Source organism: Styela clava, chromosome 4 (genome assembly GCF_964204865.1).
Source record: "Styela clava chromosome 4, kaStyClav1.hap1.2, whole genome shotgun sequence".
Taxonomy (NCBI): domain Eukaryota; kingdom Metazoa; phylum Chordata; class Ascidiacea; order Stolidobranchia; family Styelidae; genus Styela; species Styela clava.
Window position 1 is genome coordinate 24,296,100 of NC_135253.1, and position 132,222 is coordinate 24,428,321.

At 36.3% G+C, this 132,222-nt stretch overlaps 2 protein-coding genes across 2 annotated transcripts; both read left to right on the forward strand.

The window, feature by feature from the left end:
* The first annotated feature begins 12,854 nt into the window (after positions 1-12,854).
* LOC120325780 (uncharacterized) lies at positions 12,855-79,915 on the forward strand. Its single transcript, XM_078111707.1, has 20 exons — positions 12,855-12,936; positions 13,410-13,610; positions 13,961-14,035; positions 14,399-14,587; positions 14,682-14,765; positions 15,049-15,165; positions 15,363-15,461; positions 15,824-15,856; positions 16,495-17,913; positions 18,062-18,372; positions 18,552-18,716; positions 19,017-19,181; positions 20,108-20,272; positions 25,192-25,356; positions 35,221-35,385; positions 42,891-43,055; positions 56,287-56,451; positions 60,644-60,808; positions 67,646-67,810; positions 79,535-79,915. The coding sequence occupies exons 2-20, from the start codon at positions 13,412-13,414 to the stop codon at positions 79,724-79,726; spliced, it is 4,203 nt and encodes a 1,400-aa protein (XP_077967833.1). The 5' UTR covers positions 12,855-12,936; positions 13,410-13,411; the 3' UTR covers positions 79,727-79,915.
* A 27,638-nt stretch (positions 79,916-107,553) lies between these two features.
* On the forward strand, positions 107,554-114,452 carry LOC120326226 (alanine--glyoxylate aminotransferase 2, mitochondrial-like). The gene is made up of 7 exons (XM_039392482.2): positions 107,554-107,696; positions 107,916-108,009; positions 108,973-109,188; positions 110,832-111,004; positions 111,456-111,696; positions 112,440-112,590; positions 113,677-114,452. The coding sequence occupies exons 1-7, from the start codon at positions 107,560-107,562 to the stop codon at positions 114,162-114,164; spliced, it is 1,500 nt and encodes a 499-aa protein (XP_039248416.2). The 5' UTR covers positions 107,554-107,559; the 3' UTR covers positions 114,165-114,452.
* The last annotated feature ends 17,770 nt before the right edge of the window (positions 114,453-132,222 follow it).

A 132,222-nucleotide genomic window follows, 5' to 3' on the forward strand; every position in this document is an offset into this window, starting at 1 on the left:
AACAGAGCGATACCGAGTTATACGGTTGAAATAAAATTAAATTTGCCCGTTAACGCAATATTTATTGCATTGTAGTTCGAGTTTACTTTATTATTCGAGTATGTGTTGTTGTCAAGTATCAATACCTGTAAAGTTTTTTGTACGTTTTTTTTTGTTACAAATTTTCGAGTTGTATTCTTATTTTTCCGATTGGTAATTTTCATAATTTATTATCGATATATTTGTCCAAACTAAAACCAGACTAATATCAAAATGAATAATTGGATAGAACAGGAAGTTGCGTTTTGAATATTGTTCAATTATTTAAAGCAGGTGTTGCTAAAATTGATTGACCGCGCGCCAAAATTTTAAGCAGAAGGACATGCGCGAGCCAGGATACGGGAGCGACAAAATGGGCGCGACAACACGGCTGGGGTTCAGCGCCCTAAGAAAAATCTGTGTATTTGGAACATTGTGTGGTAGGGCAGAGGTCGGTAACCTTTTGCCGCTTGCGGGCTAAAATTAAGGGTTGCAAGTCATTGGCGGGCCGCACATATTTGCAGAAAATTAAAAACCGAACGGATGGTCGATGAATCAAACTTTTTTCACACATATCAGAAGTTAAATTTTAAGCAGCGCGCGAAGGCTGCGTGAACTCAATTTGGTCGACTTACTTGAAGAAAAAAAAAACTTTACATATGAAATTCAATGTGGCACTTTGAGTTGCATCAGGCTTCTGTAAATGGGACACTGGATGAAGCCAAGATTAAAACATTTCATTTATGGAAATCACTAATCCGAGTTCTCGCTTGTTCTTTCTAATGTTAAAGATGTTTTTCATATTAAAAAATAAAGTAGCAGCAGCACATCTCTCGAATAGAATATAGATTTATTTCCTCAGTGTGCATATCTCAAAAAATTGCATTGGAGTATTTTCTGCGCTATTCAACCCTTTGCACTTCAACTTTTCTATGTTTTGTTACCATTAATCTAATTATACCTAAACTATAGCCTCATTAAACGAGTAATTCTGAATTATATACTTGTTAAATTATAATATATTTTAGTCTACACGTGTCTCACAATAAATTCTGTTACGTAAAGAATACAATCGTCAAAACAGCTGTTTTGTTACTATAATTCAGTGAAGCGTCGCGGGCGGGATTATATCACTCCGTTGGTTGCCGACCCTTGTGGTAGGCCCTCAAGGGGCCGTATTTCAACAATACTTACATGTAATTCGTGCGTTGGATGATGCTGAAGAGGCGAAAAAATCAAAGTATTGAGAAAGACATTTGAATGGCGTAACATCGACGATGAACTACTGTACAACTAGTGTACAAAACGTAAAGTGACAAGCGTTTACAGCGTTGTTGTTACTTCACTAGGAATTCCGAATGCGCAAACGGAGCGATACCGAGTTATACGATTGAAATTCAATTTGCCCGTTAACGCAATATTTATTGTTTTGATTGCATTGTAGCCTGTGTTTACTTTATTTTTCGAGTATGTGTGGTTGTCAATACCTGTAAAGTATCTTTGTACGTATTTTTACGAATTTTTGAGTTGTAAACGAATTTTTCCGATTGGTAATTTTCACAATTCGGTATTAATCTATTAGTTCGAATTGAAAAACCAGACTGATATCAAAAAGAATAATGGGATAAAACAGAAAGTTGCGTTTTAAATTGTATTCTAATACTTAAAGCAGAGGTTCCCAAAGTTGATTGATCGCGGGCCCGAGAACACTGCCGTAATGTTTGTAACCTTGATTTTAGATACAACTAGCATAGCAGTTTGTCATGTAATTGAATTAATAATTATAATAGTTGGGCGATAGAACATCTAATGAATAACAAGCACGACTGATGAAGCTACTTGCTCATGTAACATACGGCCACCTATGAATAGATTCTTACACAAAAAAAACATCCAATGTATATAAATAAAAAAAAACGAATTGCCAATATAGTTTAGTTGTTTATTTTTGTGGATACATTTAATTAAGTACTACAATAGCAGAATGGTTTCACTTTACATCGCGGTTGGTTTCATTCTGATTGGCCTTTGTCACGAAATAAACAACAGGACGTGGGCTTACGTTCTTTGTATGAGTTGGAGTTAATAAACTAGCTAGACCAGAGATGTGCAACCCTTGAATATTTCCTGCGCAATTTGCACTACGCCCCATTGCATCTAGCATCAACTTTTCTGTGTTTTGTTGCCATTATTCTAAATATACCCAAACTACCCACGGTTGTACAAAACGAATCGAATATCAAATTATTCGAATACCTTTTCGGTTGATTTTCGAATAATTCCGAATGAATAATTCCGCCACTTTTCGCCGTAAACACATTGTTTCGTTTCCGCGGTAATCTTCAAACGACTTGCGCTTTGTCACGTACTGTAATGACGATGAAATAGAATCGGCACTTTGATTGTTTATATTCTGTGCCAGCGTGTGTCGCTTATTGTTGCGTCACCTTTGCGCGGTTATGTGGTGGACATTGCCGATAGTTAAAAGCTTCGACTGTTTACTGGGATGATTTTGTGTTCCACAAAATATTGAAATCCATGACCGATACCATCATTCAAAATATTATGCCCTATTAATTTAATTTTGTTCAACGTAACTCATGCGTCGACAATCTGTGAAAAATAAAGTGTGTGGTAAACTATCCGATATTAGTGATTTCTGATTCGTATTTTTTCGTACTGCCCGATATTATTAATTTTTGATTTCTATTTTCGTATTTACAAAATAATAAACGTGTTATTACTCTAATACACAACGGCGATCTGTGGACTTAAAATGTGTGACAAACTGCCCGATATTATTATTTATGATTCGTATTTACTAAATAATAAAAGTAATAATACTACGGTAATAAAATATTACGGCAATTTGTGATAAACTGCCCGATTTACCAGCATTTGAGTTCCTTTAATAGAAATAAATTAATACAGCAAGAAATTTTAAATATCGGTCATGGATTTGAATGATACGCACAGCACAAAATCATCCTAGTAAAAATTCCATACTTTTAAATACCAACCAATGACAACCATTATCCAAATTATTTGCCAAAAAGCAAGATAAAGTATAAATTATTTTTCCGACTTGTGACAAATTTTTTGTGAGTACGAAAATGCCAATAAAAATTAATTATATTAATTATAATAGTTATATTCGGGCAATCCGTGGCCATAAATTGTGGGGTAAGCTGCGCGATTAATAGTAATTTTTGATTCCTATTCTCGTATTTACAAAATACAACGGTGTTCTGTGGACTTGAAATGTGTAGTAAACTGCCCGATTAGAATTTAATTTTAATTCGTATTTATAAAATAATAACAGTAATATTACCCAAAATATAACGGCCATCTGCGGACTTAAAATGTGTGGTAAAGTGCCCGAATATGTTTCATTTTTTTATTCGTATTTTCGTACTAACGGGTCGAAAAAATAATTTATACAGTATACCGCTTTTGGCAAATATTTGGATAATGGTTGGTGCGGTATTTGAAAGTATGGATGATCGGGTGATTTTGTGCCGGAAAGTATTCAAATCCATGACCGATGCCACTATTTAAAATGCCTTGCCGTATTAATTTTATTGTGTTAGCGTAATTCATGGTAGATAAAATATATATCGCAGTAATCTGCAAACATGAAATGCCTGGTAATATCGCCATAATATCCAACTCAAAACGTGTCGCGAGCCACTGTTTGAAATTTATTGACCACGCGGGCCGCAAAAAATTGGATGGCGGGCGGCCCGCGGTCCGCGTGTTGAAAACTCCTGGTTTATTGTATACAAATTCCGTCATTACACTATAATTAAGCTTCTATTACTTGATTTTATTTTCGAATTTTTTTCGAAATTTCTTATTCGAAAATAATAATTTCGAATGTATTCGAAATAGTGAACTACTCGGTATTGGCCATCCCCGATATAGGCTCATTAAACGAGTCTGTCCCATCTCATCCCATGGTATTCCCATTGGAATAAGATTCGATAAAAATTGCTAAATTCAGGTTTAGCGTCTACTAAAAATCACTACATGTACGAAGAGACGTGTAAAACAACAAAATTTACGGACTTTGTTAACCTTATATTCATAAATCTTATACATGTATCCATCAGCCCTTTCACGAAGTATATTGTTCATGCTGAAAATATTTTGCTCTTTATAACTAACAAGAGAGCTATGCTCAAAAATATGGACACGAAGTCCATAACGAAATGTTTTACCGCAAACGGAGCGATACCGAGTTATACGGTTGAAATATAAATTAAATTTGCCCGTTAATGCAATATTGATTGTTTTTATTGCATTGTAGCTTGGGTTTACTTTGTTTACCGACTATGTGTAGTTGTCAAGTATCCATACCTGTAAAGTTTTTTGTACGTATTTTTTTGTTACAAATTTTCGAGTTGTATACCTATTTTTCCGATTGGTAATTTCCATAATTCTTTATTAGGGCTGGGCATTTTCGAAACACTGGTGTTTCGAAATCGAAACGAAATTTTGCCTTCGAAACGAAATCGAAACGAAACACACGTTTGTCAGAGACAGTAAAACATGTCCCCAATATTACCCAACGAATTTAATGATGGATAATGGCACATATTTTCCAGAATTAGAACCACAAAAAGGAAGCACTGTTGGCTAATTCGTGAGCATGAACCGATATTGATAATTCCACGGAAGTTTCTGCTTAATGACAAAGCAGTGACCAAATGGTACCAGAAATATTGCGTCATTGTTAGAGATGGGGCTCACGAGCAGCATAGCATATGGGGCTCTCAATGTATCAATGCTCATTTTCTACTTTATCCGACGCCGCAGATCCTCGTGATCCAATACATTGTAAAAAATATTTTTTAATCTGAATTCCGAATACATTCTTAACTCCAGGAACATAGGAAATGGGCTTTCATGATATTATCATTGAGTGAAATTAGTTATTTTTGCTCAAGGGAAATGGACTTAATAAACATTACAGTAGTTATGAATTGTGGCCTATCTTGACACGCACAGAAAAAAGAACAACTAGGCGCTCAGAGAAATGTTTCAAATTATACAGTAAAATTAACTCATTGACTGTTTATCGTCAGCGTGACATCGACATCGTTCAACTAAATTCCGCCACAATTATCCCTTCCCACAAATATTGACTGTTGTGCTACTGGGGGAATGGATTTTTATTTTGCTTATAACGCGATCATCGTCGTAATCAAATGAGTGGACCCGATTCACAAATTTCCATCCGCCAATGACGAAGAATTAAGACTGAAAATCGTGTTTTATTTTTCTTCAAGGCAGCTCTGATTTAAATATTTCATGTCGACTGTTGTGGTTTTATTATTGTTTTTGAAGTAATACCACAAACTTGAACAAAACGATATTATTATTAACGACGGCAGTCTAACAATAAAATATGCGATAGATACTAAATAATATTTGAGAGCTATTTCATATGAGGTAAATGCAAGAAATGCTCGGTCACTATCGAAACTAAGGATGAAAAAGATTAATTACGATAAAATTTGATTTTATATTTATTGTCGCGCTAACACAGACTATCTCGACAATGTTGAAATATACGATAATAATTGTAAAATATTTTCAATCAAAATCTTCCCCGATGTGTTATAAATACTGCTAGTCGGCACTGACTTGAATCATTTCATGTCGGCAGTCATTTATTGCTATTCGCAAAGAGGGTCTCCGATTGCGATAAAACATAAAAAATGAAATAATTGTGATATGTTTTCAATCAAAACGTGTACGGCGGCGCTAGGACTTGTGCACGATATTCAATATTCTTAAAAACACTAAAAACGATATTTGAGAGTCGCAATATTCGAATAAATTCGGATATTAATTTCGAACTGGACATCGCTGAATAATATCTTTGCTATGACGTCATAATATTCGTTTCGGAAGTCGAAACAGCGCCGTTTCGACATATCAGTGTTTCGAAACGTATCGAAACAGTGTTTCGAAACGCCCAGCCCTATTCTTTATCGATATATTTGTTCAAACTAAAATCAGACTAATATCAAAATGAATAATGGAATAAAACAGAAAGTTGCGTTTTGAATATTGTTCAATTATTTAAAGCAGGTGTTGCCAAAATTGATTGACCGCGCGCCAAAATTTTAAGCAGAAGGACATGCGCGAGCCAGGATACGGGAGCGACAAAATGGGCGCGACAACACGGCTGGGGTTCAGCGCCCTAAGAAAAATGTGTGGATTTGGAACATTATGTGGTAGGGCAGGAGTCGGTAACCTTTTGCCGCTCGCGGGCTAAACTTAAGGGTTGCAAGTCGTTAGCGGGCCGCACATATTTGCAGAAAATTAAAAACCAAACGGATGGTCGATGAACCAAACTTTTTTCACACATATCAGAAGTTAAATTTTAAGCAGCGCGCGAAGGCTGCGTGAACTCAATTTGGTCGACTTACTTAAAGAAAGAAAAAAAATTTACATATGAAATTCAATGTGGCAATTTTAGTTGCATCACGCTACTCTAAATGGGACACTGGATGAAGCCAAGATTAAAACATTTCATTAATGGGAATCACTCATCCGAGTTCTCGCTTGTTCTTTCTAATGTTAAAGATGTTTTTCATATTAAAAATGAGGTAGCAGCAGCACATCTCTCGAATAGAATATAGATTTATTTCCTCATTGTGCATATCTCAAAATATTGCATTGGAATATTTTCTGCGCTATTCAACCCTTTGCACTCCAACTTTTCTATGTTTTGTTGCTATTAATCTAAATATACCTAAACTATAGCCTCATTAAACGAGTAATTGTGAATTATATACTTGTTAGATTATAATATAATTTAATCTACACTTGTCTGACAGTAAATTCTGTTTCGTAGAGAATATAATCGTCAAAACAGCTGTTTTGTTACTATAATTCAGTGAAGCGTCGCGGGCCGGATTATATTACTCCGTAGGTTGCCGACCTCTGTGATGGGTCGTATTTCAACATTCGTGCGTTAGATGATGCTGAAGAGGCGAAAGAAATCAGAGTATTGAGAAGGGCATTTAAATGGCGTAACATCGACGATAAATTTCTGTAGCGTACAAACGTACAGTGACAAGCGTTTTTGTTACTTTACTAGGACTTCCGAATGCGCAAACGGAGCGATACCGAGTTATACGATTGAAATTCAATTTGCCCGTTAACGCAATATTAATTGTTTTGATTGCATTGTATCTCGTGTTTACTTTATTATTCGAGTATGTGTAGTTGTCAATGCCTGTAAAGTTCCTTTGTACGTATTTTTTACAACTTTTTGAGTTGTATACGAATTTTTCCGAGTGGTAACTTTCATAATTTAGTATCGATCTATTTGTTCAAATTAAAAACCAGACTGATATCAAAAAGAATAATGGGATAAAACAGAAAGTTGCGTTTTAAATTGTATTCTAATATTTAAAGCAGAGGTTCCCAAAGTTGATTGACCGCGGGCCAGAATTTTAAGCAGAAGGACATTCGCGGGCCAGGACAGAAGAGCGACAAAATGAGCCCGAGAACACTGCCGTAATGTTCGTAAACTTGATTTTATATACAACTAGCATCGCAGTTTGTCATGTAATTGAATTAATAATTATAATAGTTGGGCGATAGAACATCTAATGAATAACAAGCACGACTGATGAAGCTACTTGCTCATATAACATACGGCCACGTATGAATAGTTTTTTACACAAAAAACCATCCAATGTATATAAATAAATAAAAACGAATTGCCAACATAGTTTAGTTGTTTATTTTCGTAAATACATTTACGTACTACAATAGCAAAATGGTTTCACTTTACATCGCGGTTGGTTTTATTCTGATTAGCCTTTGTCACGAAATAAACAACAAGACGTGGGCTTCCGTTCTTTGTATGAGTTGGAGTTAATAAACTAGCTAGACCAGAGATGTGCAACCCTTGAATATTTTCTGCGCCATTTGCACTTAGCATCAACTTTTCTGTGTTTTGTTGCCATTATTCTAATTATACCTAAACTATCCTGGGTTGTACAAAACGAATCGAATATCAAATTATTCGAATACCTTTTTGGTTGATTTTCGAATAATTCCGAATGAATAATTCCGCCACTTTTCGCCGTAAACACATTGTTTCGATTCCGCGGTAATCTTCAAACGACTTGCGCTTTGTCACGTATTGTAATGACGATGAAATAGAATCGGCACTTAGATTGTTTATATTCTGTGCCAGCGTGTGTCGCTTATTGTTTCGTCACCTTTGCCCGGTTATGTGATGGACGTTGCCGCCATTCCCCTACAAGACTTCTAATTTACACATTCATTCCCGTTGCGTCAAAAAATTGAAAATTGCTCAAACCCGTAATTGTTACGATACCCAATAAATTGTCGCAAGTTGGAAAAACGAGCCAATTTATTAGGAAAAATAATTCATACCCGCTTTTTGGCAAATAATTCTGCCGATGATAGTTAAAAGCTTCGACTGTTTACTAGGATGATTTTCTGTTCCACAAAGTATTGAAATCCATGACCGATATCATCATTCAGAATATTATGCCCTATTAATTTAATTTTGTTCAACGTGACTGATGCTTCGATAATCTGTGAAAAATAAAATGTGTGGTAAACTATCCTATATTAGTGATTTCTGATTCGTATTTTTTCGTACTGCCCGATATTATTAATTTTCTATTTCTATTTTCGTATTTACAAAATAATAAACGTGTTATTACTCTAATATACAACGGCGATATGTGGACTTAAAATGTGTGACAAACTGCCAGATAATATTATTTTTGATTTGTATTTACTAAATAATATAAGTAATAATACTACGGTAATAAAATATTACGGCAATTTGTGATAAACTGCCCGATTTACCAGCATTTGAGTTACTTTAATAGAATTAAATTAATACAGCAAGAAATTTTAAATATCGGCATCGGTCATGGATTTGAATGATACGCACAGCACAAAATCATCCTAGTAAAAAGTCCATACTTTTAAATACCAACCAATGACAACCATTATCCAAATTATTTGCCAAAAAGCAAGATAAAGTATAAATTATTTTTCCGACTTGTGATAAATTTTTCGTGAGTACAAAAATGCCAATAAAAATTAATTATATTAATTATAATAATTATATTCGGGCAATCCGTGGGCATAAATTGTGGGGTAAGCTGCGCGATTAATAGTAATTTTTGATTCCTATTCTCGTATTTACAAAATACAACGGCGTTCTGTGGACTTGAAATGTGTAGTAAACTGCCCGATTAGAATTTAATGTTAATTCGTATTTATAAAATAATAAAAGTAATATTACCCAAAATATAACGGCCATCTGCGGACTTAAAATGTGTGGTAAAGTGCCCAAACATGATTAATTTTTTTATTCGTATTTTCGTACTAACGTGTCGAAAAAAATTTTTATACTGTATACCGCTTTTGGCAAATATTTGGATAATGGTCGGTGCGGTATTTGAAAGTATGGATGATCGGGTGATTTTGTGCCGAAAAATATTCAAATCCATGACCGATGCCACTATTTAAAATGCCTTGCCGTAATTCATGGTAGATAAAATATATATCGCAGTAATCTGCAAACATGAAATGCCATTTGAATGGCGTAACATCGACGATAAACTACTGTAGCGTACAAAACGTACATTGTTTGGTTTGATTGCATTGCAGCTTGTGTTTACTTGTTTATTTCTTTATTCGAGTATGTGTAGTTGTCAATACCTGTAAAGTATTTTTGTACGTATTTTTTACAATTTTACTGAATTCTTAGTTAGGCGGAAACATGTTTTTATAATTCAGTGCCTAATTTTAATTGTTTAGAATATATGCTGATGTTCTTTTTTACTCCGTCCGACCAAATTGAATGCGGCCCCAGTATTGCCCATATAATTATTAGGGGTATTTAAACAAATGTATACCAGCGCTCATGTACCTCCAGAGGTGCGGCGTTTGTAAAAGCTACAATAAATAATTAAAATCCTTTAAATTAAAATACCTTAGCGTTATTCCATTTTAGACATCCATTGCGGTGGAGAGCGTATTATTGGAAAGCATGGAGGCCGTTAGTTGACACTGTTGACAGTAGTAACAGAACACTAATTGCGCCATATTATCACTGACCAACGTCGAATTGTGAAATTATGTATGATCCGAATATCGCCACACAGGACATGCTCTTGGCTGAATATTTAAAGCGCACATGCTGCTAGTTAGAACTACTCGAACTTAAGGCCGTATGTGAGATTTGAACGATTTTAAGGAGGTGCATAAGATTTCAAACATAAATTTAATGACAATTGGGTGAGCAATTCCGAACCAAAAAAACTCCCGTACTTTCAAAAATCTTAGCCTATTATATATCGTTATATATGACTCGATTCTTGTACATGGCCTTGTTCAAAGGGCCGGTTTTTGCACCGGGGGCCAAATATGTTGCCTACCTAGACTGGCGGGCGTGTAAGTGTGATGTAAAAGTTACAGTTTATGAAAAATATTTACAGTGTTACAGAATCCTAAGTGAAAAACAACGAGCCTCATGACAAAACTAAATATAATCGCAATCTCAACAACCTCCTTCACGCTATTTCATAGGTTAACATCAAAATTTGGTTTAGTTTGGTTGCGGCAGCATCAAGCGGGCCAGATTGAACCACCCAACGGGCCGGATTTGACCCACGGGCCGTAGTTTGCCCATCTTTGTCACTGGCTCCGATATGCGTTGTTTTTTCTGTTTTTATTTTGCTATCGTGTATGTGTTATTTTTGCGTTAAATGAAAGTTCTAAAATATATTCACTGCATAAAAAATGCGTGCCTACTGAATGCGAAAGGTAGTGTTCTTGGGATTTCAATTTTCGACTTGGTTGGCGAGAAAACGGAGATAAATTGGAAAGGGCCGGCGTCGTTTTCGTTAGTACTTTTAGAACGAAACTTCAATCCGGACTTTCAACGAAACGCACATTATTAGGGTGACAGGATAACCCGTGTGAAAAATTTCGTCCTGAATGATCCAGCCGTACAGACAGAGAATTAGGGGTATTCCGGTAGTAACTGTACCAGGTTAGGGTTGGGCCATAATTTTAATTCGATTTTCCCTATTCAAGTTATATTACGAGTTTGGGAACTGTCTGTGTTAGCCAGGTGAATATACCCCATGCCAGTAAGATTCAGTCCTTTTACACAACTTGATGTAAAGTAGGCGAACAAATTTTTGAGTTTGTATACGAATTTTTCCGATTGGTAATTTTTCATGATTCAGTATCGATCTATTTGTTCAAATTAAAATAAAAACCAGACCAATATCAAAAAGAGTAATGGGATAAATCAGAGAGTTGCGTTTCAAATTTGAATCTATTATTACTTATAGTATGTTGATAGGTATTTGTCTGTATGTCTGTCTGTCTGTTAGATGCACGCGATATCCCACGAAAGCAAGATTGAATCTGCTCCAGATTTTGCATGTGCATTCATCAATTGTCGGACCAGAAGCCCATTAATTTTGGATAAATTATGTCGTATAATTAGCGAGTTATTAATTAATTAGTGATGAGACACAAGGTGTCACTATGGAGTAGGGAGCGCTGTTTTGGGGGATCCCCTGATTCGATCGATAAGTCTTCGGTCTCTGACCAATTATATATCGTTTAAACAAAGCATTGCTTGGTTCCATGCCTGAATGAGATTAGAGGAGTTTTTGTACTTTTCATGTTAAATTTGATTATGCCAGGGGTTGGGATTGTATTGCATTAACTTTAGAGTGAATATGTTTTAAAAAGTGATGTAAGCCGTAATTCTGTTTTTTCCTCTGTCTTGTGTTTACTGCCTTATGTAAAAACAAAAAAAGTTATGGAATTTTAACGTTCAGATTCAATATTTTTATTTCTTCATCTGTATACGGTACTCACTCATAGTTGAGTAGTAGAGGTTAGTTAGTTTGTGTGCTTGTTTAGAATTGAGCCTAGAACTCGGGTGCGCAACCTTTATTACAAGATAAGTTTTTTAGTTGTTGCCGGAACAAATAATTGTTTTGTTGCGAAGTTCTTACGACATAGGGTACTTTGCAGAAAAGGTGAGTTAAAACGAATGCATTTCTGAAAAAAACTGCTATTTAAATTGATTGTCACACCGTCTTTAAAAAAACGCAATAAGTTAGGGAATTTTAACGTTCAGTCTTTATATATATATTTCTCGCAAATGTTCCAAGTCTAATTACTACGCAAGCGCCCCTACGACGCCATGTTTGATTTTTTTCAGAGCATTTCGTAGTATCGCAGACAGAATGGATTGTTATAAATTTCGTCTCATTGACTTTATATTTCCCATATTATTAATTAAACATGAGGAAATCCGCAAATGTAAATACATAACACCCTTTCGATTTTGAATCAAATTCATGTTAATAGAATGCTTAGAAACAGTTTTACCAATAGTTAAATATTTCGAATGAACACATTGAATGCATTAGGTATATCAAAGTTGTTTTCTACTAACTTGGTTATTGTCGGTTTATTTCAACGATATATCAAATTTCAACCAAAATATAATTTATTTGAAAACGTGATATGACACATAAACTGAATAATCTGAAATTGATATTGAAAGTTTTGCCCGAATTGTTTCAAAAAGGATAACATTTCAGAATCTACCTATTTTTGTATGAAATTCAAGGCAGACACATGACTTCAGATTCGTTGAAGTGCGTTGCTGTTCTCGGCTCTTTTGTTTTAAAATAACATAACTTAAAAACTGTCATATGGTGTTGATGATGGACAATATCTCAACTAAAAGCAATTTAACACCAAAAAATTTTGCATTTGACAGAAATCTTTTGCATAACTTAGATAGAAATTTGTACTACAAACAGCCGAGACTGACATACTGTATTTCTCCAGGAAGAAAATTCTCCAGTGAGTACTTATTTATTTCATCTGAACGTATTTTTATCTTTATAGTATACATTGAATTGAATTCACTATAACAGTCCGTTAGTGACCACTGACCTAAAACAAAAACTAAAATTAATTCAGTTCATTTATTTCAATATTTATTATTCATTGTGTTCTTTTTATTTATTTGTCACCAAACTTTTAAAAAGCATTGAGTCACCGCAAACGACTTTTAGGCATCTCCGTTAAATTTATTTTTGTGGTCCATCAAACAAATGTCCAACCTTTATTTGGATTTGAATGAATAAGGGAATTCGCTAAGATATTTCATTAAATCCATTTTCCACATAGAGGCCAGGATAAAAAATGTTTTTCATTCATGTTTGTTTCTATCGATAGATATAATGCTTATTAATATTCTAAAATATTCTTAGACCTTATAGGCGCTCTTCAAATTCTTCTCAAACTAAATATTGACTTTAATATAATCACAGAAATGGAGATGGAACGACGGGAAGATGTATTCTCAGAAGTAGCCAAAAAATTCCCAATGAGAGAATTCAAGAAATTTGCCAAATCTGAGATCGGTCTTGTCCTTGATCACAATGACGTCGTATCGATTATTGCGAGCAACAACTACGAATCAGACGAAGAACAAAAAGTTCAAATTCTTTATCATTGGGCAGAGAAAAATGGTTCGATATGAATGTTGCTTATAATATTCAAAAGTCCTTGTTTTATCAATCTTGTCAACTTTTTCACTGCTTGCTACAAAACGACATATTTTACACCTAAATTTTACAATATTGAAAATATCATACATTACAAAGTAACTTAGAATTGTGAACCCAATTACGAATGAGCATGTTGTTCGAAACCCTTCTGGAATTTCGCTAAATTGGAAAGCTCGATAGAATATTACTGTTTGGCAAATAACAATCTGTGAGATCATTACGAGGCCGTGTGAACATAAAAATCAAAATTCATTATTTCAGGCCATTTTTGAAACCCGTATCGAATATTATTGTTTTAATAACGTTTGCAGGAACAAGAGCAACAAATGAAAAGCTAAGACAACTTGTTACCGACTACTTCAAAATGGAGGAATCTTATGTACCTGGTGGGTACTTCGACTATAAGGACAGAAAAAAATGTTTGATGTTTGATGTTTAGATAATACATGAATACTTGACAAAGTTTCTTTAAAGAATTTTCAACACTTACCTTATATCTGAATTGTATGACTTGAATAAATCTTAAATGAATCATGAAACATTCACTCCGGGTACAATTAAATATTCAAACCAACAACTTTCTCAAATCGAACATTGGCATCAGTGGACTTTTTTGGATGCTTGTGTGCGGTCAAAAGCAGGTTGGCCACCCGTGTTATATAGCATGCGTCACCAATATTTCTATGATTTAGTTATTGACAATTAATTACAATACAGCTTATTTTATTTTTTTTACTATTTTCCATTAGGCGAAAGACTTGAAGACGTTTTCCAGAAGATCGTAGAAAGATTTGCAAATATCGAACAGTTCAAACGTTTTGCTCGATCTAAGCGTGGTCTCTCACTAGATGGTAGCAAAGTTCGTTCAATTGACGAAGCTAATAGCTCGTCAGGAGACAAATGCATTGAAATGTTGCTGGCTTGGAAACTAAAAACTGGTGAAAAAAATTTCTTTTTCATTTTTACGTTTCATAACTTATTAAAAAAATTATAAAAAAAAGTATAAATTATTCATGGTTTCTATTATTTCAGATTTTTTTGAAGAGTCAAATTTATCGGCAAAAATAAAAAAATTGGTTGATGATTATTTTTCTGAAGAAGAATTTATGCCAGAAGGTGAGAATGACGTCATTGTTTTTGACTCTCATATTTTCTGAAAATTCACTCAGTCGAAGTATGATTGCAAAATACTAATCAAATAACGAGGTCATATATCAAAATAAGAATAAGTATTTGCCTCTTATTCCATTTGCCTCTGAATGCCCTTTCTAGTTGTATCTTTTCAAGTTACTTTCTTTGTAGTGTCTTGATTTTCTGAAGTATTTACTTGAGATAAGTAGTTAAGTCGGCTTAAGAGATTGGAATCATATTATACCCGTATGTACTTTGACTCCTCTAGGTGCTGAAGGTTCGAGTCAAGCATCTACTAGTCAACAACGGACCCGAAATCAACAGAGTCAAGAATCCGATGATGATACTAGAAAGAAGTCTAGCACAAGAGACAATGACGAAACAGGTATTATTTACATCATTGTTGTTAAGTTCCATCGCATACTCTGAATAATTGTCCAACTTAAACATAATTGTGAGGCGTAGTAAACTTTGACAGTTGTTAATATTTTTTCTGTTTTCCTCTATTTAAAATTTTCCAAACTTGATTATTTGTGTTCAATTGCGATGTTCAAATAAATATATTATATATGTAATATTTAGGTCAAGACGGGCCAAGTCACGGTGATAGCGATGAAAAAGAAATAAAACAATCTCCCCAAGGCAAAAAGAATACCGCCCAAAAGAGCGAACAAAAAACAAGTATGTATTTCGGATTTCATATTATATCACACTACGGCAAGTTATTTGAAGCTATTTTCAATACATTTTGACCCCTGAATAATTCCCGAATAAGTAAAGTCATTTTTTGTTTGTATTTTGTAATAAAAAAAAAACACCAAAATTATGTATGTTATGCGATATAGGTAAAACAACAGACACCCATGTCTGAATTTTTCACCCGAACCCGACTGGTGTTTGCGGCCTCGGTTTCCAAATTGATAGTTAATTTGTAGGAAAATTATGTAAGGTTTCAAATAATATGCTCAAACATGGGAAGAGGAAAGTAAGGACTTGCTAGAATCATATTCGTATTTTAAAAACTCAACAAACATTTATTTCAGGCTCTGGAGGTTTATTCGGCATTTTCAGAGCACGTGAGTATTCCGTTTTGGGGTTTTACTAATGAATATGAAAGTAAATGTGCGTCAAGAAGGTTATATTGTGTGATATGAAAAGTTATAACTCATATATTTCAAATAAATTAGTTGTTGGGCTTCAAGATTAAATATAATATGCAGAATTATAGTTTAACTTAAACTCGAAAACCTCGCCCTTCCTCTCAATGAATTGTTACTCATCCTTAGCTAACCCAGAACTTCAATTTTATACTATTACTTTTTAAACGCGCTACAAAAAATCAGAACACCATACATACACCTCTGTCAAAAACGTTATTTGAATCTAATTCAACCTATAATACCACACCCCATTAAACAAATACATAGTATAACCATCTTTCATTTGGAAAGTTTTTTTTTTTAAATAAAAAACGATATGAGTTTCAACAAGAATCATCGAGGTAATTTAGGTGTTGATCCTTTAGATTGGATATTATTATACAGGACAGCAAAAATATTTATTTTATATTGAGGATACATTTACCTATAATACCTTTAGATGTGAATTTGATGTAAAAAAATTCGAAGTTAGAGATAGGTTATGGTTTTATTAAAAAATAGCGAAGAAAATTCAGATATAGATCTTAATTGAAATTTAAACTAATTATTAATAGGTCAACATGTATCGAAGTTTCAAAAGACCGTCTGCAAACGAGCCTGGAAACAATCAACTGGACGAGTTACCGAAAAATACAAAGAACAAAAGCTCACGGAACCGACGTTTGAGGTATATCCGAAAATAAAAAGGATAACTCGTTTCTATCACGGAGAAATGGCACCGAAACAAACAGAATACAGGAAAGAAGCTGGGTTTAGTGCTCTGCAAGAACATGTCACTGATGGGGTAGGAGTTTCATTGCAAGAACTGATTGAAACTTTCAATGATGAAACAGTACGACATATTGAACTTGTCGGTCAAGCAGGAAGCGGAAAAACCACCATGACAAATAGAATGGTCCGCGACGTAATCAGTTCTAGTGGCTTAACCTCTAGGTGGTATTCACCAACTGGACTTTTCAAAAAGTTTTCCAAGAATCGATTTAAACTTGTTCATTTTGTCAATATTCGTGACCTTGTTGACTCCGACGCAATCAGTGCCCAAGATCTCCTGTTTGGCAACGTAATTACTGACTTGGATGGAAATACCATTGTCGATGGATATCGATGGGTCATCGATAATCAGGAAGATGTCATCTTTTTCTTTGATGGATTGGATCAGGCACCGTGGACTCTCCAAGAATCCCATCAAAAAATAAAGCACGGCGAAAAAGCTAGCACAGCAACCGTGATGTCCAACGTAATTTCTGGCCATCTCTTCCCCAGAGTCAAAATTGTCATGTCTTCTCGGGAGCATTGCATTGCCCCACTAACTGGTAAACTTCGACCTGATCTAATTTACGCTTTGACAGGGCTAAGTCCTGATGATGCAAAGGATCTATTCGTAGCCTTGCTAGGCGATATTGGTCAACAACAGTGGGATAAGACAAGCTCATCTGCCCCTCTTCTAATTCCGCTATTTTCTGTTCCTGTTTTCTTGGTGTTCAACGCTATCGTCCAGGCATACGATCTTGACAACACACCTGATACCATGACAGGTGTCATGCTGCACATCCTTCAAATTTTAATCGAATCCGAGCATATACGCGAGAAGATAAAAATAGCAGAAATCCTTCATCAACTGCAGAAAATCGCATTCACTGGAACGAGTGAAAAACGCGTCGTATTTGAGAGTAAAGAATTGAAAGACAATGGCATCGACACGGAAACCATTCGGGACATTGTTATCAAAGTTCCAGGCAATTCAATGTTCAGACAAAATTTACTTGACGGGCAATATCGTTTCTTCTTTAGTCACCAGACGATTCAAGAGATACTCGCTGCTCTTTACGTTTGTGAGATGAATTTACCAGAATTTGAAGATTTTGTGCATAACTCCCTTCATCGTGATCACTGGTCGGTAGTGCGAAGGTTTGTTTGTGGAAATCTACTCAACGATACTCTGGCGAAGGATGAATTCGGTCAATTACTTAAAAGTAGGTTTCTCTCATAAACTGTCAAGTTATGTCAGGATTTTTTACTACTTTTGGTATATTTTGACAACATCAACCCAAGCACCCAAATTTTGTACATGAGTGCATGAGTGTAAACGGATAGAAACTAAATTTATATCTTTTTTTGCAGTTGACCAAAAAAACGAAAAACGGGACATTTTGAGACGTAGCATTGACGAGAAACTCAAACAAACACAGGATTCGTTTTCTTTAATGGAAATGTTTGCCTCTCTATACGAAGCAAATGATGCTGATTTAATCAAGGATCACGTCAAAGTTATCAATTTCGAAACCACAACCATCAACCCCAGTGGAATGCTAGCGATTGCATCGGTCATGCGACGTAGCGAAAAGCTAGATCTCGTTCGTTTTTCCCGATGCAATCTGGATAGCGAGTCGATCGGAATATTGGGAAAGAATGTCGATAATACTCAGCTGGAGGTTTGTTTCGTTATGTTTATGCTCTCCCTAATTTGTCCATACAAATATTTTATTTTATTAATTAGGTTTTCTGCCAACCTTTAAGCAACGCATGTGGCGCTCGTATTTCTCCATAAAAAAATGGAACCATTAAGCCCACTAGTCTTGATTTAGCATTTTAAAATAAATGTATTTTCCAGATTTCAAGTTTTGAATTCATCCAAACAGAAGTCGAAATATCACGTGACGGAATGAAAGAATTGAGCTCTCTTCTGCAATCGTTTGCTGCTGCATCAGTCAATATTCATTGCTACTGCAGTGATGACGCTTTGCTGGCATTTGCAGATACTTACAAACGCGGAACGGTATTACAATTTTAAATTTTATATAATCAAAAGGATTTTCGTGCTCTCATAATGAAACGGAAAAATTGACACCGAGTAGTTGAGTAAACTTGCTAAATTTTTGACAATACCAAAGATAGATTGGAGCTTCAACATTCCTTAAATTATATAACCCCCAAACCTAGCAGTAAGATTAATATTTTCAGGATCATACTAAGCGTATTGGAGTTTTATATAATTGTGTGTTGTTTTTATATTTTGTTGAGAATGTTATAAGACAACTTCATGATTTGAGAATCAATGTTTTACATTTTCCTTCAGATCAACAGTTTTACTTGGGAGTCTTCAACCGGTATAAGCGCAAAAGTATTTGCTGGTATTTCTGCCTTTGTTGAATCTCATGTTGATAAGTTTGCGACAAATGTTGAAGTCGAATTTCATGAAGATGACATCGAAATCCTGAGTAAGAGTAATGGATCAAAAAAGGTATGCAAGCAAGTAATTATGAGAACCCTTCAACATACAATGCTTTATCTTGAATAGTATCTAGTGCAGGTTTAGTTATATTAATGACGTAGTTTTCATTGGAAAAAGCCCCTGTGATTTTGATAATGACAAATTATGGCCCATTTCTAAGAATGTTTTATCCCTATTTTCAACTTTTGTAGTTATTTTGCACGTTTTTGCGAGCTTTTTAATAGTTTTTCTCTGTTTTTAATTTAAACGGGCTTAGTTTAGATGACATAGGCAATTGTGATAAGGAGATTCTAAAAATGACAAATTAAGGCCCATTTCAAAAACCCTGGCATGTATTTTATCATATTTTTCGAGAGCATTGAGCAAACGTCAGTTAAATCTCGATATTGAATTGTCATGGATATTTTGATAATTGATCATATCAAAACTGATGTTCAAAATGGCGAATACGGGTACTTTCTTGCTTATATACAAAGTTTATGACAAAATAGTGGAAGCTATAGTAAATCAGCTGAGATTCAAAAGTGTCAATTCAAATTTGAGCGTTTGAAGGCGCCATCACTTGAAAGCAAGAGCGAAGGTTTCCACACCCAGTTGTGAAAGGCCATTTCATGCTTCAATATAAACGATATTTCAATACTTCACACAGTTGATACTTTAAATGGATAGACATACTTCACTGTATATAAAATAAATATCTCATTTGGATAAGTGAAATGTATTTTTGAGTATCCGTGGTTGAAGTACACATTTCTGTTCGAAATGAAAGTGTGAGAACAATTCAAACAATATACATTGATGTGCAGTCGTATGCATAATTTGAATATGACTTGAACATTTCTAAGAGCCTAGCCAAACATTGCCATCTGATGAAACATGTAGAATATAAATATTCAGACCAAATGCCAACTCGCTATTTTGTAAACTATTCATAGATGGCGATTCATGAACTCAAGGTACGGGACAACATGTCAAATACTCTCTCCTATCAATTTGGCGATGTTTGTTCGATATACGACGTTTGGAATTGCAACTTTCGCTGGGTCCATTTAAAAGCAAGTCACTTGAGAATTTTCAAAAAACACGCTGGGAACAGCAAAGTGAGTAGATAAGCAATAATATTTGATCATCAACATATTTTCTGCATTATTTCATATCTTCATGCCTAAAACATTTCAGTTCAAAATGAATCAAACGCTGTGGCTCCAAGGTATTTTGTATACCAATTTACTTATAAATGGTGTCGAGTAATCAATTTAATGACTGCTCTTAATTGCTGAAAATATATCGCTTTCAGTATTTGGCAAATGTTTTTGTCTGTTCAGCCATAGTTACCTATTGCGTTTTAATCGCTGAACCGCGTTTAAAAACCCGTGTTGGTATTAGACTTGTATATGAACCCTGAGACTTATGACCTGTTGGATCATGTAAAATAAATAAAAATACAAGAGTCCGTTTAGGGAACGTTTGTAGTTTTGCTATTATTCTGTATTGCTGTTGTTTCTGATCTGATCATATGAAGAAGACATACTCCTGGTACCGAATACATATATTGCAATTGTATATTTACAAATACAAAGAACAGTTCCAAGTCATGACTGATAAGTCACATAAAATCAAAGTTTCCCTGCAAGCCCGAGTTCGTTAATTACTTGTCCATCGTTATCCTTTCTTTTTCTCTCCCAACGAATGGTCGCTTTTATACTGGTTTTGGTATCCCTAGGGCATGACGCGTTATCGTCATCGTACCTTACAGGACGTCTAATTGTTACGTATTTTATGACTGAGAGATTGCTTCTAATTTTAAGATTAGTATGACTTTAAGTCTAAACACGTAACTCAACCAAAAGCAGCAAAATTACCCAATATCCTATACTATGCACCTACTTTAGCTGCGGAGCAGTGGCCAAGCTTGGGCGTGCAGTGAAAAACAATACACAAAATGCAACAAAATTCATAAAAACATAAGAAAGTTGAAATTATGATTATGAGACAGAATGTGTGTGTGTTATACAGTGTATGGAAAGAAAAAGATTTGGCGTTGGTTTAATTTTATAATTTAGGTGACAGATTACTACCAATGCTTAGCTTTAATACACTTCGTTTCACATTAATAAATTTTGAAGCGCTGAAAAAAATAAAAAAATACGCGTGTTGCGTTGATGAGCCTTTCCGGCTATAATTGTGATGAGCCTCTTTGGGCGTTTAAAAATAAAAAATGATGAGAATTTCACTTGCGTTTATGCAAATGCATCCCGAAGCGCTGATTCGAAATACGATCGTATTTGTAATCATATTTTGAAAAAAAAGGTTAAAGTCAACGTAAAGTATATTTAAAGAAAACGAATGCTAATATCTGCCAAAATCGAATAAATTAAATATTTTTGAGTAAACCTCGTTGGGTTTAATACCAAATATAGAACGCCTTAAAGATTAGAAAGAAGGAAACGTGAAATACCTGTGAAGAAGAAGAATGTCTGTCCATTTTGTAAACGAAATTGAAATATTTATAGTACAATATAAAATGCTACAATCGCGCGGTTTCTTGAAGTTGGTTCGCGGGCGTTTCTTTCTGAAGTTCTTTCGTTTCATATTTTTCTCATTTGTTTTTGTAGTCAAGAGTTCCGACTAGTTTTTGATTTTACGGTTTTTTTTCTGGTGTAAAACAGTTCATATAGTGTGAATGTTTTACACACATATTTTTATAACAGTCCATAGTCCATATAATGTGAATCTCATACACATTTCAAATCTAACAGTCTTTTTCTTTTTGTCAGAGTCTTTGGTATTTCGCTTGTAATTCCTTGATTTTTCATACTGTCTGAATCTTGGTTTGGTTGTTGTTTTTCATTTTCCTTGATCTTTTTATCCTCGGCTTGCTTGTGGAGTTGATGTCTTTTGGGGGTCACCTTTAGTTCCAACGGTTGCTTTTCAGACTCCATCTCAGAAAGGCGCTGGTTCGTCTGTCGGGTCACCATTTTTAGGGAACGTTTGTATTTTTACTATTATTCTGTATTGCTGTTGTTTCTGATCTGATCATATGAAGAAGACATACTCCTGGTACCGAATACATATATTGCAATTGTATATTTACAAATACAAAGAACAGTTCCAAGTCATGACTGATAAGTCACATAAAATCAAAGTTTCCCTGCAAGCCCGAGTTCGTTAATTACTTGTCCATCGTTATCCTTTCTTTTTCTCTCCCAACGAATGGTCGCTTTTATACTGGTTTTGGTATCCCTAGGGCATGACGCGTTATCGTCATCGTACCTTACAGGACGTCTAATTGTTACGTATTTTATGACTGAGAGATTGCTTCTAATTTTAAGATTAGTATGACTTTAAGTCTAAACACGTAACTCAACCAAAAGCAGCAAAATTACCCAATATCCTATATCCGTAACTATGTTTGTCTTATTTCGATTGTGAGAACTACTGTAATCGCAAATATAATCTAACGGCTAATCATCTTTTCCTTGTGAAAGTCAAATGGTTCCCTTGATAATATATTTAAAATATTAGGTAATAATTGTTTAACACGCATATTATCCACATGCGGTGCTTTCCCATCTTCACTCTAAAGAAGGCTCGGTGCAGGCAGACATCGATACGTAATGAGCAACATTTTTGGGCGGAACCGTAATCTATCTAGTTCAGCATAGGTTACTCGATCGATTTTTACCTTGCAACATGGTTAGCTGTAGCGCTCATGGCAACCTTTATCGAATCTACACATTTTACAGCTTCAGTTTATGAAGTCTACGTCAGAAAGATAATCATTGCAAAAATACTTTCCAGTTACAATACTAATACAATGGGTTCTGCTGTAATAACAAATTATTTTGATTTTGACATAATTTAATTGACCGGAAGAAATACCCAATTTCTGATTAATATAAAAATAACTTGCTATTTCTTGTCGAAGTATTTTCCAGAAAATCCTAAATTAATTTAAATAGCTTTCATCAATTCATATGATTTAAAATGCGCATATAACAACCCAAAAGCTTCGTACGCCTTTCGAGGTCAGAATTCGTAACGATAACCACCGGCGTAATCATACCATTCGGACTAAGAAACTGCAGAGATATTTTTTGGGTTCAACAATGACTATTCGGTTGAATTACAACTTGGGGGAGGTGGGGGATACTGGATTTGTACCCAGGATTTCTAACTTGCGACGCCAACATAGTTAAGCCAAACAAAATTATGAAATAAATTTACGACAAAAATGTACAACTTTCCAAAATAAGTAATTTGCAATTTTCATACCATTCAGCTGTGAAGTGAAAATCCGGATATTTTTCATTGTCTGAGAATTACTTATTTTATGTACCTGCATTCGCAATTAATATGATTGCAAATACAATTCGATGACATTTCATGTGACACTTCTTGTTGCATTACGCTTGATGAATTTTTGACATCAAGTGACACTTTTGATGAAGCCTAGATTAGAACATTTTTTCAATTGGCATCACTAATAGTTCTGTGCTTGTTCTTTGTAATGTTCATTTTCAAAATATTTGTTCCCACGCATATGTACTTCTAAACATCGATGTAGATTTTTTCGCATGGTTTGTCAAATTTGGATAAAGATTCCTTCAAGAAGATACTTTTTATACAAATCAAACATTCATACATCTCTCGAATAAAAAGTGGATTTTATTTCCTCGTTGCATTGGATCTTAAGAGGCTCTATTTAGATATTTTCTGTAACTGTTTCCACGTTAGCATCAAACGGAGTACTAAACAGACTGAACTCGTTTTCAAGAGAACGAAAGTCACCGAAGCAGAAAGAAAAATCGTTTTGGAACTCCCGTATTACAGAAAAAAAAAACATTATAACAAAACCATTCATAAGTCCACTCCGTCTTCAATAATCTGATCCTCGAACGTAGAAAAAATTAAATCAGAATGATTAAATTTGAATGATCGCGAGCCGGATTATTTTACTCCGCGGGCCGTGGGTTGCCGACCCCTAAGTTAGAGAGTTGGGTTTAACTGTGTTGCCATTATACGTCTCTTTTATAAATCTTCCATCATCTCACCCAGGGTAAAATAATGCGCAGACAAAGCGAAAGCATCAAATAAGCATCGCATAAAAGCATTTTTTGTACAAGTGTGCCGCATTTTTACAAGTGTGCCGCTAGGTCATTGATGCCGACTAATTTTAATACTAGGAAAGTCTACCAATTTCTAACGCAACATATCGTAACGATTGGCACATATTTATACGTTTCTGACTAAAGACAAACTCTTCAATCTTTTTAGAGAGACAAGAATCTACCCAATTCGTCACACCTTGGGTGAGATGGTGGGCGTGGGATTTGAACCCGATTTGTAAAACTCGAGTGATTTTTCAAAGCTGGGTTGCTTTGCTTGTGAGAGCTAAAACTATCGGCAATATGATTAGACGAATAATCGATTGTTTTTTTCGACCATAATTTTTCTAGTCGTATTATGATCAAACAGAACCACAGCACTTCTGACTTCAAGAAATTATCAATATTTTCACACACCTAACGTTCACTTACGACTTTTTACGTCATAAAAAATTTCCAAACCAAGGCTCTTATCAAGCAACAACTGATATGCATTTGACTTCTTATTTCTAACTAAGAAGATGACATATTTTCCGGTTCAACATTGGCTCTGAATTTCAATTACAGATTGAAGATGTCAAAGCAAAATACAAGAGACCGAGATAATGTCATGAATATCGCAAATAAAAACTTCATTTTGACAATTGTCCTATTTTGAAATGATTTTTATTAAATTGTTTCCCACTCAACATAAGAGCGGTTTATTTAACCCCGTGACCATTTTGATTTTACGGATGCGCTTACTTAATTAGAACAAAAACCAGAATGGTTGTCATTCGAATTGTTTATTTAAAACAATTTATAAAATTGAAAAAATTGAGATATTATCTTTTTCCGAAACATATATTCTATCAACTACCCTATAATCGCTGCAAAACTATTTATGATTTTCCAAACTTATTTATATTCAGTTGAAGAAACTTGACGTCCCGGGGAACGGATCGTTGGGAGTGGAAGGTGTTTCTCAGGTCGCATCTGTCGTTTTACAATGTGAAGTCGAAGATGTTAACATGAGAAGGTGCGAACTGACAGCTGAAGCAATGGAAGCATTCAAAAACAATACTCGTGGTGCCAAGGTGAAATTGAGATTGATCTCTATTATTTATTTTTATCTTATACTGGTGAGCCTTTTTTATTCACCATTTGTAGGCAGGGGCGGACACTTCCCATAATTTGGGGGCCGCACTTGCATTGTCAACCAAGAATCACGGTGGCGTGATGATACATCGTTACGTCACAATATTCTTTTTTGTCATTCTCTTACAATTTTACTATTCAAATATCCGGTACCACGGGACCAATACCGCCTTGCTTGGAAACGACCCCTTGAACTCCGATATAAGTTACCTACTGCTCTTTCTTGCGTACAGAAGCGTCAAATTTGAGGAGTTTTATTTGGCCAGCGTTTCAATATTAATTTTGCATCAAGCTCGCCGACGCTGTTTCTCAGACTGAGAAATGTCAAAAGAGATAATAAGATGCATTTTTCGCTAAATTTAGGGATAGAAATATTATTTTGGCCGGCATTTTGACTCAAAATAGCATTCAGGATTCTCGCGATGCCGACTTTGCATACTTTTTATTCGATGCAAACATATCACAGACAAGGTAGAAAAGTAAACTATCGTCTTCATGAATATCCGCATTCCTGAGATAGTGAAGATAATGTTGTTAACCTTTTTAATAATAAGGACGGTTAATTCACAAACGCTGATAATAGAGATCAAACAAACGCAAAACATAAAAATCAGATCAAAAGTAGTTGAGTCCTGAATTCCCTCCCTGATTATTGTATTCAACATACGTCACCGATGTGGACGCTTATTCTGCCAGAAATATAAAAACCAAACTTTGACATCCGCCTTTGTGTAAGAATTGGTCGTTGTGTAAGAAAAAGAAAATTGCGCGAAGAGGTAGATTACAAACATTAGGATGGCTAACTTTATGGACTCCTGTTATATATTTGAAAAATTCGGTAATCGATAGAAATATTTGAATTATTCGGGTTGATAAAAATATTTGAATTTTCCCACTCTAGCGATCTTTAATCACGCCGGTATTCCGGTGAAACGCATGGTCGTTGTGGCACTTGATGCAACCCAATAGGACCTTTATTAAATTGCACTCAATAAAATGCGTGGTGGAGTCAGCGATCATTTTACATCTTCAGCACTAAAACAGTTCTGATCTTCACCATCAAATTATACTCGGGCTCTGCAAGGTGTCCGCCTTTGATTGTAAGTAAGCGCGATGGAATAGCAGTTAAAGTGTTGGGGACTCAACTGTGTTGCCAATGCAGGTTACACATCTCTGGTTTAAATCCAATTTCTACCATCTCAAACAGGTTGAAAAATGCGCAGTCAAAACCGAATTTGGAAAATCCCGTTTCTTCCTAAAACATTGACCTTTAAATATTGTTAGATATCAGTGACTGCTTGTACATGGCTTTGTTCGGAGAGAAATGTTTAAATAGGTGTCCTATGGAAATCTCTATTGTGGTCTTTACAGAATTTACGTCACAGGTATATTAGTTACGGAATAACAATCTAAAACCCAAACTACACCCATCCATAGCGATTTTATAGTTACGTATCTTAGCAATAACTTTGCAAAACCAGAGACCGTGATAATGTCACGTATATCACAAATAAATTTCAACTATTTTGAGGGTGATCCCGAAGTATGTGTACCAAGATGGCGCACAACCCGAACATAGCATTTGTACCGGGTCAGGGTTAGCAGGTTGTGCATCATCTTGATAAGAATACTACGGGAGCACCATTTCTGTAATGTTTCGGGAAATTCGGATTTCTAACTTGCTACACCAACATAATTGAGCCCATATAATTATGAAATCAACATTTCGAATTGATTATTTTTGTTATTCCTAACCGCTAGGTCATCGACACCGACAAAGTTTGATACTAAGAAAGTACCGTATATCAATTTCTGCAATGACATATCGTAACGATTGGCGCATATTTATACGTTTCTGACTAAAGACAAACTCTTTCAAGTGTTTCTTTTGTACGAAAGACATTATTCTGCGCAATCAAAAAATCAAATCAAAAAACCAAATGAACAGTTTTATTGTATTATGTCAAATTGGGATAGTATATATTGTAAGGATATTCAACGATCCATAATTTATTGATTTTCTTACGAGCCTCAATTACCTGTCTGTATCCCTAGTCCAATGGTTATACCAGTACACATCTTATCTAATTCCTGTACTTCAACATAGTCTATGTACAAACACATGTGCATTTTTACAATTTTTAATTGAGTAAATATTGTGTTATTATTACTAATATGTATGTTACCGTAATTCTGAATGCGAAACAAGCTACTTTCACTTCGCCTTACCATCCGACCAAAGTTACCGGTACCCTCTGTGACGTTTATCGCCTCCATGGTAACCACTTGTAGAAGAACACGAGGAACCCTCATGTGGTTCATTTATAATTGCAATCGATATTTGAGATATATACTGGATAAATGTACTAACTTATAATTATATGAAGTGTGATTACTATTTGCTCTGAACGAAATGCATTCATTTCGAAGTGCTTATGATATATAATAAAAATAAATAAAGTAAAAGTATAAGTAAATATAATAAATATGATATAAAATAAAAAAAAAGAACCAGTTGTACAAGAAAAAGCGATCAATAAAGAGAAATGTCAATGATAGGTATGTCCGTGCCCGAATACCAAAATATTCTAGAACAAGAAAGCAATGCTCAAATATATCTAGAGATGTACCGATACCACCTTTGTCGCCGATACCGAACCGATACCTGCTAAAAACGCCGATATCGATACGCCGATACTACAAAAAGGCCGATATTACCGATATTCCGATACTATGTAATTATTACTTGATTAGGTGGGCAGTGTAGGGCAGACGGGCTAGAACAATTGTCTTTGAGCGTTGTTCACAGTACACATTATTTCAGATCGATGTCCAATTCGAATTTAATGTTAATATCGCGACCTTCGAATGTCGTTATTCGTCTATAAAAGAATATCGAATATTATCCACACATTCTAGCGCCGCCGTCCTATGTTCAAATTAAAAGCATTTTACAAATATTTAATTTTGTGGTTAATCGTAATCGTCGCCGCAAAAGTCAAAACCAACATGAAAGAATATCAATCAACACCGACAATGAGAAGGCCTATCTATAACCGTCGAGGATGTTTATTTACTTTACTATTTTATAATACTTTAAAATTGCTATCATATATTTTAAGACAGTCTAGGGCAGGGCCAGTGGTGGGCAACCTACGGCCCGCGGGCTGGATCCGGCCCGTGGAGTAATATAATTCGTCCCGCTACGCTTCACTGAATTATAGTAACAAAACAGCTGTTTTGACGATTTTATTCTTTACGTAACACAATATATTGCGAGACACGTGTAGACTAAATTATATTATAATCTAACAAGTATAAAATTCACAATTACTCGTTTAATTAGCCTATAATTTAATTATAATTAGACAAATGGCAACAAAACGCAGAAAAGTTGATGCTAAGTGCAAAGGGTTCAATGGTGCCGAAAATATTCGAATGGAATTTTTTGAGATACAATACAATGTATCACTGCTTGATTCTTATTATAAAAAATATCATCCGTTCGGTTTTCAACTTTCTGGAAATATGTGCGGCCCGCCAATGACTTGCAACCCTTAGTTTGGCCCGCAAGTGACAAAAGGTTGTCTGGGCTAGGCAGTCATGTCAATATATCTATAAAGAAATTGTGTAGTTAAACCAAATTAAAATTAATACCTGCGTGGAGGGATAATTGTGTCGGAATTTAGTTCCTCGATGTCGACGAACTAAATGACACTCGTACTTGACGACAAACAGATAAAATTTATAGCCGTGCCCAAAAGCGCATGTGGCGTCAATAAGGATTAAAAAATACAATATTAAAATTTGACAGCAAAAATAGCCAAATTAGTTGAGCTAGTTTGGCTGATAAATAGCTAAAAACAGGTGAATCCTATTCCATCGCGTGGGTGGGGACATGTATGGCTACCGGTACTCTCAAAAATTTCCGAGTTCAATCAATCAATCATTTATTTCGGTACTCTGCCATAAAAACAAAACAACACAAAAACTGGACAAACAAACAAAATGCAGAGATACCTGGAAGTTTGGCGTAGCAAGAATTTAAAGATCAAACCGGACAGCCAGTGTTCCCATTGATAGAATAATACTGCAAAATTTGGACGAAATATCAGATTTCATGCGAAATTTAGAAATAAATTCAAGTAATAGCCTTCTGGCAAAAACATCAATCTTTAACCCCTGAAAATTTTAAAGCAATTGGTCCAGTATTCAAAGAGAAAAGCGATTTTTTAATGATAATGATGACGAATAACAAGAACAACAACTAACGTGACCAATAACACTGAAAGCACAATTCGAATTTCGTTCAAACATAATTAACTGAGCCAAAGCAATACTACATGGGTGTTTGAATCACTTTATTTCTCAACATCTGCAAGAGAAAATAAAACATGGCAAGTCTAATGAGAAGTCTGTCAAATTGAACTGATGCACACTGCTGAAGTAATGTGCACCCCCCCCCCCCCTTTTATTTAAATTTTCGCCAGATCGAAAACGTCGCTAAAACGCATAATAATGCGTTTTCACGCACAGTTCCGATCGATAAGAATTAATTATCAACGTTCCTGTGGCATACGAAGTTTTTTCGTATGCAGGGAACCGGACCTCGACCTGGAATATGATGTATATGAGTTGAATAATTCAAGTATAATTGAGAATTAAAGTAAAGTGTCCTTATTATTATAAGTGGATGCAACCATGATTTGAGAAATATGGTGTTGAAAGTGCTGGAATCGGTCATGAATTGGATGCTTAGCTCAGCAAAAAAATCATTGTCCGCTGTTTCATGTAGTGGTGGGATCGCGATGCTTGTTTCAGAATCCGTTGCATGGAAAATTTCGATTTCGAACTACGCGGAGGAACAAAAATATTGAGCGGTCGTCGTCGCATGTGATGCGCACTGCGTAAAAATTACGATTGACCAAAATTGAGAAAAACTAATCGTATATAACGCTACACAAAAACGATAAGAACATCCCTGATCACTGGGTTTTAAATATATATTCATGAAATATAAAAATAACGTAGATTATTTGCAACAGTGAGTTTAGAAGCTAACAACGCAAAATACTAAAGGTCGTGGCAATAGCACAATTATCGCAAATTTTGAAATGTAACTTCATTTTAATAATTGTCATGCCTTTATATTTTATCGGCAGTAGCATGATAACCACTGGCATATTCATATCACCCTGGCTACGGTAAAATATTTCAGGGTGCCTCAGTTGTTTTTTATATGACGCTTACTCGGTTCTTTCGCTCCTGAGGCTCTGTAAAAGCGGCCACTGAAAGACAAGAATCTACCTAATAAGTCCCAAGCGGGGAGATGGTGGGCATGGGATTTGAACTCGATTTGTGAAACTCGCAATGGTTAAAACCCTATCTAGCCTAGTATCCTGGCGCCATTTTGTATGGTTTCTTTTTCATTATCGTCACCCATGAAGCTTTATAACGACCCTCATGCCTTTTCAAAAGCGTATGCTGAAGTTCTCTTCCGCGAGGTGACACTAAACGCGCGTTTAATATTTTTCTAAATATGCGACCGTGTGTCCAAAAACTTGTAGAAATCAACCTTGAATTTTATTGCGTCTGATATTTCATTTTAATTTGATTGTTTTCTTGTGTTCTTTTCCAACAAAAAAATAACACAACCATTATCGTAGCTAAAATAGTTACCGAGAATATCACAATTGTATTTGCGGAATTTGCAAATTCAACACTTCACTCGACGATTTGATGACGTCACTCCCTAATTATTACTGCATAAAAGCTTCGAACAGCAGCGAATATAATAATTGTCGACCGCAATCGGCGCAGCAAATCGTAAACAACCCCATGTGTGACGTCATAGCTTCATGAATGCGTTTACGTTCTATTCTTATTTAGAATTTTATCACCCAACCACAATGCGTGGGACAAGAAAATCTTTTTCTTAAAACATGGATGAAATGGATCACTAAAATTACATTCTAAGCCAGTGTTTCTTAAACTTTTTCAGTCGCGCCCCCTTTTGAAAAATTTTACAAACTTCGCGCCCCCCACCCCCCTATTTTTGCTTTGAAAAAATGCTTTTGTGATGGACAGGTTGTTATATATTAAGATGGCGCTGTGAGAGTGTTGGTCTCATAGCGTCATTGCTCAGATTGTTTAGGCATAAAACGCTTCGGAGTACATCTTTGCCATTCACTGTCGTATGTATAAAGCCAAATAATGGCTGGTCATCATACATTCTCGTTAATACCTGGCAAAGTCAAACTAATTATTAGGTAAAACTAAACAAGCAATAGACTTATGCTTTAATGTATTTTCTGCCTAAACGTTTACATAGGACACGTAAAATTTCAATAAATTGTTTACCTCATCACTATTGAGAAATGTAAAATTATTTACTGTGTGTTAAAAATAAGCAACAATTACAACTTCTTGGCTTGCCTAACGTTTCAAACAAAATGGAGAAGTGCAAAAGAATTTATGTAAATTTAAAAGCAGTTCATTTTTTAATAGTTATTATGCATGTGGACGTTTCCCCGGCCCTTGACCGCTGAAAAATAAAGTCGTTAAGGCGTTTGCGATTGCATTTTGTTCAAATCTCCATTGTTTACATCAGCGTGGCGTGTTATTTAAGCCCTAAAAATCTTGATTTCGGTGTTTATTCTCCCTAAAACATATTCCCTTGACATATTCTTGTGCCGCGAAGACGATTAAAATTACTTTTTTGTTTTCGAATGGAACCATGACACCTCTGAGGAAAACGAGTTAGTTTTATTATATAATCATCAGCGACGAGATGCTAAAGATAGAATAAAGAAGTGAATCCGTAACTAAAAATTTCTTTACTGTAAAAGTGGCATTATGAAATACTAATACTAAAAATAAAACGCCATGAGTTTCGTTTTGGGGTGGACCGCGACAGATTAAAAACACTTTCTTAGACTTTGAAAATCTCATAAATTCCTTGTGCGTGCGGCATACCAGTAGTGTTCTAAAACTACAGACTTGAAATAAATTTTACTCCGTGGGATCGCAGACATAGGAATATCTATAACGGTGATATATTGAAATTAATCGAGTGGCGGCATTGCGATAGAGCGGAGTAGGAGTTGCAGGGACAGCTCATATTGGTGAAATTGGCAAGAATACAAATCAAAACAAAATGTAATCAACATTTTTAAGGTTGCGGATTACCGTGTTATTTTGGAGTAGTGGTGCTTTTATTTTATCGACGCAATCGCAGATTTAATTTATCACAATTAAATGAATAAAGCAACCATTTTAAATAAGTATATCAATCATGGATTGAATATTTTATTCAACAGAAAAACCATTACATATCCGTTGAAAAACTCGGCTCTTCTAACGACTGGCGTAATCTCGAGGACTGACTCAGGAGCCGTACCGCGGGGATTTCGTGTCGATGAATATGTATTTTTCATCTACTAATATACTTTACATGTATTTTAATTGTACTTAATTTAAATTTCCTTTTGGGATATTATACCAGATCTTTCTAATGACGACAACAAATTCGCATGAGTACAATATACATAAAAACTAAATATAATCGGGCAGTTGATCACACTTTATTATGTCCGCGGATTGGCGTTGTATTTTAGATAGGTAATGAGTTTATTTTGTCGTGAGTCGCCGCAACCGCGAGTTACCTTGAACACAAATGAATTAAAATGGAGAGACATTTTGAATTATTGTAGTTATTACAAAACAGAAAAATTTATTATAACACCAAAAAGCCGGTAGTTTTAACGAACGCGGAGACCGTTTCAAGAGCCGTTACGTGTAAATTTCCGAATCCATCTTGTGACCTCTCGCGCCCCCCTGTGAGCATATCGCGCCCCCCCAGTTTAAGAACCACTGTTCTAAGCCAATACAAAGTCATTATAACGGTGTTATCTGCCGTCATTCTTATCTGAGTTACAAGTTATTCATACCAGCTTTTCAGAGGTCTGAATCAACATTTTCAAATCGATGCTATTTATACTACGGACAGTTTCTAGCGATGCTATAGCGTTTCATTGCTTGTGTTTACTACAGACCATTGAGGGTTGCAATCCTTGGCGGGCCAAACATATTTTTGCAGAAAATTTAAAAATCGAACGGGTGACTGAAAAATCACATTTTTTACTAAGATCAAAAGTTGAAACTTTATACTTTAAATAGCGAGCGAACAGTACAAGACTCGATTCGTCTTACTAGGACAAAAATGAAATTTAATGAGACACTTCTTGTTGCATTACGCTCGATAAATTTTTGACATCAGGTGACACATTTGATGAAGCCTAGATTAGAACATTTTTTAAATAGGCATCACTAATAGTTCTGTGCTTGTTCTTTGTAATGTTCATTTTCAAAATAATTGTTCCCACGCATATGTGCTTCTAAACATCGATGTAGATTTTTTCGCATGATTTGTCAAATTTGGATAGAGATTTCCTTCAAAAAGATACTTTTTATATAAATCAAACATTCACACATCTCTCGAATAGAAAGTGGATTTTATTTCCTCATTGCATTGGATCTTAAGAAGCTCTATTTAGATATTTTCTGTCACCGTTTCCACGTTAGCATAAAACGGAGTAAACTAAACTAAACTCATTTTCAATAGAAAAAAAGTCAGCGAAGCAGGAGGTAAAATCGTTTTGGAGCTCCCGTATTACAGAACAATAACAACATTACAACAAAACCATTTATATGTCCACACCGTAGAAATAAATAAATTAGAATCAACCCGTGCCGGATTATTTTACTCCGCGGGCCGTGGGTTGCCGACCCCTAAGTTAGAGAGTTGGACTCAACTGTGTTGCCATTACCCATCTCTTTTTTTTTTTTTAATTTCTATCATCTCAGCCATAGTAAAAAAAATGCGCAGACAAAGCCGAATTGGAAAGATTCCGTTGCATCCTAGAGTATTGGAATTCACACATCGTTAGATATCAGTGGCTGCTTCTCACATAACTTCGTTCGGAGCGAAAGGTTCAAATAAGCATCGTATAAAAGCATTTTTTGTACAAGTGTGCCGCATTTTTTTTGTTTGCTTAGTGCGCCGCAAGCAAAAAAAGTTTGAGAACCACTGCTCTAATCGCTAGGTCATCGATGCCGACAACTTTTAAGACTAGGAAAGTCTATCAATTTCTAAGGTAACATATCGTAACGAATGGCGCATATTTATACGTTTCTGACTAAAGACAAACTCTACCCAATTCGTCACACCTTAGGTGAGATGGTGGGCGTGGGATTTGAACCCGATTTGTAAAACTCGCGTGATTTTGTCACTTCTAACTTCAAAAAATTATCAACAATGTCACACCAAACGTTCACTTACGACTTTTCACGTCATAAAAATTTCCAAACCAAGGCTCTTATCCAGCAACAACTGATATGCATTTGACTTCCTATTTCTAAGAAGATGACATATTTTCCGGTTGGATCCGAATTTTAATTACAGATTGAAGATGTCAAAGCAAAATACAAGAGACCGAGATAATGTCATGATTATCACAAATAAAAACTTCATTTTGACAATTGTCCTATTTTGGAATAATTTTTGTTTCCCACTTAACATAAGAGCGGTTTATTTAACCCCGTGGCCATTTTGATTTTACGGATGCGCTTACTTATTTAGAAAAAAAATGATTGCCATTTGAATTGTTTATTTAAAATAATTTATAAATTAAAAAAAATCGAGATATTATCTTTTTCTCTCTTTTTCCGAAACATATATTCTATCAACTACCCTATAATTGCTGCAAAACTATTTATAAATTTTCAAACTAATTTATATTTAGTTGAAAAAACTTGACGTCGAGGGAAACAGTACTTTAGGAGTGCAAGGTGTTTCTCAGCTCGCATCTGTCGTTTTACAATGTGAAGTGGAAGATGTAAACATGAGCAGGTGCGCACTGAGAGCTGAAGCAATGGAAGGATTCAAAAACAATACTCGTGGTGCCAAGGTGAAATTGAGATTGATCTCGATTACTTATTTTCGTATTATACTTACTGGTGAGCCTTTTTTATTCACCAATTGTAAGCAGGGGCGGACACTTCCCATAATTTGGGGGCCGAATTTGCATTGTCAACCAAGAATCATGGTGTCGTGTTGATACATTGTTACGTCACAATGTTCTTTTTAATCATTCTCTTACAGTTTTACTATTCAATTATCCGGTACCACGGGACCTATACCCCTTTGCTTGCAAACAATCCCTTGAATTCCGACAGAATTACCTACTGCTCTTGCTGGCGTACAGGAACGTCAAATTTGAGAAGTCTTATTTGGCCATCGTTTTAATATTAATTTTGCATCAAGCGCGCCGACGCTGTTTCCTAGACTGAGGAATGTCAAAGAAGATAATAAGATATTCTACGCATTTTTCGCTAAATTTAGGAATAGAAATATTATTCTGGTCGGCATTTTGACTCAAAATAGCATTCAGGATTCACGCGATGCCCACTTTGCATAGTTTTTATTCGATGCAAAAATAACACAGACAAGATAAAAAAAAAAGTAAACTATCGTCTTCATGAATATCCGCATTCCTGAGCCAGTGAAGATAATATTGTTAACCTTTTTAAAATTCGGACGGTTAGTTTACAAACGCTGATAAGAAAGATCCAACAAACGCAAAACATTAAAATCAGAAAAAATAAAAGCAGTTGAGTCCTGAATTGCCTCCCTGATAACTGTCTTTAACATACGTCACCGATGTGGACGCTTATTCTGCCAGAAATATAAAAACCAAACTTTGACATCCGCCTTTGCGTAAGAATTGGTACTTGTGTAAGAAAAAGAAAATGGGCAAAGAGGTAGATTACAAACATTAGAATGGCTAACGTTATGGACTCCTGTTATATATTTGAAAAATTCGGTAATCAATAGAAATATTTGAATTATTCGGGTTGATGAAAATATTTCAATTCCCCATTCTAGCGATCTTTAATCACTCCGGTATTCCAGTGAAACGCATGGTCGTTATAGCTCTTGATGCAATTTAATAGGACCTTTATTAAATTTACTAAATTGCACTAAACAAAATGCGTGGTGAAGTCGGCGATCATTTTACATCTTGAGCACTAAAACAGTTGTATTTTAGGTCGTTTCTGTGGTCTGGAAAACTTATTTTAATCAGTGTTTCGATGTCTTTCGCGAAAAATAAACGTTACGATGTAGTAAAGTCGATGATCTTTACCTTATACTCGGACTCTGCAAGGTGTCCGCCCTTGATTGCAAGTAAGCGCGATGGAATAGCAGTTGAAGTGGTGGGACTCAACTGTGTTGCCAACGCAGGTTACACATCTCTGGTTTAAATCCAATTTCTACCATCTCAAACAGGGTGAAAAATGCGCCGGCAACACCGAATTGGGAAAATCCCGTTTCTTCCTAAAATAGTGACCTTTGAGTATCGTTAGATATCATTGGCTGCTTGTGCATGGCTTCGTTCGGAGAGGAAGGTTTAAATAAGTGTCCTCTAAAAATCTTCAGTGTGGTTTTTACAAATTTCCGTCACAGGTATCTTAGTTACGGAATAACAATGTAAAACCCAAACTACGCCCATCCATAGCGATTTTATAGTTACGTAGCGTAGCGATAACCTTGCACTTATTCATAAAGTTCTGACTGTCAGAAATTCACAAAGATATTCTATAAAGAGAAAAACCAGGCCGTGATAATGCCACGTATATCACAAATAAATTCCAAATATTGTTAGGATGATCCCGAAGTATGTGTACCAAGATGGCGCACAACCAGAACATAGTATTTGTACCAGGTTAGGGTAAGCAGATTGTGCGCCATTTTGGTACGAATACCACGGCAGCACCATTTTGAGAGGTGAAATGTTTCGGGAAATTCGGATTTCTAACTTGCTATACGCTAACATAGTCGAGCCCATAAAATTATGAAGTCAACATTTTGAATTGACTATTTTTGTTATTCCTAACCGCCATGTCATCGACACCTACAAAGCTTAATACTAAGAAAGTATATCAATTTCTACAGTAACATATCGTAACGATTGGCGCATATTTATACGTTTCTGACTAAAGGCAAACTCTGTAAGTGTTTCATTTGTACAAAATGCATTATTCTGTTTATAATAAAGAAAGAACCAAATTAACTATTCCATTGAATTATGTCAATCAGTGTTCCCTCTAAGAAAATTTTATACTGCGCAAATGTTGTTTTTACTGAGCAAGGCTATTTTAAGGCTGAGCAGAATCTTTCGGGTCTTTCGCTTCTAACAAGGCTCTGTAAAAGCGGCCACTAACATCCAACAATAGGTAAGAAGATACTATTTTTAGAAAAACAATAATCTACCCAATTCGTTACACCCTCGGTGAGATGGTGGGCATGGGATTTTGAACTCGATTTGTGAAACTTGTGAAAAACCCCTGCCTAGCCTAGTATCCTGGAGCCATTTCGTATGGTCCATTTTTCAATATCGTCAACCATTTAACCCCTAAAACGACCCACATGCCTTTTTAAAAGCGTTTGCTGGAGTTCTATTCCGCGAGATGACACTAAAGGAAGCGCATATAATATTTTTCTAAATATGCGACCGTATGTTCAAAAACTTGTAGAAATCAACCTTGAATGTTATTGCGTCTGACATTTTATTTTAATTTGATTGTTTTGTTGTGTTTTTTTTCAGCAAAATAATAACACAACCATTATCATAGCTAAAATATTTACCGAGAAATTCACAATTGTATTTGCGGAATTTGCAAATTCAACACTTCACTCGACGATTTGATGACGTCACTCCCTAATTATTACTGCATAAAAGCTTCCTTTTCTTCGAACAGGAGCGAATGTAATAGTTGTCGACTGCAATAGACCTTATTCATTAAAAACCCATCCTACGCGCAAAAAAAAAAGTGATATAAAATTTTTTTTTTAACATTAGCTCTTATGGGGAATGTGATCACCAGAGCAGAAATTTGCATTTTTTGTAATTTTCTAGATATCTTTCTTTGTATACGTGAGCAGTTTTGAGGATAAAATATTTTTTACATCTATTTTGATATTTTTATCATGATAAACATGGTCAAGATTTTGATAATCGTTCATTAAAATTTTAATGAGCGCGGTGTTTCCGATGACGTCATTCTCACTAGACCATGAGATTCTGCCAACGCGCCGTGCTCAGTGGGATATGCGCTGCAAATGCGGCGCTAATGTCGCTTTGGGTCTGGTACTGGAAGCGTTTAACATTGACAATCTACAACCCATACCATTTCTATCACGTTTGTTTACTGGTTTTACGCATTCATACCTGTACAGCTAGCAATCATCTACTGAAGGCATGCTGACGTGTTATTTAAACTGCCGGTGCCGTACCAAGCCTGCAAGAGGTGAAAACTAAATTATTTATTTAGTAAATACTGAAATAGGCCTACGAACAAAAATGTTGGCCATCCTGCCAATAGGCAGGATAAGTTGTACGGTACCGGTATACAAAAAAGATGAATATCTCCAACCTATAATGGTACAATACCGGTCTCCTAACTAGGTTAAAAAAACATGACTGAATACGAGAGGGAGATTTATTTTGTCAACCAGAATACAAGCATTGAATCAATAAAAATTATATACAAAACACACAGTTACTCGGTATAGACTGGGGAGCGATACGACCATCACAGTCAGCTCCCCCCTGCCCCCATGTTTGCTATCAAGATTAACAGTTAATTTAGATGTTTGAACAACTTAACAAAAACTCGTTGGAGGAAGGGTTGACTAAGTTACCGTATATTTTTGGATTCGGTTAAAAATGTAGTCCATTATTAAATCACTGCTTTTTTTGTAGATTTTCACTTAGTGGACACTTAGCAATTACGACAGTTAATTTATAAAAAAAATTGTAAATTAATAACAAATCAGTAGAAGTCAGCTCGGCTATTCAAACATGTGATGATTGAAGTGAGAAAAAAATTTGAAGTCACGTTTAGGATATTACATTAAACAACAATAGAAAAGGTACATTGGAATCAGTCAAGCTTCAAATGCTAATGGCATTAATGAAAAGAATATGCGAAATGAAGACTGAAGTTTCCATCTGAGACATTGAAAGACGCTAAAACCTTATAGACTTGATAGTGTGGAAAGCCTTCTCACAATGCAGTAATAATGGGACATATATTTATAATATCACTATACAGGCTTTAAGTTGAACTATATGTTTAATTAAAATATCTATCTTTGCTAATAAATGCTGAAAACCATTTATTTCAATCTGCTGAGTGATTAGGGCCAGAAATTTGTTGCAGGGACCATCACCAGAGCTGGATTTACCAATAGGCTAAGCAGGCTGAAACCTAGAGCCTCGAAATTCGGTTTCGAAGTTTGTAATTCTTTTGAAAACTTGACAAGTTTAAACCTTACAAAAAGTATATCTATATATCAAGCTTATCAGAGTAGAAAATTCTGTACACAACTGGTTTCAACCACATTGTAAACAGCCATTATTGCGTCGTTTGCATCATAATAAGGGAAATTATTATTATGCGCATTCTGCTGGAAGTTTCTATGTTAAAGTATGGCTGTAGCGGTTGTTAGATCAAAGAAATTGAAAGCAAAACTGCCTCAAGTAAATTTTTATTCTTTTAATAAAAAATTCACACCCATGAAAGGGGAGAATGAAAAGTTCAATGCTTCCATATTTTTAAATTTTAAGCAATTAAATGTGGTGTAGTTTAGAGAGAAATTCTGAGCAAAAAAAATGAAGGGGCCTCTCATGGTCTAAATCCAGCCCTGAACATCACCAATTTTGGGATAGGTACATGGTGTCAACATATGAACTGAGTTAGGCCATTGGATTTTGAAAGGTGTACCAGAAATGTACATAGTTACATGGAATTCATGAAGTATATAACATCCAATTAAAACCAAAATAGGTCTTTCGTTGAACGCCAGTTGTGGTCCCGGTACCGGTATTCCAGTATTCTGTTATCACAAGTAGTTGGAGCGCATATCCCACAGAGCACGGCGCGTTGGCAGAATCTCATGGTCTAGTGAGAATGACGTCATCGGAAACACCGCGCTCATTAAAATTTCAATGAACGATTATTAAAAATCTTGACCATGTTTATCATAATAAAAATATCAAAAAAGATGTAAAAAATATTCTATCCTCAAAACTGCTCACGTAAACAATGAAAGATATCTAGAAAATTACATAAATGCTCTGGTGATCACATTCCCCATAAGAGCTGATGTTGAAAAAAAATTTTTACATCACTTTTCTTTTTGCGCGTAGGATGGGTTTTTAATGAATAAGGTCTATTGGCGCATCAAATTGTAAACAACCCCATGTGTGTCGTCACAGCGACATTCACGAATGGTTTTACGTTTTATTTTTATTTACAAATTTTTCACCCAACCACAATGCGTGGTACAAGAAAATTTTTTTCTGAAAACATGAATGAAATGAATCACTAAAATTACCTGCTAAGCCAACACAAAGTCATTATAACGGAGTTATCTGCCGTCATTCTTATCTGGGATACAAGTTATTCTTACCAGCTTTTCAGAGGTCTGAATCAACATTTTCAAATCGATGCTATATATACTTCGGACAGTTTCTAGCGATGCTATAGCGTTTCATTGCTTGTGTTTACTACAGACCATTGAGGGTTGCAATTCTTGGCGGGTCGAACATATTTTTCCAAGAAAATTCAAAAATCGAACGGGTGTCCGATAAATCACATTTTTTACTAAAATCATAAGTTGAAATTTTATACTTTGAATAGCGAGCAAACAGTACAATACTCAGGTCGTCTTACTAGGACAAAAATGACATTTAATGTGACACTTCTTGTTGCATTACGCTCGATAAAATTTTGGACATCAGGTGACACATTTGATGAAGCCTAAATTAGAACATTTTTTAAATTGGCATCACTAATAGTTCTGTGCTTGTTCTTTGTAATGTTCGTTTTCAAAATAATTGTTCCCACGCATATGTGCTTCTAAACATCGATGTAGATTTTTTCGCATGGTTTGTCAAATTTGGATAGAGATTTCCCTCGGGAAGACAATTTTTATACAAATCAAACATTCACACATCTCTCGAATAAAAAGTGGATTTTATTTCCTCGTTGCATTGGATCTTATGAAGCTCTATTTAAATATTTTCTGTAACTGTTTCCACGTTAGCATAAAACGGAGTATTAAACAGACTGAACTCGTTTTCAAGAGAACGAAAGCCAGCGAAGCAGGAGGAAAAATCGTTTTGGAACTCCCGTATTACAGAAAAAAAAAATATAACAAAACCATTTATAAGTCCACACCGTGTCCAATAATCTGATCCTCGAACGTAGAAAAAATTAAATTAGAATCAACGCAGGCCGGAATATTTTACTCCGCGGGCCGTGGGTTGCCGACCCCTAAGTTAGAGAGTTGGGTTCAACTGTGTTTCCATTACACATCTCTTTTATAAATCTTCTATCATCTCACCCAGGATAAAAAAATGCGCAGACAAAGCCGAATTGGAAAGATTCCGTTGCATCCTAGAGTATTGAAATTCACACATCGTTAGATATCAGTGGCTGCTTGTCACATAACTTCGTTCGGAGCGAAAGGTTCAAATGAGCATCGTATAAAAGCATTTTTTGTACAAGTGTGCCGCATTTTTTTTATTTGCTTAGTGCGCCTCAAACAAAAAAAGTTTGAGAACCACTGCTCTAATCGCTAGGTCATCGACACCGACAAAGTTTGATACTAAGAAAGTCTATCAATTTCTAACGTAACATGTCGTAACGATTGGCACATATTTATACGATTTGATACATACGATATTTGAACCCGATTTGTAAAACTCGCGTGATTTTTTAAAGCTGGGTTGCCTTGCTTGTGAGAGCAAAACTATCGGCGATATGATTAGACAAATAATCGATTTGTTTTTTTAAACCATAATTTTTCTAGTCGTATCATGATCAAACAGAACCACAGCACTTCTGACTTCAAGAAATTATCAACATTTTCACACCAAACGTTTACTTACGGCTTTTTACGTCATAAAAAATTTCCAAACCAAGGATTTTATCCAGCAACAATTGATGTGCATTTGACTTCCTATTTCAAAGAAGATGACATATTTTCCGATTGAAGATGTCAAAGAGTTAAATACAAGAGACCGAGATAATGTCATGAATATCGCAAATGGAAAATTCTTTTTGACAATTGTCTCATTTTGGAATGATTTTTATTAAATTGTTTCCCACTCAACATAAGAGCGGTTTATTTAACCCCGTGACCATTTTGATTTTACGGATGCGCTTACTTATTTAGAACAAAAATGATTGCCATTTGAATTGTTTATTTAAAATAATTTATAAATTAAAAAAAATCGAGATATTATCTTTTTCTCTCTTTTTTCCCAAACATATATTCATTCTATCAACTACCCTATATTCGCTGCAAAACTATTTTTAATTTTTCAAACTAATTTTTATTTAGTTGAAAAAACTTGACGTCGAGGGAAACAGTACTTTAGGAGTGCAAGGTGTTTCTCAGCTCGCATCTGTCGTTTTACAATGTGAAGTGGAAGATGTTAACATGAGCAGGTGCGGACTGACAGCTGAAGCAATGGAAGGATTCAAAAACAATACTCGTGGTGCCAAGGTGAAACTGAGATTGATCTCGATTATTTATTTTCGTCTTATACTGGTGAGCCTTTTTTATTCACCAATTGTAGGCAGGGCGGACACATCCCATAATTTGGGGGCCGAACTTGCATTATCAACCAAGAATCATGGTGTCGTGTTGATATATTGTTACGTCACAATATTTATTTTTTGTCATTCTCTTACAATTTTACTATTCAAATATCGGGTACCACGGGACCTATACCGCTTGGCTTGGACACGACCCCTTGAATTTCGACAGAATTACCTTCTGCTCTTGCTGGCGTACAGAAACGTCAAATTGAGGAGTCTTATTTGGCCATTGTTTGAATATTAATTTTGCATCAAGCGCGTCGACGCCGTATCCTAGATTGAGAAATGTTAAAGAAGATAATAAGATATTCTATGTATTTGACTCAAAATAGCATTCAGGATTCACGCGATGCCGACTTTGCATAATTTTTATTCTATGCAGGAATAACACAGACAAGATAGAAAAGTAAACTATCGTCTTCATGAATATCCGCATTCCTGAGCCAGTGAAGATAATATTGTTACCCTTTTTAAAATTTGGACAAGTCAATTCACAAACGCTGATAATAAAGATCCAACAAACGCAAAACATAAAAATCAGAATAAAAGTAGTTGAGTCCTGAATTCCCTCCCTGATAACTGTCTTCAACATACGTCACCGATGTGGACGCTTATTTTTCCAGAAATATAAAAACCAAACTTCGACATTCGCCGTTGCGTAAGAATTGGTACTTGTGTACGAAAAACAAAATGGCGAAAAGGTAGCTTACAAACATTAGGATGGCTGACGTCATGGACTCCTGTTATATATTTAAAATATTCGGTAATCGATGGAAATATTTGAAATATTCGGGTTGATAAAAAAATATTTGATTTTCCCCACCCAAGCGATCTTTAATCACGCCGGTATTCCAGTGAAACGCATGGTCGTTGTCGGCGATCATTTTACATCTGGAGCACTAAAACAGTTGTATTTTAGGTTTCTGTCATTCGCGAAAAAACAACGTTACGATGTAGTGAAGTCGATGATCTTTACCATCAAATTGTACTCGGACTCTGCAAGGTGTCCGCCCTTGATTGTAAGTAAGCGCGATGGAATACCATCTCAAACAGGGTGAAAAGTGCGCAGGCAAAACCGCATTGGGAAAATCCCGTTTCTTCCTAAAATAGTGACCTTCAAATATCGTTAGATATCATTGGCTGCCTGTACATGGCTTTGTTCGGAGAGAAAGGTTTAAATAAGTGTCCTATAAAAATTTTCCGTGTGGTTTTTACAGAATTTTCGTTGCAGGTATCTTACTTACGAAATAACAATGTAAAACCTAAAATACGCCCATCCATAGCGATGTTATAGTTACGTATCGTAGCGATAACCTTGCACTTATTCATGAAATTCTGACTGTCAGAAATTCACAAAGCATTGCATTAGTTTGATAGGCATTATTGTTCGCAATTGAACCTTCACAATGAGCATACAAATCGTCGTTTAAAGAGAAGCAATCGAAATACATCGAGAAATATATCAAAAGATATTGGATGAACACATGAATTCGTCGCAGACGATGAATTTCATTATCCGAAAATAAAATCTGAAACTGTGAAGAGAAAAACCAGGCCGTGATAATGCCACGTATATCCCAAATAAATTTCAACTATTTTGAGGTTGATCCCGAAGTATGTGTACCAAGATGGCGCACAATCTGAACATAGCATTTGTACAGGTTAGGGTCAGCAGGTTGTGGGCCGTCTTGGTACGAATACTACGGGAGCGCCATTTTGAGAGCTGTAATGTTTCGGGAAATTCAGATTTCTAACTTGCTATACGCTAACATAGCTGAGCCCATAAAATTATGAAACTACATTTCGAATTCATTATTTTTGTTATTCCTAACCGCTAGGTCATTGAAGTTTAATACTAAGAAAGTATACCAATTTCTACAGTAACATATCGCAACGATTGGCGCATATTTAAAAGATTCTGACTAAAGACAAACTTTTCAAAGTGTTTCATTTGTACGAAAGGCATTATTCTACGCCAGTGATTCTCAAAATGTAGTACGCGTACCACTAGTGGTACGCGGGGGCTTTTTAAGTGGTACGCGAGAAGCTTTGAATTATTGCAACAACCGACTTTTGAGGTGGCTAAAATTCAGGCTTGTCCATGGGAATGGGATTCCCATGGGAAACGTCCCATGGGATGGGATGGGACAACACAAATTTGTAATTCCCATGGGACACGTGGGAAATTTTTAAGTCACCCATTTCTACATAAGATTACGTTTTGTGCACGTATAAAATTATCATTATGTCTCATTGTCTTCAACGGTGCAGTTTTAACTTTTAACATGGTAGTGAAGTAACGTGGTATCACGACAGTACGCTTGATTGGTCTGGAATATAAAAGCCAAACTTACGCCGGGAACCATTGTTACGTCATAGTTTCGCTCCTAGCATTTTAAACTAGGAAGACGAATCATAGTCTACCGGTACGGAGGAGAGTTAAATCTGAATTGTTGAGCTGGGTTTGATAAAAAGTGCTGTGGAGCAGTTATTGCCAACACCCGAAAATGAGCAATCATAAATATGAGTTCCAAAATCTATCTAAAAGTGTGGTTTTCAAGATGTTAAGTGATAAAAAATACCACTTGATTGATGTTCCAAAAGAACATGTAAAGTCTTCAACTGTCAATGTTAAAGCGGTGGAAATATCTGATGGTATTTTGGCACCATTTCTTTGCTGCGCAAAGTGCAAAACTCTATACAGTTGGTATAAGTTGATCAATGGAAAATGGGTTAATCAAAGTGGTTACGGAGTTGCAATACAGCATAGCATAAAATGTGGTTCTTCTGGCGCGTCTAAGGATATCAAAAGATATTTTGATGCCAAGCAGCAGGAAGTACAAAAACCACCAGCAGCATTGGCAAATACGTGGCAAAAAACAGTTGTTGAACTACTTACATCACATCCAACAGGCAACAGTATCTATTTCGGCTGGATGTGACATTCTATGTGATGCTGCTAGCTTTATCGCAAGATCTACTCATGCTGCAAACAAGGTATATAATTACACAATATCACGACAAACAGTGTCTCATTCTATTCTGAAACAAGGAAAATTAGCAAAACTTCAATTTCAGAAATTGTTTCAAAATAGGGCACAAGATCCAGAGTGTGCAATTTCAGGAATAGTTGATTTTTAGTTACACACAGCTTTTTTTTACGTGAATTTCTTGCGGAATCTACCACTTTCTCCAGTCCATTATTTGTGTGTACGGATAATGCAGCAACCATGACCGCGTTTGATGGACGGTTTGATACCGATATACAAATTCATCGATCTGGTTGTACTGAGCACAGGTTATCAACATGCGTTACCGATAGCTTCAGAGTGGGCGTGATTTTTGAACTGGACCAATTCATGTGCCAACTTTCATATATCGAAACATATTACAATACACGTCAGTCAAAGGCATCACAGCTCCCGTTTTCTATACCAACAAAATCTGCAACACGGGAATGGCGATCATATTACCGACGTTTCAATGCCCATTTGAAAAATTACTCACATTACTGTCATGAAGATGATGAGGAATTTCTGAATCACATTCTGAGTTTTGCTCAGATTAAAGGAATGCTCTTTATACATGAGAAATTTAAAACCTTTTTTGACAAATTAGAAATTGATGGTGCTACATCTCATTTAATTTTGCTGTTATACTTCATCCTAGACTATCAGTTGTACAAAGTTATTGTTGATATTGACAAAGAAACGTCCAGCAGCATGGTAAAGAAATATTGTCAGAACTTTCACAGTTTTATTGGGGAGAAACTTTGGCCATATTGCGGCAGTTCTCTGGCAGTTACTGCTGCATTCCTCACTGGAGTTGATATTTCAGCAAAAATAGAAGACATGGTCAAGTCAGTTACTCAGAAGAAAAGTGATGTAAACATCTCTAAATGGGCCAATGGCTGGGTTGCTTTTTCTAAGTCTGTTATTCCAACTGTTATTTCATTCCTGAGTGATTTGAATCTTTCTTCTGGATCGTCTGGTGAATGTGACGTAGCAGGAATTGTGGAACAAAAACCAAAAAGTGATTTCGACTTACTTTTTGACCCTGTACCTAAGAAAGCACTTAAATATGATGGCCCGATAAATAACAATAATCTTGAGAATGAAGTCAACCTGTTTCAAAAATTATGACAACCAAATTCCCATCCTATGGATTACTGGAAAAACGAACACAAATTCCCATTATTGAAAGCTGGAGCAAAAATTGTTTTGGCCGTACCGGTATCATCTGCTTCTGTAGAGCGTTTGTTCAGTGCGGCCGGGCTGTTTCTGACTAAATTTCGACAACGAATGTTACCTTCTTTGGTTATCAACTCCGTCTACATCAAATATGCATCAAAAATGAAAATAAACGAAAAAGTTCAGGTCTCCGAATTAGCAGAATTGTTAGTCGATGAACAGGAAATTAATGATTTGTTGAATGATGAGGAAAGTGACTTAGAAATAGCATAAAAGTGCCATTGTGGGACACGTAGTGAACCTATGGATCGTTTTATTATGTAGTTGCTTTCTTTTTGTTGCTTTAGTTCTCATCGTTGGAATTTTCCTGCCTATCGTTATGAACAAAAAAACGTTTATATTTTTAATTAATTTCTGGACCAATTTCGAAATTTTCAATCTTTGATTGTATTTTTGCGACAAGGCTTGTAGCTTTCGTTTGTTGGTCTTAAATTTTCTCTGAATCCTATAAGACCTGATATTTCATCCAGAATTTCAATTTTTCTTCAGAAAACCGTATGATTTTCTTGGAACTGATGGTAAAACATTTGGTTATGTACTTCGTGTCCATATATATGAGCATAGCTCTCTTGTTGGTTATATAAAAGTTGTGAATGTTTCAAGTTGAAAAAGACAACAATCTTTGTCGTTTTGCATGTTTCTTTGTACATGCGGCCCTATTTCGTGGACGTTTCATTGATGGTTTTATTATGTTGTTGTTGTTTTTACTGTTGATATAGTTCTCATTGTTAGAATTTTTCTGCCTATAGTTACAAACGTTTATTTTTTCAATTAATTACGGGTCAATTTCGAAATTTTCAATAATAAATTTTGCCGTTTTATATGTCTCTTTGTACATGTATCCCTATATTTAGTACACGTTGAGCCTAAATTTAACTATTTTCTTTGAATTGTATTTTCAATGGGAATCTCATGGGATGGGATGGGACAAGCCTAAATTGCTGTGGGATGGGATGGGATAGAAAAATTTATAGGGCAGAAACGCTTTCTCTTCACCTTCCATTACTGAAATGTTACCGTTAATGTTACTCAACCACAGGTTGAGAACCACGGTTTTAAATGTATCAATATTAACTAAAATACTCCGCCGCTGCCCAACCCCATTTTTTGGCACAAACTAACAAGAACAGTTTATAGCGTTACCAGTCCTTCTCTTTATAGAGCGCTCTCACCCGCTACTGCCCACCTAAAAGGAAACGAGATGGGCATATTTTCGCCCATTTTACGTGTCACGTCCAAAATGCATCTGCATTGAGAAATCGGCAACGAAGGGAGCGTTTGGAGGGGTGGTCGACGCGTGTCGAGATACCCTGACAGAGCCTAGATACATCATGAGGATAATACTATTACTACTTAATGTATCATGAGGATGTCACTATTATTATCTAATGCAGGTGTCGGCAACCTTTTGTTGCTCGCGGGCCAAAATTAAGGGTTGTAAGTCATTGGCGGGCCGCGCATATTTTTAGAAAGTCGAAAAACAAACGGATGGTACTTTTTATAATAAAAATCAAACAGTGACACATCTTTTGAATAGAATTAAGATTTGTTTTCTCATTGAATTGCAAAAAATTTCATTTGAATATTTTTGGCGCCATTAAACCCTTTGAACTTAGCATCAACTTTTCTGCGTTTTGTTGCCATTTGTCTAATTATAATTAACTTATAGACTCATTAATCGAGTAGTTGTGAATCATTTATTAGATTATAATATAATTTAGTCTACACGTCTCTCACAATAAATTCTGTTATACGTAAGGAATAAGATCGTCAAAAGAGCAGATTTGTTACTATGATTCAGTGAAGCGTCACGGGCCGGATTAGATTACTCCGCTGGCCCGCGGATCCGGTCCACGGGCCGTAGGTTGCCGACCACTGACCTAATGTATGTGTTGGCTGATGGGCATAATCTTGACTTTTGAAGCCAAACAACTTGACGATTAGGTTGGGCTATCGTCTTCAGGAATATCCGAATTCCTGAGCCAGTAAAGATAATATTGTTAACCTTTTTGAAATTCGGACAGTCAATTCACAAACGCTGATAATAGAGATCAAACAAACACAAAACATGAAAATCAGAATAAAAGTAGTTGAGTTCTGAATTCCATTCATGATAATTGTCTTCAACATACGTCACCGATGTGGACGTTTATTCTGCCAGAAATATAAAAACCAAACTTTGACATCCGCCGTTGCGTAAGAATTGGTACTTGTGTAAGAAAAAGAAAATGGGCGAACAGCTAGCTTACAAACATTAGGATGGCTAACGTTATGGACTCTTGTTATATATTTGAAAATATTCGGTAATCGATAGAAATATTTGGAAAGTATTCGGGTTGATAAAAATATTTGATTTTCTCCACCCTAGCTATCTCATATCACGCCGGTATTCCAGTGAAACGCGTGGTCGTTGTAGCTCTTGATGCAATTTAATAGGACCTTTATTAAATTTAGTAAATTGCACCCAATAAAATGCGTGGTGGAGTCGGCAATCATTTTACATCTTGAGCACTAAAACAGTTGTATTTTAGGTCGTTTCTGTGTGTCTGAAAATCTTATTCTAATCAGTGTTTCGATGTCGCGAAAAATAAACGTTACGATGTAGTAAAAGCGATGATCTTCACCATCAAATTATACTCGGACTCTGCAAGGTGTCCGCCCTTGATTGTAAGTAAGCGCGATGGAATAGCAGTTAAAGTGTTGGGACTCAACTGTGTTGCCAACGCAGGTTACACATCTCTGGTTTAAATTCAACTTCTACCATCTCAAACAGGTTGAAAAATGCGCAGACAAAGCCGAATTGGGAAAATCCCGTTTTTTCCTAAAACAGTGACCTTTAAATATCGTTATATATCAGTGGCTGCATGTACATAGCTTTTTTTCGGAGAGAAAGATTTAAATAAGTGTCCTATAAAAATCTTTATTGTGGTCTTTACAGAATTTCCGTCACAGGTATCTTAGTTACGGAAAAACAAAATAAAACCCAAACAACGCCCATCCATAGCGATTTCATAGATACGTATTGTAGCGATAACATTGCACTTATTCATGAAATTCTGACTGTCAGAAATAATTCACGAAGCATTGCATTATTTTGATAGGCATTATTGTTCGCAATTGAACCTTTACAATGAGCATACAACCTGTCGTCTAAAGAGAAGCAATCGAAATACATCGAGAAATATATGAAAAGATAGTGGATGAACACATGAATTCGTCGCAAACGATGAATTTCATTATCTGAAAACAAAATCTTAAACTATTTAAAAAGAAAATCCAGAGACCATGATAATGCCACGTATATCACAAATAAATTCCAACTATTTTGAGGGTGATCCCGAAGTATGTGTACCAAGATGGCACACAACCTGAACATAGTATTTGTACCAGGTTAGAGTTAGCAGGTTGTGCGCCATCTTGTTACGAATACCACGGTAGCACCATTTTGAGAGCTGTAATGTTTCGGGAAATTCGGATTTCTAACTTGCTATACGCTAACATAGTCGAGCCCATAAAATTATGAATTCAACATTTTGAATTAATTATTTTTGTTATTCTTAACCGCTATGTCATCGACACCGACAAAGCTTAGAAAGTATATCAATTTCTACAGTAACATATCGTAACGATTGGCGCATTTTTAAACGATTCTAACTAAAGACAAACTCTTTAAGTGTTTCATTTTTACAAAATGCATTATTCTGCGCAATCAAAAATTCATAATGGAGAAAGAACCAAATTAACTATTTTATTGAATTATGTCAATCAGTGTTCCCTCTAAGAAAATTTCATACTGCGCAAATGTTGTTTTTACTGAGCAAGGCTATTTTAAGGCTGAACAGAATCCTAAATGGTTTGCAAACTTTGTGAAAAGTTACAATAGTAGCTTATCATATATTATCGGAATGCAAACAAATCACGCGTTTACCTTCTCCTGTACTTATTGTACAATCTCAACATTTTTGTTGTTGAAATATCATTGCTTCCATCATAATCAGGGCATGAAATTTTGCTTGTCTTATCCTCTGCATGATTTCTTCCTTGAGGTCAAAGTCTATGCTCTTCAAAAAATTTTGCTTCACCATGCATGTGGCAATTTAATGTATTTTGACATACGACTAGTTAATACTTTGCGGGACAATATTGCTGAATTCAGCTTAACACATGGTAGAACACTATGTATGTGAGGCTTTATTTTTCTTGATGGGGTTTTCAAAAACTTTTTTCAAACACTCTTTTCAGCGGTCGGTATTGGGGTGAAGAACCTTCTTATGTACCCACGTTTCGCTTCTGAGATTATGCATCTAGTGCGTCAATGTGCTTTCATGATTTAAATGGCGTTTTTGATAGTCAGCTTCCCATTCCCATCCACGATTTGCCTTTTCCTAATCACTATCTGGTGCCACTTCCGACAAACTTTGCAGAATATCACATTCTTGACGCGGATTAGCAATAAATTTCGCAAATTTTATTAGTTTGTTTTTTTAGCTTATACATACGGGTATCACGGTTTTCCAACAACGGCTACCTTGAATATACATTTTACTCACACGATAAAGAACACTAGTATATTGGTTCTGGTTAAAATACTTAACACTCTATTTAGTAATTTCTGGTGAAACATACTTTTTATATTTAGCATCGACGATTGTTTCCTTCTTTGTGAGATGACGATTCAGGAAACGAATATTGATATTTTGCCGTTTAAGAATGGACCATGATATAGCTTTCAAGTTATCAATCAAATTATAGTGATTTAAAGCGTATAAACTAGAGTTTTGTTTCACATACCGAAGGCTCATCAAAGTTTATGGTGTTCTTCGTTTATTTTTGGTATTTTATAACACCGTATTTAAGTCGTAATATTTTTTCCATCATTTTCAGTCGGAAATGTGAGTTTCAGATACACTCCTTTAATTACCGTTACGTCGCCAATGATCGCATAATAGTGCGTTTTCACGCACAGTTCCGAGCGATAAAAATTAATTATCGACGTTCCCGTGGGACAATAAGTTTTTTTCGTATGCAGGGGACCGCATCACAAGACCTGGAATATGATGATATATGAGTTGAATAATTAAAGTATAATTGAGTAATTAAGGTGATGTGTCCTTATTGTATAAGTGGCCGCAACCACGATTTAAGTTAAACACAATTATAGAAATACCTTTTGAATGTTGGCATTGCTCATAAGTTGAATACTTGACGCAACAAAAAAATCATCGTCCGCGGAAAATGTCGGCAATGGCGTGATCGCGACGCCTGTTTCAGAAGCTGTTGCATGTGAAATACCGATTTCGAACTATGTGAGGGAACAGAAATATTGGCGTTTTTGCATGTTATGCGCACTTCAAAAATTACGATTAACCAAAATTGAGGAATACTAATCGAATATAATGCTATACGAAAACGATAAGAACATCCCTGGTTACTAAGTTTTAAATATATATTCATGAGATAAAAAAAATACCGTAATTTACTTGCAAAAGTGACTTTAAAAAATAACAACGCAGAATACTAGAGGGCGCGGCAATATCACGATTATCGCAAATTTTGAAATGTAACTTCATTTTAATAATTGTCATGCCTTTATACTTTTTCGGCAGTAGCATGATAACCACTGGCTTATTTATATCACCTTGGCTACGGTAAAATATTTTAAAGTGCCTCAGTTGTTTTTTATGTGACGCATACTAGTGTCTTTCGCTTCTAACAAGGCTCTGTAAAAGCGGCCACTGACATCCAACAATAGGTAAGAAGATACTATTTTTAGAAAAACAATAATCTACCCAATTCGTTACACCCTCGGTGAGATGGTGGTCATGGGATTTTGAACTCGATTTGTGAAACTTGTGATGGTTAGAACCCTGTCTAGCCTAGTATCCTGGGGCCATTTCGTATGGTCTCTTTTTCATTATCGTCAATTATTTACCCTCATGCCTTTTTAAAAGCGTTTGCTGGAGTTCTATTCCGCAGGGTGACACTGAAGGACGCGCGTATAATATTTTTCTAAATATGGAACCGTATATTCAAAAACTTGTAGAAATCAACCTTGAATGTTATTGCGACTGACATTTCATTTTAATTTGATCGTTTTCTTGTGTTCTTTTCAACAAAATAATAACACAACCATTATCATAGCTAAAATAGTTACCGAGAAATTCACAATTGTATTTGCGGAATTTGCAAATTCAACACTTCACTCGACTCGATGACGTCACTCCGTAATTATTACTGCATAAAAGCTTCCTTTTCTTCGAACAGGAGCGAATGTAATAATTATCGACTGCAATTGGCGCATCAAATTGTAAACAGCCCCATGTGTGTCGTCACAGCGATATTCGCGAATAGTTTTGTGTTCTATTCTTATTTACAATTTTATCACCCAACCACAATGCGTGGTACAAGGAAATCTTTTTCTGAAAACATGGATGAAATGGATCACTAAAATTACCTGCTAAGCAAATACAGGGTCATTATAACGGTGTTATCTGCCGCCATTCCTATCTGGGTTACAAGTTATTCATACCAGCTTTTCAGAGGTCTGAATCAACATTTTCAAATCGATGCCATTTATACTACGGACAGTTTCTGGCGATGCTATAGCGTTTCATTACTTGTGTTTACTACAGACCGTTGAGGGTTGCAATTCTTGGCGGGCCGAACATATTTTTCCAAGAAAATTTAAAAATCGAACGGGTGTCTGATAAATCACATTTTTTACTAAGATGAAGATAAGATAATTTGAAACTTTATACTTAGGGAACGAACAGTACAAGACTCGTCTTACTAGGACAAAAATGAAATTTAATGTGACACTTCTTGTTGCATTACGCTCAATAAATTTTTGACATCAGGTGACACTTTTGATGAAGCCTAGATTAGAACATTTTTTAAATTGGCATCACTAATAGTTAAGTGCTTGTTCTTTGTAATGTTTGTTTTCAAAATAATTGTTCCCACGCATATGTGCTTCCAAACATCGATGTAGATTTTTTCGCATGATTTGTCAAATTTGGATAAAGATTTCCCTCAAGAAGATACTTTTTATACAAATCAAACATTCACACATCTCTCGAATATAAAGTGGATTTTATTTCCTCGTTGCATTGGATCTTAAGAGGCTCTATTCAGATATTTTCTGCAACTGTTTCCACGTTAGCATAAAACGGAGTACTAAACAGACTGAACTCGTTTTCAAGAAAACGAAAGTCACCGAAGCAGAAGGAAAAATCGTTTTGGAACTCCCGTATTACAGAAAAAAAAACATTATAACAAAACCATTCATAAGTCCACTCCGTGTTCAATAATCTGATCCTCGAACGTAGAAAAAATTAAATGATGATCAAAATCCGCAACCGCCAAATTTGAATGATCGCGAGCCGGATTATTTTACTCCGCGGGCCGTGGGTTGCCGACCCCTAAGTTAGAGAGTTGGGTTCAACTGTGTTGCCATTACACATCTCTTTTATAAATCTTCCATCATCTCACCCAGGGTAAAAAAATGCGCAGACAAAGCCGAATTGGAAAGATTCCGTTGCATCCTAGAGCAAGGGTGTGCAACCTTTTTTATTGACGGGCCAAATACAAGTAACTGGGTGAAGCCGCGGGCCGCACCTTTATTTAATTTAGGCTTTCTGGTAGTTGCAAGCACAAAAATTGCCTATGTTTGCTATTGATCTTACGGCATTATTAGGGGTTCTCGCAGAAATAGTAGATTTAAAACGCATAAACTTCTGGAGTAACTGCTATTTAAATTTTTTGTCACATCGACTTCAAACGAATGCAGTGAGAAACACGTTTTTGTAATATAAATCGTGTATTTTGCAACAGAATTTTGCTAGCTTGTTTTGCTAATATGACTGGTATGGGCTTTGCGACGAAAAAGAATAAATACTCGTTTTGCGGGTACACCATTCGAAATTGTTATTTCTCCGCGGGCCGCACAACTTCTTCTTGCGGGCCGCATTTGGCCCGCGGGCCGCAGTTTGCACACCCCTGTCCTAGAGTATTGGAATTCACACATCGTTAGATATCAGTTGCTGCTTGTCACATAACTTCGTTCGGAGCGAAAGGTTCAAATAAGCACCGTATAAAAGCGTTATGTGCCGATTTTTATCTTATTTGCCCAGTGCGCCGCAAGCAAAAAAAGTTTGAGAATCACTGCTCTAATCACTAGGTCATCGATGCCGACAAATTGTAATACTAAGAGAAAGTCTATCAATTTCTAACGCAACATATCGTAACGATTGGCACATATTTATACGTTTCTGACTAAAGACAAACTCTTCAAACTTTTTAGAGAGACAAGAATCTACCCAATTCGTCATATTGTTTTTTTCGACCATAATTTTTCTAGTATTATGATCAAACAGAACCACAGCACTTCTGACTTCAAGAAATTATCAACATTTTCACACCAAACGTTCACTTACGACTTTTTACGTCATAAAAAATTTCCAAACCAAGGCTTTTATCCAGCAACAACTGATAGGCATTTGACTTCTCATTTCTAAGAAGATGACATATTTTCCGATTACAGATTGAAGATGTCAAAGCAAAATACAAGAGACCGAGATAATGTCATGAATATCGCAAATAAAAACTTCATTTTGACAATTGTCTTATTTTGGAATGATTTTTATTAAATTGTTTCCCACTCAACATAAGAGCGGTTCATTTAACCCCGTGACCATTTTGATTTTACGGTTGCGCTTACTTAATTAGAACAAAAACCAGAATGGTTGTCATTCGAATTGTTTATTTAAAACAATTTATAAAATTGAAAAAATTGAGATATTATCTTTTTCCGAAACATATATTCTATCAACTACCCTATAATCGCTGCAAAACTATTTATGATTTTCCAAATCTATTTATATTCAGTTGAAGAAACTTGACGTCTGGGGAAACGGATCCTTGGGAGTGAAAGGTGTTTCTCAGGTCGCATCTGTCGTTTTACATTGTGAAGTCGAAGATGTTGACATGAGCTTGTGCGGACTGACAGCTGAAGCAATGGAAGGATTCAAAAACAATACTCGTGGTGCCAAGGTGAAATTGAGATTGATCTCGATTATTTATTTTCGTCTTATACTGATGAGCCTTTTTTATTCACCAATTGTAGGCAGGGCGGACACTTCCCATAATTTGGGGGTCAAACTTGCATTGTCAACCAAGAATCATGGTGTCGTGTTGATACATTGTTACGTCACAATATTCTTTCTGACATTCTCTTTCAATTTTACTATTCAAATATCCAGTACCACGGGACCTATACCGCTTTGCATGGAAACGATCCCATAAATTCCGACAGAATAACCTACTGCTCTTGCTGGCGTACAGAAACGTCAAATTTGAGGAGTCTTATTTGGCCATCGTCGCCGTTTCATAGATTGAGAAATGTCGAAGAAGATAATAAGATATTCTTTGCATTTTTCGCTAAACTTACGGGTAGAAAAAATATTCTGGGCGGAATTTTGACTTAAAATAGCAATAAGGATTCACGCATTCTTCATGAATATCCGCATTCCTGAGCCAGTGAAGATAATATTGTTAACCTTTTCAAAATTCGGACGGTTAGTTCACAAACGCTGATAATAAAGATCGAACAAACAACGCGAAACATAAAAATCATAATAAAAGTAGTTGAATCCTGAATTCCATCCCTGATAATTGTCTTCAACATACGTCACCGATGTGGACGCCTATTCTGCCAGAAATATAAAAACCAAACTTCAACATCCGCCGTTGCGTAAGAATTGGTACCTGTGTGTAAGAAAAAGAAAACGGACGGAAAGCTAGCTTACAAACATTAGGATGGCTAACGTTCTGATCTCCTGTTATATATTTAGAATATTCGGTAATCGATAGAAATATTTGGAAAGTATTCGGGTTGATAAAAATATTTGATTTTCTCCACCCTAGCTATCTTTAAACACTCCGGTATTCCGATGAAATGCATGGTCGTTATAGCTCTTGATGCAACTTAATAGGACCTTTATTAAATTTAGTAAATTGCACTCAATAAAATGCGTGGTGGAGTCGGCGAACATTTTACATCTTGAGCACTAAAACAGTTGTATTTTAGGTCGTTTCTGTGGTCTGGAAATCTTATTTTAATCGGTGTTTCGATGTCTTTCGCGAAAAATAAACGTTACGATGTAGTAAAGTCGATGATCTTTACCATCAAATTATACTCGGACTCTGCAAGGTGTCCGCCCTTGATTGTAAGTAAGCGCGATGGAATAGCAGTTAAAGTGTTAGGACTCAACTGTGTTGCCAACGCAGGTTACACATCTCTGGTTTAAATCCAATTTCTACCATCTCAAACAGGATGAAAAATGCGCAGGCCAAGCCAAATTGGGAAAATCCCGTTTCTTCCTAAAATAGTTGCCTTTAAATATCGTTAGATATCATTGACTGCTTGTACATGGATTTGTTCGGAGAGAAAGGTTTGAATAAGTGTCCTATAAAAATCTTCAGTGTAATTTTTACACAATTTTCGTCACAGGTATCTTAGTTACGGAATAACAATGTAAAACCCAAACTATGCCCATCCATAGCGATTTTATAGTTACGTAGCGTAGCGATAACCTCACACTTATTCATGAAATTCTGACTGTCAGAAATTCACGAAGCATTGCATTAGTTTGATAGGCATTTTTGTGCGCAATTCAACCTTCACAATGATCACACAACCTGTCGTCTAAAGAGAAGCAATCGAAATACATCGAGAAATATATCAAAAGATAGCGGATGAACACATGAATTCGTCGCAAACGATGAATTTCATTATTTGAAACTATAAAGAGAAAAACCAGGCCGTGATAATGCCACGTATATCACAAATAAATTTCAACTATTGTGAGGGTGATCCCGAAGTATGTGTACCAAGATGGCGCACAACCTGAACATAGTATTTGTATCAGGTTAGGGTAAGCAGGTTGTGCGCCATTTTGGTACGAATACTACGGCAGCCCCATTTCGAGAGCTGAAATGTTTCGGGAAATTCGGATTTCTAACTTGCTATACGCTAACATAGTCGAGCCCATAAAATTATAAAATCAACATTTTGAATTGATTATTTTTGTTATTCCTAACCGCTATGTCATCGACACCTACAAAGCTTAATACTAAGAAAGTATATCAATTTCTACAGTAACATATCGTAACGATTGGCGCATATTTATACGTTTCTGACTAGAGACAAACTCTTTAAGTGTTTCATTTGTACAAAATGCATTATTCTGTGCAATCAGAAATTCATAATAAAGAAAGAACCAAATTAACTATTCCATTGAATCATGTCAATCAGTGTTCCCTTTAAGAAAATTTCATACGGCGCAAATGTTGTTTCTACTGAGCAAGGCTATTTTAGATCTAAGCAGAATCCTAAATTGTTTGCAAACTTTGTGAAACGTTACAATAGTAGCCTATCATATATTATCGGAATGCAAACAAACCACGCGTTTACTTTCTGCTGTACTTAATGTACAATCTCAACATTTTTGTTGTTGAAATATCATTGCTTCCATCATAATCAGGGCATGAAATTTTGCTTGTCTTATCCTCTGCATGATTTCTTCCTTGGCGTCAAAGTCTATGCTCTTCAAAAACTTTTGCTTCACCATGCATGTAGATGGCAATTTATTGTATTTTGACATACGACTATTTGTTACTTTGCGGGACAATAATGCTGAATTCAGCTTAACACATAATAGAACACTATCTATGTGAGGCTTTATTTTTCTTGATTTCACTCTCTTCAGCGTTCGGTATTGGGGTGAAAAAGTTCGAAGAACCTTCTTATGTACCCACGTTTCGCTTCTGAGTTAATGCATCTAGTGTGTCAATGTGCTTTCATGATTTAAATGGCGTTTTGTACGAAGGGCAATATTCTGGGCAATCAAAAATTTATAATAAACATAGAAGCAGTTGTGCAAGGAAAAGCGATTGGTTTGATGAAGAGAAATGTCAATGATAGGGATGTCCGTTCCCGAATACTAAACTATTCTGGAATAACACAGAAAAAACATTTCAAATATTGTTTAAACTAACCAAATTAACTATGCCAAAGCTATGCTGCATGGGTGTCTGAATTGTGCTCCCGTAGTATTTGTACCAAGATGGCGTACAACCTGAACATAGCATGTGTACAAGGTTAGGGTTATTCGCCATCTTAGTACGAATACTACGGGAGCGCCAATTGAATCACTTTATTACTCACCCTCTGTAAGAGAAAGTAAAACATGGCACATTGAAAAGACTGTCAAAGTGAACTGGCCCATTGCTGCATTATTGTGCATCATCCTGATCATCTCCACCTCCCCTAATTTAAATTTTGATTAGATCGAAAAAGTCTTCAACAAATGCCTGCGATTTTACAAGCTAATTTATTTAGCATCGACGATTGTTTCCTTCTTCGGGAGATGACGATTCAGGAATCGAATTTCGGTATTTTGCCGTTTAAGAATGGACGATGATATAGCTTCCAAGTTATCAATCAAATTATAGTGTTTAAAACGTCTAAAATAGAGTTTTGTTTCACCTGCTGAAAGCTCATCAAAGTTCATGGTGTTCTTCGTTTATTTTTGGTATTTTACAACACCGTATTCAGTCGTAATATTTTCTCCATTATTTTCAGTCGGAAATGTGAGTTTCAGATTCACTCCTTTAATTACCGTTCGATACGTCGCCAATGATCGCATAATAGTACGTTTTCACGCACAGTTCCCAGCGATAAAAATTAATTATCGACGTTCCCGTGGCACAATAAGTTTTCTCGTATGCAGGGTACCGCACTCGACCTGGAATATGATGATATATGAGTTGAATAACTAAAGTATAATTGAGTAATTAAAGTAATGTGCCCTTATTTTATAATTGGACGCAACCACGATTTAGGTTAAACACAATTATAGAAATATAGAAATACCTTTTGATTGTTGGTATTGATCATGAGTTGAATACTTGACGCAACAAAAAAAGTACTGTCCGCCGAAAATGTCTGCAATGGCTTGATCGCGACGCCTGTTTCAGAAGCTGTTGCATGTGAAATACGGATTTCGAACTACGCGGGAAACAGAAATATTGGCGTCTTCGCATGTTATGCGCACTCAAAAACTACAATTAAAACTACAAAAATTGAGATACTGTATTATCTTTTTCCGAAACATTTATTCTATCAACTACCCTATAATCGCTGCAAAACTATTTAAAATTTTCCAAACTTATTTATATTCAGTTGAAGAAACTTGACGTCGGTTGTAACGACACATTGAGAGTGGAAGGTGTCGCTCAGTTCGCATCTGTCGTTTTACAATGTGAAGTGGAAGATGTTAACATGAGCAGGTGCAAACTGACAGCTGAAGCAATGGAAGGATTCAAAAACAATACTCGTGGTGCCAAGGTGAAATTGAGATTGGTCTCGATTATTTATTTTCGTCTTATACTTACTGGTGAGCCTTTTTTATTCACCAATTGTAGGCAGGGCGGACACTCCCCATAATTTGGGGGCCGAACTTGCATTGTCAACCAAGAATCATGGTGTCGAGTTGATACATTGTTACGTCACAATATTCTTTTTAATCATTCTCATTAATCAATCATATTTCAGTTTCCCCAGTCTAGCGATCTTTTATCACTCCGGTATTGCGGTGTAATGCATGGTCGTTGTAGCACTTGATGCAACTTAATAGGACCTTTATTAAATTTAGTAAATCGCACTAAACAAAATGCGTGGTGGAGTCGGCGATCATTTTACATCTTGAGCACTAAAACAGTTGTATTTTAGGTCGATGTCATTCGCGAAAAATAAAAGTTACGATGTAGTAAAGGCGTTGATCTTTACCATCAAATTATACTCAAATCATACTCAATATTATAATCAAATTATATTGCCAACGCATGTTACATATCTCTGGTTTATATCCAACTTCTACCATCTCAAACAGGGTGAAAAATGCGCAGGCAAAACCGAATGGGGAAAAATCCCGCTTTTTCCTAAAACAGTGACCTTTAAGTATTGTTAAATATAAGTGGTTGCTTGTACATAGTTTTGTTCGGAGAGAAAAGTTTAAAGAAGTTTCCTATAAAAATCCTCATTGTGTTTTTTACAGAATTTCCGTCACAGGTATCTTAGTTACGGAAAAACAATATAAAACCCAAACTACGCCCATCCATAGCGATATTATAGATACACATCGTAGTGATAACATTGCACTTATTTACGAAATTCTGACTGTCAGAAATTCACAAAGCATTGCATTAGTTTGATAGGCAATGTTGTTCGAAATTGAACCTTCACACGGAGCATACAACCCGTCGTCTAAAGAGGAGCAATCGAAATACATCGAGAAATATATCAATAGATAGTGGATAAACACATGAATTCGTCGCAAACGATGAATTTCATTATCTGAAAACAAAATCTTAAACTATTTAAAAAGAAAAACCAGGGACCGGGATAATGCCACGTATATCACAAATAAATTCCAACTATTGTGAGGATGATCCCGAAGTATTTGTACGAAGATGGCGCACAACCTGAACATAGTATTTGTATCAGGTAAAGGCTGGCAGGTTGTGCGCCATTTTGGTACGAATACTACGGTAGCCCCACTTTGAGAGGTGAAATGTTTCGGGAAATTCGGATTTCTAACTTGCTATACGCTAACATAGTCGAGCCCATAAAATTTATGAAATCAACATTTTGAATTGATTATTTTTGTTATTCCTAACCGCCATGTCATCGACACCTACAAAGCTTAATACTAAGAAAGTATATCAATTTCTACAGTAACATATCGTAACGATTGGTGCATATTTATACGTTTCTGACTAAAGACAAACTCTTTAAGTGTTTCATTTGTACAAAATGCATTAATCTGTGCAATCAAAAATTCATAATAAAGAAAGAACCAAATTAACTATTCCATTGAATTATGTCAATCAGTGTTCCCTCTAAGAAAATTTCATTCTGCGCAAATGTTGTTTTTACTGAGCAAGGCTGTTTTAAGTCTGAGCAGAATCCTAAATTGTTTGCAAACTTTGTGAAAAGTTACAATAGTAGCCTATCATATATTATCGGAATGCTAACAAACCACACGTTTACCTTCTCCTGTACTTAATGTACAATCTCAACATTTTTGTTGTTGAAATATCATTGCTTCCATCATAATCAGGGCATGAAAATTTGCTTGTCTTACTCTTTGCATGATTTCTTCCTTGGCGTCAAAGTCTATGTTCTTCAAAACATTTTGCTTTACCATTTATGTGGCAATTTAATGTATTTTGACATACGACTATTTGTTACTTTGCGGGACAATATTGCTGAATTCAACTTAACACATGGTAGAACACTATCTATGTGAGTCTTTTTTTTTTTTTGATCTTACTCTCTTCAGCGGTCGGTATTGGGGTGAAAAAGTTCGAAGAACCTTCTTATTTACCCACGTTTTGCTTCTGAGTTTATGCATCTAGTGTGTCAATGTGCTTTCATGATTTAAATGGCGTTTTAGATAGTCAGCTTCCCATTCCCACCCACGATTTGCCTTTTCCTAATCACTGTCTGGTGCCACTTCCGACAAACTTTGCAGAATATCACATTCTTGGCGCGGATTAGCAATAAATTTCGCAAATTTTAGTAGTTTGTTTTTTTAGCTTATTCATACCGGTATCACGATTTCTTTATTTTCAGCCTCGCTTCCTTGAATATACATTTTACTCACACGCCAAAAAAGAACACTAGTATATTGGTTTTGGTTGAAATGCTTTCATAGGAAACATACTTAATATATAATCATTCAGTATAAGCTCATATGTCCCAATCTCGAGATTCAAGCAAATTTCCTGTAACAAGCAGTGGGCACATTTGATCCCTATTAAAATTCTATCTTCATCTGTGTTAACTTCACTACAGACAATAACAAGATTTGGCGGGGTCGACAACACGAAATCAATAGCGCGCGATGAAAATTTCAAAATGCGAAACTGGCCCGCGCTGGCATACAGAAATCAAGGTACTTGAGCATGACAGACACATGTGTGACATCACAATGATCAATGATCACCAAAATACGCTGAAACATAGAAGAATTTTAGACAAGCGTTAATAAAATGACATATGAAAATATGAGCCGCGCTTCAAAAACGAAATGTTGCAACTGCGCGAGAATGAGATTTACGGCGCAAATGTTTTGGTGGTACTGCGCTATTGCGCAGCTTAGAGGGAACCTTGATGTCAATACTGTATATTCGGGCTAAATAGTCCATATTGTAAAAGAATATTCAACGATCCACAATTTATTGATTTTCTTACGAGCCTCAATTACCTGTATCCCTAGGCCTAGTCCAATAGTTATCCTCATGCGGTTCATTTGTAATTGCAATTAATATTTGTGATATATACTGGATAAATGTACTCTTATAATCATACTAAGTGTGATTACTATTCTCTCTGCTGCACGAAATGCATTCATTGCAAAGTGCTTAGGATATATAAGAATAATAATGAAAAAAGAACCAGTTGTACAAGAAAAAGCGATCGGTTCAATGAAGAGAAATGTCAATGATAGATAGGTATGTCCGTGCTCGAGTACTTAATTATTCTAGAATGACACTGAAAACACATTTCGAATATCGTTCAAACATAATTAACTGAGCCAAAGCTATACTGCTTGGGAGTTTTATTTCTTATGGCAAGGCTAATGAGAAGTCTGTCAAATTGAACTGATGCACAATGCTGAGATAATGTGCACCACCCTGACCCCCCCCCCCCCCCCCCAATTCTTATTTTATATTTCCGCCAGATCGAAAATCTCGCCTACGATTTTCAGAGGTTAATTTATTTAGCATTCACGATTGTTTCCCTTTGCGTGAGGTGATGAGTGTACATCGGTATTTTGCTGCTTAAGAATAAACTATAACATAGCTTCCAACCAAGATATCAATCAAATTATAGCGATTCGAAGCATCTAAAATAGAGTTTTGTTTCATTTGCCGCGGGCTCATAAATCAAAGTTTATGGCGTTCTTCGTTTATTTTTGGTGTTTTATAACACCGTATTTCAATCGTAATATTTTCTCCAATTATTTTCAGTCGGAAATTTGAGTTTTAGATTCACTCCTTTAAATACCGTTACGTCACCAATGATCGCATAATAGTGCGTTTTCATTGTCCGTTGAAAATATCGGCAATTGCGTGATCGTGACGTCTGTTTCAGAAGCTGTTGCACGTGAAATACCGATTTCGAACTAAGCGGGGTAACAGAAATATTGGCGTCTTCGCATGTTATGCGCACTTCAAAAATTACGATTAACCAAAATTGAGGAATAATAATCGAATATAATGCTGTACGAAATGATAAGAACATTCCTGGTCACTAAGTTTGAAATATATATTCATGAAATAAAAAAAAAATACCGTAAATTATTTGCAACAGTGACTTTAAAATAACAACGCAAAATACTAGAGGTCGCGGCAATATCACGATTATCGCAAATTTTGAAATGTAACTTCATTTTAATAATTGTCATGCCTTTATATTCTATCAGGAGTAGCATGGTAACGACTGGCATATTCATATCAGGCTACGGTAAAATATTTCAAAGCGCCTCAGTTGTTTTTTATATGACTTTTATATGATTTATATGGCTATATACTGGGGTCTTTCGCTTCTAAGAAGGCTCTGTAAAAGCAGCCACTGAAAGACAAGAATCTACCTAATTCGTTACCCCCTCGGTGAGATGGTGGACATGGTATTTGAACTCGATTTGTGAAACTCACGATGGTTAAAATCCTGTCTAGCCTAGTATACTGGGGCCATTTCGTATGGTCTCTTTTTCATTATCGTCAACTATTGAGCCCTAAAACGACCCTCATGGCTTTTTAAAAGCGTATGCTTGAGTTCTCTTCCGCGAGGTGACACATTTTTCTAAATATGCGACATTCACGAATGGTTTTACGTTTTATTCTTATTTACATTTTCATCACCCAACTTCCATGCGTGGTGGAAAAAAATCCTGAAAACATGGATTCCTAAAATTTCCTGCTAAGCCAATACAAAGTCATTATAACGGTGTTATCTGCCGTCATTCTTATCTGGGTTACAAGTTATTCTTACCAGCTTTTCAGAGGTCTGAATCAACATTTTCATATCGATGCTATTTATACTTCGGACAGTTCCTAGCGATGCTATAGCGTTTCATTGCTTGTGTTTACTACAGACCATTAAGGGTTGCAATTCTTGGCGGGCCGAACATATTTTTTCAAGAAAATTCAAAAATCGAACGGGTGTCTGATAAATCACATTTTTTACTAAGATCAAAATTTGAAACTTTGTATTTAGCGAGCGAACAGTACAAGACTTAAGCCTTCTTACTAGGACAAAAATGAAATTCAATGTGACACTTCTTGTTGCATTACGCTTGATAAATTTTTGACATCAAGTGACACATTTGATGAAGCCTAGATTAGAACATTTTTTCAATTGTCATCACTAATAGTTCTGTGCTTGTTCTTTGTAATGTTCATTTTCAAAATAATTGTTTCCACGCAAATATGCTTCTAAACATGGATGTAAATTTTTTCGCATGGTTTGTCAAATTTGGATAAAGATTTCCTTCAAAAAGATACTTTTTATACAAATCAAACATTCACACATCTCTCGAATAGAAAATGGATTTTATTTCCTCATTGCGTTGGATCTTAAGAAACTCTATTTAAATATTTTCTGTAACCGTCTCCACGTTAGCATCAAACGGAGCGCTAAACAGACTGAACTCGTTTACAAGAGAACGAAAGTCACCGAAGCAGGAGGAAAAATCGTTTTGGAACTCCCGTATTACAGAAAAAAAAAACATTATAATTTCATTCATAATTCCACTCCACATATCATTCCACTCCGTGTCCAATAATGTGATCCTCGAACGTAGAAAAAATTGAATTATTATTGAAATCCGCAGCCCTCAAATATGAACAATCGCGGGCCGGATTATTTTACTCCGCGGGCCGTGGGTTGGGTTCAACTGTGTTGCCATTATACGTCTCTTTTATAAATCTTCCATCATCTCACCCAGGGTAAAAGAATGCGCAGACAAAGCCGAATTGGAAAGATTCCGTTGCATCCTAGAGTATTGGAATTCACACATCGTTAGATATCAGTGGCTTGTCACATAAATTCGTTCGGAGCGGAAGGTTCAAAAAAACATTGTATACAAGCATTTTTTGTACAAGTTTTTTTTAATTTTTCCCGCAAGCAAAAAAGTTTGAGAACCACTGCTCTAATCGCTAGGTCATCGATGCCGACAACTTCTAATACTAGAAAAGTCTATCAATTTTTGACGTAACATATCGTAACGATTGGCACATATTTATACGTTTTTGACTAAAGACAAACTCTTCAATCTTTTTAGAGAAACAAGAATTTACCCAATTTGTCACACCTTGAGTGAGATGGTGGGCGTGGGATTCGAACCCGATTTGTAAACTTCGCGTGATTTTTTTAACCTGAGTTGCTTTGCCTGTGACTTCGTGAAAACTAAAACTATCGGCAACATGATTAGACAAATAATCGATTTGTTTTTCTTAGACCATAATTTTTCTAGTCGTATCATGATCAAACAGAACCACAGCACTTCTGACTTCAAGAAATTGTCAACATTTTCACACCAAACGTTCACTTACGACTTTTTACGTCATAAAAAATTTCCAAACCAAGGATTTTATCCAGCAACAATTGATATGCATTTGACTTCTTATTTCTAAGAAGATGACATATTTTCCGATTACAGATTGAAGATGTCAAATTAAAATGCAAGAGACCGAGATAATGTCATGATTATCGCAAATAAAAACTTCATTTTGACAGTTGTCCTATTTTGGAATGATTTTTATTAAACTGTTTCCCACTCAACATCAGAGCGGTTTATTTAACCTCGTGACCATTTCGATTTTATCGATGCGCTTACCTAATTAGAACAAAAACCAGGATGATTGCCATTCGAATTGTTTATTTAAAACAATTTATAAAATTGGGTACTCCTGATGTATGCGCGATGTCGCACAACCGGAACCCTAACCTGTTACACAACCTGAGTTCAGGTTGTGCGCCATCTTGGTGCGCATATTTCAGGAGGTCCAAAAATTGAGATACTGTATTATCTTTTTCCGAAACATATATTCTATCAGCTACCCTATAATCGCTGCAAAACTATTTATAATTTATATTTAACTACTTTATATTTAGTTGAAGAAACTTGACGTCGAGGGAAACAGTACTTTAGGAGTGCAAGGTGTTTCTCAGCTCGCATCTGTCGTTTTACAATGTGAAGTCGAAGATGTTAACATGAGCGGATGCAAACTGACAGCTGAAGCAATGGAAGGATTCAAAAACAATACTCGTGGTGCCAAGGTAAAATTGAGATTGATCTCTAATATTTATTTTCATCCTATACTGGTGAGCCTTTATATTCACCAATTGTAGGCAGAGACAGACACTTCCCATAATTTGGGGGGCCGAACTTGTATTGTCAACCAAGAATCATGGTGGCGTGTTGATACATTGTTACGTCACAATATTCTTTTTTGTCATTCTTTTACAATTTTACTATTCAAAGATCGGGTACCACGGGACCTATACCGCTTGGCTTGGACACGACCCCTTGAATTTCGACAGAATGCATTTTTCGCTAAATTTAGAGATAGAAATAATATTTTGACAGGTACAATTGCATTTTGACTCAAAATAGCATTCAGGATTCACGCGATACCGACTTCGCATCATTTTTATTCGATGCAAAAATAACACAGACAAGGTAGAAAAGTAAACTATCGTCTTCATGAATATCCGCATTCCTGAGCCAGTGAAGATAATATTGTTAAACTTCTAAAATTCTGACGGTTGATTCACAAACGCTGATAATAAAGATCAAACAAACGCAAAACATAAAAATCAGAATAAAAGTAGTTGAGTCCTGAATTCCCTTCATGATAATTGTCTTCAACATACGTCATCGAAGTGCACGCTTATTCAGTCAGAAATAGAAAAACCAAACTTCGACATCCGCCGTTGCGTAAGAATTGGTACTTGTGTATGAAAAAAAAAACGGGCAAAAAGGTAGCTTACAAACATTAGGATGGCTAACGTCATGGACTCCTGTTATAAATTTAAAATATTTGGTAATCGATAGAAATATTTGAATTATTCGGGTTGATAAACAAATATTTGATTTTCCCCACCCAAGCGATGTTAAATCACGCCGGTATTCCGGTGAAACGCATGGTCGTTGTAGCACTTGATACAACTTAATAGGACCTTTATTAAATTTAGTAAATTGCACTCAATAAAATACGTGGTGGAGTCGGCGATCATTTTACATCTTGAGCCCTAAAACGGTTGTATTGTAGGTCGTTTCTGTGGTCTGAAAATCCTATTTTAATCGGTGTTTCGATATCATTCGCGAAAAAACAACGTTACGATGTAGTAAAAGCGATGATCTTTACCATCAAATTATACTCGGGCTCTGCAAGGTGACCGCCCTTGTTTGTAAGTAAGCGCGATGGAATAGCAGTTAAAGTGTTGGGACTCAACTGTGTTGCCAACGCAGGTTACACATCTCTGGTTTAAATCCAATTTCTACCATCTCAAACAGGGTGATAAATGCGCAGGCTAAACCGAATTGGGAAAATCCCGTTTTTTCCTAAAATAGTTGCCTTTAAATATCGTTAGATATCAGTGGCTGCTTGTACATAGCTTTTTTTCGGAGAAAAAGATTTAAATAAGTGTCCTATAAAAATCTTTATTGTGGTCTTTACAGAATTTCCGTCATAGGTATCTTAGTTACGGAATAACAATATAAAACCCAAACTACGCCCATCCATAGCGATTTATAGATACGTATCGTAGCGATAACCTCACACTTATTCACGAAATTCTGACTGTCAGAAACTCACAAAGCATTGCATTATTTTGATAGGCATTATTGTGCGCAATTGAACCTTCACAATGATCACACAACCTGTCGTGTAAGAAGAAGCAATCGAAATACATCGAGAAATATATCAAAAGATAGTGCATGAACACATGAATTCGTCGCAAACGATGAATTTCATTATCTGAAAGCAAAATGGGAAACTATAAAACCGGCCGTGATAATGCCACGTATATCACAAATAAATTTGAACTATCTTGAGGATGATCCCGAAGTATGTGTACCAAGATGACGCACAACCTGAACATAGCATTTGTACCAGGTTGGGGTTAGCAGGTTGTGCGCCATCTTGGTATGAATACTACGGTAGCACCATTTTGAGAGCTGTAATGTTTCGGGAAATTCGGATTTCTAACTTGCTATACGTTAACATAGTTGAGCCGATAAAATTATCCAATCAACATTGTGAATTATTTATTTTTGTTATTCCCGCTATGTCATCGACACCGACAAAGCTTAATACTGAGAAAGTATTTCAATTTTCTACAGTAACCTATCGTAACGATTGGCGCATATTTTTACGATTCTATCTAAAGACAAACTCTTTAAGTGTTTCATTTGCACGAAATGCATTATTCTGCGCAATCAAAAATTCATAATAAAGAGAGAACCAAATTAACTATTGAATTATGTCAATGCTGTAAATGTGGGCTAAATAGTCCATATTGTAAAGAATATTCAACGATCCACAATTTATTGATTTTCCTACGAGCCCCAATTACCTGTATCCCTAGGCCTAGTCCAATAGTTTTCCTCATGCGCTTCATTTGTAATTGCAATCAATATTTGTGATATATACTGGATAAATGTACTAACTTATAGTTATACGAAGTGTGATTACTATTCTCTTTGTACAAGAAAAAGCGATCGGTTCAATGAAGAGGAATGTCAGTGATAGTTATGTCCGTGCTCGAATACTAAATTATTCTAGAATAACACTGAAAACACATTTCGAATATCGTTCAAACATAATTAACTGAGCCAAAGCAATACTGCATGCGTGGGGTATTGAATCACTTTATTTCGCACCATATGTAAGTGAAAGTAAAACATGCCAAGTCTAATGAGAAGTCTGTCAAATTGAACTGATGCACACCGCTGAAATAATGTGCACCACCCTGATCCCCCCCTCCTTTATTTAAATTTTTGCCAGATCGAAAAACTCGCCAGCGATTTTCAGAGGCTAATTTATTTAGCATTGACGATTGTTTCCCTCTGCGTGAGATGATGATTTAGGGCAGGGGTCGCCAAAGCGCGGCCCGCGTCATGGTTTGGATTTTCCCGCAAAAAACTAAAATAGTACGATGTCAACTATTAGTAAGTTTTATCCTGTCATTTATCATCAAGAGGACGGTCCGACAAACTGTAAAAAGTAAGGGCAAAAAAATTTTCCTCTGTTATTCCACTTTACCACGTTCATGTTTTATTCTATGGTTAGAATTCAATTATAACGACATTAATTTCATTTCGAATGTTCATCGTGACAAAATAAACGAGTTTCGGTCAGGCCATTGTGCCCGAAGAAAGGTTTGCAAAGCTAATAGCACATTTGCACATTCACGTTGCATACCTACAATGTTTGGCAGTTCTTATATTTGCAAGTAATTTTTCCACTGTGAAAGTTAGCAAGTCAGCCCTCCGCACATGACTAATGGACGAGCATTTGCATGCTGTCTCAAGACTAGCAAAACAACGCAAAATAAGGCCATAAATCGGAACCAAATATCCAGCACAAGTAAATGCATATATTTATGTATCGTTTGCTGTACGATTCAAGTGTAATTTTAACACGATACATTCAGATATTCATTTTTGTACCTAATTTCTTGGTTTGCGGCCCGCGTGGTCAATAAATTTCAAGAAGTGGCCCGCGACATGGTTTGAGTTGGAGACCCTTGATTTAGGGAGTGAACATCGCTATTTTACCGTTTGCAGGCAGAACTCTGTCCAAACTCAATAATCACCCAACACCGTCGGATGGCATATACTCAGTATTATTTAGCCTAGTCCAACTCTAAAAGGTATTAATGGTCTTTTACAGTCAATGTTCTATAGCAGAGTCGTATATTTCACGAAAAAAGAGACTCCAGCCGTGACGCAAAGTGCGAATCGTATAAATAGCGTGGATTTCAAAATCGCCAGTCATATGTGTGAAATTGTTGACGCGACTCAGATAGGAAATCAATAACATTAACTTCTTTATAATGACTTATTACTTTTTTTAATCGGTAAGTATGTTGATAGCTATTTGTCTGTCTGTGCGTTTGTCTGTCTGTTAGATGCACGCGATATCTCACGAAAGCGAGATTGGATCGGCTGCAGATTTTGCATGTGCATTCATCATATCTCGTACCAGAAGCCTATTGATTTTGGGCGAATTTTGTCGTATAATTAGCGAGTTATCAATTGATTAGTGATGGGACACAAGGTGTCACTATGGTGTAAGAGCGCTGTTTTGGGGGATCCCCTAACTTTCGATCGATAAGTCTTCGGTCTCTGACCGATATTCTCGTTATTGGTTTAGCATGTATTTTCAGTCATACATACCATCCCTGGCGCTGTGATGCTTTGATAAATATGATTTCGACTGCACCATACTTGGCAGAGGTATCGAGATTTTTTTAACGTGTAAAAAACGTAAAATTAATGGTAATTTTCACGCGTAGTCTAGCATTAGAATGTTTACGTCTTTCTACGCGCATTTCCGTCAAAAAAAGTAACATTTTTTTGCATTGAGGGGGGCGTGTGCACTAATAAATAAATGTGCGAGTCATCAAAATTGTCAATTGAAGCCTTGAACTTGAATATTCTGTAAATACAATCGTGAATTTTAGAGTAACCATTCTTGCTATAATAGTGATTTTGGTGTTATTCTGTTGGAAAATAACACAAGAAAACGTTGAAATAAAAATTAATTTATTAGGAATAAACATTAACCCTCTACTAGACACAAAATCTCGCAAGTTTAATATAAATGTTGGAATTTTGGCGTAAAAAATTTTTTTTTAGAGGAGTGCGTTTTACATATATTGCTGAATAGAGCTCTATCACATGCTTTTAAAAAGCCATGAGTGAAGCTTTAGGGCATGATGGTTGACAAAAAAAATAACCCATGTAAAATAGCACCAGACCGACCGGCTGCGTAGGGTGAATGCAGGGGCGGACACTTTCCATAATTTTTTTTGGGGGGGGGGGGCGAACTTGGATCGCCTACCGAAAAACACCCCGCCGTGTATCGTCACGTAACAATAACCTGTCGATGTCATTCTCTAAGTATTAGCATGTCATTTTGCTACTCATATATCGAGTATCTAGGCTGCTTTGCTCGGACACGGAACTTGCGCGTCACTGAACCAATTTCTTGAATTCCGCGAGAATTAGCCCACGGCTCTTGCTAACAAACAGAAAATAACAAATTTGATGAGTCGTATTAGGTTATTGTTTCAATTCCCAGTTCTGCATAAAGCGCACTTACGCCGTTTCGTATAATTAGAAATGCAAAACAAGGTAACAAGCTATTGTGCGAATTTTTTTCCTAAATTTTACCAAGGAATTATCATTTGACTAGTAGAATTGCCATTATTGCCGATTTATTAAATCATCATTTGAACTCGAAATAACATTCAGGATTCACGCAATGACTTTACAGGGTTTTTATTTATAATTTAATACGAAAATAAACAGGCACAAGTTCAGGCGCGCAGCCAGGATTTAAAAAAAGGCGGGGTGGGGGGGGGGTCAAAGTCGGAACTTCCCATTGCCGTCTGCAACAAGCACCGCGATTACGCGCTCGTTAAAAGAGCCGCCTATTTAAGCGTATAATGATTTTTCTGTCGATCCATGACAGCCACGAGATTCTGAAATGTCCTTATATATTAATTTAATTGTGTGCAACGTAACTCGCGGTTGCGACTTCTTACGTCAAAAGAAAAATATTACTAAACTAAAGTACCACGGCGATATGTGGACATAAAAATATGAGATAAGCTGCCTGATGTATTTAATTTTGATACCTATTTTTGCAATCTTCCGAACTCGTTATCGCCGTTACAAAAATCTCGATATCTGATATAAAATCCCATATAGTATAATTTTAATTCATACAATGAAAATAATTATAAAGTATAATAGTCAATCGAAAATACAAATTCACCGCCTCGAGATCCACGCGGAACAGTCGCCGCGATTACGCCACTTGTTAAAAGAGCAGACTTTATCAACGAAAAATGATTTTTCACTTGTGCAAAGTAATCAATCAAAGACCGATACGGGCATATTCGAAATGTCTTATTTTATTAATTTAATTGTCTTCAATTTAAACTGCGGTTGAGTCGACAAAACAAGAGCCACTCTAAAACACGACGGCAATCCGTGGACATAAAAATGTGTGGTAAACTGCCCATTTATATATTGTTTTGATCCGTATTTTTGCTATTTTGCGAGTTCGATAAATTTGAGATGTACTTGTCACACACTTTTAAAGATAACCCCTTTCGAAAAATCCATAAATTTTCTGTCAATTCGCACGTAGTAAAAGTTATTTCAGTACAATAAAAATACATAAATAAATACAAAAAGTGATCGAATATACTTTATTTATCTTATATATCATCAAAAACCGGGGAAAAGTCGCGTTCTCAGCTTTGTTTGTTAACACGAAAATTTTCGACGTCAATTTAAAAGTAATGGATAAAAAGGCAAATCCCGCTCACAATTGACCGTGTTTCGATTTTAGTGACGAAATATTTTTTAAGGGTTAAGCAAACATAATTTGTGCTGTAGGCACACGAAATTTTGCCATTTTCGATGCCTAGAAAAGCGTCATTAGACTGTCGCGGGCCTCAACAAAACTATATTATTTACAGTTTTATTTTTAGTATTTTATATTGCCGCTTTTCAACTTTTCGACATAGTAAATGCTTTGATCTTTGCCCGCAAATTATGCTGGGCCTTGCACGAAATCCATAACGTGAAAATTTACGTCCAGCGGTGAAAATTGTTTTGTATTAACTTTAGATCTAGTTAATTTTTTATCGATAATAATTAATTGTTGTAATGAAACACAATTTGCCTCTTTCACTTCTCTCGCAAGTGCCAACAATAACACTATTGAAAGATTTTGACAATGAGAAAATCATATTAAATTGTACAAAAATGAATTAGTTGTGCAAAACGTGGCGCGTGATCGGCGGTGCGTTTGAAGACGGAGTATTACCCGTGTAGGCGAGCATGTTTCACAAAAATGTGAGGTGCTCCGAAGGCGCTATGGTCCACATTTATGGAAAAACAAGAATCCACCCAATTCGTTACACCCTCGGTGAGATGGTGGTCATGGGATTTTGAACTCGATTTGTGAAACTCGTGATGGTTAAAACCCTGTCTAGCCTAGTATACTGGGGCCATTTTGTATGGTCTATTTTTCATTATCGTCAACCATTTAACCCCCAATTCGACCCTCATGTCTTTTTAAAAGCGTATGCTGGAGTTCTCTTCCGCGAGGTGACACTGAAGGACGCGCGTATAATATTTTTCTAAATGCGACCGTGTGTCCAAAAACTTGTAGAAATCGACCTTGAATGTTATTGCGTCTAATATTTCACTTTAATTTGATCGTTTTCTTGTGTTCCAACAAAATAATAACACAACCATTATCATAGCTAAAACACTTGACTGTGCTGCCAATACACATCTCGAGTTTAATCCCATTTATTTAAAAATGCGCAGTCAAGGCTGAATTGGAAAGAAACCGTTCCTTCCTAGAATAGTGGGCCTAACATGTTGTTAGATATCAGTGGCCGCTTGTACATAGCTTTCTTCGCAGAAAATAAATCAAATAAAAGTTGTTTGAAAATCTTCATTGTGGTTTTTAGACAGTTTTCGTCACTGGTATCTTAGTTATGGAATAATGTGATAAAACTCAAACAACGCCCATCGATGCCAATAGTCACGTATCGTAGCGCGCTTCATATGTTTGATAGGAATAACTCTGCGGAATTAAACATAGAACCTATTGTGTAGGAAAATGTAATCAATTATTTAAAAAAGTTATTAAAATTTAGTGAAAAAACATGAATTCGTCGCAACGTTAAATTTAATATCAAATACACAATCTAAATCCAAGCGAAATACTAGAGGCCGTGATAATAGCACATGTATCAAAAATGAATGTCAACTGTCAACTATTTTAAGAGCGGTAATGTTTCGGAAAATTCGGATCTTTACCTTGCTATGCCAACATAGCTAGGCCCAAACTATTATGAAATCAACATTTTGAATTAATTATTTTGTTATTAGTACGATTCGGTTCGTTTAATACTAGGACTTACTACAGTATCATATCGTAAAGATTAGCGCATATCCAAACGATTCTGACTAATCACATCAGTGTTTTATTTGTATGAAGAGCATTATTCTGTGCAGTCAAAAATTTATAGTAAACATAGAAGCAGTTGTGCAAGGAAAAGCGATTGGTTCAATAAAGAGAAATGTCAATGATAGGGATGTCCGTTCCCGAATACTAAACTGTTCTGGAATAACACAGAAAAAACATTCCGAATATCGTTTAGACTAACTAAATTAACTATGCTGCATGGGTGTTTAAATGGTGCTCCCGTAGTATTTGTACCAAGATGGCGTACAACCTGAACATAGCATGTGTACAATGTTAGGGTTAGCAGGTTATTCGCCATCTTGGTACGAATACTACAGGAGCGCCATTTGAATCACTTTATTACTCACCCTCTGTAAGAGAAATTAAAACATGGCATATTGAAAAGACTGTCAAAGTGAACTGGCCCATTCCTGCATTAATATGCATCATCCTGATCATCTCCCCTTCCCCTATTTAAATTTCGATTAGATCGAGAAAGTAGTTAACAGAGGCCTGCGATTTTACAACCTAATTTATTTAGCATCGACGAGTTAGCTTCCAAGTTATCAATCAAATTATAGTGATTTAAAGCGACTAAACTATAGTTTTGTTCTACCTACCGAAGACTCGTCAAAGTTCAAGGTGTTCTTCGTTTATATTTGGTATTTTAAACCACCGTATTTCAGTCGTAATATTTTCTCCATTATTTTGAGTCGGAAATTTGAGATTCAGATTCACTTCTTAAATTACCGTCACTTCACCAATGATCGCGTAATAGGCGTTCTCAGGCGCAGTTCCGGGCGAGAAAAATATTAATTAACGACATAAGACTATCGTGTCATAAAACTATCGTGTGCAGAAGGCCGCACTTGATTTTCCATTGGAAAATGCCGATATATAAGCTCAATATCAATATTGCATTGTACTAAAATAAATGTTACTTCATGGAATTTAACCGCACATGGGATATTTCAAGCGGTGATACATTGTTGTTGTTGTTATATGTTTCATGGCGCTTATAACTTCAGTGGTCTTTTGCGCCATTGATCAATTCGAATTTAAAAATACCATACTAACATTTAAAAATACTGTAATCTGAGTGGCAGCACTGCGATAGGGCACTGTCAGTGTTGTAATAACAAACCAAATTTGACGAATTTGCGAGATCGCTAAACTACGAATCAAAACTATATAATATATTCAGGCAGTTTACTACGTATTTTCATATGTGCAGATTGCCATGATATTTTAAAGTAGCGGTGCTTTTATTTTGTCGTCAGTCGACGCAACTGCGGTTTACGTTGAACACAGTTAATATAGAAATACGTTTTAAGTGCTGGAATCGGTCATGAATTGAATGCTTAGCTCAACATAAAAATTATTGTCCACTGTTTCATGTAGTGGTGGGATCGCGATGCCTGTTTCAGAATCCGTTGCATGGAAAATTCCGATTTCAAGCTACAGATTATCGACAGCTCTGAGACACTTGTGAAGCGTTTTCCCACTTTCACTCGGAGCAAGGCTCTGTAAGTGTACAAGCATTACTGATACGCGTACGGTGTTTTCTGACTCAGCATTACACGCTTAATTAAATTTCATTCCGAGTTGAGGTGGTTGATATGAGATTAGAACTCAAGACAATTTTAACTCGCGAAGCTAACATAGTTAAGTCCAGCATAATTATAAATTTACGAAATAGGGTTTCTATTTTTCAAAATAATAATTTTGCGTTAATTACTAATTAGACAATTTTGCCATAAAATCTAAAAAAACGAATATTTTTCTTGTCTGCAAAATACCGCTGACTTCGGATTCGCTTCAATGAAATTGAACTCAAAAGTCATACCAAGATTTTTAATTTGCGACATCAACATTGTCAGATGCAACTAAGTTATGAAATCTACAGCACAACTGATCATCATTCTTTAATTAACATTATTACAAATAGAATTAGGCTTCCATTTAATTTAATGCTTACTGCGGCAAGGCTACTCAACCATTTTGGACTAAAGATCCGAATAAAAAATTCAAAATTACTAGGGTCGAGTCTTTCCAGAAATAATATTTAGAGTAGACAACGATAAACGCGACCTTTCTCGGACGGCTAATGATTATTCGCTAATCAAGATAGCGCTATTCACATGGTTTATTACGGCGATAGAGTTCGTTCCATAGTCAGGTGCAATCATGAGCAAATTTTAAAATAAGATCATTGGATGAAAGGAAACATTCACATACATATCCAAAGTGGGGCCAATGATTTCAAATAAAGAGTTAGGTGCGCATGCGGTTCGAACACTCGAAAAGTTCGTTTTCGGACCGGTCCGCCAGTAGAGTAGCACTACATCAGGGGTCCCCAACGCGTTGCCCGCGGGCACCAAGTCGCCCGTGAAGACCATATGAGTCGCCCGCATGTCTGTTCCAAACTGAGCTTAATAACGGCGCTTATGCGTAAGCTGCATCGATTAAATTTTGTCCTGCTATTCTTGTATAAACCACACTCATATGGGAATCGGGGATGGAACTATATTAATTATTGTAGCCATCAACCTTATTTTTTATTTGACCCTCAGTAATGTGACGGGTCAATTAACACTCTTCCAATAATGACATCACACTGATATGTGATATCACTTACTACGAACACGCGCTTTTTCTTGTCCGTTGGTTTGTGGATCAGCAATAATATAATTATTGATTCAAAAGAAAAATGGCAGAAAACGATGAAAAACCCACCATTTTCACGATGATTGGGGGTGGATATATTTTTACCAACATGAAAACAGCCTGCGCGTGTCTTCAAATCATACAGCAATTCTATTTTACGAGACCATTGTTTCGTTCAACCTATCTGAATCAACATTTTTGACATAAACTCAGGATAGGATGGGATTTACATATTTATCCCGGGGGAGAAGATGGCCGATAAGACGGCTTAACCACATGGCGAACCAAGGCCTCTCGTCCGGTTACCATTTCATGTCGGGTATGGGAATAGGTAAGTTGTTTGTTTTCGTAAGCATGGACTTGATGGCAAAGGAAGCCATCCCAACGACAGCAAGGGGTCCAGCAATCCTCTTGCACATAACTATCCTCGCATGAGATTCTAACCTGCGAACCTAACGCTAGCACACTAACGATGGCCACACAGCCGCGACTTTTTAGAAGTGTACATGAATTGGTAGCCCGCGGCTTAATCTGTACCCAGAAAGTAGCCCTCGGCCTCGAAAAGGTTGGTGACCCCTGCACTACATCAATTAGATTTGTGATTAAAAATTAACGTCTGACCTATATAATGTCTGGCAGCGATCTTTTTACTTGTGTTCTCCTAATTACGCCCAGAGCCGGGCTCTATGCAAGTACACGTAGCCACTGGTACTCAAGCAGACTCAATATTATTTCAAGAAACAAAATATTTCCGATTGAGTATTGTCCACTCAACCCACGTGAAAATCATATGAATTGATTTAACAATCGAGACAAAATGCAAAATTTGAATAAAATTCGACTTACATTGTATTGAGGATACATACCTTTTTGCCTAAATTCATAAATTAGCATGAAAATTATTTTTGAAAAAAATTGACCGTACGCAACTCACAATTGTGCTCTATGAAAACCAAAGAAAGTGGTTAAAATTATCAGACTAATCAGAAATATTCATGAAGTAAGAATGAAAGAAGTTGCCGTTATCCTTGTTAACGTGTTTCAGGTTATTCATCACCATTGATTTGTTTTCCAAAGCTAACTATGTTTATTTTTTTATATATTGCAGATAAATAGACTGAATCTACCCGACTATTATTTTATTACTTGGGGAGACGACGAAATATCAACAGTAACTGAAATCGTTCGTCAATGTCAGGTTAAAACGTTGGTGGTGGATATTCGTAATTTCAAAGACAATATGTTGGAAAGGTTCAAAAAAGTGATTGCAGAAGCCGGTGCTAATCTCGAATTGAAATAAATTTTTTCTGAATGACTGCTCAGAGTTTTACTTACGTATGCTGATTTTGTGTTAATCTTAGCGTAGAAACTTGTTCTTGTTGTCAACTTTTTTATATAGCGACAACGTGGAAACGTTGCCTTAAATCAAAGTTCTAGTTGACTTGCATTTGAAATAAGTGTAAAATCTTAATGTTGTTTTACATTTAAACATATCATTTAAAATAAATGTGAAATTTCGATTAACCTAAATTAATTAGATACAGAGTGTGTGATTTATATACGGCTTGGCGCAAAATATAGGGCAAGGGTCGGCAAACTACAGCCCGCGGCGCAATATAATCCGCCCCGAGACGCTTCACTGAATTATAGTAACAAAACAGCAGTTTTGGCGATCATATTCCTTACGTAACAGAATTTATTCTGAGACACGTGTAGAATAAATTATAATATAACCTAACAAGTATATAATTCACAATTACTTGTTTAATGAGCTTATAATTTAATTATAATTAGACAAATGGCAACAAATCGCAGAAAAGTTGATGATAGGTGCCAATGGTTTAATGACGCGGAAAATATTCAAATGGTCAGTTTTCGTGGGCTGCTCAAAATCTAGTTTCTGTTCTGTCTGAAGAAAATGGGTTTCAGCGGCCCACTGTTCGGTTTTTAACTGTCTAAAAATGTGTGCGGCCCATCAATGACTAACAACCTTTAATTTTGGCCCGCGAACGACCTCTGATACAGGGGAACCAAAATACACTTTTTTTTTATGAAAGAATGATGTTTACTTGGTACAGAGATACAACGAAGAAAGGGTATTCCTGAAGTATGCGCACCAAGATGTCGCACGACCTGAACCCTAACTTGATACACAATCTGAGTTCAGGTTGTGCGCCATCTTGGTGCGCATACTTCAGGAGGTCCGAAGAAAGTCTCAATCGAAAGCGAAAACTAAGAAAGTGAAAAAAGACAATAATATGGTATCAATGTGTATATTTTAAACATTGGCTTTTCCGCTTAGCTTCCGGCTACAAAACAATATATCCTCAAGAAATAGCTCCTGCCAGTTTCGTATTTTACGTTTGCAAAGTGTCAAAGTAGTTTAGTGTGGTAGTGATTTTATTTTATAAGTAAAGAGATCCAAAATAGTCAAAGGAAAGAATTTATTAAAAAATTTTGAGAACCTCTGATTTGAGCATATGCATGGTTTAGACAGGGGTGTGCAAACTGCATCTCGCGGAGAAGTGCCAATTTTGAATCGTGTGGCCGCGTAAAGAGATTTTGTTTATAGTTAATCTGCTACGTGAAAGCAATTTCAATCTCTTTGCGCCCCAAAACCTATACCAAGGTACCACTGTCATATTAGCGAAACTAGCTAGCCAAATACACAATGTTTTATAAAAATATTTATAATATTTGTATAAAATATATTAATGGTGTAAACCCGTAACAAATACATGTTGGAACTAGATTTTGGACTAGAAAGGGTACATAGGAAAAACGGCATGATAACTAGAAAAGGTACATAGGAAAAACGGCGAAATGCCGAATTAAATTCGAATTGGACATTCTTTATAAGCACTACATTAATAACCAAAAACAAACAAATATCGCTACGCATTTTTTAGGTTTTCGGCGTTTTGTATGCAGAAAATCTTACGTTAGCGGGTTAGCCGTAGCAATAATATTACGACAATACTTTTCGTATTCAAAGCCTTTCGCAGGTATAGAGTTTCTAGGTATGGCCCGCGGCTTCACCCAATTACTTGTATCTGGCCCTTCTGCAATAAATGTTGCGCACCCCTGGTTTAGACGTCCAGCTCGAGCACATGTTTAATTTAAAACAAGCGTGTTTAATTTAAAACAACTTAATTTAAAACAGGCGTGTAACAGGCTAACTCCGTGTCATTTCGACGTCCCGAGGAACCATAAAATTCAATGATTACACTTGAATCAAGCAGCGAACAATAACAAAATCAACTGGTAAGAAAGCACGCTGAAAACTCTTCACAATTCCAAAAATAGACTCAGACTTCCTACTTCGACTTTCCCAATATTATAATTAGAACGACTGACAAAGTAATTTTTGACTTACAATTTTTTGTAGTTTCACAGCGAAAGTTTGGTACTATGATTTTTTAGAGAAGTCCAAAATTTAGACTGCGTGGACTTTTAAAATTCACGCTATTCCTCAAGTATACGTACCAAGATGGTGGACACCGGAACGTAGTATGTGTACCTGGTTAGGATTAGGCTATAATGTCAGGTACAAATACTACGGTGTAACTTGGCTAGTCCCCGAACTGGCTAGAACTGAAATAAGGAAAATTAGAATGAAATTATGGCCTGACCCTAACCTGCTACAAATACTACGTTCCGGTGTCCGCCATCTCGACTCTGGCTACTATGACCTATAAGTTCACACCCAACTAGACAGAGAATGTGAGAGTAATAAAAGTGAACGACATAGAAAGGTAAAATGAAATTACTGATTCATATATATACGCACAGTATTTAAAATAAGAAAGCATAATTTTCAATCAAATTTTAGTTATGTTTAACACAATGGACCTTCCCCGACCTTTGACCCCCCGATAATTTTTTCCTATACTTTACCATTGCAAAATTTTCGGGGCTATTTTGAGAATGCTTTTGCGAGTTGGCGCCTGTAAAATGGGATATGTGTTTCAAACCATCATAATGATTCATCGTATACAACAATCTGTTTTTTAAAAGTACCGGTAAAGAATTTCAGCCTAGTCTATCACAGCTATTTCTACACTAATTTTTTTACCTCATTTAAATTAAAACTTATAAGAAGACAGATTGATCATTAAAATATCTGATTTATATTTAAGTTTCCGAAACACAACTAAAAACTAACGAATAGAGTTCAAAAACGCAAAAACTAGGTAATGTTTACAACCAGGCTTGAAAATCTGTCTGAGTGATAAAAGTGTCTGAGCGAATGTGAAATGGGAGCATTGTTACGTCACTTTTTGCATCTTCCTGATGGAAGCCAATGTCACGAAGTAAACAAGGACGTTGATGCTCGGGGAAATATCCATTCTGTTTTCGCGACGCACTTAGCAACTCGCCACGGCGCATTCGCATGCCGCCCGACTCTCAGGGTACGCTGGGTTACACCATTTTTCTATGCCAATTTTACCGTATCATTCTTGGTGTTCCGCGAGGCGAGTTAAAAAAAACGTATAAAAAGTTTGGTAAACGCTGGACTCTAATATGTAGATCAGGAAATTCTTTATGGTTTATTGCCTGCACTGAAAACCAGTGGTTGTGACTTACAGCACGACGGTAATTCTGTTTGGCGTTAGGAATTGCTAAGTTTTTTAGTTACATATTCAACGATAATATATCAACGAACCTGTCGTGTACAAAGAGTTTGTTCCAGTTTCCAATAGTCACCAATAACTGATCACTTTTCTTGGAGGAAGGTAATCTGTTTATAACATTGATGACTAAGTATTATATCTGAAACTCAATGCAGTCGAATACCCAATGAAATTGAACAAAAAAAAGTAATGTGCACATAGACAAAGCATACGTACATGGTGACAAAGCAACACAAAGTCGAGAAAATACCACAAGATAGTCTTTCCGTACTCACGGGCTGACAGAACAAGCGCAATACAGATGTTTTACAGCGTCTGTGCGATATTTATATTATTGTTTTAGTACGAAATCAGAAAACAAAGGTCGATACAATATGACATAAGTTTTAAAACATCACCCTAACTTCAGATTCCAGTTACTGGAATAGAAAAAGAAGTACCAAATAACGGCTGGGCCAGATCAGAATTCTGTTTCGCATGCAACTGCCATGGTGGTGGGTAGTGAAACGTGCTTCCATCGCGCCTCAAAGCAGTGGGCACAGAAGCCTTGGCTAGGCTGCCTAGCCAAGGCTAACGGCTTCGGACAATAAAGAAAACCAGGTATTCAATGGAATTATAAGAAAAATGCGTATAGACAAATCATGAATAAAACTGCATACATGGTTACAAAGTAACTCAAAACCAAAAGACTGCAAAATATAGTGCACAGTGCCATCATAAGATTCTAAAACTGACGCCAACAGCAATTACAGCGCAATTCTCATCCTAAAAAACACAATGATGGTTAACGCCTATAACTTAGAAAATATTTAAATTTAACCAAAATATTCACAGTCCGTGAATTTCAACCGTCAGATTCCAAGAAAATACAGCAAAATTATTCTACCTCCATACGGCACTGATAACGTGGTTAGGCATGATCGTGGTTAACTCTTATAACCTGAAAATTGTTAATATCTTAACTAAATATTTCAAAAAATAGAGCAAAATTATTCTGCTTCATTACGGCATTAATTGATTAACAGGACAACCTAATTCTAGTTGTTTTATTGTCTCTGAGGTGGTCACACTTTTCCTAACTATAATACCTCTGCATGACATTTATATTGCCGTAACAGGAAACTTCCGTAACATGTAATTATAGTGCGATTCTCATTCTATCTAACATGATCATGCTTGACGGTGATAACTTAAAAAATGTTACATCCAAACCTAACTAGAGGTATTATCGTTCCATAATCAATATCGCATCACACAACTACGAGAACTGAGAATTTCAACAGTCAGGTCCAAAAAAATACCGCAATATTACTCTATTTCCGTTTTCCACTCATAGACTAAGAGGACAAGCAAAATATTCATATTTTACGACTTCTGCGCAATATTTGGTACTCCCGAAGTATGTGTACAAAGATGGCGGACACCGGGACGTAGTATGTGTACCAGGTTAGGCCATAGTTTTAGGTGCAACTACGTACTCCCGTACTACGGGAGTCACTTGGCTAGTTCCCCAACTCGTAATAGAACTAAAATAAGGAAAATTGAAATAAAATTACGGCCTAACCCTAACCTGTGTCCGCCATTTGGTTCACATACTTCGGGAGCACACACGTGGTATGTGTACCAGGTTAGGGTATTAAGGCATAATTTTATTCCGATTTTTCTTATTCTAATTCTGTTACGAGTCCGGGGACTGTCAGTGTTAGCCAAGTGAATAGACCCTTCCTACAGGCTTCCTTCCCTTTACACAACTTAATGCAAAGTAGGCGAACAAAATTAGTTACCTCCAATGTTCTTGCTTTCCGACTCCGAGGTAAGAACTTCTTAATTTAACTTGCTAATATCTATCCTAAATGTATAACGGCAGGGTCAAATTAGACTGCTCGCCTTACTACTGCCATATCAGTGTTGCCAGATCCAAGTGATGAAAAAGCCAGGACAAGACACAAAAAATAGCCAACGACTATAATCTAGATTCTAGAACAGTGCTCCGTAACCGGTGTGTCGCGAGACGATGCCAGGTGTGCCGCACAGGAATTGCAACTTTTCTCTTCCATTTACAAATTTCTTTTTATCCTTTGTTAATTTTACGTTAGTCTACTACTCTACTAACGTAAAGTTAACCTGCTTTTACGTTAGCTTGAGCGACAGCAATTCAAATTCCTGACTTCCCCACTGTGCATTTGTGACTTGACAAGGAATAGGCTTATATATCAAGCAGATATATTGTAAAGCCTACTGTCAAGGCTAAAACATAGCACGTGTAGTAATAGAATATAAATAAAACTTGAGCCTAACGAAAGAATTACCCCTGCGTATTCGAGAAAATTTGTTTGAAGTAAGAAATGACAGAACGCTAAGACTGAAATTCAGCGAAATTCCACTTGTTGTAATTTGGATTTCAATAAAAGAAGAATAAAAGCACATTCCAATGCAACTATTGAAATATTGCTCCGGTTTTGCACAACTTATGTGTGCGAACAAAGCTTTTCCTCTTTATTACTGATCAAAAATGATAAACGATCCTGTATAAAAGGTGTTGACGGCGAACTTCGAGTTGCTCTTTCACGTGTTGTGCTCATTAAAACAACCACAAATCTCTCGTTGAAATATGAACATAAAATAAAGTTATATTTTGTTTTTTTCGTTTGTTGTGGTGTTCCGTCGAATTTGGCAATATTTATAAGTGTGCCGCAAGTTAAAAAAGATTGCGGAGCACTGATCTAGAACAGGACTTCCCAAACTTTTGAGCTCGCGGCCCCTTTCAATATCTTAAAAAATTTTGCGGCCCTGTTCCCGTTAATAATGCTAAACAGTTCAAAATATAAATTATTGATATTTTAAAGAAATTAAAAATATATTTGAATGTATGTGAATTTTCAGTTTTCAGTGGGCCTACTCGATAACAAAAACAAACACGCATTTATTCAGATGAATCTCACTGAATTATTCAGTGTGATGGGTGCGATTGCTTTTTGCAGCACAGCAAGTTTACTCACCAAATTACCAGGAAAAAACTGACGTCGCACCTACTCGAAAAAAATTCTGCCTTCAAAAAAATCACAATTTTGTGATCGTTAATGTATACTTTATGATTATGTTTAAGAACATGTAAGCCTAAAGAATGAAGGCAAAAAATTAACTTCTCTTCCTAATCACTGCCCGGGTTTCCTTTAAAATGCTGAACAAATTCACCAATATTAGCTAAACTTGGTTAACCAAATGAATAAACTGCAGCGTTCGAAATTGCAGCAAGTAAGGGTTAACCTCTACTGATATGTAACAATAGACCCTATGTAACAGAAAGATAAAATAAATTTGATTCATATATACATCGTTTACAATATTTAAAAAAATAAATCATTCAGAATAAATAAATTATGTAAAATATTCCATTATATATTAGTTAATATTTAACACAAATCTTCTAATTGTCGAGGCGCACTTAGCAATTCGCCTTCGGTGACCACTGGCTTAACGATCAAAGCCGGCACTGTTATGCAAGCACATGCAAATCAGGTTATACCAGGGATGGCGAACCTTTTTTCAATGAATGGGTCAAAAATCATATTTTTATCGCGGAACAGAAGAGAGTGGGTCACAGATATTTAATCAATGTTTGTATCTATAAGAAACTTCTGAAACAAATCCTTTAATCTTCTGTTGATGTTGGTGTAGTTTAGTGCTTTACTTTACAGCACTTTATCAGGAACTTTTTATGGCACTCGATTAAGGATACGAAAACACACATATGAATTACGTTTAGGATGATGCGGCAAATTATTTTACGGTTCCAAAGAGTTTGAAGGGAATTCCACTCTGATAGTGCTATATTTTTATCAGCTTTAAGCCAGTGGCGGCGCGTCAATAGGGCCAATGCCCCGGTTGTTTTTTCGGTATAATAAAAAATATTCGGAAAATACCTCAATATCGGTTGCACAGACTGTCTACACTAGCCATATTCTCCCGACATGGTTCATTTTTCGCTCGCAAAGCCTTCGCCGAACGTCGACGGGGCGACGCCGATTTTGTCCCGGTTGCTCATTGTATATCGTATTCTCTCTTTTATCTTCCACTCGCCGCGTTTGTTTTCTGTTTCTTTTACTAAATCATCGGGGCTAGCCCCGAAATTATGACGACACAATGCCGACGTTTCTTACAACAACGTGTTGACATATTCACGCATTCCTTCTCGTTCGTTGGTTGCTTGAAGAGTTGATAGTTTCCTCGCCTTTGTTTTTGTCGCTTGTTTCGCTATTTGAAACAGTTAGACCCCTTTAGTCCATTTGCTTTCGATTTTCCACATTCCTTTTGAGCTCCTCACTTCTTTCCGGCTTCGCATTTCTTAGCCTTATACCTCATAATGAATAAGGTTGATGCACTACTTCGCACTCCGTTTTCGCAGCTGCCGCTGGAACAAAAATTAGAGGTACAACGTCTTGGGCCTTATCAACCAAAAAATTGTTTACTGGAACAATACCATGACGGAGGAAAGCGTCGGCGTACATTCTGCGCAGAAACTTGGTATAAAAAACACGAGTAGTTGTGTTACAGCGAGGACAAAAATGCACTTTTTTGTTTTTATTGCCTACTTTTTGCTACCGCCCGTGACTCACGTTGGTGTAAATTTGGTTTTAGAGATCTTAAACATCTTTCCGAGCGTGCCAGGGATCATCAATCTTCTATGGAGCATCTGGACAATGCAGTAAAATACCGAACATTCGGAAATGTTAATATTGCAGCACAGTTGGATGAAGGACGCGCGGTTTCTATTCGTCGGCACATCCAAAACGTCGAGAAAAACCGCCATGTTCTCGGTCGATTGATAGATGTTTTGAAGTTCATTGGTTGTCACGAGCTGTCCCTCCGTGGGCACGATGAACGGGCTGGCTCTTCTAATAGAGGGGTATTTTTGGATATGGTGGAATACACCGCATCCCTTGATACAGTATTGAGAGATCATCTTGATGCCGCAACTGTTTCGAAAGGGACATCTAAGGATATCCAGAATGATTTGCTCGACTCAATGTATAAAATTTATTTACAACATTTGGCTCTGGAAATTGAGAATTGCCAGTTCCTTTCGATTCAGTCTGACGAGACAACTGACATCACGTGCGTTTCCCAACTGGCTGTGATTTTTCGGTTTGTGAAAGATGGTAAACCTACCGAGAGATTTCACAGCTTTGTACCAATCGTTGATCGCACGGCTTGCGGGATATTGGCTGTACTGAAAGAAGTGTTACAGCCTTACAACGCGAAGTCAAAATTGATAGTTCAAACTTATGACGGCGCGGCAGTCATGAGTGGGTCGAAACATGGTGTTCAAGTTTATATAAAAGAAGATTTTCCTCATGCGCATTTTTTACATTGTTATGCACACCAATTTAACCTCGTTATTAAAAATATGTGTCTTGATACCCCTCTCGTCCGTATATTTTTTGCAAATGTTTCGGGGTTTTCTTCATTTTTTCCAAGAACTTTTTATGGCACTCGATTAAGGGTACAAAAACACACATATGAATTACGTTTAGGATGATGCGGCAAATTATTTTACGGTTCCAAAGAGTTTGAAGAGAATTCCACTCTGATAGTGCTATATTTTTTATCAGCTTTAACCAGTGGCGGCGCGTCAATAGGGCCAACCGGGGCAATGCCCCGGTTGTTTTTTCGGTATAATAAAAAATATTCGAAAAATACCTCAATATCGGTTGCACAGACTGTCTACACTAGCCATATTCTCCCGACATGGTTCATTTTTCGCTCGCAAAGCCTTCGCCGAACGTCGACGGGGCGACGCCGATTTTGCCCCGGTTGCTCATTGTATATCGTATTCTCTCTTTTAACTTCCACTCGCCGCGTTTCCGTTTCGCCGAAGCACTCTGACCTCCTTCGCCAGATATGTAGCCGCCGTCTCCCAGCTTGTGCACCAACACGTTGGAACTTCCAATCACGCGTGGTGCAGGGCGTGTCCGAAATTAGGTCTGAGCTCATTGAGTGTTTCAATGGCATTCAGAGCTCTCCGGTTTGGGACGAACGCTCTGTGAGGGAGGCGGCAGGTCTAAAGCGTCTGCTAGAAGATGGTGAGATTTCATTTTTTCTCCACAATATTCTATCACGTGGATGTATTATACGGCGCATTGCAGTCAAGGCTAATGGATGGAGCGTCTGTGCAGTCGTGTATTTCAGACTTCTGCGATGCTGTATCTCGTATCCGGGAAACAATAAAATACGACGACACATGGAGTGCTTCTTTACGCCGCGGGCAAACAACGCAGCGTTTGATTTTGTCTGCAAAGGAATGCTGTGACATTCTGGTGAATCAAATAGGCGATCGTCCGCGCACTGAACACCTTGCCGCGTTCTCTTTGATGAACCCTAAAAATTTTTCAAAGTTTGCACGTCAATTTCCCATCCATTTGTTGGCTACTGTCTCCAAATTTTACCCCACGATAAACGTGGGTAAATTGGAAAATGAATTGCGATGTATATACACCAATCAAACTTTTTTGAACATCACATCAACTTGCGCGCTCTATGGGTTCCTCATAGATAACACTCTAGTAACTATCTTTGCGGCGTCTGCAAAATTTCTGGACATCATTTTGACGTCGCCTATTTCTTCCGCCGACGCAGAGCGAACATTCAGCACGCTGAAGCGTATTAAAACGTATCTCAGAAACACGATGAAGCAAGATTGATTAAATAAAGATAGAAAAAGAGGTTTAAAATAAACTATGTCTATATTTATTAATCCCTTGACTTGGACCGGTTTTAAAGACACTTTCTTATCGTTAAAAATTGTCGCTTTTGCCGATTGGTTGTTACCGATGGAATGGTTTTTATACTCATAAAATGATGAGAGAACTTACAGCGCTCATCCTGTCCCCGTAGATGAGGGTGACTTGGTCCCGCAGTAGCTTGCCCCGGTTGTCAAAATGACCACGCGCCGCCACTGGCTTTAACCATATTAAAAGCACTTTTACACTGCCCCTTTGTTATTCCAGATTTCTAGGTTTTTATTTCAAGTCTGAAAGATTTTGTATTCTCAACGGCATTGTAGGCGAGAAACTAAGAAAATGCAAAGTGTCATCTAGTTCTCGTACAACCCCTAAAACAGTCTGCAGATGCACTTCTTAAGAGACAAGACGTTGCGAGAAATGAACATCAATTGGATTGTTATGTCATAAACTATGTCAGAGCCAATAGCTGAATAACACCACACAACGGTGCAGACATGCGTCCAAGATTAGGGGTTTTGGATATTATCATATCGAAAATTAACAATTTGAATATAAGCGATCGCAGCCCTGACTGCCCGACTGACGGTACATTATAATAGTTTAGGTATTGTTAGATTAATTTAAGGCCGATTTTAATATTTTTTATCACTGATGTGTTAGCATTTTTCTTATTTTATTCGTGCCTTGGCGGGTCACGAATAAAAGGCGGTGGGTCACTTTGTGACACTTTGTGTCACGCGGGTCAGTGGTTCGCCATCCCTGGGTTATACGATCAAAACAGTTAAGCGCAATGATTCTACCGTGTCTTCCTAAAAATGCTACCTAGCCCGAATTTTAAAAATAAATTTATTATAGGCCCCTCCTCCCAAACCTGTTTAGAAGATATTTTTAATAAGAAAGTTAAAACTAATAAGTGAATAAAAATCGGTATAGAAGAAGTTTTAATTTAATTACAGTAATAAAAATTAGTGTAGGCATAATGATGGTTTGAATCACATACCCCATTTTACAGGCCCCAACTCGCAAATGCACTCTTAAAATAGCTCCAAAAATTTTGCAATGGTAAAGTATAGGAGGAATTTTTTGGGGGTCAAAGGTCGGGGAAAGGTCCATAAGGGTACGGTAGCCAATCGAGGTCTAGTGGGGTGTAACGTTGCCTATTGACTGCGTCAGAATTTTTGGATACGTTATTTCTGAATCCCACCTGTAAACGTCATTAAAAAATTACGTCACTGCGATCGTCGCTATACTTTGGCAAGCTTTGTTACGTGGCAGTGGCGTAATTTTTGAATGACGAAAATAGCTTTTGTTGCGTCATAATTGACTTATTGATCACTTTTTCCGAAATAAATAGGGAAATCAAAGCCCGGGAAAACATCTATTAAACATTGGCGGCGCGACACATTCAGTGTAAACGCACCTTTAAAAAATGAATCCTATCACTGAATGTAACAATCCGAGCATAAATTTGCATTTTTTACAGTTTTGGTCCGACTGGGACTTGTTTGTTCGGCAAGTTCAGTTTGTTTTGATAATTTGCCTTACTTTTGATCACATAAAAAAAAAGGTAAATATAAGTATAGGCTTATTTCGACTCCATAATCAGCAGAACAATAAAATTGATCGATAAAAACAAATAAGTGAAAACTGAATATAAAATCGGAGGAGCAAACAAAACCTTAGATATCGTTTAAAATGTACAGAATATTAAGGTTGAGGGTTTCGTCAAGAAGTAGTGGTGTGTGTTACGCTAAAATTATTACATTATTTCACACACGCACCCACCACACACACACACTCACAGAGAAATTATGTAAGTAAAATGAAAAAGCGGTAAGCTTAAAATACTAAATAAAAGGGAAAAAACTATTTATTTATCATATTGGTAATTTTGTATTGGTCGCCACCGCCAAATTGATCGATATTCTAATAGAGAGTGAACAGTAACGATAAAGTTGTAACGATATGTGTTCTTTGTTTAACAGCTGTTTTACGATCTTACAAAGCGTATTGACGTTTAAAAATAGACGTTGTTATCTTTATTTTGTTGAAAATAATACAAGACAATTGAATAATTTGAAAAACTTTTTTGTTCAGATCAATAATTTTACTTGGAATTCATCAACCGGAATAAGCTCAAGAATATTTGCTGGTATTTCTGAGTTTGTTGAATCTCATGTTGATAAGTTCGAGACAAGTTACGACGTAAAATTTTATAAAGATGATATCGGAATCCTCAGTAAGAGTAATGGATCAAAAAACGTATGCAAGCAAGTGATTTTGAGAACAAGGTTATCTATATTATATCGGGAAAATAATTCTATGAATTACAGTTGCGGGTTGAGTACAAGTACAATATACACTCCGCCCTTCAACATACAATGCTCTTTCTTGAATAGTTTGTAATGCAGGCCTAGTTATATAGATGCCATATAATTTGCTGGAATAACCAACTGCGATAGAGATATTTTAAAAAGTAACAAATTTTATATTACATGCCATATATTTTATTCTTATTTCCGTGAAAAAGTCGCTGATTACGCGTTTCGTTGCATTTTGCTAAAATCGCGGATTATTTTAGTCAGCGTGACGTGCTAATTTGGCCAAAAACTCCTTTACGATGGTGTTTATTCTCCCTAAAATCACAAATTTGCGCCACAAAAACGACGACAAGAGAGCAATGCTCAAATATATGGACACGCAGAACAATTCCCCAAAAATCATATGCGGTGACTTACCAGTAGGCTACCTGTATCGGGGTACCGTGACGGTACAGGGACTGTCATAGATATTTTGGGTCATTTGGCAATGATCCATTCTTCTTGATTATATTGAAACATCAAGTGAAATATGAGTCAACTATGTACCGTATTACCGGATCAGGTACCGAACCACAGTCAAACATTTCACACAAAAATGTTACTAAATAACATGCGTCAACTTAACACCACCTGAATCGGGTTACAAATTTTGGTACAGTGACTGTCATAGCCGTTGGAAAAAAGCTGTGGCAGTGAAGAAGGAAAACCGATATCTGAAACAGTGCCTCAACTACTATCAGTGGACAAAACGAAGGTTAGGTCTTTTTCACAGTCAGACAATTCCAATTCGGGCAAGCCTTCAAACACTGGAACAGGAATTTCATTGCATTGTGGAATTGGCCTAATTGCAGACTCGAGGTTTGGATAAACCAACGATTTCCTGTTCTTCCTATTGATTCCCTTAGTGTTTACTGCACAGAAGAAGCAGTCATCAAAATGATTTTTCGGTTCCCGCCAGACCATTGGAATACCAAAGCTGAGTGACTTTCTATCCTTTTTTGTCCACTGTCGAAGATGTTCAACACATTGCTTACATACAATATGGGGTGCCTATATCTTATCTTGATCACCCAGCATTACTTTGAAGCAAGCAAGATAATCAGAATTCACAAATTTACTGATCCCTTTCCTGTTGAATTGCAATGTATATTCTCCGCAAATATAGCAAAATACATTTGAATTGTTTGAACAATGTCGACTGAGAGAAGATGTAGCCATTCTTAATTTTTTCTCCAAAAATCTGCAACTCAAGCAAAACAATGCAGGTTATTCATTTCCTGTCTGACTTAACAAAATATACCGCAATCGGCAGGCTTATGTGCTACACAGTGTCCACTTTTTATCAACTACGTATATTTTTATATAGTAAATTTGACTTTTAAGGTATGTGATATCATAATCCTTTGGCATACATCATAATAAAAACCTATACTTGCAATTATAACGCTAAATGCATGTAGAAATCCCCCTAATTTTAAAGTAAAAAAGGGGACGCTTGGGTAGAATGTGCACCAAGATGGCGCACAACTTAAACATAGTATGTTTACCAGGTAAAGGTTCAGGTTGTGCGTCATCTTGGCGCACGCACAACCTAAGCACCACAAAGGTATAATAAAATAGCAAATATTTCAACATTGACCTGATGAGAAAAAACTAGTATGATTTTCGTACTCAGCACCCCTAAATTAACCTAAATCAGCTTAGAAACCTTGAGCACCAAAAAATGTGTTGGCCAGTGAATCAAACAGAACCACGGTACTTCTGACTTCAATGAATTATCACGATTTTCACACGAAACGCTTATTTATTTGATGAGAAATTTCCAAACCAAAGCTCTGAACAAGGCTCTTAGCAAGAAACAGCTGATTATGCATTGAAATTCCTATTTCTAGGAAGTTTGCAGTTTTTCGGTTCAATATTGGCTCCCAATTTCAGTTACAGATTGAAGCAAAATAGTAGAGGCCAAAATAAGGTCATGAATATTGCAAATAAAAAGTGAAACTTTATTTTATTAATTGTTTTGGAATAATATTTAATTAATTAAATTGTTTCCAACTCAACATAAGGTTGGTATTTTCAAGTCATTGACAATTTTGATTTTACGGATGCGCTTACGGCTTGACAACATCATTTCGTTCCCTACTAAAACATTGACCCCCATATATCGTTAGATATCATTGGCTGCATGAAAGGTTTGAATGAGTGTGTTTTTACAGAATTTTTGCTTCAAGTATCTTAATTACGAAATAACAATATAAAAATAACAAAGTGTTTCATATGAATTATCAGTCTCAATTGAACCTTCACAATAAACATAGAACGTATTTGTGTAAGGAAAAGTAATCGAAAAATTTGAGAAATTTATAAAAATTTAGTGAAAAGACATGGATTAGTCGCAACATTGAATTTGATATCTAAAGCAGAATCTAAATCGATTAAAGTGAAAAATCACAGAGCGCGATAATACCATGTATCGTTGATAAATGTCAACTATTTTGAAAGCTGTAAATATAATGCTGCAATATTATTGGGTGTGTACAAGCATTAATAGAAGGCTGTTTACAACCATCACCTGATACATAAATGCTCGAGTATTATTCCGAGACTTTCAACCCGTGGCGCCAACATCGTTAGGCATTAAACAATTATAAAAAAAAACTTTCCAAATTTATTTGTGATTCATAAAATTTTTTGTACAAATTGGAAACAAGTTTTAGTACAAATTCATATCTTTATCTTTTTATGTTATCAATTATAAACGCGACAAACTCGCAATTGAGGCGTTAAACGTAACTGTGTTGCCATTACACATCTCGGGTTTAAATCCCCAGGGTGACAAACATCGAGTAGATGTTTTTACATCTAAACTACAAACAAGGCTCTGGACGACAATGATAAGTAAAGAGCAATTATTGTTTTAAAAGACTGAAATGTTTCTCATTCGGTGTTGCCTGCTTAACAATCTTCTTTTCGTCATGAATGAGGCGATATTCATTGGTTTTTACTCGAAATCTTGAATCTGCGAGATCTTACGTTCTAATCATCGCACTTACCCATATTTCGACTTCAAATTAATGAGGTCTAAGACGCAAATTGAGATACCAATCGAGACAAAATGCAAAATAAGAAAATACGGCATATGCTGTGAATATACGATTTATATTTTCCCCGTACGTAACTCACAATTGGGCTACATGTAAGCTAAAAGGAGTTGAAAATTATCAGAATAATCGGGAATATTTATGAAATCAGAATGGAAGAAATAGCGTTTATCCCCGTTAACTTGCATCATGTTATTCATCACCATTGCTTTGTTTTTGAAGGACAATTATATAATACTTCTTTCTTAAAATATTGCAGATAAATATATTGCATCTTGGAGATAATAATTGTAAAGTTTGGGAAGATGAGGAAATATCAACAATGATTGAAATCGTTTATCAATGTCAGGTTAAAACATTGGTGGTGAATGATGACAATTTCCGAGGTAATACATTGAAATGGCTCAAGGAAAGTATTGCTGAAGCCGGTGCTGATCTTGAATTTGCGCTATATTCATAGTGACTTCTCAGATTTGTACTTATGTTGATTCTGTGTTTATCTTAGCGTAGAGAATAAATGTTCAAGTTGATTTGCATTCAAACCATGCATTTGAAATAGATGTAAAATTTTGATTAATATAAAGTAATCAGATTCAGTGTGATTTATATACGGCTTGGCGCAAAATATAGGGGAACCAATACACAGATTTTCTCGAAAGAATATTATTAACCCGGTACAGAGATATAAAGAAAAAAAGGAAAGCCTCAATCGGAAGTGATAACTGAGAAAGTCGAGAAAATAAAATATGGTATCAGCGGGTATATTTCAAACCTTGCCAATTTCGTATTTACCTCTGCAGAATGCCATAGTAGTTTAGGGTAAAAGTGCTTCTCTTTTGCCTTAAACTTACAATGAATATTGGTAATGAGTAGAGAGATCCAAAATAGGTAAAGGAAAAAATTTATTGAAAAATCTTGAGAACCTCTGATTTGAGCAGACGCATGGTTTTTTAGACAGTTTTGAATGGTGTGGCCGCGAAACAAGTTTTTAGTTTAGTTAATCTGGTACGTGAGAGCAATTTCAATCTCTTTGCACCTCAAAACCTATACCAGTATACCTGAGCGCCAGTGCTATATTAGCAAAACTGGCGAGCCAAATACAAAATGTTGTGAAAACGTTTTTCTCACTGAATTCGTTTAAAGTCGGTTTGACAATAAATTTGAATAGTAGTTTTCACCCAGCAATTATAAAAGGACCCCTAACAATGCCGTAAGATCAACAACAAAAAGAAACAATTTTTTGTGCTAGCAAGTACAGTAGAAACGCTACCTACGAAATTAAGTCGTTCAGGAAGCCCCATCCGTAGGAAGAAAATTCCGTAAGTAGGACGCATTCTGTGAATAACCTTATCCGTTCTAAGCCCTCAAAAAACCAGGACATAATATTTGTATAAATTATAACAATGGTTAAAACACGTGTCAAATACATGTTAGAACCAGATTTCGGCATAATAAATAGAAAAGACACACACGGAAAAAAAATAGAAATACTGAATAATACCGCATACGGCCGTCTTCGGTCACAAAAAAATAAAATATTTGTAAAATGTTTTGAATAAAAACGTGGACGGCGGCGCTATAGGATACGTGCGCCATATTTGGTATTCTTATAAACATGGATATCGATATTGAAGGTAGAGATATTTAAATATTGAATTCGAAATGAACATCCCTCTTTCAAGCACTGCATTAAACTAACCTAAAATAAGCAAATATCGCTACATACAGTTTTTAAGTTTTCGGTTTTTGGCGTTTCGTATGCAGAAAATCTTACGTTAGCCGAAGCAATATTTTTACAAGAAGAATTTTTATATCCAGAGCCTTTCATAGGTAGAGTTTCTAGGTTAGGCCTTACCAAGTTACTTGTATCTTGCCCTCCTGCAATAAATGTTGCACACCCCTGGTTTAGACGTCCAGTTCGAGCACATGTTAACAAGTAAATTTAAGTAATGCTATTCTCAACTCATCAAACAACTTCCTACATCAATATGTCCAACATTTTTAACTAGAACGTCGACTGGGAAGTTAATTTTGACGTTTTCAACATTTTGTACAGATATTAGTACAGAATTATCTTTCATCCTAATATTTTGGCACTATTATTTATTTACTCGTGATCAAATTAGAAAAGTCCAACTACGGAGATTTTCACCTATAAGTTTATTTATCAAAACCCAATCTAAGCTATTTATAACACGGTGCCACTTACGGTCCGTAAAATACTCGTAACTCTAACAATCGACTCCTGGTTGGACTTGGGGCTTGCTAGTTTTTTTTTTAAATATTTAATGATAATATAACTAACTTACCTGTCGTGTACAGAGAGTTTGTTTCGGTTTCCAATAGTCACAATTAATTGATCACTTTTCTCGGAAGAAGGTATCCTTTTTTAACATTTACGCCTAAGGTTTATATCTGAAACTAAATACAGTCGAATACTTAATAACATTGAACGAAAATGTAATGTGCGCATAGACAAAACTGCATAAACGGTGCCAAAGTCAAATGACTACGAAATATAAGGCACAATACCATGAAAGATCCTAGAACTGATGCCTCCAACAGCACAAATTACGGCCTGATATTCACCTGGTTAACTTTTTATTGTCGTTGTTCACTATCAAAATAGGATTAAAATTACAGAAGTCACTACAATATAACTGAAATTCTAAAACTTTACCCTAACTTCAGATTTTAGTCATTTAAATGGAAGAGAAAATACAACATAAAACCAGACTTAATATAAAATCTCGAACGTTAGAAAAATAAGAATTAGGTAAACTTTCGTACTGCAGAAAAATTAAACAAAATATGCAAAATACGCACACGTACAATCCTGAATATACGACGAAAAAGCAACACAAAGCTAAGAGACTACAAAATCTAGTGCACAATGCCATCCTAAGATCCTAAAACTGATACGGTCAACAGAAAATTACAATGCAATTTGTATCCTAGAAATCACGATCATATTTAACGCTTATCACTTAAAAAATGTCTAGTTTTAACCAAATTATTCACGGTCCATGAATTTCAAACGTCAGGAAAGGCAGCAAAATTATTCTACTTCCTTAACAGGCATTATCGTGGTTAACGCTTATAATCTGAAAATTGTTTATATCGCTACCTAAAAAAAAAATTCTAAAATATTTCAACAACAAAACAAAGTGCAAAGGTATTCTACTTCATTACGGCATTCATTCATCAACAGGACCACCTAACTCTAGATATTTTACTGTGTCTGAGGTGGTGGTGTCATACTTTTCATAACTATAATACCTCCGCATGGCATTTAGATTGTTATTGTTGCATAGAAACAGAAACAAACAGTACATCTTAGAACTGCCGCAACAGAAAATAACAGCGCTATTCTCATCCTAGAAAACACGATAATGGTCAACGCTGCAGACAGTGGCGTATCTAGGGTATGGCAGCCATGGCTCGTGCCATGGGCGACGTTTGAACAGGGGCGCAAAACAGGCGAAAAGTATTTTTCATAAAAGGTTGTAATAAAATATTTCAAATTGGGAATAACTGAAACTCGTATTTTTACTCAAATAATGACGTACAAGTATCTCAATCCCATAATAGTCATTATAAATTGTCAAACAACTATCAAGGAGGCGCATTTTTAAACTTTGCCTTTGCATCTGTGAAGCCTAGAAGAAGAAACCGACCTAGAAGTACAAGATCATCGTGGTAAATAATACATTATATTCATTCCAACTTTCATTACAGTAGTAATGTAAATTGTAATATTTAATATTCATTTGCATTTCAATCACATTTGTAAATAAGAGAGCTATGCTCAAATATATGGACACGTTACGCTGTTTGAAATTGATAAAAGTGATAGCCTTCTAGAAAAAAATTCCAGCTTTACCTACTGAAAACTCCAAAGCAATTGGCCCAGTAATCAAAGAGAAACGCGATTTTTTTAAAACGTGTCAAAGAACGAGGATAAGAACAAGAGAGCTATGCTCAAATATATGGACACATAGCGCCACAAAATTCTGATGACGTCAAAGCAAAAAATTAAAAGTGATAGCTTTCTGGAGAAAAATTCCATCTTTAACCACTGAAAATTTCAAAGCAATTCGTCCAGTAATCAAAAAGAAAGCGATTTCTTCAAAACGATACAAAGAACAAGAACAACACAACAACAAGACGATCGTTATATCAACTACGTGTCCAACAAGAACAAGAACGATCGTTATGTACACTGACGAGTCCAAAAAACATTTGCGAACCTTACAAGATAAGTAACTAATTTTCACGATTGCACTGTCCGTTTTGGGTTTGTAATAACTTGCTGTTGAATAATCAATAAGTAGGATTCGTGGTGGAGACCGACTATCAACCTAGGACGAGCACTCTGTTTCAAATATCTCAGTTATGTATCGGAAAGTATGAGATAGATTCTCTTTTGCCTACCGAAAGTATGACATAAATGAATCAAAGGTGCGAGCACGTACCAACACTTTGTGAATATAATCAAGTTATTCATGATCAAATCCCGAGTGCAACACTTCTTTTATTTCAATTAGGCTACCTCATGGTTGAGGTCCTTGTGATTTATACTGCGAAGTCTTTTGATTTGATCAAACTCATAGGGAATAACGGTGCCTTCCGAATACACGTGATCAGTTTGTTCCTGCTCAACTTTGTCTGTATTTAAAATAGTTTTGCATTTCGAATGCGCCCGTTTTATGTGGCGTTTGACATATGCTTCTACGGCAAATCTATTTCCACATATCTTACATGCATACGGCTTTTTGTTTGAGTGTATTGTGTGCAAATGAGTATTCAGACTATGTTGTTGACTAAATGTACTTCCACATAATTTGCAGGTAAACGGTTTTTCACCTGTGTGTGTACGCATATGTAAATTCAGTTCGCATTGTTGCACTTTGATGACGCCACATATTTCACATTTGAATTGATATTCATTAGTATGTCTTCTCATGTGCAACTTTAAATTCCCTTTGCGTGCAAATAACTTATTGCAAACGGTGCACTCATATCTTTTTTCTTTTGTATGAGTGAGCATATGACTATAAAGGTGAGGCTTGCATCCGAAGGACCGTTCAAAGATTTCACAGACAAATTTCTTTGTATGTCGATTCATATGTTTTCTCAAATTACTGCTGTCACAGAATCCTTTTCCACATTCATTGCATTTGTACGGTCAGATTTATCATAAATCCAGGCCGGGGGATCAAGGAGTGATCTATTACGACAGTAACCGCCAAGCCAATGGAGTGCTTTTTCAATTTTAAGCTTGTTGAAAATGTACTTAATCCGTTTGAAGTCTTGGGCAAGGCTTAAGACCTTGTTTTGAAAAAACTTATACCTATTCTATTAGTAGTCTTTCCAATTTTACATGAGAGGTCGGGACCTTGCTTTGAGCAAACTTTCAACTCCTCTATCAGTCTTACTAACTTAGTCTTACTAATTTTACTTAAAGGGCCGGAACTAGGGTTGGGATTTCGAGACCAGTTTTTGAAATCCGGTATCGGGATATCCCGGGATTGAGACGTATAATCCCGGGATTTTTTGGGATTAAGTAAAAGATTGGGACCTTGCTTTAACTCTTCTATCAATTCTCCTTATAATTTTATTCGGAATACTGTTGTTGTTCGGCTCGTTGTGGATGTTACAAAAAATAGCTTCTCTCCGTAACCAGTGAAGCAATCTCAATTAAATTTTAGTAGCTAGAAATGGTTAAAAAGCAGCTAGAGGGCTATGACTTTTTTTTTAGAAAATGTCTCATGTGACCTGATATTTTGCCCAAAAGTTTTATTTTTTATCTTAATGTGTGGGAACATCTTTATATGGCATATGGGAGCACTTTTATTCAAAAATTGAATTTTGTATATATATTCGTTGTCTACTTTAAACAGTCTGTTTCATGTTAGTGCCATTCATACTCCTCACCTATTGTTTAAACTCAATGGAGCGTATCTAGTCAAAATATCTTGTAACAAAGCATTAAAACTTCTGCATTGACACGCATGAATTGTTTCATATGATATTAAATTATACCAAAACTAGGGGAACTGTCCGCAATGATTGCAGCTCAAGGATAATAAAAAAATAGCAACACATGAAAACTCAACTCCCAAGTAGCCTACCCCTGAAAATCTTCCCGTAAACACATGGGGTTCGCGAACCCCCTGCCCTGGAGTGTTTATTGGCGTACTCTGTAAGCGTTCCACCACCAAAAAGGTTGAAAATCCCTACACCGACATACTTCATAATGAAATGAGAGAGCGGTCCTGATTAGCACTGGCAAGTTGATATAGGAGGTATATCAGTTGGGATTGATTTCTTCATATTCGAGGGTTGACATTGTGACCACAGCATCATATTCATCGCTGTTTATCAGCGCAAGCTCCGAACCTCGTCCCTCACAATACTGTGCAGTCGTGGCGGCATTTATCGTGGTTTTAATAGAAACCCAGAACACCAATCCATCGTCGGCAACGTATCCTTGACAAAATATATTTTTGTGCTATTTATTAATGTGTATTGACGATCGTTGGCGCGGTAGCTAATGTAGCAAGGCTCGGGACCTTGCTTTGAGCAACTGTTGCACTTGCAACTGTTCTATCAATACTCTTAACACTTTTAGTTGAGGACCTGGGACCTTGCTTCGAGCAAACATGTAACTCTTCTATCAGTACTCTTTCTTTAAACTTACAGTTGAGGGCTCGGGACTTTGCTTGAGCAAACTTGAAACTCTTTTATCAGTACTCTTTTTATTTTTAGTTTAGTCCTCGGGACCTTGATTTGAGCAAACTTGCAACTTTTCAATCAGTACTCTTTCTACTTTTAATTGAGAACTTGAAACTTTGCTTTGAGCTAACTCGCAACTGTTCTATCAGTACTCCTTACACTTTTAGTTCAGTACCCTGGACCTTGCTTTGAGTAAACATGTAACTCTTCTATCAGTACTCTTTCTTTCCACTTTCAGTTGAAGGCTCGGACCTTGCTCTGAGCAAACTTGAAACTCTTTTATCAGTACTCCTTCCTCTTTTAGTCGAGGACTCGAAACTTTGCTTTGAGCAAAGTAGCAAATTACCAGAACGTGGTTTCCCTTGAAGTAACAAGCAAGATCGCAGTCAACGAAATATTGGAAGTACTTTTGTTCGTGTTTGTGTTAAATATCTTCAATCATGAATTTTGCTACATGCTAGCTTATCTATTGCCGCATAAATTTGTCTAATACAACAGTTGAGGTATTTGCAATTTACAAATTTTAGTTTCACTCTCTTGCAAGTGGGTAAATTTAATCGACATTAAAAGCAAGAAATCTAATTGCGCGAGTATAATTACAGTTTTATAGAATTACACGTAACAGAGACCAGTGTCGGGTGCAAATCTCAAACCCCGAAACCCCTCGGGTCGTCGCGTCAACTCTCACTGACGGTTAGTTGATGTTCTACTATCTATACTCAAAACAACAACTCGAGGCTCGCCAGTAGTGACAGAGACTAGCAGAATTAATGATTGACGATATTTACCACAAACACGAACAAAAGTACTTCCAATATTTCGTTGACTGCTATCTTGCTCGTTACTTCAATGAACACCACATTCTGCTAATTTGCTTTTTGACCTTTTAATTAAATACTTATATCGAGGGCAAATCCAGATATAGTTTATTTTGGGATTTTGTGGCTGGATTTTCATAGAATTTCATTTATCGTGTTCGTTAGCTCAATATGTTGCGTCGATATTAGGTATTTGAAAGAAATTATCTTCAATTTTCGAACTTATTTCACTTTCGCTTTCTCGCAATTTGAGGAAAACGTTACACTAACCTTCGTTTCACGGTATATAGCCAGCCTAATAAATCGTTTAGTAACCTTGCCTGAAATCGAATTTCGATTACAAACTTTTCATCTGTTATTCTTAAATACCTATATTAAACTGAAAATCTATAAATCGGGTTCAACATGAGATTGAGTGGGTGTCGGTTCACTGGCCCACAGGGGGCATGTGAGGCTTGGCCCACAATTGGCAGTACGCTAATGACGAATTAATTTCAGGTAAGCTACGATGACAGACATGGTCAATACTTGGCAGTACGATAATGATAAATCAATTCAATATGCTACCGATGTCAGATATGGCCCACACTTTACAGTACGATAATGAAGAACTTATTCAGGCTACGCAAACAATTCCAGACATGGCCCGTAGTTGACAGTATGATAGTGATGAATTATTTCAAGCTACGCAAATGATGCCAGACATGGCCCATATTTGGCAGTACGGTGATTTTGAAGTTGTTTCTTCTTTAGGCTGCACAACCACTATCAGACCTCAGTTGATTTCAAACCCACCCCTGCTTTAAGCTTTAAACCGACTTAGTGCAACTTGAGCAACAGCCTACGATACTTTTTAATAAATGTCTGCGATAGGCAGTATGTTAGGAACTTGTTTCTTAGCTCGCCATTACCAGCTTAGGCCATAGTTTAAGTAGCCCAGGCTATTTCAAATTTCAACCTTTCATACGACATGGCACAAAGTTGATAGTAAGTCAGTGATAATTTGAAATCTTTCTTAAATGGGGTTTTCTATGAATTTTACCATTCGTCACCCGTTGCCATGAGCATTCTCCGCATGGCATATTACGAATTCCCACTAATCGCTAACCATAAACGCTTAAAGTTGCAAAAGTTATGCCAAACCGCTGTCGACGCGATAATTGAGGTGATTGAATGCTCAGCCCCCTACCAGGATATGTTTGATCTGTTATTAAGCTGATGTATCGTTTCGAAGGAAGTTGTTGACGCCCGTGTTCAGAGCTTTAATACGCGTTGTAGAAAGTTACAAATGTCAGAATGTGCGGTTTTGTGAATAAAGTTCTTTGTGAGACTCGGCGATAGTAGGCAGTGAGTTAACGATAAGTCTGCTTATTTCATCTAGACAAGTGATATAGGATTTGGGATATAGTCGACAGTATGGTGATGACAGTAGGTTTTCATTTTAGGGGGTATTCGGAAATTTAGGAGATGGTAGATATTTTGTAATTAGTGGTAAAAGTATGTGTTACTTATGTAAATGAGTTATGTATTTGACTGATCATCTTTACCGACATAAGAGCCAATTTCTGAGTGTTTAAATACAATTTGATTTGCGTTATAAATTAAAGTGTGTGAGATATATTTTTCCCAAGTTTCACAAGCGAAGTCATGGGCGAAAATCTTTACCCATAGCCGGCAGTAGGTTCGTACATACTTACTTCAGCTACACAAGCGATATCAAAATACAATTTTTTTGTTATATCTAACTCGAAGTCGACAGTACTTTAATAACAACTTAAGGTTGAAAAAACGATGTAGGACGAGGTCGATTATAGTCGACATTACTCTCTCAGGCTGCACAAGCGAGGTAACGGGCTGAAATCCTTTGCATGCATCAGTGATTAACCAAACAACGTAGAACAAGATACCGATTGGAAAACGACTGTTTATTTACTCACGGGCCATGTTTATCTACATCCCACGCTTGAGACCAACCTATTATTCATAGAGTGTTGTTTTAGCGAACTGACAAGGGTCTCATCAATATATGCTTATCCGATTACTTTATTTAGCAAAGTGGATTTGCAGTAGAGTATAGTCTGCGATATTTCGTGCGAATTAGTTCAGAAATTGATAAAGTAGTAAAACATTATAGCAATAGAAATGTATAAATTAGTGAAACTATCGGAATATGATGGATATATGATGTCAATAGCCATTTGGCATCTATATCAGTGCTCTTCAACAGGGGTTCTGCGGAACCCTGGGGTTCCGCAATACATACAGTGGGGTTCCGTGATTTTATAGGGTTTCTTAGGGGTTTCCCGTTTTTTTTTTTAGGAGGAATCATTTCTTGCTTCATCAGGTTGATGCGTCGTTGCGAAGTTGTTTGAAGAGTGTAGACATGAGTATGAGAATTCAAGAAGATTGCAAAGGAAATGCAAGAACAACCTAGTCACTGAATTTCACGCTCGTTACCTTCTCTCTGTTTCATTGTTGAAGTAGAAATATTTGAATTACAAATATTTCGTGTTAATTTTGTTAATTGGGGATCCATAAAATCGAAAAATTATATCAGGGGTTTCACAATAACAAAAAGGTTGAAAAGCACTGATCTATATGAATAAAACAGCCACCTCTGTAGGAGTTATACGGACCAATTAGGAATGAGGATGGATAAATGGACCCCATCGGCATTCGTATGACCTCCTCTGCGGAAGGCTATTTGGCTGCTATATAGACCAGGGGTTCTCAAACTTTTTGTGTTGCGGAGCCCTTGAAAAGGTTGACTATTATTCACGGAGTCCCAAAATAAATGTTAAAATTGTTACTTTCAGATTAAAATTCCTGAGCAAGTTGAACGTACTTTACTTAATTTAAATGCTGAACCTTTTTTAATAGGGTTAATGCACGTCATAAATAAATCTCAATTTCAAAGATAAATTATATATACTCTTACTAAAGCTGTAAATTTGACACTTGACAAACATATTAAACTAGGGGTCGAATCTTTTCCCTTTTGACATTTTCGGAAGGCCGCTAATAACGTGCGCGATTGCATTTTGTCACAATCACCGATAGTTTTCGTCAGCATGGCATGTTTTTAAACATCTTTACGCCGGTGTTTATTCTCCCTAAATCAAAAATTTTCTTTGGCATATACATGTATTGTTCCACGATGACGACGATAATTGCTTTTTTGTTCTCGTGGGGAATTATGAGTTTTATGTGAAAAACATGTTACTATTTAGTCATCGGCGACGAAGTGCTAAAAATAATAATTAATAATAAAGAGGTAAATCCGCAACGCAAATTTCTTGATTGAAAAACGGCATTCTAAAATATTAAAACTTAAAATAAAAGATCATGCTATATGTTTGGTTTTAGCAGACTCACGTCAGATTAAAAACGCTTTTATAGGCATTGTAAATCACAAAATTTGGTGTTATGTTAGGTTTTCTTCGGTTATTCATCGTATAGTAACTGCGAAATCGAAACACAGTCAATTGTGTGCGCGATTTATCTTTTTTTATTCTACCGACGGAGCCGCATGCATTAAAATAAATTTTGTTCGTTCGTATTTTGCCCAGATCTTGTGAGTTTTTAAACGGCGATATCTTGCTTAATTATAATCTCAAGTGCAAAAGAACAAATCAAGTTTGACAAATTCCAATATCGCAAAAATACGACTCCAATTTATTTATAGTTGTCAGTTTATCACGTATTTTATGTTATTTTAGAATAGTATTCTTTCACTTCAGTAATCCTGATAGTAATCTCGAATGAAACGTGAGTAACTATGAGTACAATTGAAATATTACGACAAGACACTTTAACGGCCATGCATTGAATATTTTACGCAACAGAAATCTCGTTATCCGTTTTTTTATAATCGCAAAGAATGTTGCGCGGAAATTTCCGATTCAAATCCCCACCTCTTAAGAATCCTGGCTGCGCTCCAGCTTATAAATAATGTCATTTTTTAATTCCGCATCTTTGCCATTTTTCGAGGCTATATTGTTGTCAAATTTTATCAAAGCTGTTATTGCTTCTTTGAGCAGTTACAAAATTAGCCAAGTCATTATTTTGAAAAGTAATCGAATAGCTCACGGAGCCCCTGGGTTTCTCTCGCGGAGCCCTGGGGCTCCGTACGGAGCACTTTGAGAACCTATGATATAGACAGTAGCATAGCGATGGATAAATAATGGCCTAGTTCAGGGTGGTCCAAGGTTGTCGGCTCCGCGGGCCACAAATTTTTTTTCATTGTTCGCGGGCCACAATAGTGCCAGGAATATGTAAACAGTGCAATACAAAACAAACACTTTTTAATGTGCAAACACATAGTTATCGACATAGCCATCACAGGCTAATAGAATTCGCATTCGATTTTTAGTTTTCTATGATGGCTATATTGTTAGCATATATTCCCGACCAAAAAGATAGAAAGCCAGATAATAATTTAGACTTCCAACCACATCATTCAACTTCGCTAGTTGCCTCAACTAGCCATAACACTAGTCAATTTAGTGATATTAGGGATGCAACAATATGTCAAAAGATTTTTCTGATTAATTTGATTACGAAAAAACACGAAATGCGATTTATTGGTTACTCTCCGAATGTGACGCGGGCCACAGATGATGAAGCGGCGGGCCATATGTGGCCCGCGGGCCTGGGTTTGGACCACCCTGGCCTAGTTCGTTATTTTAAGCTGCCATATAGATAGCAGGTTCTGTTTTTTCGGTTACCCAGTGTCAACAGATATATATTGTATCGATGGATGAAATTTTTCTTTAGGAATGGCGTTAATGAGAAACATAACTAAATATTGCAATATTAATAGAACGTTTGTGATTGAATATAAGTCACGTGGGTACGTGACGTCATCCGGACCACCTGAGATTCCAAAATGCGAGTTCGAATTTAAAGGATATGGGTAAGGTACTTCTATACTTTATTTTCTCAGTGTATTAACTCGACTTGAGTCGCCATTTATCGAAGACTCAAGTCATCTAAATGAAATGACTCGTACTCAACTAACAGTCAGTGAGACATTTGGTGGACAACGGCCTTCTGCTATTGAGCACCATTTTTTCTGGCGATCATAAATTTACTAGAAGTCTTTCACCGCATTATTTTATTGTTGTTTTAACAGTGGGAAGAATTATGAAGAAACAAAGACAATTCATGGATCGAAATTGTCACCATCTGTAAGGAATTACTATAGCAAGCCACTACTCGCCACACAAGTAAATAAAATTGAATGATTGTTTGACAAGAACTGGTTTTGCTTATATCTATTCTATATAGCTCTTGGCATTTCATTATTTTTTTCAGGACTGTATCCTCTTCTTTATTTTGATCGAGTGCTCGTGATGACTCGGCATTATTCTAAATAGTTTTAGTAAATCTTAACGTTTCAGTGGTTCTTCATTGCTCAGAGATGAGTCCACTTCACTCCCGAGTAAGTTCCCGTAACTACGTCTCCTTCACATCTGAGTGCCCGTAACTTCGTTCATAGATGAGGTCTCTTTACATCTGAGTGCCCTAAGTTTGCTCAGAGATGAGTCCTCTATACTTCTGAATGAGTGCACGTACATTTACTCGAGAGATGAGACTACTTTACTTCTGAGTTAGTTGCCGTGAGTTTGCAAAAAGTCTGCTTTATTTCTGAGTGAGTGCCCGTGACTTTGCCCAGCGATGAGTCTGCTTTACATCTGAGTTCGTGTACGTGGTCTTGCTTCAAGAATATTCTCTCAAAAATTTGAATTTGTAGTTCATGGTGGTCATGTTTTTTTTGTGAACTCTTTATTCCTCCCTCAGTACGCATAAAAACTACTTTAATTGTTGAATGCCAAATGTATCCTTATTCGCGAATCGCAGTTCAAGTGGTTTATATGTGCACAAATATACATTATAGTAATAATCATTAAGGAACAAAGAATATTAATAGTTGCAAATACTAAGCATAATTCCGCTCCAAGGATGACAAAATTTCTGACTGTGGAGGAATTTCTCCTCCCGTTAGGAAACGTTGTTATAAACTATTAAACATTTATTATGATAATAAACATTATTCTAGGGAATTATCATACTAAAAATATGGAATCGATTGGCCCGTTGGCTGCAAAAAACGATTTTCCTAAACAACAAATACCCAACATAAACAACAATTCGTACTTTGTGTCCGATGAATTTAATTTTTATTTCAGGGGCGAATGCAATGGGTTTGGGATCAAAATGGCAAACGATATCTCGATCTATTTGCCGGAATTGTCACAGTCAGTGTCGGTCATTGCCATCCTAAGGTTAATGAAGCCGCTCAAAAACAAATGGAAAGTTTATGGCACACTACCGCCATCTATATGACCCCTCCAGTGTACGAATTTGCAGAGAAGTTAGTGGACACTATGCCAGAGGATTTGAAGGTTTGTGAATTTTATTATTATTATCTATTGATCGTGCACCCTTCGCAGTGCGAGACACAAACTGGTTCGCCTGAAAATGTGCTTGGGACGCTTACTCTTTCAACAGAACCCAAAAATTACTAATTTTATTTCCTGTCAATTTTATTGTTTATTTGGCATTGAAGTGTTGCTCAATAGTATTTGTATACGTTGCAAGTACCACTTTGTAAAACTTGTCAGCATTCATTTTGGCAAGTAAATCCACGCCACCACTTCCAAAACCCGCTGGCGAACAAGCGCTGCCTTCTCACTTTGGTTTAATAAACGTTTTGTAAAAGTATTTGTTTTATATTAGCCCTTAAGATGGTGACCCCAGAAGTACTACATCCCATTAAGTATCATGTCGTTGGGTCGCGAGATTTAATCTAAAATTGGGTCGCACAAAATAAAGGTTGGAGACCACTGGCTTAATGCTTGAAAGTCGGGCACTTTACTCGCATATTAGAGACCACTATACGCATGAACAGTGTAACATGCAACCCGGTATATAGGAATGTACAAGCTTGTTGTAAGTGATTTCATTTATTTTTTTACTACCATACTGTTATTGTACTCATTTTTTATTCGATTATATTAATTATGTTTATCTTAGGTTGGGGCGAAGTCAGGTTTTTCCCCCAGCACTAATTTTGCTATCTGTCTTCATTTGGATTCCGGCCTAACATCCGAACGGAATCAATAGCACAGTTTATTGTATATGCAATAATCTAGTCCTGACATGGAAAACTACGGCCCGCGGGCCAAATCCGGCCCGTTGGATAGTTTAATCTGGTCCGCCTAAATTAGGTTTTGGCACGAAGCTTATTGTTTTCCATATTTGCTTTGTAACACTGTAAATATTGTGCAACTTTTTATGTCACACATGCATGGTCCGCCAGTCTAGGCGGACAATATTTTTGCCCCAATTTTAAAACCATATCCACCCCTGACTAGCCCAAACTAATACTATCAACGTTACACAATAAATTATCAACTAAGATGAACTGAGATTGTTATGGCGGTAAAAGCCGATAACACGTATTATTTTTCAGTGGTGGGGCAATATCCGATCCGAATTTGGAATCTGGGTTGGATGTCAATTTTCCCCGGTTCCACAGCCATATATTCTTCTCATCAAAATACATGGGCCTAATATGCTCCAATTACATCTTTTCAGAGTCATAGTCAAGTTTATTTTTTTCCATCTAGTAAAAAAAATAACATGCAAAGTTTAAAAGTATAATATTGGAAGTCACGGGGAACCAAAGGTTATCAAACAGCGACACCTAAAGTTCGAATATTTAATTCGTTTTTAGAATTTGTCAAATCACGTGTCCTACTTCAAAAATACCTAGCCAACAATAAGCTACAAATAACAGATATGGAGGCGAAAGCTTTTTTCATTCAAAAAAGACGTTGATGAAACGTAAATATCCCAAAAAAGGCGGACAAGATTAAATCTCACACATTCTTTTAATTTCAATTAGTTTCACGCCCCCTTAAAAATTGTCCACGTCCCTTTGTGAAGCGCGCTTCGCCGTTTGAGAATGAATCACTATTTTAACCTTTTGATTGTCGAAGTATTGTTAATATTGCGCAATACAAACTACATTTCATTTCTACAGGTTTGCATTTTCACAAACAGTGGTTCAGAGGCGAATGATTTAGCCTTGATGTTATCGAGAGTTCACACGGGTGCATTTGACGCAATATCTCTTCGTAATGGATACCACGGAGCCGGACCATACTCGGTTGGTTTGACAGCCCATGGGACCTGGAAACACCGTTATGCTAATGGGTAAGTCTTTAATATATATATATGCTACAAATAAAATTAGGTCGCGTCGGCATGATGATCGAAGCATTAAACTTTGATGGCATCGCAGTTAAAAACATCGGGCTTGAATCCAATGACCACCTATCCACCCAGGTTGTGACAAATTGTGAAAGCTATGTCGAACCCAGAAAATTGGTGTTCGAGCGTCGTCCAAGGAAAGCGGATGGAAGTGCCGAACCTACACCAAATGTCGCTAGCTTGCTGCTTGTGTCAGCGATCCCATGCATGCTTGCTAGTCGCATTTACTTACTACCAATATCACTAGTTAATTAGTTCAGATTCGTTCCGTGTGCCTTAAATTTAAGTTGAAAAAAGGGCTAACTTAGAGTTATTAGTTCCAAACCATGAAAGAAAGCATAAATCGTTATTCAGCGGCATTATTGAATATAAACTTTTTGATATTCCTTACCAGGTTCGGAATTCATCATGCAATGAACGCCGATCCTTATCGTGGTATTTGGGGAGGATCAAATTGCCGGGATTCCCCTGTTCAAACAGACCGAACTTGTTCCTGCGCGGAAGGACATTGTAACGCGGCGGATGAATACATAGGACAACTAGAAGAAACTCTCAATTATTCTGTATCTCCCAAGATCGCCGCTTTCTTTGCTGAATCAATTCAAGGAGTTGGCGGTTGTGTTCAGTTTCCGAAGGTAGAAAATATTTTTAATCATTAAACCCGGTTGTAAAATATGTGGTGATTCAAAAAAAAGCAAAAACTATAAAACCTAATTGACCTATTGAAAATTATGCAAGTGCATTACGCGGCAGTGCATGCCGGTTAACGAGAGACTCGAGAGAGTTAAGTATATAGGTCAGATAAACACACCCTACCAAATTTTATAATACCCTGGCGCTACACGGTTGGAAGATGAATTGAATTTTGAACATCAAACTGCCATTCAAGGTATTCTATTCTCTAATGCGGATTGCCCGTCGCACTGAATACAAAATTGAAAATTGGCACATAAGGTACATTTGATGTCCGAATCTGTATTAAGATACCTACAAAAATTCCAAACCGTTCGCATCTCTTTTGTAAAAGAATTACCAAGAAGAGCCACAGAATATTAGATGGAAAATTTTCAACAAATCTTGGTTTAGAACTATAACTCAAAGATCTATCCTATCATTATAATTTCCCACTTGCCAAATTTAGAGAAAGTTGTTTTTGAATGTCTTCCTTTTTGAAACGAACAGTGGTTAACCGATTAATTCAGTCTGGTCAACGATTAGAATGTTTTGCATGAAATACATACCTACAGTAATTAAATATTTGTTGACTCCTCTATAAAAAAACAGTACTATTTTAGTGAAGGCATTTACAGACGTATTAGGGAAACACTTCTTTAATCAAAGTGTTCTTATCTAATTCATGTATTGGCAATTTTCTCAGGGCTACTTGAAACGAGCATTCGACCTGGTGAGATCCAGAGGCGGGCTGTGCATCTCTGACGAAGTTCAAACTGGATTCGGTCGATTGGGATCGCACATGTGGGGGTTCGAGACTCATGACATCATACCTGATATCGTCACAATGGCAAAGGGTAATTTATTGTTATTTTTCATGCGACGGTTATCCACGCGCATCGCTCTAAACAAGGATATTCGATTGTAAAATACCATGGAAACCTAATGTAGATTGATTTTATTAGGTACTTCAGTAGTATGTGTACCAGGATAGGGTAAGACCATAATTTTATTCCGATTTTCCTCATTTTAGTTCTATTACAAAGGGGGCAAACGAAATTAGCTACATCTATGTTGGTACACATACTTCTGGAGCGCTCTTTATTGTTTCTAGCAGGTTTCGCAAACTCGGCCCCAAGGCATAAGAAGCTACTGATATTTAAAATTTGTCTTTTTGGTCAATTTCAGTTAGTTGTGTTCGAGGAACCTACCATTCTGGTTGAGTTCGGGTCAGAGTCGGATTTTTTACTTTTTACCACGCGGAGTTGGGATACATATTCGGAATCGAAATGTTTCTTAACTCGGAATTGGGGTCTAAATTATTTACAACCCGTAATCGGGATTAGAAGTTGGAATCAAATTTTTTTCATTTCGGAGTCGTAGTTCGTAGATTTTCGCCAACTGCACTGCCCTGACTTTAGCACGGCTCAACTAAAAGAGCATCAAACCTTTCACCGAATTAAATTCGGTACTCTCAAAGTATGTGAACTAAAATGGCCGACACCGGGGCGTAGTATGTGTACCAGGTTAGGGTTAGGTTAATAATTTTATTATCATTTTCCTTATTTTATTTCTATTATGAGTTCGGGAAATAGCCAAGTGACTCCCGTAGTATTCGTACCCAAAATGATGGCCTAACCCTAACCTGGTACACATACTAGGTTCCGGTGTCGGCCATCTTGGTTCACATATTCCGGAAGTACCTTAAATTCTGCTTATCAGAGTTCAGTAGGAGTCCATAAACCCCGAGTCGAGTCAGGATTCCGAGTTCGTAGTCGAGTCCATCAGTGAATGGAGTATTACCGCCCAGATCATTGTATTTAGATGACTCGGTCACTTCGAGTCTTCGATAAATGGTGACTCGAGTAGATGATAAGAATCTCGGCAACGAGTCTTCTTTGAGCTGTAACTGAATAAATAAAAAATTTTGAACTTTTTCTTAGGAATCGGGAATGGATTTCCAATGGGTGCCGTTGTCACAACGCCAGCTATCGCCCAATCATTGAAAGGAGTTTTACATTTCAACACTTTTGGCGGGAACCCTGTCGCATGCGCCGTCGCAAGCAGTGTATTGGACGTCATGAAGGAAGAACAGACGCAAAAACATAGTGCTGAAATTGGGACATATTTTCTTCAAGAGCTCGAAAAAATGCGTGGTGAATATGACGTCATCGGTGACGTCAGAGGAAAGGGGCTCATGATCGGAATTGAACTTGTCTCAAACGAAGCTACGAGAGACCCCTTGGTAGGCCCGGAGTACGCTAAACTTTTTGAAGAAATTAAAGACTTGGGTGTTTTGGTGGGCAACGGCGGTTTCCATGGCAACGTATTACGTGTCACACCTCCCATGTGCGTCACGTATAACGACATAAACTTCGCCTTGTCTGTGTTGAGATATGCGTTCCAAGCCCATAAGGATTGCCAGGCCTAATTACTTTGTGTGTTGTTAGATCATTATTTATCCATTAGAAAAATAAAAAATAAATGGTCAAATTATTATTTTTTCACAGAGAGAATTAAGGTCCAAAATATTTTTGAAGTTTTCAAGATGAAATTTTCACGTTGAAGAAGGGTATTGCTTTGTTGGTGGGATATCTCACATCTTAATTCTAAGTAGAATCAAATTTCTTAAAAACTCACGAAGATCGCCATCTCTTATAGCTTTTTGTGTTATATATATTACTGAACCAAAATAATAAATGAATAAGTTGAGTAGTCATTAATTTTAGTTTGCTGGACACAAAAGAATGGAAATTAACAGCCGAGTTAGAGATTAGATTGTCAATATGTTACGAGGACAAGTTGGAGCTAGGGTTAAAGTTTTTTTTTCAGCCCGTCTGATACTTTCATTCCGAACATCTGTGCAAGCCGCCATTGATGCGTAGAGAGCTATTATTTTGCTAGCGTGACATACTCAATCATTACGAACTGAGAGAGTGAGGGTTTTGAAGCAAATATCTTCACCCTGCGATTACGACATAGTTAGGTCTAACGCTCTAACTGCTTAGTCAGAGGCGTTCTAGGTTGTAGGGGTGAGTTTGTTGCTTAATTTGATGATTTAATTTATAATAATACAAACATTTCACTCTCACTTGACCTTTAACACCTATAACTTGTTTATCCCCCGAATTATTTTTGAAGTTTAACCCCCGGGAAGCAGAAGAGTTTGGCACGCTCTGACTGCTTGACGAGTGGTTTTCAACTTTTTTGGTAAGTAGGAACCCTGCGAAACGTCCGTAGGCTCGGGGAAGCCCTGTACGATTGAATATGTGTATATTTAATGATACGATCTTATTTGTTATCGTAAAGAGTGCCAATAACAAAATTGAATGAAAGAGACCGAAAGTGAAACCGAATGACTTGAAATGTCTTTTTATAATAAATTTGACGCGAAACACCTGAAGGTCTTTCATGGAACACTACTGAAACACAGCCCGTGTACATGATTATATTTAGGCAACATATAAATAATAATACAGGTTCGCAAATTTTAATGTAAACTTTCAGAACATCTAGACCAGGGGTGGGCAACATACGGCCCGCGACGAGATTTTAACCGGCCCGCCGACTGTATCCAACCTCACTCTGTAATGTGGTCCGACGCATCATTCCTGAAAGTTGCCGATCACTCTACTCTCACCGCACTGTCAGTGCGAACTGGGAAAATAAACAATTGTCTTAGTGAACAAACAATTGACCTCTCTCTCCCGACCTCTGACCCCCGAAAAAGTCTTCTTATACCTTACCATTGCAAAATTGTCGGGGCTTATACTAAAAGTGGTTTCTCGAGTTGGCGCTTGTAAAATGGGGTATGTGTTTGAAACCATCATTATGATTCATCGCATACAACAATATGTTTTTAAAAAATACCGGTAAAGAATTTTGGCCTAGTCTATCAAAGTTATTTCTACACTAATTTTTTTCATTACTGCAATTAAATCAAAAACTCTTAAGAAGACAGAGTGATCATTGACTTATCTAATTTTTATTTAAATTTCCGAAACACAACTTAAAACTAACGAATAGAGTTCAAAAACGCGAAAACGAGGTAATGTTTACGACCACGCCTGAAAATCTGTCTGAGTGAGAAAAGTGTCTGAGCAGATGCGAAAAGGGAGCATTGTTACGTCACTTTTTGCATCTTGCTGATTGGCGAATGTCACGAAGTAAACAAGGAAGTCGATGCTCGGAGAAAGGTCCATTGCCTTAACGCACTTGGTAAACAAACAATAAAAGGTCAAAGCAGAGAGCGTTGTAAACATTCCCCACTACTGTTACCAGTTATATTTATATTCTAGATATAAATAGATTTTAGGAATTAGATTTTATATTAATAATAGGTTTTATTAGCCATTAAATATCCCAAGAAACGTAAAATTGACAGAGAGTGTCGAGCATTTAACAAAGATTGGATACCGAAGTATTTTTTTGTAATAATCCGGCCCGCCGAGGACTTAATTTTCCCACATCTGACCCGCCGACGAGAGAAGTTGCCCACCCCTGATCTAGACCAATGGGGTCAAATCCACTGTTCCAAGCTCCAGGTTCTGTTTTACCCAAACTGTATCATCATCTGCACTTAAATCTGCCGAACGATATATAGAAAAATCTGCCTTTTAAACAAGACCAAATTTCACCGTTAAATTCAACGGCGTTCACACTGCGTAAACTCAAATAGTAACGTGGGATTGATATATTTTCTTGAGTGACAGGAATTTAAGTCAACAGAGAAGTCACACTTCACGACATAATAGGGGTTCGATCATTTAACCTCCCGATGTCCCCGATGTATTTATTGATGTTCATTTCATGTTGATACACTTGTACATACAATTTGTAAACATATTTGCAAATATTTTGAAACATATGTACGTGCATAAGTACATACATGTTTAGCGCCATCTAGCGGAGTTATTATTTTACGCGTCAATAGATATGTGAGTAATTTTCGTCATACGGCACTCATTGCTTACATATACATGAAAACAGAGGTTTCAGAATATGTTTTCATATTTATCCCGGGAAAAAGAAATGCCGATAAGACGGCTTACTCATATGGCGAGCCGCGGCCTGTTGTTCGGTTACCAGTTCATGTTTGATGTGGGAATAGTTCATCTGTTATTCGTTATAGATAAGTGGTTCTTAAGCTTTTTTCTGTCGTGGCTCATTTTTGCTGCACACAAATTCCGTGGCCCATTAACTTGTCCCTGCCAGGGTAAAACTACAATAAAAATCTTCCCGCAATATAGACATTTTCACCTAAATAGTTAAAATGATTAACTATCACTCTGCAGCAAATAACAGCAGCATCATGTCTTGCTATACTGCAGTCAAAATTAAACTATTGTGGCACAAATTGAAGTTCATCAGTACTTCCTTACTTTAAATTGCAGGTAAATAGAATGAATATTGCACTCGAGTCCAAATACAGTCGATTCAATGTCCCGAGCCTCAGCAGCCAAAAGTTAATGAAGTAAGTTGGTAGAAGAGTTGCAGAAGACCAGTAATGGGCTGTAATAGCCTCATGGGGATTATCTTTGCAAGAGAAATGTCAGAAGATGGCGGTTCACGTGACACTTGAAAAAAAAAAAGTCGCCACTGTTAAGACCAACATTAAATTTGGCAAATCATAGTAACCCAGCAGTTCGTCAATATCAAACCTTTCCAGAAAAAAAAAAAAACAATTTTATTAATTATTTATTAATAGAACTTCACGCATATTAACTACTAAATTACTTAACTAATATTATTTTATGATTACCTATTAAAAATTCATAATTTATCAGTAATCAGTAGTTTATTTATTCACCAAACATGGAATGCACTTTGAGAATGAATTATTTAAAAAAAAATTGCATTTTGGGGTGAAGGGAGGCGCGGGAAACGATTACTGATTATCAGCAGAGTGATTAAGTAGTAGTTGATAATAACGATGAATTGAAATTAAAAGAAGTTCCCGCCATAAGGACTGAATATCCGAATATACTAAGAGAAACAAATAGCGTCATGTGTGTAACCATGGGAACGGCAGCGGAAGACTGTACAGCAATGGAATACAAATATTACACAACCGATTGTTATCCACATTTGGACCTTATCATAAAAATTGTTAAAATAACCATTGAGAGATAAATACGACTGGTGACATTGGACATTCAGTAGCGTTATGATCGTTTATGCGCACAAAACCAAATTTTTCTGTACTCCCGTAGTATGTGAACCAGGGTGGTGGACACCGGAACGTAGTATATGTACCAGGTTAGGGTTGGGCAATAATTTCAGGTACAAATACTACGGAAGTTACTTGGCTAGTCCCCGAACTCGTAATAAAACTAAAATGAGGAAAAATCGGAATAAAATTATGGTCTAACCCAAACCTGGTATACATACTACGTTCCGGTGTCCACCACCCTGGTTCACATACTACGGGTGTACCACTTTTCTTCTTATGAAAATCGTTAAATCCGCCCATTTTCGCACTGCGTGATTACAAACAGTAACAGCGGTCGCACGTTAAATGAATTTAAGTCAACAGAGTAGTCACGTATACGACCTTAGAGGTCTTCGAACATCCAACCAACCGATTGAAAAACTTTTTATACACATTTTCATTCCGTGTTAATATACATGTACAATTTGTAAACATGTTCGCAAATATTTTGAAACATATGTACGTGCATGAGTACATGTGTGGTTAGCGCCATCTAGCGGATATATTGTGTTACACGTCAACAGATATGTCAGCCATCCCCGTGATATGGCACTGATTGCTTTAATATAAACGCAAAAAGAGGTTTCAAAATATAAAGTTTTCATATTTATTCTGGAGAGAAGAACGTCTACACGACAACTTGATCCTATGACAAATCATGACCTCGTCTCTCGTCGGGAATATTCATGTTACAAGTCCATGGCGAATATAGGAATAGTTAGCCAAATATTTTTTTCAGATGCATGGACTCTATGACGGGGTGAATCGTACCCGGTCACAGCTTGTTTTTCATGTTGTAGTCTGTTGTATGAGAAATATATTTGCGTTAATGGGCAGCAAGACTATTGAATTAGTTGTGATAGCTATCTTCACTCTTGCTACAGCTTCCTTGCAATACGCATATAGGTTTATTAGCGCGTAAGCATAGAAAAAAAGACATTAGTCCTCAGAACCTCACCAATTGAATAACTTCATTAGGTAATTAATATATTTTGGCACTCGACCATCGTTCTCTTTACAGATTGTGAGATATCAAGGCCGCTCCGACACGGCCTTGTTCGGAGCAAAACGCGCGAATAAGCATTGCATAAAATATAAATAAAAGGAACAAATATTCAACTTCACAGCATATTGTTGATGAACCACAAATTCCAATCATAACATGAGGCCGCGTGGAAAATATTTTGCAGTTTTTTTTAAACGTAAATCGCTTTTTTCGTGCGCGCACAGACTCGTTTATTCGCTCATAAAGCTCTCTCTTGAGGCCGGAAAGTGACGTCACAGATACATAATCATTCGTGTGAAGTCTGCGTGATAGCTTAGTTGCAATAGCGTAGGCAGCGGAACGGACTAAAGTTAGCTTCGAAGTTAGAAAAGCCAGTTATGGATTTGAAAGCTAGTGCATACATACTATTTGTAGAATGGAGTGGCCTTTTGACTTTATATATAATGGTCTTGGGTAGTATAGCAGCGCACATTCATATGAATTAGAAAATTTTCATTCGACAATGGAACGTACTAAAGTAAGCTCGAAGTTGAAGAGTACAGTAACGGATTTGAAAGATTTTTACTTTTATTCGAAGTAGAATAACTTCTTGACTTAAGAGATATTTTGTATTATAATATCGCGAATATATATGAAATTAGAATCATTCCATTGGGAATAGCCTAGCGCTATCAGTAATTAATTACCAGAATTAGGCCTATACCGTTCTGTTTACGTTTAGATTATTCTGTCAATCGGATTAACAAGCATACTAACACGTAATTCATCGCCATAAATATATGTAGTTTCAACAGCGTTTGGCACTTCAGTGGTTCCCCGTAAATTTACTTAGAGATGAGCCTCCTATCATGAGGGAGCTACCGCAAATTTATGAAGTCTTCTCTGCTTCTGAGTGAGTTTTTGCTTCTTTGCTCAGAGATGAGTCTCCCATACTTATGAATGCACCTGACATTACTTTGCTCAAATATTCTTATAAAAAATTTGCAATTGCAGTACTTTACCATACGTGACCCAGGACTATAACGGCCCAAGGTAAGATTTCGGCCCGTAATATTTATTAGGTCCCTGTGTGGGTGAGTCCGAACGGTCACAGAACTGTTATTTTGGAAATGAAATATATAACATAGAAATAGGAGCATTAGTTATGTAGTAGCTATAGTACTTTCGTCGATGTGCCGAGGCTTCATGTTTTAAACTGATAATTAATGCACCGGTCTTTTATTCGGAATTCCACAGGCTGATATTGCAATAGTTTCACACTCCGCAGATTTTAAAACGACTCACGGTCATGAGAATTTTTGTTACTAGTAGATGAAACCTGTATTACGGTAAATGGCTGAAAACTAGCGCAAATGTAGTATCTCGGTCGAAACATTTACCGTATGGGCTCATGGATCATTAACCCAAAGAAACCGTGTAAACTTTAACCAAATTGACTGCTGACACCAAATTACAATCAAGTCCAGTCTAATTTTATAACTTTTTATAAAGGTTTTTATTGGAACAGTCACAGATTAGTGTCTCAAAATTTACCTAAAGTCGAATATACAGTAGAGGAAGATGGCAACAAAGTATTTCTCCTACTACTTATTTCCTTATTCAAGCAAAGAAGTGATAGAGATTAAGGGAATAGTGAAGTTAAAAAAGCCATCGACTAACTCTAATCGACAGAGATATATATAGCGTATATTTCAGTTGTCATTTTATTATTGATCAGCCGCCGGAATATAAATTTATTTATCGTACTAGTGACAAAATAAAATTTCAAAACCGATTTTGCGTATTATGATTTACGACGTAATAATAAAAATGGCATTAATCATTTTTATATGAGTAATATAGCTGGCAAAACGTAAAATAAAGGAATCTTAAAATCCTAAAAATTAGTAAATTTTCAGTTAGGGTGAGGGCTAGGATGCAGATTGCTTTGAAAACTTTTCAAATCATTTAAAATCCTAACTGTATAATTACTAACTTGTTATTTAATTAAAAAGGTGGCGGGATGTTTTTCTCAAATCTCACATTCTGCGCATTAGTGAAGGGGCTTTGCACATAATATCCGAACCTTCCTTTATAAGATTAACCAGCGACGCCAAAACAGTCCGACGTCAGACCAACGCACTTTGCCAGGCACAAATATTCTTCGTTGTTTACTAGATAATAAGAATTGGCGGCTACAAGTAACAAACAAATTTTCTCAAATCTTTATGCCTTAACTCCGAACAAGGCATCGCATATACAGCCACTGATATGTAACAGCTACTATTATTGGAAGGAACCGGTGCGCCTGTCCAATTCATTACACGCTGGTTCAGGTTGTGACCACAGGCTTTGGAACCGATATTTTTAACCGACCGACATAGCTAAAGTCTAACGATATAGAAACAAAAATGTGTTCTCACTTGAAAACAAAAATGTTCTTCAATAAAAGTATTAAATTAGTTTTTGTCTATCAAATCGACAGTAAGAAGTCGTAAACAAACGTCTCTCTTTTTATATCATTTTTTTAACCATTCTGGTTCGGCATTGCTTAAATGCTTACCAAATGATAAGACCCGGGGTGATGGACCAAGATTTTCAATTTGCAATGTCGATATATAGTTAGGCCCAGCGCTTTAACAATTATAACCAACGTATATACCATTCTTAAAGAATTTCTAGCTGTTAATTAGCTAATTGCTTATGATAAATAGCTGAATAAAATCCCGGCGTCTTCTCATGCATAATTGATGAACATACGCAACGACTAGAGTTGCTTGACCAGGTATTTACTGGCTGTCACTCGTACACCTATGGCCGCCATTTGTCGATACTCGTATTTGGAAAAGATAAATCCTGATTTATAGAGGCCGATTTGCCATATGCACAGTTCTAAGAAGCCACTATTTTTAGGTTTTGCTGATTTGTGATCTGAAATTCGCAGGCGAAAAAAGAGATAACTTTTCAAGGCTGAGTTTACTGATATTCGGGCGGTAAAATTTAAATGCTAAATATTTTTGCGAAACAAACAAAATCCGTTATAATATTTATTAGGTAAGATGAGGATGAGAAAGATTTTGCTGAAACTGAAACTTGTTTTGAACAGGCATGTTTTCACTCCAGTTATATTTCCAAACTGTCAGAGTCGAGAATCCAAATTCCCCGGAGTCAGAATTTTAGACTTTTAATGGTAATAAAATAATTCAATATTTGCTTAAAACGCAAAAATAATTAGATTTACTAAGCGTTCTCAACAGTGTATTAAAAATAGGCTTGCATGTTCCAAAATTTTTAATTCTCAAATTTTATTTTCTCTGATTTCGGAGCTTAAATCGGATTCAAAATATGTTACAATACGGAGTCGGAGACGATTATATTTTTTTGTGGAATCTGCGTGAAATGTGACGAATTATTAGGAGCGAGAAATGTTTTGAAGGCGATCGACTCTCTTCCATCGATTCTGAGAATGTTAGGATTGTTGATTAAATCATACGATCAATGCCGGTGCTCTTATAAATTGATCGCACGAACTGAAATATTATAATGAGACCAGAGTAATTTGATTGTAACCTTCTGAGAATAATATTCAAAAAAGTAGAGTTTTCCAGTGTTGAGCATCGGCAAAGTTGAAAAGTCTTTTGCGATATTTTTCCGAAAGTTACTACGAGAATTCTTCTTTCAATTCGGTTTTATATTATACGTCCGAATTTCCCTAAATTGGTAAGGTCTCTTGGAGACAGCCCCCTAAGTTCAGTAGCTTAATGGCATTTGGCAGATACTCGAATTACATAGGTTCGACGTTAGCTTTATCCATTTATTTGGGACGGCCATTCATACTCTAATGTTTAGTGTCCTGTATGGTACATATTATATGTACGCAATACCAAGTTCAGCTAGACATACTTTTTGCGATAGGGACGGCCAGTCATCCTCTTTATTAGATATCCAATGATAGCATTACTCATGATACGTACGAATCGCCCAGCTTGGCACGAGTTTATAGTTTGATTTACAAGAGGTTAGATACTAGTCATGATATAGCTACATTTTCCCCCGTCGTTTTTATTCGGCTTTCAATGTTTTCTAATGGTATAAGTTTGTTCACGATACGTCGGTATAACCTAAGATTTTAGTTTTAGATCTCTTTATGACACGTATTTAGAGCGGCCAATCAGCCTCCAATGCTCATTGGAGTAATGGTATTTTTTGCATATAGAATACTCAGGCAATAACAAGTTGAACCCGAGGACATTTTGTGACATGTATTTAGTGCATTTTAGTGCGTAAATCAAATATAATATAAATAATCAAATATAAATAAATCAAAGGGTTCAGCTTTTTCAAGTATTTTTCACTAGTAATGTCAAATTGGCAAATCTTTCTGTGACCTTTTCTTTACTTATTGCGTGAAAATTTGTGTTTCGATGTCCAGTAAAGACATTCTTTTATATATGATACATAGGAATTTTCTAAGTTTAGCTTGAGGTTATACTTGTGACCGGCATTTAATGCAGGTATTCAGCCTCTAATGTTCAATGTCCAGCGATTGCGTTAGCTTATGCGTGATACGTACGCATTTCCTATGTGATTGATAGTTATTTTTCCATCATACAAAAAATACACTTTGTACCAATAGAACGTAAAAAGAAATGAAAATAGCATTAAGTGTAACTTTAGGTCACAGTTAATTAAAAATGAATTGGGCAGTTGGTCATGAGAGTGGTGTAAGGTTAATTATCCGAGCATTTCCTTTAGGCCGTAAGCCTTATCGTGTTATGTAATCTCGTAAGTAAAGCATGGGTCAACTATATTGATGTATTCTTTTTCTTTTTTAAACATTGTGTTGGCAATGGCCTATTGCGACCATCGGCAACCTGTGGCTCCAGAGCCGCATGCGGCTCTTTGTTCTCGGAGCTTTGGCTCCCGTGAATAAAAATGGTTAGAGCAGTTTTGTTAAAAGCCGTAAGGATTCAATCAAAATGGAGGTATAAAGCCAAATACTTCTCACTAATTACACATCACTGCGGTTCCAAAAAGTATAAGTCGCGAGTGGTAAAATGGGTCGCATTCGGAAGTTCTTTTCATTTCATCGTAAACTGAAAGAATGCCAAATGGTTCTTTCAATGCTAAAGGTTGTCGACCCCTGGCCTAGTGATTAGATCATTGAACCAAACTATATGTTGCCCTCTCATGTTACATTTCTGAGTAACGATATGAGAAGAGCTACTACTATATTTGGAAATGCCGGAATTTTTCCGGTTTGGCCTGAGATTCTGACCCAAGATGTGTAACGCACAGTGCCGACACGTTCAAGTCTAACGCTTTTTAAAATAAATTACGAAGAGAATTGTATAAGTACCTATTATGCCCCAATCGCCACAAAACTGCCCTCATGGCCGCTGATGATTTGTACTATTAACCGTGACAAACTTCCTGTGCGATCACTATTTCTGTGACGTCAAAGTTATTGAACACATAAGGTGCGAGAAGATTTAAAACCGTCGTGACGCTTTTTCATGTAACATTAAATTTAGGGTTTCCAGCTCTTAAACCCAGGCAGAGTTTTTATGGGCGTTATCTCTTACCAAGGCTTCAAACAAGCAAGAAAGTGAATGGAAATATTTTCAGAGAGGACTGAACAAGTCAAACGCGGAAGGTGCTTCCACTTTGCATTATTTATTTAGAAGTTCAGCGTTAATTTTTCAAAGTATTCAACCTGGAAAAAGATCTCACAAATCGGCCGGGTGGTGACCGTTTGTTGTAAGCCCTTTACTTTTTCAGATAAAACACCTCGAAACATTTTAGTAAGGTAAAAAACAATTTCTGCCTGATGTAATATGGCAAGACGCGTGACTGGCTAATGTGTAACATAATGAAAGAATGTAAGTGTTTTACGAATAAATAACAGAATTATATCTTTTGTTATATAATACGTCCTCAAAACAGGTAGAAAGAAGCATTTAAACACCCAACGCGAAATATCATAGTCCTGGTGAACAAAACTACGCCAGTTATAATCACCATTGAAAATAATAATAATAAAAAGTGTAAATAAATTATATTAAAGATTTGCATTAGATTAGCTAACATGTTAAGTAAAAAAGTCAGGGTCGGTTCGCAAACAAAAAGGCCGCTAATCCTTGCGATAGCTGTGTGCGATGTGTATTAGGGTTACAAGTAGTCTCTTCTTGTGGAACTTGTTTTCCTTTTTTGACGCAAAATTATTTCGGTAAAATAGATAATACGGGATCAATAAATAACGCTCTCTTCTAATTAAGATAATTTTAAAAGATAAATAGCCCGAATGCACGCACACAGTATAAATAAACCTATTATATTGCGTTGATCAATATGTTCTTGTCACGTGTAACAGAAAACCTAATTGAGCAAATGATTTATTGTTAAGAATACCTACTGGTAATGCTTTACAATATCTATAATGACGTCGCAGGTTTTATAAATGACTTTATTTATAATGACGCTCATCAGCCTTTCACCCTGAACAAGACCTAAACAAGCATGCACTGATATCCAAAAATATGTGACCGGGAAAGATTCTAGTCCAGTGGTCAGTGGGGGTCACAATGCAAGGCACAGAACTGATTTTAGATGTATCTTTACATGAAAATACGTTTTTTCTAATTTCATTGCTTGATAAGGTTATTTTACTGAGTGTTTTCAAATTGTTGAGCATGAATCGTTTGAACATACTGAGACTTGCAATCTACCAATCATTCTGGCATCATGCCTATGAGTGCTAAAAGCATCCGGAAAGGGGCCACAAGCCATATAAGGTTGGGAACCGCTTTTCTAGTCCTTTCAAAAATCGTAGCTCCTTACATAGAAGTGGCGGCTTGTACAGAGCCTCATTCGGAGTGAAAGTCGTGTAAAAGCTTTTAGAATAATTTAACACTATTCATACCATCACTACAAGGTGAAGTGGGATTGGCAAATTTTTCTTATGTCCAAGGCGCTATAAGCAACAAGTAGAACTGGCATCAGATTTCGTCTATTCAGAATAAATGCAAATAATAACGTTTTGTTTCGTGATTTTCCAAATTATTTTTTGTCAAAGGTGGAAAAGTACAATTTTTTCTGGCATTTTTCACATTTACTGATAGTTTCGAACTAGCAGAAATATCATCTAGCAACTGTCAAAAGATATCGATCATGTTTAAAAATATCTCTTGTCTGTTGATTCCAAAATTTCCAAGAAATATTTGAGCACTTCATTATTTACATTGCATAACATTTGGAACATTAAGTGGTACAGTATTTGAAGAATAAAATTTGCAAATATCTCCAGACTACTCAGTAAAACCGTTTAGATTCTGGCATCAGTATATTTCCGTGCATACGAATACAATAACGCAAAGACAAGGGGTAAGAAGTAGTAATTGGGAATGTATAACATTTGGAAAATTTGGCCCAAGTCTTAGATCATAGTTCACGAATTTTATTTTTTTAAATATTTATGGCTGCTTGTACGAAAGTAAAGGCGCATAAATGTGCAAAACGCGTTGCACGTTGTTCAAAAAATCAAAATTACCGTCTCCTGTAAAATGTACGAATTTTGAAGAGAAATTACGGTTAATTTCAAATTGAATCCTGGTACATATTTATATATAGATCTTCGACCTGCAAATTTATTAACATTTTCTTAAGAAATGTTTTTTTAACAATTTTCAAAATCCAAATTAACCCAGAAGAATTTTTTTTTAGTGCACACAAAGAAAAGTTTAACTGCGATACCTGAAATTTCGTTGCAGACATAAAGTAGAGAAAACTATGTCGGCGTTGTTTTTCTAAATCAGTGAATGCTTTATCACGAAAAGGTGCGCAATTTCATGTAGAGACATCAAGTTTTGATTTATCTGTATGTTTTGCAGGCGCGACCTTTACACAATTTTTGCTGCAACTGTTGTATTTTGATCGCTATATATCGGACCTCCGTATGAATGGTGATGCTATGAAGCACTAATCTGGCGGCGGCAGCCCGCGGCGCCTTTAAATTGCTTGCGGAGAAACCCGTATTGAAAAAGTGTTTCAATAACCATCTGATAAAGGGACTTGGAACAACCTAATACTAACTTGTCCGGAAGAGAGTTCAACAGACAATATTTGACAAAGGGGGAAGTGCTTAGATTGAATTGATTAAAAACTGCTGGTAGAGAATCTGCATGCTTTCTTGCATAAAAGTGTTCCTGTAGTTACAGATTGGAACTATTTAATACAAACAAGTGCAAGTGCTTGGGAAAATTTTCGAAAAGAAAGGACTAGTCTGGTTTTGGTAAAAAGTATTTCAGTAGTCACGGAATATTAGTAATTTAATACAGGAAAATAGTAAGGGAATTCAACATAATAGAAAAATTGCACACAGAAATTTGATTTAGGAGCAAGAACCTTTTAAACCGGCCGGATGAATTTATTTGCATCAACCGCTATTACAGAATATTATTTTGTAAATTTTCCCTAAATCGATAATATCTTGTGTACTGATCGTTTGAAATTTAATTACGCCAGAAATTTATTTAAAACCGCAATTCGTGTGCCATTGCATTAATAAACTGTAAGTAATTAGAATAATTTAACCAACATTTTATAGTATTTACAAATGTCTTTCCAGGTAAAAAGGAGCTATATAAATACGGTCAAAATATCAGAAAATAAAAATTGCTGTTCATTGATTTTATCTGTATTTTGTGAAGAGATTTAGTGAGGTTATATGAACAGCCTTGCCAGATTTTTAATACTCCTCAAATGAGTCGAACTCGTTAGATTTTTTATAGATGGATTAATCACACTAATCTTCTGGCAGCGTTTAAGGATTTTAGTTTATTTATAACTGCAGCGATGCCATAATTGTTGACGTCTTTGAAAATTTATTTAACCGATTAATATTTTATTTTTGTAATTTAACGATCCAAGTCCTTCCGGCCCTCTTCCATTAGACAACGTTGTTGCCAGTGATGAATTCAATCTATTTACGAAATTGTTCCTCTCTCAGTTTTAATTAAATATTTTTTCTTTCTGATGGTCGTTAAAAAGACTGAAGAGGTGCAGCCGATTCCAGAGTCGTGCTTTTTAATATCTGGTTCAAGTCGTTGTTGTCGGGACAACTTATTAAGTGGGAAAAGATCGCATTATTGCTTAAAAATGGAGGTAGTCGCTAAAAGGCTATTATTTTTATTTCTTATCGAGTTTCCTCTAAGATCCAAATTCGATTCCACCAATATTTCGCTGTCTTACTTTATTTCCTGTGAATACTGTTTGTATTTTTTAAGTGTGACCGTCTCTATCATGGCTGTCTCCAGTTTTGCACATTCGGCTCGGCCGTACCAGTGTAAGGCACATAACGATCAGTACTAAGGATCGTACCACGAGGTAGGTATATTCATCTCGAAGATAAATAAAGCACAACCGGTGATAGCAAAACGATGTAATTTGCCGACGTTTCGAATTTCTATTCAGAAAAACTTCATCAGGGCATGATATGCTTTATTTATCTTTGATCAGTACTAGGGTTAATCATTGGACCTCCGTGTCCATATATTGGAACATTAGTCTCTTGTTTGGAATGTCATGATTATTATTGATAGATATTTGAATGATAGGCTAGTTCTAGCAATATTAGTCTGGTCTAACCATTTTTTTGTTTTAAAAATCGATTTCTGGTTCAATCATGTAAGTAGCTAGTTTGCATTGAAGTATGGCTCATAAGCTTTGTATGTGTTAGTCCAATCAGTGCTAATTGAGAAATAGAAATGCGGGATAGTAATTTTTCCATAACCCTGAGGTAAAATCAATTCATGGATGCAAATTAGTTTAAATTATATGCAAATTAGCACCGGCTTACATGATAAATGGATTCATAACGCCAATAATCCATCCTCGAGCCGAGTCCTTGTTATCCTACAAACAAGATAGAAAATATCTTCGATATCGTATACAATCAATATTTAAGTCAAGCAAAACCACGCGGCAATGTGAAAAAATTGGAAAACTTCTTTACAAACAAGGACGTATAGACAAACCGCACACTTATACTAATGAGTAGTACACGTTCGGAGGATCGAAATCTCAAAAGTTTGAAGCAGACCACCCTTATTTGAACAAACTATTTTACAATTGACGAGCACAAGTTCAAACCGCGATTTGTAAGTTGCGTCAGAAATAAACTCGTTAAATACATTAGGCCTGATTACATGTCCATCAAAACCAGTCCAGTGAACCGGTTCGATTCGGAAATGTCAAAGTAGTCTCGGAGACCACTAAGCGCCCTCGATTACATGTCTAAACTAACGAGATCAGAGAACAGTTTTAGAGCTGCCGGACTAAAGAAAATGAGTCGAGATTTGCAAACACTGCATATATTTTTTTTTCAATACAAATGTTAATTAAAGTATCAAAACTATATGCACGTTCTTGATTGAAGTTCTGTGAAGTTATTTGCAGAATATGATGAGGTGTTGCTTTCCCGTTGAAATTTGCTCATAATCTAAGAACAAAACGTCAAATTAATTAAAGACATAAAAAGTAGACGAGTTGGATTATTTTGGCCGTCCGTTCAGCGTTCAACGGCACCTTATGTCACACGATCCATTAACAAAAAATTACGGTAGGCCTACAGTTACCAGTAATCTACTGAGAACCAAATTTAAACATTTATAGTTCATCAATCGAACATAATCATAATCATCATATGTAAATAGAAGCACTTTCATTATTTAATATCGCCCTACTACTGCGACGTTACCGACACTGAAGCATTGAATTTGTACCGGTATGTACAGTTAGGTTACCGGTGCCTGCTAGGATGAGGTATGGCTGTATGGTGAAATTCCTCAATGCAAACTGAAGTTTATCAACATAGGTCGTATTGCGCTTAGTTCCTACCAATGATCTTTAGACATTAAAATTTTATTTTCTATTTCAAAACAACAACCCAGCATGCCGCACCGGGATCCCACCAGTACAGGTACCGGTATTTCACATTTGGATTCAACAGCGACCTAATAGATGCGGAAGATGTTTAAATTAAACTTGCACTATCTGGCTAAATTTTTATTTGTTGAAAAAAGCAACTCACTTACCAGAGATAAAAAGGAAAACAACTTTCATACCCCTTCGATCAACGTACGTAACTGCGATAGGCTCGAGTAGCAGGATGAGGCAACTGAGCAAGACCAGTGCAGCTCACTTCCAAACCTCCTCGATAGGTGGTCTGATGTTGTTGACCGATAGCACGGATTTGAATCGCAGACGAATCACTGAAGCGTGAAATAGTTCCCATATGTGGTCTGCTGGACCGGTCCCAGTGGCCATGTAATCAGGCCTATTGTGTACGCAGAACCTGGTAAGAAGCCTACAATACAGCGTGACCAACATTTCGAATGTCTAGAAAACACTCCCTTTACTAGGATTAATATCTAAGCCAGGTATTACAACTCAACAAGGTATAAAATCAGAAAATTTCCCATGGCCATGGACGTAGACAAGCAACCGTATATACGTGAAAGTAGTAGATATTTAAAAAGTTCCATATAAAAAAACCTTCATATAAACGATTTTTTTCGATTGTTCAGTATAGCTTCAAATTGAATTCTCTTATGTTGCGGCGACAATAAATGGCCAACTTTCATACCACCAGCTATATATGGCGGATGTTTGCTAGCAGGATTGTTCACAGTAAACATGGTGAGAATAAAATGATATATTTTAGTCAACATTTCGAATGTCTATACCAGGGGTATGAAACATTTTTGTCAGGTGATCAACCAACTTTAGACATCTTGCCGGGCCAACAAAAAAATTTAGTCCATCCATACAGAAATGGCGAGAGAAAAGAATGCGGCTGATGCTTAGCCTTGCAGTAATAAAGACAGCGGTCAAAACAGAAAAAGATTCAACACATCGACAAGAGCAAAAAAAATTTTATGTACTTTTATCCACGTGAGCGACTTTTTAAACATGAACTGTCGGAATGTGTACTAACAATCAAGTGCAATTTTAGGTAAAGCCTCGACTATTTTATAGTTATCTCTGACATAAAGGGAACATCAACGCGGTGTAGATGTATTCTTATTAAATGTCACCGCAAGTCTTGCTCACAACCCCCAACCACGGCCGTGTATAAAAATGAAATGTTCATTTTCCGTCATCGAAAATCAAACCGACGCAATTGTAAATGATAAAGCGCTCAATCATTTGTTCTGAGAAAATCAGCGCTATATATATCTCGACAACTTCCCTTTGACGGCTTTGATGTGTAACGGTGCGATTGCGCGCCTGTAATATGACTATTGCCTTCGTACTGAGTATTGAATAAATGTATGCCAGTGTAGTATGTGCATAGTTTCTGTAACTTAAATTTATAGTTGTTCGAATAGGAATATTTAAGCAGCATTTGGATCTTATGTAGCAAGCAAAAATGTAAGATTTGATAAAAACCCCTGTCACGTTTAAAGCGCTGCAGATTGGGCGCTTCAGAAGTATGTGTACCAATATGAAGATAACTAATTTTGTTTGCCTACTTTACATCAAGTTGTATAACGGGACTGAAACATATGTTCATTTGGCTAACACAGACAGTCCCCGAACTCGTAATAGAACTAAAATAAGAAAAATCGGATTAAGATTATGGCTAACCCTAACCTGGTACACACACTCCGGGAGTACCGCAGATTGCACTCACCACGTTAACTGTGGCGGGGGTGTTATTTTTGTTTTCTTATAAAGATACCAGCCTTCTAGGAGGGCGACCATTGAATTGGCAATTGAGACAATATATTCATCCCATTTCTGATTGTTTGTTGGGTGTTCACGGTTAAAGAAATGATCGCAGGACGCCTTAAAAGTTTATGATAGTCAAGTTTTGTGTATTTAAGAAACCGACTTTTGAAAAGATCAGAAAATTGGCGATCGGGACAGTAATTTATACTCCTTTTAACTCTTGGTTGGTATGGTTTAAAAAATAGGGAAATAGGCGCAGTTTGTCTTGGTAAAATTGGAGACTTTAACACTGAGTTTTATGCTCACATATTACGATCACGTACCACAGCCTCCCTTCCTATTACCAGTCCATTTCGGGAATGGTTAACTTACTCAAAATTGATTATATGAGCTTGTGTGAATAGTAAATATGGCAGGTCTCCTATTGAAAAAATCGATAACTTTAATCTATGCACAAAGATTAAGCACTTATAATCAGGCTTGAATCAGATAGTAAGATGGTTTTATAATATTCAGTGACAAGTTCCTAAACCCCCCGAGTCACGAGTTAAGTCGAAATTG

Excerpts from the sequence above, each read along its gene's own strand:
- LOC120326226 (XM_039392482.2), top strand. The coding sequence starts at position 107,560 with ATGGCGTTAATGAGAAACATAACTAAATATTGCAATATTAATAGAACG. Across the intron at positions 111,005-111,455 it reads AAACACCGTTATGCTAATGG|GTTCGGAATTCATCATGCAA; the intron begins GTAAGTCTTTAA and ends ATTCCTTACCAG. Across the intron at positions 111,697-112,439 it reads GTTGTGTTCAGTTTCCGAAG|GGCTACTTGAAACGAGCATT; the intron begins GTAGAAAATATT and ends CAATTTTCTCAG.
- LOC120325780 (XM_078111707.1), top strand. The coding sequence starts at position 13,412 with ATGGAGATGGAACGACGGGAAGATGTATTCTCAGAAGTAGCCAAAAAA. Across the intron at positions 13,611-13,960 it reads TCATTGGGCAGAGAAAAATG|GAACAAGAGCAACAAATGAA; the intron begins GTTCGATATGAA and ends TAACGTTTGCAG. Across the intron at positions 19,182-20,107 it reads AGAGTAATGGATCAAAAAAG|ATGGCGATTCATGAACTCAA; the intron begins GTATGCAAGCAA and ends AACTATTCATAG.